The sequence below is a fragment of the Gopherus flavomarginatus genome, chromosome 12 (assembly GCF_025201925.1).
Source record: "Gopherus flavomarginatus isolate rGopFla2 chromosome 12, rGopFla2.mat.asm, whole genome shotgun sequence".
In the NCBI taxonomy this organism is placed as follows: domain Eukaryota; kingdom Metazoa; phylum Chordata; order Testudines; family Testudinidae; genus Gopherus; species Gopherus flavomarginatus.
In genome coordinates this window covers 36,300,742-36,444,920 of record NC_066628.1, presented here as the reverse complement: position 1 = coordinate 36,444,920, position 144,179 = coordinate 36,300,742, and the positions used below count along the sequence as shown (strand labels likewise).

The 144,179-nt window shown below is 47.0% G+C and overlaps 2 protein-coding genes across 6 annotated transcripts; one reads left to right on the top strand and one right to left on the bottom strand.

The window, feature by feature from the left end:
* The first annotated feature begins 15,718 nt into the window (after nt 1–15,718).
* SPHK1 (sphingosine kinase 1) lies at nt 15,719–50,347 on the top strand. 3 transcript variants are annotated; one of them, XM_050919273.1, is made up of 5 exons: nt 15,737–16,289; nt 42,164–42,313; nt 43,085–43,179; nt 43,982–44,097; nt 48,502–50,347. In XM_050919273.1, exons 1-5 carry the CDS (start codon nt 15,851–15,853, stop codon nt 49,316–49,318), a joined length of 1,617 nt encoding a protein of 538 aa, XP_050775230.1. In that variant the 5' UTR covers nt 15,737–15,850; the 3' UTR covers nt 49,319–50,347. The 3 variants fall into 3 exon arrangements, 2 of the variants coding, with proteins under 2 accessions (XP_050775230.1, XP_050775231.1); XM_050919274.1 differs by lacking the exon at nt 15,737–16,289 and adding an exon at nt 31,870–32,575; XR_007768725.1 differs by lacking the exons at nt 42,164–42,313; nt 43,085–43,179; nt 43,982–44,097; nt 48,502–50,347 and adding exons at nt 29,517–32,575; nt 40,773–40,862 and having other exon boundaries at nt 15,719–16,289.
* Nucleotides 50,348–54,721: 4,374 nt separating this feature from the next.
* Nucleotides 54,722–143,724, bottom strand: UBE2O (ubiquitin conjugating enzyme E2 O). Of its 3 annotated transcripts, XM_050919225.1 has the most exons (18): nt 143,602–143,724; nt 93,492–93,551; nt 83,991–84,101; nt 82,742–82,839; nt 81,668–81,731; nt 79,505–79,648; nt 79,075–79,184; nt 77,948–78,098; nt 76,354–76,859; nt 72,596–72,750; nt 70,140–70,252; nt 68,065–68,193; nt 66,459–66,548; nt 62,316–62,976; nt 61,180–61,316; nt 60,371–60,574; nt 59,407–59,464; nt 54,722–57,793 (listed from the first exon to the last, which is right to left on the bottom strand). In XM_050919225.1, exons 2-18 carry the CDS (start codon nt 93,501–93,503, stop codon nt 57,018–57,020), a joined length of 3,519 nt encoding a protein of 1,172 aa, XP_050775182.1. In that variant the 5' UTR covers nt 93,504–93,551; nt 143,602–143,724; the 3' UTR covers nt 54,722–57,017. The 3 variants fall into 3 exon arrangements, with proteins under 3 accessions (XP_050775182.1, XP_050775179.1, XP_050775181.1); XM_050919222.1 differs by lacking the exon at nt 66,459–66,548 and having other exon boundaries at nt 143,602–143,692; XM_050919224.1 differs by lacking the exons at nt 93,492–93,551; nt 143,602–143,724 and adding an exon at nt 83,653–83,755 and having other exon boundaries at nt 83,991–84,081.
* Nucleotides 143,725–144,179: the final 455 nt, after the last annotated feature.

The following is a 144,179-nucleotide window of genomic DNA, read 5'->3' as shown; positions in this document are numbered from 1 at the left end:
GTGAAATTAATTGGTGGTTTCAATCCCCAAGGGATGAGCATCCACATCACACCAAGGAGCCTATTATGGTAACTAGCAGTAATTGGCACCACTGTGACAACAGACTCAGTACAGGGAGGAGGCTCCACTGGGCCACTAATGGGGTCAGAGAGGCTGCACTACCTTCAGCTGTGTCTACACTGGGATTTCTTTGCTAAGATTTCCCCACCTTTGCTATTGCTGCTTCACTGCCACTGCTGATCTGGTGGGAAAGCCAGCATGAGCATTTCATAGAGTCAGTCACTTTTGTGCTGCCCACTGGAAAAGATGTGAGGACATCAGCTTCATTCCTTTCTTTTTGGAAATTGGGACAATCATGTTTTACCTTTGTGGCCAACTCAAGAAGTGATTCTGTTTCCTTGCGGGCTATTTACTCACCAAGCTCCCTGCCTTGTACAATGCAGAGACCTCCACATCAGCACCATCAGCATGGAAACCAATGCTGAGATTCACAAGAGTTTCTTATTTCGTTATCAGACAGGCAAGATTAGGAGGGGGAGGTCAGGTAGCAGCACTGGATTTAAGCAGGTTTAGCTCCTTTGAACAAAGCTTATCTGGGATCTCTTTCACTGACTGGTTGGCGGTTGAATTATTTACTGAACAGACATATGCTGGCTGGGGGAGTTTGGGGATTTTAGGAATATTAAGGAGTTCACGGAGGGGGGAAAAAGCCTTATTAATTGAATTTCACATGTGAACAAATCTTGCAGAGTAGTTTCCTGTAACCCCACACCTCTTAATACTATTCAATGGCCAAATTTTGCCCTGCTAGCCCAAGTTAAACTGTCAGTGAAGTCAGAAGGCCTTTGGCTGTAGGGTTTACTTTTTTTATTCTGTGTATAGAGATGGTTTTGTACCTAGGTGCCTAGATCCCACTGGTCCTTTAGAGGTAGGGAGGGCAGACACCTTATCCAGATCCCTGGGTCTGGAATCAGTCATGAAATGCAGGCCAGGTTCCCTGTGAGCAGCTGCTCACCCCTTTCAGCAGATCCAGGTCATGCTTTGAACAAGCTTCGCCTGAGTGATAGGTCACACTGCAAACAGCCCAGACTGTGGCTGAGTGTCACACAGAATTGATCATTTGATCCTGAAATGCAAAACCGAGTGCAAAGGACCCATGTGAAACAAACAAGCAAAAGGCATCACTTACACCTGGCAGCCGGCCCCCCCTGCCCGCCCCCATTCCCCTCACACTAACCCACCCACACAGCACCTAGACCGGTAGCAGCTGAGTCTCTTTCTTCCTCTGGGTTACAAGTGCTGTAGTGGGGCATTGCTATTATGTTTCCACTAGAAACACGGCCAGCAGTATTCAGGTTTGCAAGAACCAAGCTGCACAAAACATATGATTAGAACCAACAACCCCTAGGAAAGCCAGGTGGTTCGTGTTGCTGGAGATCTCTGCTCTCTGATTCAGCCCTGAACCATACGTACAGTTCAATTCTTGATTTGTACCATAAAAGGAAACAGTTACAGGGAAATCACATGCAACGGCTCTACTGAAAGTTTCTATTTTTCATAAGAAAAATGTCTCTAGGGATCATGTGGGCTCAGCAGCTCTGGCCTCTGACTACAAGGTTTATTAATTCATTTGACGTGTGGGGTGAGCCACAGTGGCTAACAAGCAGGGTTCTGTGAGTGGATGGGAGTGTGTGAGGTCACCACAGGCCAGTTACCAAAGACAAAACAGACGTGCCTGGGCTTTGGAACGCTGAGTCGTAGTATTTTCATGGGTTGGGACTGACCACACAAAGATTCCTGAGTAACTCATTAACCAGGAAGAACCAGCCAGGCTTTCTATAGCTACTGGCACTTCTGGTGCCCTGTTCTGGGCTTCATGCTCTGGAGAATGTCAAAGCCACAATGAATTAATCTGCTAGGCGGGGTGTGTCCGGGACATGACTTCAATCAGGGTGGGATTTACAATTGCAACTGCAGAACTTGGCTTTATTGTAGGGAGCCAGAGAAGTGTTCCCACTCGTCTCTGCCTCCAAGGACTGTCTTTGATCGGGACACGCACACTCCAACCCTGGGACTTGTCCCTCATCCGCTGCCCGTCCCTGTGCACATTCAAAATAATGGACTAGTTATTTTATATATTGTCTACGGGTAGCACAATGGCACTTTTCACCATAGTGACCTCACACTGCTCCAGGGAGCTATCATCCCTTCTTGGACAGACAGAGGAACCAAAGACTGAGTAGTGAAGTGATTTGACCAAGGTCACACAGCAGATCAGTGGCAGAGTCAGCAATAGAGCCTAAGTATCCTGATTCCAGGCCTTGTGTCTTAAGTCTCATGACTATTCTTCTGATAGGCCCCAAGTTTCTAATATGCCAGAGGATGCTCCCCCGGCTCCACCCAGGCCCTGCCCCACTCCACCCCTTCCCCCATGACCCCACCCTGCCCTGCTTTTTCCCCACCCCCATTCCACTCCTGCCTCACCTCTCCCATTCCCTGTCTCCTACCCCAAGCATGCTGCACCCTCGCTTCTCCCCTCTCCCCGCTGCTCCTCCTAACACCACAAAACAGCTGATCTGTGACAGGTGATAGGCACTGAGAAGGAGGGAGAGGCGCTGATTGGTGGAGCCTGCCGGTTGGCAGGAGGCGCTGCGGGGAGGGAGAAGTTCTGGTAGGGGGGCTGCTGGTGGGTGTTGAGCACCGACCATTTTTTTCCTCTGGGTGTTTGAGCCCTGGCGCACCCACGGAGTCAGCGCCTATGATTCTTCTCTGTTACATCACCATAAATGATCTGGAGAAAGGGGGAAACAGTGAGGTGGCAAAGTTTGCAGATGATACTAAACTGCTCAAGATAGTTAAGACCAAAGCAGATTTGTGAAGAACTTCACAAAACTAAGTGATTGGGCAACAAAGTGGCAAATGAAATTTAATGTAGATAAATGTAAAGTAATGCACATTGGAAAAAATAACCCCGACTATACATACAATATGATGGGGGCTAATTTAGCTACAACTAATCAGAAAAGAGATCTTGGAGTCATCATGGATAGTTCTCTGAAGATGTGCACGCAGTGTGCAGCGGCAGTCAAAAAAGCAAACAGGATGTTAGGAATCATTAAAAAAGTGATAGCGAATAAGATGAAGAATATGTTATTGCCCTTATATAACTCCATGGTACGCCCACATCTTGAATACTGCATACAGATGTGGTCTCCTCATCTCAAAAAAGGCACTAGAAAAGGTTCAGAGAAGGGCAGCTAAAATGATTAGGGGTTTGGAACGGATCCCATATGAGGAAAGATTAAAGAGGCTAGGACTTTTCAGCTTGGAAAAGAGGAGAGTAAGGGGGGATATGATAGAGCAGGGGTAAGCAACCTATGGCACGTGTGCCGAAGGAGGCACGCGAGCTGCTTTTCAGTGGCACTCACACTGCTCCAGTCCTGGCCACCGGTCCAGGGGGCTCTGCATTTTAATTTAATTTAAAAAATGAAGCTTCTTAAACATTTTAAAAACCTTATTTACTTTACATACAACAATAGTTTAGTTATATATTCTAGACTTATAGAAAGAGACCTTCTAAAAATGTTAAAAGGTATGGCTGGAACGTGAAACCTTAAATTAGAGTGAATAAATGAAGACTCAGCACAGCACTTCTGAAAGGTTGCCAGCCCCTGTGATAGAGGTATATAAAATCATGAGTGGTGCAGAGAAAATGAATAAGGAAAATGTATTTACTTGTTCCCATAATATAAGAACTAGGGGCCACCAAATGAAATTAATGGGCAGCAGGTTTAAAACAAATAAAAGGAAGTTCTTGTACACACAGCGCACAGTCAACCTGTGGAACTCCTTGCCTGAGGCGGTTGTGAAGGCTAGGACTATAACAGGGTTTAAAAGAGAACTGGATAAATTCATGGAAACATAGACTATTAGGGTTGGAAGGGACCTCAGGAGGTCATCTAGTCCAACCCCCTGCTCCAAGCAGGACCAATCCCCAGATTTTTACCCCCGTTCCCTTAATGGCCCCCTCAGGGATTGAACTCACAACCCTGGGTTTAGTAGGCCAATGCTCAAACCCCTGAGCTATCCCTCCCCCCAGGTTAAGTCCATTAATGGCTATTAGCCAGGATGGGTAAGGAATGGTGTCCCTAGCTTCTGTTTTGTCAGAGGGTGGGGATGGATGGCAGGAGAGAGATCACTTGATCATTACCTGTTAGGTTCACTCCCTCTGGGCACCTGGGATTGGCCACTGTCAGTAGACAGGATACTGGGCTGAATGGACCTTTGGTCTGACCCAGTATGTTCTTAAAGAGTAGACGTATGGGACTCAAAGACTGAGGGGGGAGGGGTAGGTAAAAGATCCGGGGGGGGCCATCAACAGCAGGGAATGGAATCACCTGTTCATGGGTGTGTGCCAACAGACAATACAAATCCCAAGCTGCAGGCCCTCTGGAAGGGCAGTCAGTCCTGTTGAGCTTACCTAGGTCCTGCCCAGCCATGGGAATGGTTCCAATCAGTATTGCCTGCTCCAGCAGAATCTTTGCTGGAAAGTTTCCACTACTGCAGCTGGCTTCTGCTTCCAGCTCAGCCCTGCAAGCCCTCTCCAGCCACCAAATCATGAAGGCAACGTTCAAATTGTTTAGGCTCTACTTTGAGAGACCTACAGAGCATGAAAAAAATGACTGCCTTCCTTGCGGACCCAGTTCCCTGCTTAAAGCAGAAGCAACAGAAACGTTCCATATTAAGCTGAAGCAGGCTGCATGAGGGACCCTGTCCCTGTGCACACCTCTTCCCCTAGGGCAACCCTGCCCCCGACTCCGGCGTGCAATTGCACAATCAGCTGTCTCCGGCACCCAGCTGGACAATGAGAGACACAAGTCACAAGAGGAGCCAAGATGCATCAGTGGATGGATTTTGTCAGAGCAGGCTGAACTCTCTGGAACGCTAAAGGGTTAAGAGCAAAGGCAGCGGCAAAGGGAATCCGTACAAACCCTCTCAGCCAGAGATGCACCTCTGAATTCTCCTGTAGAGAACTGTGAATTCAGTACCCGCACCTAGGAATACTTCCACATGGTGGGCTCGATTTGTCACTAGCAGGCACTGTGGTCAGTGTCCTGTCCACTGGATTTGGGGGTTAGGAGACACGGGGGAAGAAGGAGATGTCAAATTCCACCTCTAACACTGGCCTTTTCCATGACTTTGGGCAAGTCATTTCACCCCCTATGCCTCCATTTTCCCATCTGCAAAATGGAAATGACACTTCACCTCCTCTGGAAAGCACTTTGAGAGCTACCACTGAAAGAATCTAGACAGAGTTTATCATGGAAATAATTTCAGGACTTTGCAAACTCCCTCCCCTATACAATATCTTACATTTACATATAGCACACACAGCAGATAAGACACAATGGCTGTATAAACCTACACTGTTGGAGGAACTGGGTCCTGCAGTTCCCAAACCACCTGCCTGTCACTTGAGTTAGAAGAGAGATCTATCTCCCCCATCCTCTAGACGGCTCACCCACGAGAGGGCAACCACACACACCACATTAGAGCACCGTTCCTTCCTATGGGGCTTTACAGATGATACACAATGAAACTACAGAGAAATTTCACCGGTAGTGATAGCAGTGAAAACCCCAGCGTGATTCAGTGCACTTCAATGGACATTTGGTCTTCTAAGATGGGGTCTACAACAGAAAATCCTGCCCCATGTGACCATGGCCAGCACCAGGGCTTTCCCTCAGCTGCCTACCTTAAACTGCATTTAAAAGGGTTATCTCACTGGTGTTTACAGGATCCACTTAGTTCAACATCTGCTGCTGCACAGCGTGGGAAAGCCCCCAGTAGAGGAGCCAGGGGTTGACCACTCACTGCTACTTGCAGTCTGCTCCTCTGACCCACATCGGTACCAGCAGGACAACCACCATTGTGCCATGGGTTAAGGGGCAGCCCTAGTGGGTATAATGTCATCAAAGGTCGCTAATCTTCCCAGCCTAAAGTGGAACCTAGCTGGGCTCTGTCAGGAATGCAGCAATGATCCCAGCGGGAGGTGCTGCATTCCAGAAGGGATTAGCTAATTGTTTCTCTCCTTCCTCAGCTGGTAGGGAAGAGAAGACCATGGGCCAGGTTCTGTACTGCCTTGCACTGTGCATTGCTATTTACCCCTGAGCAAAGAGAGCGTGACGCACAAGCAGGTCGGAATTTTCCGCTCACTCCCACCAGCAGAAGCATTTTACGCCCACTTTGCACAGGGCTGCAAACAGGTGCAAGGCAGCAGAGAGTTGTGCACCCAAGGCTGCAGGGCGCTAAGTCCCTACAGCAAAGCTCTGAGCAGCTCTCCGGAGGGCACTCAGCCCCTGGCAGGCCTGGGCCCAGAGAGAGCTGATGTTTCTCAGCCCGGACGGCATGCCATGGGGGTGGCCTGGTGCGCTCTCACAGTCTACGGCACTGAGGAAGAGGTGCCCTATGTGGTTTGCCTTGGCATTGGGAACATCTGCTATTGCTGTCTTGCTAGGGGACTAAGGGCCTGGGAGGAGTTGCATGCTGGGAGAACCAAAGAGTAACTGATGGAGGCTGGTTGGGCTTTTCATGCTGACTGGCTAATACCCACCTGGCTCCTCAGCCCAGGCTACGTAGTGAAAGAAACATGTTTTATTAAAGCTATTAAACAAAAATAAACTCGAGAACTTTTCACCCAAGCTAAGATTTAAAAGTTTATTAGAGAATGTTTAAATAAAAATGATACAAAGAGTTCAAAGCGTCAGTTGTTGGTCATTGGGGGACTAAGACTAAAACAACGGAGCCAATGAGTCAAGGTCAGTTCCACAAGTTAGCAGCATACTAGGCTGGAATTAAATCAATACAAACAACCATCAATTCAGAACAACAAACTTGTGACAGACGTTAGTCTCATTGCTTAATGCACTCCTGGCAGGTGCTCAGACACCTTGGTGATGGGAGCAGTGTAAGAACCTATACAGTATAGAATGGCTCCTAAGAAGCAATTTAAGGAGGTGGCCGCCCTCTTGTTAATAACCCCTAATTAAATATGTTTACTCAAGTCAGTCAGATCTGCCATTTGGAGCTCGTAAAGTATTTTGATACCAAAATCAAATGATTGTTCACTCTCTGTACCACAACCTCCCAGCCAATTACAAAACTGCCTCCATCGATTTCAGTTCCTCTGTGGTGATTAACCCTTCTCCCCCGCCCAGGAATGGAGATGTCACAATACAGGCCCTAAAGAACTCGGAGAAGCAGCATGTGGCCAGCTCTCCCAGACCAAAATGTGCATGAAACAGTCTGAGTTTTTTAGGATTGTTAGGACATGGAACACACTTTCCTGAGTAGCTTTGTCAGACGGTTCAGGGCTGTTTAAACCGGGGGCACCTTCTTTCTGACACTCTCCCCTCAGAGACTCTATGGGAGCTCGCACACAGCCACACTTTCACACAATTAGGGAGTAAAAAGGCTGGGACATCTCCCAGCTAATAAAAACAAAAGATCCAAATTTAAAAAGAAAAAATGGGGGAGGGATAGCTCAATGGTTTGAGCATTGGCCTGCTAAACCCAGGGTTGTGAGCTCAATCCTTGAGGGGGCCATTTGGGGACTGGTCCTGCTTTGAGAAGGGGGTTGGACTAGATGATCTCCTGAGGTCCCTTCCAACCTTAATAATCTATGACTGATTCTATGAAAAAAAGAGGAAAAATAAGATACTTAAGCTGAGGGGAGAGAGGGTTTGCAAATGCTTCAGCTCTTGCAATTTTCTGCACTTGTGCACATTAGGACCAAGGCTGCAATCAAAGAGCCAGATGGTGATGTTGCTGGCACAGCCCTTCTCAGTAGCTGGCTATCTTGGGGGCAGGGAGACTGGTCAAAGGCTGGCGTGGCCCATTCATGGATGTCATGACTTCCTGCCCCAGAGCGCCCCACAGGGGGCTTGTTGACCCCAAAGGCTTCTCGGCCTCACCCTCAGCTCTTCAGGTTTGCAAGCTTTGGTCACTCTGCCTTGCAGCACCTCCCTTCGCCTTCAGACAAGTCCAGTGTGAGGTCGACCTTGGAACCAGGCAACTTGGCCCAGTCAGGGTCCAATTAAATCATCACTAGCTCGTATCACCTTGGAAAAGTCCTGCTTAAGCCAGCAATTACTAAACACAGTATTGGATGTTTGCACTCTGAGACTGTGTGTTTGCAAACTCTCCCACAAAATATCAAAAATGCAGAACAGAGATCACTTTTAAGGAAGCTGGCATGAGCTTGCCTACATGTAAAGGACTCGGGATGACATTATATCACCAGCTTACCCCAAATGTAGCACAAATCCTAGAAAAATACTCTAGCACAGACTCTAGCAATAGCCCTCTGCTGATATTCACCCCTTCTTGTCAACTGTTGGGAATAGGCCACATCCACTCTGATTGAATTGGCCTCTTTAGCACTGACCCCCCACTTGGTAAAGAAACTCCCATCTTTTCATGTACTGTATATTTATACCTGCTACCGTACTTTTCACTCCATGCATCTGATGAAGTGGGTTCTAGCCCATGAAAGCTTATACCCAAATAAATTTGTTAGTCTCTAAGGTGCCACAAGGACTCCTCATTGTTTTAGCAACCAGCAGCCACTCAACATTAATTCACCTATAAAATTAAAAATAAGTTGCACAGTTTATAACCAAATGTCATTGTTGTCTCACAAATGAGACAATTTAGTAATCCATCTCAGAAACAAGACAGTTTAATTATCTTTATATTTAGGAACTAGGCAGACATAAGTCAGACAGCTTCTCTTTGAGAGTTTTCATCTGGATAGGAAAACAAACTTACCTTAAAAGCTTATCAGGATGGAACTCACTTAAGGAATAAAAATAATGAACTTTTGAATAAGGTCTATATGCCCATATAGACTGTTTCCCTCGCATTGCTGAGCCTTCTTCACTGCCTGGGACACCTGGCTGCAGCGAACTGGCTACTGACTCCTGTCTTTTCTTGCCTCTGCGTAGCCATTTTCTCCTCCAGTGGCTCACTGATTTGCTGCATCCTACTTCCTTTTCCTCCTTGCCTGTCCCTTTCCGAATCCCCTCCCATGCCTGCCTGACCTCCAGCTTCTTTCCTATAAAGCAGAAAAAAAAGGATACAAGCTCCGTGTTTTAAAAACCCTTTGTAGGTCACTTTAAAGCCGCATATTAATACTTAGAGGAAGCTATTAAACCCATTTTACAGGTGGGAAATGTAAGGCACAGAGCAGCCCATGGTCACATGGCAGAATCCAGTCAATGGCAGAATCCAAATCCCCAGTCCTGTGTTTTAGCCATAAGACCGTCCCCTCCCCCTTTCCTAAAGCAATTCCAGGTCGGAGCAGAGCAGTGTGAATGACTGATTTTCAGTTTGCTGCCCAAACAAACCAACCCCATTTCGAGTCAACCAGAAACAAGGTTTGTTTCCTGGATTTTTCAGGAAACTGAAGATGGAGGAAAGAATTGTTTCGGTTCCAACAGAACATTTTGCTTGACCTGAAACAAAATGTTTGGTTTCATTTTTGAGTTTAACTAAAAAAAATGGAAGTAAATTTCAAAACAAAAAGTCATTTCAGGTCGAAATATCAAAACAGCTTGTTCAGAAAATGTCAGAACAAAACATTTTGATTTTTTCCAGTTTTTTTTTTTTAACTGAAACAATTTGGTGAATTTCACATGAATTTACAAAATGTTTCAGGTGACCAGAATCTGACTTTTTAAGCCAAAGAATTTCACCTTGTTCTAGGTAGCAACAACCCAGACTAGAGGATGGATTTTGAACCCTGGTTCAACCTCAATGACAGTATTTGGTTAAATCACATCAGGCTGCTAACTGATCACTAGGAAGTTTGTACTGCACCTAATCATCTTTAGGCTTAGTTGTTTAGACAGGGTATGTGGTGAAGTCACTAATGACATTTTCTCTTTCCCCACACAGGGAGCTGGTGCCAGAACACAACAAACAGGCGAATCAATAGAGACTTAACTGTCAGCTGGCTACATTTAGGGACAACACTGGCACAGACAGGAAACAGGGAATTCCATAGCTGCAGAAATATGTACGTAAAATGGTAATAAGAGAGAAAACAAAACCAAAGTAAACACCCTCAATCACAGTGCAACACCTGCTGGAATTAGTTATAAAGGTTACATCGTTTCCTCCGGTGAGGCCTGGGGAATTTCCTGAGAGGAAGCAAAAACCTGGTTAGTCGTTTTTAAGGGACCAGGAAAAAATTGTCTCTCTACATTATCAATTCTTAGGATGTTTCCTTTCTCAAGAGCTTATGCTGCTAAGACTTTACAGAGGATCTCAGAGAATTTTACAAACACTTAAGCCTAACAATATTCCTTAGAGATGAACATTATCCCTTATTTACCAGATGGGTAGGTTAAGTGACATGCCCAAAGTCGCACTAAATCGGGGGCAGAATGCAACACAGAAACCATGGTTCTCAGTTTTCTGTGCTTAATCGCTAGCCTAGATTCCCTCATATGAAAGCATCAGACAGAGGAAGATCAATAGGAGAGATTTACTATCTTTATCTTACCTTGGATTGGTTGATTTATGTATTAAGTTTGCTGGTACTTTGCCTCATGGCACCAAACAGGCTATTTTTAAAGTGTAGTCCTCCAAGTGAGAGAGTCTTTCCTATATTTATGTAGCCATCTCCAAGCACGTTTTCTTACCAGAGCAGTGAGACAGCATAACCGGCTCCAATTTTAACATGGGAAAAATTTCCCAAGTGTAACTAGCCAGAGGATCTGTTAACATCAAATAGCGTGCGAAGCCTGGAAAATCTTACTGGTGGGAACTGCAGCCAGAGATTAGGATCAAAATGAAACTGGAGCAATTTCATGTTAAGCACACAGGACTCATTACCTCTAAAGAAGGTCAGAGGCACAGGGCTAGCTAGAATCCATCTCTCATATGGACTCAGGCCCATATCCGCAAAGGTATTTAGAAAGGTAATGCCCTTGGAATCTGGGCCTTGGGGGACAGGGGAGAGAGAGAGCTCACTAACCATGAGACTTGGGTATAGGAGTCTTAGGCTATGTCTACACAGCAACTAGACACCTGCAAACTTGGGGTTGCGGGGCTCAGGCTGTGAGGCTGTTTCATTGCTATGTAGACTTCTGGGCTTGGGCTGCAGCTCGAGCGCTGGGATCCTCCTACCTCGCAGGTTCTAGAGCCTTAGGGTATGTCTAAACTGCAGTGTACGCCCATGCCTCAGCCCAGGCTCAAGCCTAACTTGTGTCTACACTGCAATTGTGCTAACCCAGAGCTCAGGCTCAAGGTCCAAGGCCACTGCAGGACTGGAGGGGCTAAGCTTGAGTTAAGCTGGGACCTTGAGTCCAAGCCCTATTTCTCTGCAGTGTAGATGCAGCTTTGCTTGACTTGGGTCCCAGGAGTCAGTTGGAGATGCCCCATTATGGGATAACTTCCTCAGTCTTCTCTATCCCAACAACCTGCAATCCACTCCTCAATGGAAGCCATGCCCCTTTGCAAGGGCCCCAGCTCAGGTCAGCATTAACCCATTCTCTTCTGATCACCGATCTGCAAGCACACTATCAGCGAGCCTCCTGGGTTTGCAAGGGAGAGCGAACCATCAAACCTTTTGTAAAGCCAGCTGCTTCCAACTTCCTGGAGCATGCAGTGCGGGCAGTGAAGTGTTCCCACAGTGCACTGCTAAAGTGGCCACATTTGGGGTGGAGGTGGGGCACCAGGGCCTCTGGTCTGCGTGCTGCAGTCTGGATGCCAGAGCCCTAGATTCAAGCACAGGTTAGAAAAGTCTTAACATAGGGTTAAAACACAGTGTAGACGCACAAGGGCAGGGTTCCCTAGTACAAGTCAGCTGACTCGAGTCCCACTAACGGCGGGATTACACCGCAGTATAGAATACCCTGTGATCACCAGTCTTACAATACTGTCCATTCTTCCTTTAAAGCCCAAACTGCTTTGATGATACAGGGAGCCCCCTTTAGCGGAGGCAGAGCATCCTACTCTATATCCTCAGTCTAAGCTCAGAAATGCCCTCACACACTTGCCTCAGAGACACCTTGGGGGAGGTTTAGGTTGGATATTAGGAAAAACTTTTCCACTAGGAGAGTGGTGAAGCACTGGAATGGGTTACCTAGGGAGGGGGTGGAATCTCTCCTTCCTTAGAGGTTTTTAAGGTTAGGCTTGACAAAGCCCTGGCTGGGATGAATTAGCTGGGAATTGGCCCTGCGTTGAGCAGGGGGTTGGACAAGATGACCTCCTGAGGTCCCTTCCAACCCTGATATTCTATGATTCTATGAGGCTGGTTCTCCTCTCACATCTGTACGTGCACATCATGGAGCCAGTGGAGTTACAAGTGTAGGCGAGATCAGAATCAGGCCAACCGACAATCTTTCGCCTTCTCCTCCAGGTAATAATTAGAGGGAAGGGTGCCTAGGATGACAATTAACATATCAGCTCAGGGCAGGGTAAACCACCATGGGCTCACATTCCTCAGATGTGTTTCCTCTTTCCCAAAACTAGTCCTGATCATATTTCAGTCACTCCCTCCATCTGGTCTCATTCCGCTTACCCTGGGTTAATTTCTCCTGGTCACCTGCACTTGTGCTCTACCTGTCTGGATTGGGGCATAGCCTCTTGCTGCAGGATCCCAGCCCATTGCGCTGTTCTCTGGACCATGCCCTTACGCCTCCTCTTAGGGAGGTTGGCTTCTTTCCAGCTTTTTTTTTTTAATCTGTCAACCACTAGCGCCCCGCCCCAATTGCCAAGGTCTTCTGTGCCAACTCTCTGTCTCTGCTCTCTCCTAAACGTCTCCTGTATTGTTATTAGCAGCACCAGCCGAGCAGACTCCTTCCCTGGAGTGAGTTTCACTGGGGGGAAATCCACAGCTCTCCAGCCTCCGGGTGGTGACACTACTTCCCCAGGAATGTCCTGGTTTTTCAGAGGTCCTGACAGACTGCATTGAAATCAGAGGCACCAATGCAGCATTTTAAGTGTAGACTTGCCCTGAGACTGTGTGACAATGCGGTTCTGGCGGGACCCAACCGAGACTGCCAATTCAGGACCAATTGCTTAAACAGGGCAGTTACAGCCCAAGGCTGGGGTTTCTCCATCTCTAAGGCAAACCACACCAGCCAGACAAAGAGGACTTTGGTTTCACCCCACTGGCTAACCACAAGTCTCACAAGCAATTCCCTTAGACACGCCAGTCTCCCAGTATCACCACCAGTGCCACTCGTCCTGGGAATGAATGGTTATGAAACCAACACCCCAATAAAAGCAAAAAGGTTCTCTTGATCCCAAAGAATCAAGCCCAAGACCCAGGTCAATATACAAATCAGATCTTACCCACAAATCAGGCTGTTGCCAATCCTTTAGAATCTAAAATCTAAAGGTTTATTCATAAAAGGAAAAAGATATAGATGAGAGCTAGAATTGGTTAAATGGAATCAATTACATACAGCAATGGCAAAGTTCTTAGTTCAGGCTTGTAGCAGTGATGGAGTAAACTGCAGGTTCAAAACAAGTCTCTGGAGTACATCCCCCGCTGGGATGGGTCATCAGTCCTTTGTTCAGAGCTTTGGTTTGTACCAAAGTCCCTCCAGAGGTAAGAAGCAGGACTGAAGACCAGATGGAGATGAGGCATCAGCCTTTTATAGGCTTTTTTGAGGTGTAAGAACACTTCTTTGTTCTTACTGTGGAAAATTACAGCAAAATGGGGTTTGGAGTCACATGGGCAAGTCCCTGCATACTTTGCTGAGTTACAAGGCATATCTGCCTTGTCTCAATGGGTCAATTGTGTAGCTGATGATCCTTAATGGGCCATCAAGCAGGTTAGGCAGAGCTAACACCAACTTGTCTGGGATGTTTCCCAGAAGCACAGCACAACTTTGAAATACAGACAGTATAGAGCCAATACTCATAATTTTAACTACAAAATGATACATACATATAGACAGCATAATCATAACCAGCAACCCATAATCTGGTCTTAGACACCTTATGTGACCCCTTTTACATAAGATTTGGTGCCACTACAGGACCTTGGTTGCAATCATGTTCTATATGGTCCCAGATTATATCAATAATGTCACAGACTGGCAACTGTTTTGTGAGCAGTTCTATGCAGATAGCTGCAAAGGAGACACTCACACTGTGTTCTCTCCTAGAGAGACTTTACTGTTGGTCCCCTTAACATCAAATCAAAGCAATAGACCAGGGCTAGGCAACCTATGGCACGTGTACCAAAGGCGGCACGCGAGCTGATTTTCAGTGGCACTCACACTGCGCGGGTCCTGGCCACCGGTCTAGGGGCCTGTGCATTTTAATTTAAACATTTTAAAAACCTTATTTACTTTACATACAACAATAGTTTAGTTATATATTATAGTCTTATAGAAAGAGACCTTCTAAAAATGTTAAAATGTATGGCTGGAACGTGAAACCTTAAATTAGAGTGAATAAATGAAGACTTGGCACACCACTTCTGAAAGGTTGCCGACCCCTGCAATAGACCATAACGTTTATGGTTGCTCTTTGTCTATAGAAAGGTGAGAATCTCATCTTTTTATAGGGCATCAGGGGTGGCTCTAGGTATTCTGCCGTCCCAAGCACTACAGGCAGGCTTCCCTCTGCGGCTTGCCTGCGGGAGGTCCCTGGTCCTGCTGATTTGGCGGCTTGCCTGTGGGAGGTCCCCGGTCCCGTGGATTTGGCGGCACGCCTGCAGGAGGTCCGCCAATGCCACGGGACCAGCAGACCCTCCATAGGCATGCCCCTGAAGGCAACCTGCCTGCCGCCCTTGCGGCGACCGGCAGAGAGCCCCCCTGTGGCTTGCCGCCCCAGGCACGCGCTTGGAGTGCTGGTGCCTGGAGCCGCCCCTGTACAACATCTCCATTACTGGAGGTTTGCAGCCATGGTAGCCCATTTTGTACGATCCTTTGCTAATCTCTTTGTGGATGAATAGTCCTTTTGATCCACTCAGGATACCACATCCTCCATCCAAGGTCTTTTTTTTCTGCCTTGCATACATCTGCCCTTCCAGTGCCCACAAACATGCACCACATGCTGAACCTCTTAAAATGTGCCCTGCACTTTCTCATAGTACTTGACAAAGGCAGATATTACTGAAAGCTTTTGGGAGGCAGGGATTTTTGTCTTTTTGTACAGCCCCTAGCACAATGGGGGTCCCTGATGGGGGCACCTAGTAGGTGCTGCTGCAACACTAATAAATTAATAAACTATATTCTACCCAATTTTATGTTTAGGGAAACTGAGGCACAGAGCAGTGAAGTCACTTGAACAGGGTATCACAGCAAATCTGAAGCAGGAAGGCAGCCCAGCTCTCCTGAAACCTGGCCCTGCACTTTAACCCCCTAGATCACACCTGCTCCACTCGTTTTAAGAGGCAGGCTGGTGACCAGACAACAAATGTAAAAAATCAGGATGGGAGTGGGGGGTAATAGGTGCCGATATAAGAAAAAGTCCCAAATATCCGGACTGTTCCTATAAAATCGGGACATCTGGTCACCCTACTAGTGCAACTTGTCCAAGCAGCTGTTCGGACTCGGTTCCTCGCCTAGTAAATGGGTGATAGTCCCTCCGCGGGGGTGTCTAGCTCTTTATGAATGAAACCGGAGAGGCTGCCGTGCCCTAGAGGCGCCGCCGGGTGTCAGCAGAGAGCAGGGCGCGCGGGCTCCAGAGCCATTCAGCCGGTGTCAGAGCCTCGCTGCAGCCGCAGGGCCAGTCCCTGCGAGTGACAGCAGCGGCGGCGGCGGCTCTGCCCCGCTCTCTGCCCCGCCAGGTGCCGCTGGACCAGCCGCTAAATGAGCCCGCGATGGAGGGCGCGCAGCCGGGCCCCGGGGCAAACTCCCCGCAGATCGACTCCGCCGAAGTTTTGCTCCACGGGGTGTTCGCCCTGCTGGACCCCGCTCCCAAGACGAACTACGCGCTGAGTCTCACCCGCGGCCGGGAGCTGCGCATGCAGCGGGTCGGCTCCGCGCCGGCCGGCCGGAGCGCCGCGCTGAAGCTGGCGGACTGCATCGGCTGCTCTGCCTTCGCCGGCCGGGAGCCGGAGCTGGAGCCGGCCGCCTACTTCTCCGTCTTCTGCTACCCCTTCCGCAAGGGCTGGTGGGACACCGCGCCCGCCAGGCAGCGCCTCGCCAGGACTTTCCGCGTGTGCGTAGCCCAGGAGCCGGGGGACAATCTGAAGCTGGCGGAGACGTGGGCTGGGAAGATCAGGGAGCTGGCTGCGCCCAGCATCCCCCGGCAGGAAGGTAAGTGCCTGGGGAAGGCGAGCAAGGGTGTGTGTGTGTGTGTGTGTGTGTGTGTGTCAAAGTCCCCCCCCCTGCTTTCTAGGGACGTGCGGAGTGTGAGTGATCAATGCTCTCTGCGCGGGTTTCTATGGGGGAAAGGCACCTTCCCCCCCCCCACCGCCCCGGGGTTATCGCTTGTGAGCTTGACTCAGAAGTTGAGCAAAAGAAAATTCACTCGCACGCGGGAGCTTCCCCCGTCCCAGCTCCCCGCCCCCTGCAGGCCCCCGGGCTTTGCCGGCTGCTCCAGCGCCCCTTTGGGAAGTTGGCTTCCCCCCAACTCTCCCCCTTTTCTAGCACGTGGCCCGCTGGGCTTTGCCTGCCCTGCTCTGGGGCTGGCGGTGCAGGGCGCCCGAGCAGCTGGGCCTGCCCGGCCAGGGGCCCCGGCCTGATGAGCGAGCAAAGCCCGAAGTGTGTCGCTTGGCAACTCAGCTCCGCGTCTGCCTGGCAGGTGGCGTGTCTGGGGGCTGAGGGAACAGACAGGTGCAAGCCCCGCCCATTTTCCGGGTTCCCCGGGGGGCGGGGAAGGGCTAGAAAGAGGTGTAACACCCAATGGGTGAGCCTCAGCCTTGTCCTCTCCCAGCCCCAAACCTGTCTGACCGGCCCAGCCAGCGTGCCCAGGAGATGAGAGGGCTGGAGGTGTCAATTTGCCTTGTCCTCTTGTTCCTACTTATGAGGCTTCCATCACTAGCTGCTTTGCATCCAGCTGCAGGAGCATGTTTAAAGCAATGCTGGTTTCCTCTGCAGGAAACTAGAGAGGGAGAAACACCCCCCTCTCCCCCCGCTTCTCTTGCCCCTCCTTGATTCAAAGTTGTGTTGCACCTACTTAGGTACACAGGGGCTGGGGTAAGAGGAAGAGTCTTATCTCAGGGATCCAGGTTTCACATTGTATAGCACAGAGACCGCTGTGCATAGCATGGGCCTGAGGGAGTCTGGGCTAGTTGGAATAGTTTGGATCCACATCCAAACTTTGCAGCCCGGGCTGTGTTCAATATACGTGCTTGGACAATCGCCTCATTCAAGTGTGTCAGATGCTTTGGGAACCACTCGGACAACCAGTGTTCTAGAAATGTAGAGCGAGCAGCAGTGAGCTCTGCTGTCCTGGGACCAAGTCCTCATTTCCACATGACTCAGGGGGCTAACGTAACCCTCATGATCTCAGGACAGTTAAAAGCTCTGTGAGAGCCTCTGGGAAAAGGGCTGCTGCCTGATCTTCCAGCCATGTTCCTGCCCCTCTTGGGCCTGGGAAATGTGGCAGCTCCTCATCCTCATATTGAGTCTTATTGGCTACCCACAGCGAGAGCGTCCAAACCAACTGCACCTCAAACACTCTGTAGAAAGTTGTCACACTTGCAATTGCTAATCTACCCAGGGCAGCGCAATGTTTTCCTAGCAGCTGCAGATTACAGCAACATTCCTTGGGCTAGCACCACCTGTGGCTACCTTCCTCTGCCCTGCAAGGCTATTCTCCAAGCACCTTTGCTTTCCCAGTGGGACACAACATATCTTGATGCCATATTGAGAGGCTGGGGCCCACTGGAAGCCTCCATGTGTCTAAGTTGGCTTGTCTGGTGCACTGAACTACACCCTAGTTGTGACATTGAGGAGCATTGCCTTCAGCTAGGTCTTCTGGGCTTTCACCTATCTTTTGTCCCTTAGGGTCTGGTTTTGTGCAACATCCATCATGTGATGAGGCTGGAAAGGGAGAGGCCAGCACTGGGAAATCAGCTGCCTTTCAGCAGTGTCAGCAAATCCTCTTCCCAGAGGGGGTGTCCTACATAGCCATCCATACACCGCACTTCACAGGGCTCATCCCAGGTCTCTCCCTTCTACAACAGTTCCCTAGGCTCTGTCACGGTCTCATTCGCCTGTGAACTGCGTGCTTGCTGGGAGGGGGAAGGGCACGGTGACTAGCTCAGGGCTATTAATAGAAACGAGCCTCTCAGTTCTAGGTCGCTGGCACAAATCCAGCCCAGATTAGCAGTGACCAAGACGTAAGAAGGCTGTTGAGTGGCCCAGGTGAAACCAGATTCGTGGTCTCAGGCCAATTCCTAATGGGCAATTGTCCACCTCCCAACACAATCGCTGCAGCTGGCTGCCTGGCTGGCTTTCTTGGCCGAGGGGCCAAGGAGCATGGCTGAGGGGCAGAGGCAGTGAGGGAAAAGCCAGGCTGTTGCCATTAGTGCTGTAAGGAGAGGGGCCTTGGCTTTCCAGGGCTGCTAATTCAGCACCTTCTATCAGCACTTAAAGAAGTGGGGGCACGAGGTGGCGTTGCAGCTGGTTAACACAGAAACCTTCTCCAGAGAGGGAGTTTGGAAGCCAACACAGAGCAGGTTCCTTCTGCTCTCGGGGCTTTTCCCCCAGGGTCCAGGAATAACCTTTGATTTATATATCAGAGGGGTAGCCCTGTTAGTCTGGATCTGTAAAAGCAGCCAAGAGTCCTGTGGCACTTTATAGACTAACAGACGTTTTGGAGCAGACCTTAAGGTGGCCATCCTGCAGCAAAAAAACTTCAGGACCAGACTTCAAAGAGAAACTGCTGAGCTTCAGTTCATCTGCAAATTTGACACCATCAGCTCAGGATTAAACAAAGACTGTGAATGGCTTGCCAACTACAAAACCAGTTTCTCCTCCCTTGGTTTTCACACCTCAACTGCTGGAACAGGGCCTCATCCTCCCTGATTGAACTAACCTCGTTATCTCTAGCTTGCTTGCATATAGATACCTACCCCTGAAAATTTCCACTACATGCATCCGACGAAGTGGGTATTCACCCACGAAAGCTCATGCTCCAAAACGTCTGTTAGTCTATAAGGTGCCACAGGACTCTTTGCTGCTTTGATGTATATGTTCGTAGTTCAAAGATAAGGGACGAAACCAACCTGAGTTCTTTAACATCTGAGCCTCTAGATGGTTCCAGAAAACTAAATTTAGTGGGAGACTGAGGCTGACATGATGAGTGATTAAAATTAAAGACTTTATTTAAATTAAAATAAAGCAAACAAGCATCACAGTGTCCCCACACACTGGCTTGATACTCCCACTCTGAGATGAACAGTGCACCCAGGGGTGATCAGTCCCTGGTTGGAAAGTGAGTACAGCCCTTTCTCTAAGGGTACTGTGATGGTGGACAGGCCTGCCTACCTCAAATGAGTGTGCTGCCCTTTGCATAATCAATTCTAATCGTGCTCCCCCTGAGTTAACATTAAATCCACCTTTTACCATATCTGTATTTCCGCTGCCATCATTAAATATTGCTACTCCCTCATTGGCTATTTAACACTGAGCACTGTCTTAATTAACATCTGCATAAATGCCAGACCAGTAACTATCAATACAGATAGCGTTTTCCAAAACATGTTTACAACGGGCCCTGGGGTTACGGACGAACTTATCTGTAACTGGCCTCTGAATTGTCTCCTTTCACTCCAATTTTACCAGATTTTTGGGCCTACTTACATTTCAACCCAGTTCTGTAGAACGTAAGTGAGCATTATCTCTACGGGCTACGCTGGCTGAACTTTGTACAACAGAAATCACATAGAAATCAGGCCGTGATCCAGAAAGGTGCCAGGCTGCCTCCCACGCTCCACTTAAAATCGAACGAGTTGGGGGGTGCTCAGCAGCATGCAGGATCGGGCCATTTAACCTATTCCGGGTTAAATGGCCCGCTTGTTGGTGCCAGAGCTGTCCCTGATGAAAGGGCTAGCTTGGTGTCACTGCTCATCGGCGAGCCCACCCATCTAAGGGTGCAACGTGGGACAGAGCCACGCTGAAAGACCCTGCAGAAGCTGACGGAGCAGGAGGAATCCCTGAAATCCATTCCTGCATCTGTTTAAAGACCACGTCCCCGTTCTTCGTTTCATGACTCAGTATTTCTGAGCACTGCCCCTCCCCCGACTCCATGGGGGCCAGAAGGAAAGACTGGCTGGTGTGTATAAGACGTGCCTCTTGCACTCTAGTTAGAAGGCCCTGGCTTTGCCTCCCCTCCTGCGTGGGCGGTGATGCTACCACTGCCTTGGCCTTTGTGACAGACTGCCCGAGGGGAAGCGTGTGCGAGAGGAGACGGTGAAAGGGAGCGACAGACAGAGAGGGATGGCAGCTGACACTGTGCCTAGAACACTTGGCTGTAATTCAGTTCATGAAGTGACAGACTGGGGGATAGAGAAGGTTTCTGGCATTGACCTTTCTGCTGTGAAAGCGAGAGAATCCAAACGTAGTCACTGCTTCGGAGCTGGTGATAGGGATGGGATCCTTTTGTTTCCATCTCTCTGAAGTGTCTCCCAAAGTGGGGATTGAATAGATGAGGCCTGGTTTATTCTGGCTCTGGTTGTCCCCAGAGATGTATGTTGCATCCCTTGTACACGTGTAGGGTTTGTCTTTCCTTGCACACGACCTGTGTTTAATGGATAGAAGTAATGTGGTAGAGTAACTGTTGCTCTGTAAGCTGTAACTTGGCATTTGCTGCCATGAAGGGGCTTTAATTCTTTTTCCCAGCAAATTTCTTTTCACCCCAATGGCCTGGGCCCTCTTGCAGTCAGATGCCAGCGTTAAACACATAAGCACTTGTAGCCAGGGATTCTCAAGGAGGGTCATCTGCTCTGGATCTGTCTGCTCCCAAATGTGGGGATTTTCAGTGCATGTTGAGAGACATGTATTTAATCAAGCATCTCCCTCCTGAGCGGGCATGCTGTTGGGTGGAATCTGTGTGGGAGTGCCCGGAGACGGCTAGCATCATGTTGATTGTTAGGAGCGGCAGGTAACATATTTCTAGGTTTTGTTTTCAGTTTGCTATGATGATCAGATGGCAACGTGATGGGTGCTGGATCCATTTAAATCCAAATCCCAGGAATAGAAAAGGCCACATTGTCTTCAGTGAAGTTACATCAGGGCTGAATTTGGCTAGATCTGTGTAAATCTGACTGTCTGATCAGAGATTCAATTATATGCACCAGTTCATTTGTTTACATATCCAGACACAATGATCAAACTTTGAAATTATCATTAGTGTGTTGAACCACTGGGCCAAATGTGAGTTGACTGTCTCTTTAGATTTGTATTTCCAAAAGCATCTTTTCCAAAACCTAAGGCTAAAAGCAAATATTTTCATAGCTCTGAAAACAGATGCATAAAATTCCAGTGGAAACGTTTGTTAAAGCAGTTCTCCTGCTGTTTATTGTCCAAACATTGCAGCATTAAGAACCAGATTTCATTGGCTTATACAGCCCAAAGTAAACTGAGTAGAAGTTTTAAAAATTCCCCCCTTCTTTATAATAAGAGGTGTGATTAGTAGCCTAAGGGGGAAAGGTGTTTAATGTGTGATTTAAAAAAAACAGTGAATATTTTTGAGGACATTTTAAAATTAGAACACATTTTAAAACAATTCCTTCGGTAACACCTTATTCTTAGAGACAAGGTTTTCAAAAAGGTAATTTACCTCTTGCTATGTGTGCTGTTTATTTACTTTGCATCTTTCACCGACTTGGACAAAGAAACCAGATAGGCCGATTTCACTTACTGTGGATGATTCTGTTCCAGCAACGCCTAGGGAACCCAAACAGGGCTGAAGGCCCCATTGTACTAACAAGTAACATGATCCTGCCCATTTGTGGTTCCTGTGTACCAGTGTGATGCTGTTTGGCTTGCGTGAAGATCATTGCAGGAGCAGGGGCTCAGTGTCAAACGCTGAAGGGAAAGTGTGGAAAAGGGCTAAGAAATCAATGGATTTTTAAATTATTTGACGAGAGCCTCTAGGAGTTGCAAACCTTGCCGCTTTGAGAGCAACCATCTACAAATGACTAATGGAGCCCCATGCGACACCATGTTGTCATTCACAGACGCACACATGTATATCTGGACATTTGCACCTTGGAGAGCTGGGAGAGATAAGGATAGTGGTGCACAACTCCCGAGCAGTGCGCGATTTTTGCACTGATCAGTATTGGGGTATGACTGGACAGACTGTCAGGGGAGCCCATGAGGTTCTCTCAGGAGGAGGTTACCTCCCACACCCATGATGGAAGCCAGCACTTCATTCTCAGCACAGGGTGAACTTCATCCCCACAGAGAAAAACCAGCACTGAGGGCTGCAGAAAGGGCAAGGGTGCACTTTATTGTTAAAGAAAACAGGCCATTAAAAAAACCTCTCTCCAAGTACAAAAGTCCTCTGACAAAACAGCTTTCGATAGTCACACCGAATGTTCCCTGGGAGTGCCATCACCCTGCACTGCCTCGTGGAGCCAACTCCACCCTGCCAACCTGGAGGCGTTCGCATTGAGACCCGCCGGCCCAACGCCAGCGTCTGAAACCACTCGCGAGATGCAGCGATGTTGCATCGAGACATCCTCGCGGTGCAGTGCCTTGGTGCAAGGTGATGGTATTTCACTAGTCCTGCCTTTGACTGGAGGTATTCGTGAACCGCTCACAAGCTCAGCTTTCGGGTCAGGAGCTGGCTTGGTGTTTGTTTATAGTGCCCAGCTGCTCCGCTCCCAGACCAGAGTCGCTTTCTGCACACAAACACGCACAGCCAAACAGGGTCCCTGCCCCAATCCGCTTACTGTAAAAATGCCGGTGAGCTGCAGTGAGTGGCAGCTCTTCAGGAGCTTTCCAGGCCCCCTGCTACTATCGCAGAGTGCCAGGAGGCTGAATGCTCCCAAATTTCCAGTGGGGGTGGGGAGGCGGCGCTCTCTATTCTAGCGCATTCCCACCGTAGCCCTGTCTACATATGCAAGGGAGCTGGGCTCAAAACCGCACCCAAGCTCAGTTCATCAGACACAGCTCCCTCTGAATCCCCTTCCATCAGGATTTGGCCCAGTCTGCCCCCTGCTAGATCAATGCCTGAGCTGCATTTTAACACGTTTCTTAAATACAGGTGCCAAGGTTTTGAAAAGTGGCCAGCGACCTTGGGTGCCCAATTGAACACCTGATTGGGGCCAGATTTTCAGACAATGCCGAGTGCTCACCCACCTGCTCTGAAAGCCAATCCCCCCTTAAAACATCTCTAGTTGGGCACCTAGGAAATGAAGCCCCCCCCAAATCACTAGTCACGCCTGGAAACTCTGGCCAGGATCGACAGCCGACTCAGCGAGGCATTTAAGCATGTGGCTTTGGGGATGACTCACGTGCTCAGCCGTGTGCTGAAATCCCTTGCTCAGTCAGGGCCCCAGAAAGTCTCCGCCTTTGCCCTGGCACTGCTCCAGTTGCCACTGGCAGTAGACTGTAAGGACTTTGGGCATGGCCTGTCTTTTTGTTCTGTGTTCGTACAGCGCCTAGCGTAATGTGGTCCTAGGAGCGCTCATAATACAAAGTTGTATCAGACTCCCTGCCAGCATTATAACCACTGTGCCATGTGACCCTGTTCAGCTGGGGGGGAGCAGCAGTGCAACCCCCAGCTGACTCGTACCTGCCTGCTGCGGAAGGCTACACTCTCTCACTTGGCAGAAAGTTCCAGGGATCAGGAGCACCTGGAAGGAAAGTCCAGCCCAGGGTGCTGGGAGGAACAGTCTGAGCAGGGCTAGAGGAGGGGGTGATGAAAGCACCAGAGGCTGATCTACGTGACTGCTCCCAGGGCAAGAGGATACTTTCAGAGAGTTCAGTGTAGTCACGGCCTCTGGGCACATCTACACTATGGAGACTACAGCAGCGCAGCTCGGTCACTGTGGCTAAGCTGGCACAAGCCCATAGCATAGATGCAGCCTTCAGAGAAGGGAGGTTTTTTTCCCCGTCCCCGTAGGACCCTCTATCTGAGCGATGGTCGCTACGCTGATGGAAGCAGTCTCCTGGAGAAAGCTTCCAAACACCACTCACCTGCCTGCTTGGTTCTTATTGCGCTGGGGGAAGTGGAGTCATGTGAAAGGACCTGCTGGATCCACCCTTTCCCATCTTAAGTACAATGACACCAAAGTCATCTTCTCCCCCACGTCACCCCTTCCTCCCAGTGCCCAGCATTCATTCTTTCCTTCCTCCTCCTCCTCAGCCTGTGGGCTCTCTGCTAGGAGGGAGAAGATGGCCTCCCCCAACAGGCCGGGACAGCTCAGCTGCTGCCTGGGCTCTGCTTCATTGGTGCTTCCAGGCCCACTCTGACTACAAGGCCTGGTCCCTAAAGTTCCTAGCGTCCTGCTTGAATCAGCCACTGCTGTGCCTGGCAGTGTATTCATTCAAGAATCCCAGGAAGTATTATAATTATAATTAGCACTTTGTTTCCCAGCTGTTTAAAACAAACTCCTAGAAATGCCACTGGCCGGCAGGTAGGTGCAGGGACCTGCTTAGCACTCAGCTTCTGGTGGGAGGCTATGGGAAGGAAGAGCATGGCAGCCGGAGCCGCATCTGAGTGATTTGCCTTCTGCCTCTGGAGGATGGTGGGGGCATCAGAAAGTATTTGATCTTATTCTCTAGCACAGGCTCCCCCAGCACGTGGCGCCATCAGATGGCATTTGCTGGCTTGGGGCGTGGGAGCTGCTGGAGGCCAAAAACCCACAAGAGAGAAAACGTTTCACACGCACCCAAGAATCGTTCCGTCGGTTTCAGCGAGCTGCTGGCTGATGACGCTTCCTAAGCATGCTGTTCCTTATGAAAAAGTGTCTGGAGTTTAATTGGGGCTGGGTGGCGCAGGGACTTGGTAACAGGATATGGGGACAGTCACCTCTAGGTTACTGGCTTGGGCCTGATCTACCTGTAAAACTTAGGTTGACATAGTTAGAGCACTCAGGGGATGTGAAAAATCCACACCCAGAGTGCCATAACTATGCGGATCCCATCCCCCATCTGGATGTGGCAAGCTCAATGGAAGAATCCTTCTGTTGATCTAGTGACTGTCGCGTGGGGAGGTGGTGTTCCTACAGCTATGGAAGAATCTTTCCACTGCTGTAGGCTGCAGCTACACAGTGGAGCAATGGTGGCAGAGCGACAGTGCCATACCTATTCCACTACTCCCTGTAGTGTAGACATGGCCTTAACATGTGATCTGAGTCATCCCCAGCAGGGCTGCTCTTTGACCTGTGTGAAATGAGTTGATGAGTCACTATCAGCTCCTCATGGACAAGCATCCACATCACAGAACCAACCCCACAGTCAGTCAGTCTCTGCTGAGGGACTAAAGGACTGAGCCGGCCATGGAGACCGCCTGCTTGGGGGTGCTTACACAGCTGCTTTAACACTAGGTCTCTATTAAACGTTGCCGTGGTGTCTGTTCCCTTCCTTTAAAAATAACATGAACTTTACGCTAATGAAGGAAGCTGGAGTGGAGACCAACACCCTCCCCAGCATAGATACAGCAGAGGCATGAACAGGGCAGGCTTGCCTCCTGCTTAGCCTGGGGAGGCCACCTCAAAGAGTAGACAGCAGCTGTCTCTGGGATCGATTCCGTCCTTGCTCAAACTTGCCAGGTGTGATAGTGATTTCTAATGTGATGCATGCTGGAGATCGGAGCTGAGACCAGCTGCTCTGTTCATACAGGTAGTAACAAGGTTCATTACTCTTTGAGATGGTAACAACATTCAGTGTTGGTTGGGGATGAATTGGAATCAGCAGTGGAGAAGTGAAACAATCTATACTCTGTTCCCAATTCCTGTCTAATCCAGGTGTCTCAGCACGGCCATCGCTGTGATATTGACGTGCCTGATTGTTGCTTTGATTCTCATTCCCCACCCTGCAGAGTTTCAAACTCTGTTGTAGAGCTATTTTTATGGTAGATACTTTAAATGCTAGATCATTGGCACTCTCCTACTGCGGAGATGGGGCCACATGAGGATCTCAATAGGGGCATTGCCCAGCAGTTCATTTATTTCTTACACAGAGAAGCCAGTTTATTTCAGAGAAAGGGAGTCAGACCGAACTTTGCACCCAGCGGTTTCTCAGTGTGATGGTTGTGACTGAAGGGGGTGAAGGAAAATCAGCCAGCTCTCTGAAAGGGCAGACATCCCTCCCCTGACTCAGCCTCTGTCTGCGGATGCACACTCAGCTTGCCGGCTGTTCTTCTAATCTGATCCCCGAAAGAGGAACCGGGCTGCCAGATGTATTAGTCTCTCCTGCTGGGATGTCGGATGTGCCTTTTGCCCCAGAGTTACTCAAGAAAAAGAGAGGTTGTTGAAATCTTGTAGTTTTTGTGGGAGCATCTCTTAGATCTTGGTGTGCCGAAGGGTCCTGTTGGGGTCATATCTTCACATCAAGTCCTGGCATCTTTCACCGCCCCTCCCCCTGTTCTGAGCGATGGAGGGGAGGGAGACGTAGAGGCCTCCACAGTCCGATACACCTGTAATGTCCCTCCGGGGTCTGCTACTGTGGGCTGGCAAGGCCCATCAATAGCCAGATCCCCACGCCAGTGATTCTGGAAGTACCTTCTAGCTGCTTGTCATGGCCACATTCTTCTCTCATGCCCTGGAAGGACTCAGCAGAGGGCTCCTGGCCACCTCCCACCTTGGCCGTTCCTCTGCCAGCATGGGGGCTTTGCTGTTGCAGTTTCCTCCAGGCAGGTGCTAAGAGGCTCAGGATGCTGTGGTCCGTCGGAGTAAAAGCAAGTTCCACAAGTACGACCACAGCAAGGTCAGAACGCAGGCTGCCTAGGACCGTGGCCACCTCCTTTTTACCTCCACTGCCCAGCTTTCCCCTCTGGACTCCTAAGAGCCAATTGTGAACAGGGCCACTTCTTCAAAACCTATGGGGTCTCCTCCTAGCCATGTCCCCATGCCACCCACGAATGCCTGAATCGAAGCAGTAGCATTGGCAAGCCCACACATTCAACGAGCATGAGTCAGGCCTCCCAAAATCATGAGATTGTTTTAAAACAATGATAAGTAAGGTCCGGCTTGACAAAGCCCTGGCTGGGATGATCTAGTTGGGGTTGGTCCTGCTTTGAGCAGGGGGTTGGACTAGATGACCTCCTGAGGTCTCTTCCAACCCTAATCTTCTATGATTCTAAGTATTTGGGCTCTTTTTCTTGGCCTTCTGGTTTCTGAGCCTTTACGGTGTCGTCGCTTCACGTTTCCTCGCATTTCTCCACAGCCAGGGGAGCTAAACTCTCACTCTGTCAATGAAATTTGAGATTCTCAATCACCTGACTCCAGGAGCTGGGGCTTTATGAAGACCCCCCCCAAATATCATGAGCTTTGGCAGCATTGGACCAGTGCTAATGGAACCTCATTTTCAAGAGAGACAATGCAAAACCCCTCTGAGGAAAAAGCAAAATCAAATTCAGGGGAGAACAAGCCAGGGTCATAGATTAGTGTATTCGACTAGCTGCAATAGAGTCCTCTTCCCACTCTGATAGGGTTATATTCTGCTCTGCAGAGGCTGCTTAGGGGCCCCAGATGAGGGGCCCCAGCAAAGGGGAAGGCATGTTGGTGTCTCTTCTGTGCAGGAGGGTGTCTGTTCAGAACTGATAATGAGCACCAGAGGGCGGGGCCAATCATCTGCTTCCCGAAATCCCTTGGCACAAGCCTGTGCGGGGTGGAGGCAGGATGGGGCCGCTGTTTATGAGCCAGCCTTGGAGAGCACTCTCAGTAACAAGGGTCACCAAGTCTCCGGCAGAGGCAGATGATCAAGAGGGAGTCTGTCCCCCTGTCCCCTCCCAGCACGGCACAGCTGAGGACTGGCACATGCACAGTGGCGGGTTCTATCCTCCCCCTCCTAGTTCTGCCTTTGTCTGCACGGGGTATTGGCAGCACCAAGCCCCAGCCCCAGCATGAATAGCCGAACGTGTGCTGTCACACATGGCCCCCAGTCACTGAGGAACGCACTCAGACATTCAGGCTTTGATTGTAGGGGCGAGAGACGCTAACTGAGCTCGATGCCCAGTTGTGCACTGTACAGCCGAAGAAGGGGGCCTGTTGCCTACCCCAGAAAGCTTAGTCTTTGCGTCTAAGCCCATGACAACACTGGGAGTGCTGCACCGGTACAGGAACACAGGCATGTTCTCCCAGCAACGAGCCCCTATGTAGACACAGCTATGGTGACAACGCAGCGTTTTATATCCATCTAGTAAAACCACCACCATGAGCAAAACAAGCTGTATCGGCGGCAGTTCGCCAGTATAACTGCATCTAACCAAGGGGCTTCTGCGAGCCCTACCCTGTGGGTCAAGGATCGCCCCCCACATGCCCCAGACCAGGGGTAGACAACCTATGGCACGGGTGCCAAAGGCGGCACACGAGCTGATTTTCAGTGGCACTCACACTGCCCGGGTCCTGGCCACTGGTCCGAGGGGCTCTGCATTTTAATTTTAAATGAAGCTTCTTAAACATTTAAAAAACCTTATTTACTTCACGTAGTAGTATCATACAGCTGTTTCATATTACCGCTATATGCTGCCTGCTCCGCTTCTGCTGCCAGTTCATCCACATACTCTCTTATCCTTCCTGATATTCCTCTTCACTGCTCTGTGGGCTTCAGCATACTCTTTTTGAGCTTTGGCCTTTGCTGCTCTAGTCCTACTGTTGTTGACTGCTGCCTTCTTCTTCTTTCTGTCTTCTATCTTGATCAGGGTCTCTGCTGTGATCCACTCTTTCTGCTGGTGTTTCTTAATTCCAAGCACTTCCTGGCATACTGACCTAAGTGTGTCTCTCACTTTCTGCCATCTGTTTAGTACACCGTCTTCCTCTTCCTCAAACCGATCCTGTAACACTGAAAACTTATTCTTCAGCCTCAGTCCAAAATCTTCCTTGGTCTTATGGTCCTTCAGAAGGCTGACGTTGTACTACACTCTTCTGTCTGACATGTCTATCCAGTTCTTTTTCAGCTTCAATCTGGCCACCACTAAGTGATGGTCGGACGCCGCGTCTGCTCCTCTTCTAACTCTAACATCCTGCAAGGATCTTCTAAACTTCTTGCTAATGCAGACACGATCGATCTGATTTTCTGTCGTGCCTGCTGGTGATACCCAGGTACTCTTGTGGATCCGCTTGTGAGGAAAGATGCTACCTCCTATGACCAGGTTGTTAAGTGCACACAAATCCACAAATCTCTCTCCATTCTCACTCATCTCTCCCAGAGCGTGGGTCCCCTTGACTTGTTCGTATCCTGTGTTGTCAGGTCCAATTTTGGCATTAAAGTTTCCCATAAGGATGATGATGTCTTTGTGTGGGAGAATCTCTAATATTTTCTGGAGTCTGTTGTAAAAATAATCTTTGTCCTCTTCTTCGCTGTCATTAGTTGGAGCGTAGCACTGAACAACATTCATCTTAATCCTCTTCATTTTAGTTCTGAAGGATGCTGTGATGATCCTGGGACCATGCGTCTCCCAACCAATCAGTGCTCTCTGTGCCTGCTTGGACAACATGAAGCCTACTTCCTGTGTGTGGGGTGTGTTGCTCTCTTCATGTCCTGAATACAGCAACAGCTCTCCTGTCAACAGTCGTCTCTGTCCCGCTTGCGTCCATCTTGTCTCACTAATGCCTAATAGGGTCAGGTTGTTGCTCCTCATCTCTGCTGCAACCTGCGCCGTATTTCCTGACTCGTACATGGTCCTCACGTTCCATGTGCCTATGGTAATCCTCCTGGTTGCAAGAAGGGTAATCGGCTTAGTGGCTTCCTCACGGCTTTTACCACCCAGCACCATGCATCTTCGAATTGAAGACCCTTCTTTTTCCAGGGTAAAAGTCTCTGTTGTCTCTATTGTCGGCGTTTCTGTAGCAGGTTGGTTTTTTATGGGGTGGAGTTGCCAGCCCCACGCCCAACCCTTCTCCTTTATCCTGACTTGGGACAGGCAGATGGCCCCAAAGGACCTCTCTGGTGGACTATCTGGAAAGTTCAGCAAGCCAGAATGTCCCGTTAAAGACAAGCAGGGAAAGTCTATAACAGGAATAGAACAACAGATGAACAGATGGGCGGAGCACTTTGAGGAACTCCTGAACAGACCAGTACCACCAAATCCACCAGATATCAACTCAGCTAACGAGGACCTCCCAATTAATTGCAATAAACCAACCAGAGACGAGATCAAAAAAGCCATCACGATGATGAAGAATAGGATGGCGGCTGGACCTGATGACATCCCAGCAGAGGCCCTGAAAGCAGACCTGGATGCTTCAGTGGAAATGCTGTACCCCCTCTTTGAGAAGATATGGGAAGAAGAAGTGATTCCGGTAGACTGGAAAGAGGGATCTCTCATCAAAATCCCCAAGAAAGGAGACCTTAGCAACTGTGCCAATTATAGAGGAATCACATTCCTGTCGGTGCCAGGGAAGGTCTTCAACCGAGTCCTCTTAGAGAGAATGAAGGATGCCGTCGATCCACAGCTACGAGATGAACAGGCAGGTTTCCGGCAGAACAGATCATGCACGGACCAGAAAGCAATGCTTCGCATCATAGTCGAGCAGTCTATAGAGTGGAACTCCTCGTTGTACATCAATTTTATTGACTATGAGAAAGCGTTCGATAGCGTGGATCGAGAGACCCTTTGGAAGCTCCTTCGGCACTACGGCATCCCAGCAAAGGTGGTCAACCTGATCAAGAACTCATATGACGGTATACACCGTAGAGTGATCCATGGAGGGCAGCTTACTAACAGCTTCCAGGTGCAAACTGGAGTCAGGCAAGGATGCTTGTTGTCACCACTTCTCTTTCTTCTTGTCATCGATTGGATTATGAAGACATCCACCTACGAGCGTAGGAACGGAATCCAGTGGACGTTGTGGACCCAGCTTGATGACCTGGACTTTGCTGACGACCTTGCTCTCCTTTCGCACGGTAAACAGCAGATGCAAGAGAAGATCAACGTAGTGGCAGCCACGTCATCACACGTTGGCCTCAACATTCACAAGGACAAGACCAAGATCCTTAGGATTAACTCCACTAGCAATGACCCAGTCACACTGAATGGAAGCCCCCTGGAAGAAGTGCAGTCCTTCACATACCTAGGTAGCATCATCGACCAGCAGGGTGGCACAGACGCAGGCATCAAAGTAAGGATTGGTAAGGCAAAAGCAGCCTTCTTACAGCTCAAGAACATCTGGAGCTCTAGAGAGCTGTCTTTGGCAATAAAAATTTGACTGTTCAACTCGAATGTGAAATTAGTCCTACTGTATGGAGCTGAAACCTGGAGGACAACCAAAACAACCATCAGGAAGATCCAGACCTTCATAAATAGCTGCCTCAGAAGGATTCTCCAGATCCACTGGCCAGACACCATCAGTAACATCCACCTCTTGGAGAGGACCTGTCAACTCCCAGCAGAGGAAGAAATCAGAAGGAGAAGGTGGGGTTGGATAGGACATACACTATGCAAGCAGCCAACTAACATCACCAGACAGGCACTGCGGTGGAACCCCCAAGGCAAGCGGAAAAGAGGCCGTCCAAGAAACACCTGGCGACGTGACCTTCAGGCTGATAGCAAAAAAATGGGCTATACCTGGAACCAGTTAGAACGAATGGCCCAGGATAGAGGACTCTGGAGATCTGTTGTTAGCGGCCCATACCCCAATTAGGGTGACGGGCATGAGTGAGTGAGTTACTTTTACATACAACAATAGTTTAGTTATATGTTATAGACTTATAGAAAGAGACCTTCTAAAAACGTTAAAATGTATTACTGGCACGCGAAACCTTAAATCAGAGTGAATAAATGAAGACTCGGCACAGCACTTCTGAAAGGCTGCCAACCCCTGCCCCAGACCCACCCAGCTGGGCCAGAAGTCTGTAAATTGCACATTAGTCTCAAACCTGGGCCACACTGAGAAAGCTTTACTGACGGAGCCATGCTGGTAAAAGCCTTGTGAGGATTCAGTTATACCAGTATAACTTATACCAGCAATGCTTCTGCCAGTGCCCTGAGCCAGCACAAGCTGGATTGGTATAAGCACTGTAATACCAACAGAGCCACATCCACCTCAGAGAGTTTTGCTGGTGTAGCTACGCTGGCAAAACTCTCCTGTGTGAACAAGGCCATGCTGTAGAGAAGGCCCCAGAGTCAAATCCTAGCCCCAGTGAGATGCACGACAAAACTCCCTAAGGCTTCAGTGGGTCAGGATTTCACACATGGTGTCTAAACGAAAGGCACCTCGAACACAGCCCGTGTGCCGCTGTTGGGTGGGCAGACCGCCCCAGCTCTGGCTCTGACTGGTGGGCCTGCTGCCACGAATCTGCCACAGGGGCTTTGGTTATCATGCTGCAAGTGTTTTGGACCAGGCCTGTTGTTCCCCTGGATATCACGAGGGTGCGTTGTATGGGAAGCCTATGCCTGGGAGCGTCACCATCTGTCAAGCCACACGTGCAACTCTGTCCCAAACCGGAACGCAGTCATGTCTCGCTAAGGAGACGTGGTAAGAAAGGGGCGCAGGGGTGAGGAGACAAGAGAAATTGTAAATTGGTATTAGACGCCCACCCCATCGATACGGCATCGACTAGTGCCAGTCTCATCTGGGGGGGTGGGTGGGGAAGAGGCCTTCTATCCCTAAAGCTGTGTAGAGAGTAGACTTCTCTTGTGGAAAGCCAGCCAGGGGAGGCTCTAGCATGCAGGCAGCCTTCGGTGGCACGGCTGCAGGCGGTCCGCCAGTCACGTGGATTCAGCGGCGTTTCTGCGGGTGATCTGCTGGTCCTGCTGCCAAAGCCATGGGACCGGCAGAGCTCCCACAGGCATGCCACCAAAGGCTGCCTGACTGCCGCCCTCACAGCGACCGGCAGCCTACCCCGTGGCTTGCCGTCCCAGGCACGCTCTTGTTGCACTTGTGCCTGGTGCTGCCCCTGAAGCCAGCGTGTGTGTTTAAACTCTGCTCCAGTTAGGGTGACGTTTCTAACTCAGACTAAAAGAACAGGAGTACGTGTGGCACCTTAGAGATTAACAAATTTATCTGAGCATAAGCTTTTGTTAGTCTCTAAGGTGCCACACGTACTCCTGTTCTTTTTGTGGATGCAGAGTAACAGGGCAATAACTCAGTCTAGTGTCCCCCTGTGTTCCCCCCACCCCACCCCCCAACCTTGGAATGCCAGGGCTGCCCAGGCCTGCTTTAACCACTCTCTCCTCTGGCTGACACTGAGTCTGGAGCATAGACTGGTCCGTAAGGTTGGCGGATTTGTTTGTACGGACCCATGCCGGAGTTCCCCAGGTGTGCAACGTGGGCTGCTTCCTTGGTGACTAGTTTTCACATAACATGACCAAGCAAATATTTCTGGCAATATCAATCTTCTCTGTCTCTCTCTGGTGGGGTCAGGAAATCTGAGCTTGAGTCAGAGAACTATGAGCCACGTGTCACTATCCTCCAGTGCTTGCTGTGGAGAATGGCTTTCTGGGAGGGGAAAGGAGGGCTGAGTAGTTAAGGCACCGACCTGAGACTCGGCAGATCTGGATTCAGCCCACAGCTCTTCCACAAACTCCTTGTGTGCCCTGGAGCAAGTCAGTTAGCGTGAGACTTTTTCCAAAGCCACTCAAGGGATTTAGACACACGATTCCTATTAACTTCAGAAAGCGGAGTGTCTAAATCTGCAGGAGCTCTGAACACTTCTGTCTCATCTCTCCATCTGTAAAATGGGGATATAATCACCTAGCTATACAGATCCACATAGCCACTTCTACCGTGTTCGAGACGCAGGGCCCATATGGCCGGTTTCCCTACCCCTCACTTGGGACATGTTCGAAGACGGTTCAGGCTTGCAGGGTAGACGGACCCCATCCATACAGTAACCATGTTCAAGGAGAGCAAACTTAATAGGAGAGCCATCGCGGCGCCAGTGAACTCACTCTGAAATGTGACCTGTTGGCATAAACTTCCTTGCTGTCTCTGCCCATCTCCAAGCTCAGCCTGGTTTCATTTGTTTAATTATTCACTGGTATTTACAGCAAGCATCTTGTTCATCTGGGTTAAATGCAAATGTCAGGCGCTTAATGGAAGGTGTTACCTTGTTGCTCTCTTTCCTTTGAATTTCTCCCCTTGGGGTGGAGGAGATTTCGCAGATCCCATCACAGGCTCCTGAGCAGCTTATCAGGAGGGGGAAGGGAGAGAAAGGGGCCAAGGCATGCCCCCAGTTTATGCTGCTTTTCACTTTATCACCCTAAACAGTCTCGAATTTGCTGGCTCCCAAGTTTAGCTGCGCTGCACCATCACCAGCAGCTTCCCTGACCTCCCCCACCCCTGGCTGCCCAGAGATAGACGCATTGTCACAGCTTTGTAAACTAGATCCCAGAGCGGGACCCTCGGGCACCCAATTAGCCCCTCCTGCAGGATTCAGTGGGTCCACGGGAATGATTCCTGTGCTGGAGGGGAGAATGCGGCGCAGAGAGGAGGGTAGTGTCTGCCTGGGGGAGGAAGAGGATAACCTCTGTGTAATGAACAGCTTAGCCCCACAGCCACAGGACTTTCAAACATGCTTACGCAGAGCTTAGTGTGGTGGTGGCGGCACTGGGCTGGAGCATAGCTTGGCTAGCTCACATGGCTAGGTTAAAAACAACGTTCCAGCGTTGTTCACCCTGTTGGCTTAAAGCACACTGTATCCCCAGCTGGCCGATCCATACTGGCCAGCCTCAGCTGTGCTTCAGCCTGGCCGATCAGCACTCACCATTATCATACGTCGAACCACCTTCCCCTCCTCCAGCATGCGCTGCTCTAGGAAGCCGCTCTCTCGACTGCGGCTAGGTCCTCCCAGCACTTGACCTAGTCTGTGGCTTGAATCACTCAAGTCTCCACTGGACTTTATGGCCCTCTACGAAGGCCTGAGCCTGCAGTCAGAGACGGCACAAGGCAGCAGTGAAGGAGTCATGGGGAGGAAGTGAGAGACTGTTGCGTTAGTTAACAATAGATCTGTTCTGCCGGGCTTGATCTGGAGCCTGCAGGCTGCCCATCCAGCCCCCACACCATACAACACTCAGGCCAGACCAACACAGCAACAAGGACTGGTGGGAAGAGCAGGAAATGAAAGGCAGGACACAGTTTGCCACTGACTTACTGTGTGACCTACAGCAAGGTCACCGAGGGCCTGATTTTCAGAGGTACTGAACATGAGAACGGCCATAATGGGTCAGACCAATGGTCCGGCCAGCCCAGTATCTTGTCTTTCAGCATTGACCAGTGCCAGGTGTTTGGAGAGAATGAATAGAACAGAGCAATCAAGTGAACCATCCCCTCTCATCCACTCCCAGCTTCTGGCAATCAGACACCCAGAGCATGGGATTGCGGCCCTGCTCATCCTGGCCAATAGCCATTAATGGACCTATCCTCCATGAACGTATCTTGTTCTTTTTTTGAACCCCCATTCTAGTTTTGGCCTTCACAACATCCTTTGGCAAGGAGTTCCACAGGTTGACTGTGCGTTGTGTGAAGAAATACTTCCTCGTGTTTGTTTTAAACCTGCTGCCTATTAATTTCATTGGGTGACTCCCTAGTACTTGTGTTATTTAACCCTTCACGTAACACTTACTTATTTACTTTCTCCACACCAGTTGTGATTTTATAGACCTCAACCATATCCCACCCCAGTCTTCTCTTTCCCAAGCTGAAAAGTCCCAGTCTTTAATTGCTCCTCATCTGGGAGTGTTCCAAACTCCTAGTCATTTGTGGTGCTTCTCTGTACTGTGTCCAATTCTAAGATATCTTGTTGGAGATGGGGTGACCAGAACTGCACACCAGAGTCAAGTTGTGGGCATATTGAACCTTCTCCATTCCCAGTGAAGACACCTGGAGTTGTTCAGCACTGCGGAACACCAGCCCCTCGCCTTCTTGGCCTGTTTCCCCCTCTACCAAAGTAAGAGCAATACTCCTCCCCCCGCCTTTGGGTACCCAGGTAGGTGCCACGTAAGTGCCAGAGGCCAAGCAGCTGCAGCATTAGCTGGGGAGTCAAAAGACGTGGGTTCTAGTCCCAGCTCTTCCATGGCCTGCTGGGTGACCATCAGTAAGTCACTTGGCCTCCCTGTGCCTCAGTTTCCCACGTGTGCAGTGGGAATGATGATACTTAACTCCTTTGTAAAGCACTTTACGATCTGCAGCTGAACAGTCCCAACAGCTCAGTGTTATGCCTATAATATTGCTCTGCCCTTCTGTACCACCTTGCACCACTGGATCCCAGAGCTGCTCACTAACCTCAGTGAACTCTGCCTCGCCCCTGCCTTGCTAGGTGGCTTTGTTTCCAACAGGCAGCGTGGCTGGCGCTGTGGGAGATACCAAATGACACAGTCCCATCCCCAAAGGGCATTTCTCTTACTATCTGGCCCCATACACGCACAGCATGGTGCTTTTCAGGCAAAGGACGACAGGTCTGGGCCCTGCAGAGCTCACGAGTGAGGCTGCAAGTGCCAGGTCTGCCAATGCCTCGATTGTTCCCATTATACAGATGAAGACTCTGAGGCCTAGAGGGTTTAGTGGCCTGATATTTAAGAAGAAAAGTGGAGCATTTGGAGCTCCCCTTGGCTCCAAGAGCAGCTGTTGCTGCTCAGAACTTCTGCCAGCCAAGCTGGAAGAGACTCACTCGAGATCCCAGAGTTAGAGGGAGAGTGGGACTAGCATCCTGTTCCTAGTGACTTCAGTGGGGTCAGGATTTCACCCCAGTAGTCCTGACCCCTAACTGGGGGCCTAAAGTACAGGACCATCCTTCCTCCTTCCTATCCATCATGTTATTAGTGCAAGTCTCCCAGCTTCCTTGTACCCTTCCTGGAGTTGTGTAATGTCCCCAACACACTCATAGCCTGTCCTCTTCCATTCTCCTTCCCCTCCTGGCCCTGCAGCACCTCTCCCTGGGGACCGACCACGTGAGGGAAGAGTGGCTGCAGGTTAACATGTGAACCTTCTCCAAAGCTGCCATGGGAGAGGAATTCAGGGAGGGGTTTCATTCCTTGCCAGGCTAACTGAATGTTTCCTTTGGAGGCAGATGCATTCAAAGGCAGAAATGACAGCCTGGCTCTTCTTAATCATTAATGTTGCCTGCTATTTCTGAACTGCGTACATGGTCTCGCTCTCTCTAATTCACACACAGAAAGCCTGTCCGAGGTACAGCTCGAACAGGGCTAGCACCCAACGGGTCAGAAACACCGTCGATGGCACACCCATTTAACTGGGCAAGGATTCCTCATTCAAGAGAGGACAGGGGCTTATATTTTGCAAACTGTGCCAGCCAAAGCCTTGTGCCAGATTACCTGGGGGGTGGGTGATGGCTCTACCCTAGGTTGGTTTGTAACACTGTTAGGAGAGACATTGTTCATATCTGCAGCCAGGACAGGCAGTGGAGAGAGATGGTTATCACCCCTAGTATGGATGGGGCCAGGAGGAGCCGGAGGTTGCGGGGGTCAGCAGTGCATCCACTGTTCTTTGACCTGGACAAGCCACAAGCCTGAATTACACCAGTGTCCTTGAGTAAACTCTCACCTGTGATAGCAACAGCAGGAGCGTTGGAGCACAGGGCTTGGGAACTCTTAATCCCACATGGTATTTAGACCTGCTCCCTACAGGGTGAGGACACAAGGTGGCAAAACCACCCCAGCCCTGTTTACACTAGCGCTCCCTTCCATCAGTCACAGAGATGCCCAGGTGTGAAATACCCCAAACAATGCTTGTTTAGAGACAGCCACAGAGGCTGCATTTGGTCTGTTCATTCATCCATCTCTGGCAGCCTACTCAACTACAACCGTTCCCCGTCTCTTGTGAAACACGTCAAGGGCCCATCTGTGTTATAACTGCGCTTAAGCTCTAGTAGATACCTAGATACCACCTAGGGCCAAAATGTGGCTTCTCCACCTGAGTTTCTTTTCCTGTCCACCTCGGCACGACCCTGCCATGTTTTAACATCTTTTTCTTGCCCAGATTTCACAGCCACATTTCAAGCGTCATTTACCTTTAGCGAGGGCTTTACGAGCCCTCCAGACCACAGTGACAAGGTGGCTGGCTCCTGACCTGCTAACAATGCCGTTGCAATCTGTAATGAGGACAGCACCTGAAGTGTTGGCCTTATGAGGCAGTAACGTGCTTAGAGACCCCAGTTAAAGCCACATCAATCCTATTCGCTGAGCTTAGTGGCCACGTGTAAGGTCCGACTCCAGGCTGGAACAGTGTGATGAGCGGGATGGGTGACAATGGCATCTCCTCACTCAGGTGTAAGGACAGCGTAGATGGGGCCTTATCTACCTACAAGGTGAACGGTAAGCACCTGCCATGGGTCCCCCTCTCTTTGGACCTATTCCATTGGGAAGTTGCTGGGGATGAATACAAATGGCAGCTTTCGTCGTCGCTCTCTTCCCTATGGCTAATGAGCTCTGTGTTTTCTGCAATGATTTCAGTCTCACTAGGCCCGGAGCGGCCTCCAGCCCAGCCCCCAGCAAGCTTTGCGCAAACAAAAGCCTTCGTTCTCTCCCACTTTCCTTCCTCTTCTGCTTGCCAAGCGTGCAGCAGGTGGGAGCTGCTCCCGGTCACAGGCTGAGGGGAGGGAAGAAGAACTTGCGTGTCTAGTGCTGGCCCAGCTGCAGCTTTTGATTTGCAACCTGTCCTCTGAGCCAGAGGGAACACTCAGAGTTGTGAACAATGGTGTAGTGTCCAGTCGCGTCTCTTGTGGGATGTGCAGAAAAATGTGCGTGTGAGAGAGAGAGAGCAAGCGAGTGTGCACACAGTGGGAAGGCTGCATTCAGCCGCTCCAGGTTTTAGGAGTGCTTTAGTCTCTGGGCATGGCAACGCATGCTGCTCCCCTGGAAGGGGGAAACTGCAGGGATCAAAGACAACCCTAAAACGCCTGTGCCATTGCGGAGATGGCTCAGCCAGCATAGCACATTACTTCCCCCTGCCTAGCATCGCTGTAGGTTGGGGGAGAGTCTGTGCTGCTCAGTCCTACCACTAATGATAGCTGTGAACACCTTCATGCTATAGCTCCACCCAAAGGAGATGAGCTGTGGTTTTGAAATGGGGCAGGCAGAGTTGCTGGTGCAAGGGGGGGTGGGGGTGGGGTCTTTTCACAGCCAACAGCAGTCACTCAGGGATCTATGTGGGAAGGCTGTTTTCCAGGCCACCCCTTTGCTTCCATATGAAATGACTGTATTTAAAGAAACCAAAAACACAGCAAGGGACCCTATTCTCCCTGGCCCTGGGTGACCATGGAAACTCTGCTGCTGCCCCTCGTCTACACTAGAGCAGGTGCAGTCTGGCCCACTGCTTTGGGCCTCCGCCATACTTGCAAGATGCTCTCACCCACAAGAGCTTTTAATAGTTCACACACACCACCTGCCAGTGCAAACGCACTAGTCCCCAACCACTCTCCTAACCCCGCCAGCCTGCACCCCTAGCTCAGAGGAGCAATGGCGGCATTGTGGCTACACCAGTTCAACCAGTGCTACTAGCACCATCCCACAGCTGGGCTGCCCATCAGTCACTGCCTGCTCAGAGCACCATCCATCAAACCACTTCCTTGCAGGCCCGAGAGCAGCTCCAGTGATACTTACCTGGTCCCTGCCATGCCCTGCACCCCTCCCGCAGCTTAGCAAAGACACAGGAACTCCATCCCAAATCAAGTTTCATTCAGGCTTGTTTTCTTTACACAATAAGAAACTTTTACCAGCAATTTCACAGTGTCTGACGCTTAGCTCCTCCCCTCCAGCAGACCCCAGGCAGCACAGAAAGGTTAGCAAGGGTGCCCATCACATGGCACCTAAACACCCCCCCGCAGCAAGCCATCAATGTTCTGACCATGCCACTGGCTGGGGCTAGTGCTGCAGGGAGGTGGCTACCTTTTTCCCAAGCTCCTGTGAGGTAAGGGACATTCACAGTAACATACACACCTCAATTAGTCCCAGCTCTCCACCCACCTGCCCCACAACCATTACCCTCAATCCAACCCAATGGTGAATCCCCGATCGCTACTCACCTGCCCGTGGCCCAGCGGTTCTTACCCCGGCGGAAGAGCTGTACGTGTTCCATTGCATAAGCCTAGGGATGCGGAGCCAGCTGGGCTCTGAGGAGGGATCCCTTCCCTCCGGGAATGGGCCTAGACAGACTGTATCTGCCTCAGCGTCCTACAAGGGATAAGAGGAGAAGGAAACCAGCCAGCAGAAAACAAATAACCCCCCAAAGCAGAGCCCAGCCAGCAAATTCTCCCAGCAGTAACACAAGCTCTTCCCTCCTCATTTAGTTTGACTAGATTTGAAACACCTGGCCCCACCTGGCACTGACTGGCTGGCTCGGGACTGCATGGTGCATGGGGGCTGACTACCCCCCTACGCTGGCCGATGTGGGACTGGGGCCAGCCGTGCTGTGGAGAAGGACGTCAGTCTCCAGAGCTGCCGACCCAGCCGTGAGGGTCTGTTGAACTGGGTGTCTGGTCTGAGCAGCCTTCAGCTGCCAGTAGTAGTGAGCAGCCTGAGGCGCTAAGGCACGGGGCTCCCCCCAAGCTAGGGACAGCTGTGTCAGGTTCCTGAAAACTTGGGCTGAGAAAGCTTCCTCAGGTCCCATCTGACCCATTCCCAGCCTGGCCAGGGGAGTTGTGCCGGGATCGGCCAATGCGGTAAGCTCAGGAGAGGCACCGCCAACATTGAATCTCTTCTCTCTTGTCTCTGTCCAGGGGTGATGTGGGGACTCTTGTCGCGGCCCTACCATGTCCTGGTGCTGCTGAACCCCCAGAGCGGAACAGGGCAAGCGCTGCAGCTGTTCCGCTCCCTAGTGCAGCCGATGCTGGTCGAGGCCTGTAATAACCTTAGTCCCAGTTTTGGACCTTAGCGTCCAAAATATGGGGGTTAGCATGAAAACCTCCAAGCTTAGCCACCAGCCTGGACCTGGTACCTGCTGCCACCACCCAAAAATTAGAGTGTTTTGGGGCACTCTGGTCCCTCTGAAAAACCTTCCCTGGGGACCCCAAGACCCAAATCCCTTGAGTCTCACAACAAAGGGAAATAATCCTTTTTCCCTTCCCCCCTCCAGGTGCTCCTGGAGAGATACACAGACACAAGCTCTGTGAATCCAAACAGAGTGAATCTCCCTCTCTGTTCCCACTCCTGGAAACAAAAAGTACTTTCCTATTCCCCCAGAGGGAATGCAAAATTAGGCTAGCAATCCAACACACAGATCTCCCCTTGACTTCTTCCTCCCACCAATTCCCTGGTGAGTACAGACTCAATTTCCCTGAAGTAAAGAAAAACTCCAACAGGTCTTAAAAGAAAGCTTTATATAAAAAGAAAGAAAAATACATACAAATGTGCTCTCTGTATTAAGATGATACAACACAGGGTTAATTGCTTAAAAGAATATTGAATAAACAGCCTTATTCAAAAAGAATACAAATCAAAGCACTCCAGCACTTATATTCATGCAAATACCAAAGAAAAGAAACCATAGAACTTACTATCTGATCTCTTTGTCCTTACACTTAGAAACAGAAAATTAGAAAGTAGAACTACTTCTCCAAAGCTCAGAGAAAGCAGGCAGGCAGACAAAGACTCAGATACAAACTCCCTCCACCCAGAGTTGAAAAAATCCGGTTTCCTGATTGGTCCTCTGGTCAGGTGCTTCAGGTGGAAGAGACATTAACCCTTAGCTATCTGAAACACCTGGCCCCACCTGGCACTGACTGGCTGGCTCGGGACTGCATGGTGCATGGGGGCTGACTACTCCCCTAGGCTGGCCGATGTGGGACTGGGGCCAGCCATGCTGTGGAGAAGGACGTCAGTCTCCAGAGCTGCCGACCCAGCCGTGAGGGTCTGTTGAACTGGGTGTCTGGTCTGAGCAGCCTTCAGCTGCCAGTAGTAGTGAGCAGCCTGAGGTGCTAAGGCACGGGGCTCCCCCCAGGCTAGGGACAGCTGTGTCAGGTTCCTGAAAACTTGGGCTGAGAAAGCTTCCTCAGGTCCCATCTGACCCATTCCCAGCCTGGCCAGGGGAGTTGTGCCGGGATCGGCCAATGCGGCAAGCTCAGGAGAGGCACCGCCAACATTGAATCTCTTCTCTCTTGTCTCTGTCCAGGGGTGATGTGGGGACTCTTGTCGCGGCCCTACCATGTCCTGGTGCTGCTGAACCCCCAGAGCGGAACAGGGCAAGCGCTGCAGCTGTTCCGCTCCCTAGTGCAGCCGATGCTGGTCGAGGCCGACGTAGCCTTCACCCTCTTTGTGACCGGTAAGTCTGCTCCCGCTACAGCCACCCGGCGGGTTCTGCCTTGCCCAGGCTATCTCCTAGGGGCCCCTCACTGCCAGGCAGAGGGAAGGGCATTTCGCAGGGTAGGGGACTTCTGTCTGGCTGAGCTCTCCCTGCACGGCTGGCTGTGTAGCCTGGGATAGCAGCTGATGGCCCTTCTCTGCCCACCACCCTGCCAGGTAACGTCAGGAATTCTCCAGCTGGGGAGTGTCTCAACTAGTACTGCCTTGTAATATGCAAATACAGTGCAACTTATTTAAATGTGACCAATGGATGCACAGTATTCAAATGAACAGAAGGGGTCAAGAAGCAGGAGAAGGGGGAACCCTCCCCTCTTGCGTTGCAATCCCCTCTGGCAGCAAGGAGAACCCAAGGGTGGCAGCAGGGGGAGGAGAGCTAGGCAGGGGGAGATGCTGGAGTGTCATTCTCCCATGCACCCATGAAGCCTTCCTGAGGGCCTACAGGGGTCCACAGCTTAGGAGCAATGGTTTGTGTGCCCTTGGCCATGAGAACTCCCCCTCTTGGCTTGGTGGGTCTCTCCCTGGCTCTTGCCAGCTGGCGCCGATGCTGGGAGCCTGGGTTGGGAAGCCCAAGTGACCTCCTGTGGCTGTTTCCTCTCGTGCTAGGGAGGGCTGGGCCCTCCTTTCTCCAAGGATTGTGCAGGGAGAGGAAACCATGTCGATTCCCGGCAGCCCATGGTTATGTGAGGCCATGCCACCCCCACTGCCAGCAGCTCTGTGTTTCTCTCCCCAGAGAGGCCGAATCACGCTCGTGAGCTGGTGCAGGCTGCAGACTTATCCCAGTGGGATGCCGTGGCCGTCTTGGCCGGGGATGGCCTGCTGTACGAGGTGAGGAGACAGCCAGGAAGCAAGGCAGCTGTTACGCTGGCCACTGGGAGATGAGCCAGTCCCTTGGAGTGTGGCTGTATCCGGCCACTGCTCCCGGGCAGAGGCTGGGGGTGCAGAGCTTGGCCCTGCGCCGCCTCAGAGTTCGACGTGGGAGCGTAGGTGGAGACAGAGCCGGGCGTGGGTGGCGGCTCAGATCCACAGGGGTTGTGGGGGAGCGAGTCTCTGGGCAGCAGCCCCAGTCCCAAACAGCACAGGCAGCTCTGGGAGCCCCAGGCCTGGAATGGGGAGGGGAAGGAGGCCAGGACTGAAGGGCAGGGGCAGAGCTGGGGGGTGGGAGGGAAGGGTAGGCCAGGAAGAAGAGGGAGCTGCAGGCCCGGGGGGTGGGTGGGTGCATGTGGGGCACAGGGCTGGAACCGCAAGTGGTGCTGCAGGGCGAGACGGAGGCGCAGCAGCGGGACATGGGCTGGATGTCACAGTGCCTGGCTGGGGCACGCTCTCACGCTGCCCTCCCAGCACTGTCAAAAGCTAAGAAAGAGAAAAGACACCAGGGACAAATAGCTCCTGGTTCTGCTGCTTGTGCCCTGGAGCCAAGCTGGGCAGCTGCCAGAGGCACCAAAGGAGAGGAGGTGGCACCCAAAACCTCCCCAGGCTTCCCTGGCCTGGGTAGGCTGGAGCAGGGGGCTGTATTGCCGCTCCCAGAGCAGAGACCCCCTGGCTCCCTCTGGTCCATTCCCTTTCTCCCGAGCGGCCAGGCGGCTGCTGTCTCTGGGAAGCTGCTAGCTGTGTGGCTCTGTCCCCACAGGTGGTGAACGGCCTGATGGAGCGTCAGGACTGGCAGGCCGCCATCAAGAAGCCTCTCTGCACGCTGCCCGGGGGCTCTGGGAACGCCCTGGCTGCTTCCATCAACCACTACGCTGGGTAAGGGCTTCTCAGCCGCTGGCCCAGGCCCTACCGCTGGCTGCTGGGGGAAGGGGCGCACAGTGGAAGGACGGAGCAGGCCCCTGGCAGGGAAGCCCGCTGACAGAGGGACACTGACTGGCTTGCCAGAGGCAGTCAGGTTCGCCTGAGACCTTGTAAACCTCTGTATACCACCGAAGCTGATTTCAGCAGCCAGGAAACTAGTTTAAATGACTGCAAAGGGCTTCCCCCCAGGGCAGCCTGTCTAAGCACAGGGACTGTCCAGTGGCAAGAGCTACCCCCAGGCCCCAGCCTCTGGTGCCATCTGCCACCTGACTGGCACCATTCCTAGCAGACTCGGGCTGCTGGAGCCTGACTAAGGCAGCTAGTGAGGGCTGGATTCTGCCCAAGGAGGTTGTGTGGGTGGGCGAGAGGGCAGAGTTTAGCTCTGCCCCTGCAGAAAGCAAAATGCAAAGTTAAGGCCTTACCAGCTTCGCAGGGGGACAGCTGGGCATTCCTGGGGCCTGCATGGACAGAAAAGCCAGGTTAGAGACACGTCCAAGAGCTACGCAGCAGCCGCGGGCTCCCTGACAGGGTGTGATCACTATTTGTCTGCCCCCACATGGAAGGAGAGCACTGACAGGGGTTGCTCCAGACGGAGAGACATTACCATCCAAACTCCCCCCTGCGAAGTCACCCAGCCCTTCCCGCTCTGCTAACAGCATCAAAGAATGACTGCATGCTTCAGTACCACCCCCTCCCACCCTTTCAGTGCTGACCACCTTTTGGAGCAGACCCCAACTTGTGGCTTTGATGTGAGGATTATTTGCATTTCAGTAGCAGCTAGAGGGAGGTCCCCATTCAGAGCAGGGGGCCTTGGAAGCAGTTTGGCCACATGGATGGAGCACAGGATTCAACAGGCCTGGGCCGTATGCCTGGCTCTGCCACTGACCTGCTGGGTGACCTTGGGCAAGTTGCTTCACAGCCCTGTGCCTCGGTTTCCCCATCTGTAAAATGGGGATAATGAAAAGCATTCAGAGAGCTACGGATGAAAAGGGGGGTAAGAGAGCTTGGGGTTATTGTTATTGCTGGGCTCAGTGCTACCCACGCACACAAGGAGAGTCCGACAAGCCCCAGAGAGGCTGCAGTCTACGTAGGCAGCATAGAAAAATGGCATGGGGTGGGAGGGATCAGAGGCCAGAGAGGAAGTGAGTTGCCCAAGGTCACACAACAGGGTGGGGGAAGAGCCCAGCTCTCATGGCTTCCACTCACCCTTTTACTTTTTCCCCCCTCTGTTTTATGATTGTCTTTTCCCTGGCCCTGCCTCTGCTCCCCATGTGAATGGCTCCTTTTGGGAAGCACCAGTGCCCAGACCAAACCCAGCTCCGCCTGAGCCTCCCCTGCCCACACCTGTCCGTGCTGACAGCTCAGGTGCATGGGTGGCTTGCCCTGGCCAGATGGGGTGGAGAAGCTCCGACTCGGCTGAGGCAGAGAGAAGGGCAGGGGCAGGGGCAGTTTAACTGGAAGCCCTTGGCTTATGTTTCTTGTCTCATGAGGAAAGTGCCACTCTCAGCTCTGGCCTTTGCCCCTGCACAGCTGGCTTGGCCCTCCTGCTGCGAGGCTAAGCCCAGCTCCCGCTGCACAGTGCTACGGGGGAGGGCACGAACAGGCGGCTTTGCTTTCACAGCTAAGCTGCTCAGCCACTTGACTGCTCCCCGACAAGGTCCGGCCCCAGCAAGCTGCTCTCTGAAGATAGATGCTCCTGAGAACACATGGGTCCCTTCCCCCACCCCAGCTACTCCCTCCAGGGGCTGAGGAAGACCAGCAATAAGGCCAGATGCTCCTCACGTCCCCTGGGAATGGCTCTCACCCCTGCACAGAGCCATTCCTAGTCTGGCACTGGCTTTAGCTGAGTGCACAGCTGGCTCCCTGAGAGAGAAGACTCACTCTAGTTTGGTGATGGATCCACCCCCATTCCCTGCACCCTCCTTAGGCCTGGCTCTCTCTGTTTCCCCATCTGGACCTTCCTTCCAGCCCCTGCTCAGGGAGGCAGGAGAGTTGTGTTCCCCATGCAGAATCCTGGGCAAGTTACTTTACCACTCCCTGCCTCAGTTTCCCCTAGTAGACTGGAGGTGATACTTGCCTGTGCCATGCAAAGTGCTTTGGCACCACTGAGTGGCACACTCTGGGGAGCTGCTGCCTGGAGCAGGCTGAGCTAGGCTTGCAACAGAGTACATAGTGGTTTGGGCCAAGTTCTGCTCAGTAGCCCGGGGCAAGTTCTGCCTTCCTTCAAGAACAACACTACGCTGTATGTGTGGCGGCAGTAGCTGAGGGGAGCTTGCCACAAACACAGTCTGGTCCAGGGCTGAGATAAGACTGGGCAGAAGTTTTGTAACAAGTTGGGTTGGGCCAATCACTAACCCCTGTTGAACACAAAGCCCAAAGCAAGTGTGGCCATTGCCACTTCCATAGTGGTGGTTTTTAAAATAGTCAAAACCAATTAAAACACATTTTTAAAAATGGAAGAGTGCTCTTCACTCTCACTCCAACATAAACCACTTCCTGGCCAGCTGCTTTCCTTCGGCAACCCCCTCCTCTGGGGCTCCATTCATGGGCAGCCGTTGGCGAGCCCAGCTCCGTGCTAGACACTTGCATAAAGGCCAGATTTGCCAAGGTGCTCAGCACCCACCATTGTAACGCTTAGAACCTGAGCTTCCAAGGAGCCCCCTCTGGAGTTCACCAGTCACACGTACAGCCCCCATCACCCAGAGCCCTGCCTGCCTTCTGCTTCAGCACCAAGAACAGAGCCTCTGCCAGGCTCCCCTCAGCTGCCACCGCTGCTGTGCCTGGAGGCACAACAGCTAGCAGCTGGGTAACAGGAGCCAGGAGCTGATAGGACCAAAAGACCCCACAGGGAGCCACTTCCGTTCCCCAAGTGAGACCCTGCCTCCTCCCCTACCAGCAAGGGAAAGTAGGACACTTCATCTGCCTTTTTTCTGCTGCTGCCCGGGCTGGCTTCCCATGTAAAGCTGCTCTGAGCTCCATGCCCACTGCCCAGCTCTGCCCGGCCTCCCCCAGCTGGTCCCTGGCCTGGCCCGGCCCAGCCTGGCCTCTAGCAAGAGCAGGGACTGCTGAGCAGGAGTTACTGGAAGGGGGTTCCCAGCAGAAGTGAGGGCAGATGTGACTTGCTCCATCTACTGGCTCTTGAGCCGATTCCAGCTCCCAGGAGCTGCAAACCCTCCTTCCAAGCAGCCCCCTCTGCTCCCGGCAGGCAGCTAGCTCGTGGGTGAGCCAGGCTGGGCTATCAGAGAGCAGCCACTGGGCCCTTAACAAGGTGGATTTGGGCCAGGGTGGAGGGGAGCAGAGGATACCTAAAACAAGACCATTGCGTGTGTAAATAGCACAGCCTCCTGAGCCAAGCGCCCTTGTTCTCCAGTGGCCGGGGCACGTCCTGGATGTGGTGTGAGGGCCGCATGAGAGCCGGCAGGCAGAGCTCTGCTGTTCTAGGCAGGGCAGCTGCCACTACAAATCCATCCATGCCGACGATGCGCTCCTAGTCGCTGCATTGTTGGGGGACAGGCCCTTCGGCGCCCCAAGCCAGACTAAAGCAATGCTGTCCAGGGCACTAACGATGGCCAAGGTTACACATGCCGGTGCCCCATGGGGCTTCTTGTCTGCCATGCCTCTGAGCCTGGCTCCCTTACTGGCTCGGGCCACTCTCTCTCATGCTGGCAGATCACTCCTGACAGTCTGACAACAGCGCTGCTGTCCGCTCCTCTTGCATCTGGTTATCTAGGGCCGTGCCTCTGCCAGGCTGGGTCGCAGGGCCTTGTGAACAAAGCCACCAAGCAAACCCTGTGCCTCACCAACTGCCCCCCCCCCCCCGCTGCCGGAGCCTCGAACAAAGTGAGGTGCAGCCTACGGAGAACGGCTTCTCCAAGGGGTGCAAACGGGGGTCAGTGATGCTTCTGTTTGTGGAGCGTTGTGAGCTGGTCAGCCCAAGGGAGGTTCTTCCTGGCTGGCTGGCCAGGAAAAGAACAGGTGGAAGCACTAGCTGAGTCTAAGAAAAGGGGCACAAGCCAGGGGAGTTGGGTTTTAAACCCATCCCTTGGTGTTTCTAGGAGACTTGTCCTCTGCTGGTAGACAGAGGATTGCATTGATTCCAAGCAGGTGGGGATCTTTGAAACCCCCCCGGCTCTAGTCACGTTCCAATAATACTTAGTGACATTTTGCAATTGCAGTGTCTTCCTCAGCCAAAGGGGGTGCCCTGGAGCTGCAGGAATTTGCCTGGAGTCGCACAGAGAGTCAGTGGCAGTCCTCTGGGGGGGTCCCCAAGAGTCCCTCCCCCGCTCCAACCACTGGAGTGTGCCTTGGACAAGGTGAGGGCCCCAGCTCAACAGATCTGCCTGCTTTTGTCTGTTACAGCAACACGCGGGCCTCCAAGGAGGAGCTGCTGACCAATTGCACCTATTTCCTCTGCAAAGGCCTGCATGCCCCCATGGACCTGGTCTCCCTGAGCACGGCCTCTGGCAAGCGCCTCTACTCCTTCCTCAGCTTTGGCTGGGGATTCATCTCTGACGTAGACATCGCCAGCGAGAAGTACCGCCAGCTGGGCAACGCCCGCTTCACCGTGGGCACCATCCAGCAGTTGGCTGGGCTGAAGGTCTACAAGGGACGCCTCTCCTACCTGCCCATGGGGACGTCATCCTCTGTCTCCTCAGCCCCTGGCAGCACTTCAGAGCAGAACAGCCACCACGTGCCATGCAGCAACGGTCACCCCCTCCACATCCTCCCCCAGCCTGTGCCAGGGGCGCCACGGCCCCCTCACGAGGGGTCCTGGCCAGAGGACTCGCTCCTGGTCCCCTTTGACCAGCCAGTCCCGAAGCACTGGACTGTTGTGCCTGAGGAGGAATTTATCTCCATTTTCGCCATCTACCAGTCGCACTTGGGTGCTGATTTCACCATGGCCCCCACGGCCAAGCTTCACGACGGCTCCATGCACCTCTTCTACCTGAAAGCCGGGGTTTCCCGGCTGGGGCTGCTCAAACTCTTCCTAGCCATGGAGAAGGGGACCCACCTAGATCTGAACTGCCCCCACCTTCACTATGTCCCCCTGAGGGCCTTCCGGCTGGAGCCCTTTGCTTCCACCGGGCTCATGACGGTGGACGGTGAGCCGCTGGCGTGTGAGCCAGTGCAGGGCCAGGTGCACGACCAACTCTGCCGGATCATCAGTGGCTCCTGAGCCACCTGCCAGCCTGACAAATAAACTGCTTCGAAAAGGGTTTTGACCATGTGCATCCCTGGGGTGCAATGAGGGAGGACAGGCAAGGACCACTGCAGAGAATGCTTACACCTCCTGCCACTCAGTGTCTTCTCCAGCCCTCTCCTCCTCTGGAATAGTTCACGGGGTCTCTTGTTCCCCTTGCTCTGCCCAGCCTCCTGAGTCCCACCCCCACACAGTCCTTTTGCTGTTTGATTACAGGCACTATGGGCCAAGCACTAAGAGATTTGGTTAATAAATTTGAGGGTGGGGGAGGGACACTCACAGCCTGGCCTGCCCCCATGTCAGGAAGCTCCTGTGGGACACAGGTGACTACTGAGCAGTGGATGGCAGGTGATGGTACCCAAATACAGGTACAGCTCTTTCCAGGTCAGCTTAGCAGCTGCAAGGATATTTCTCCCACCACCCCCAGTCTAAGCGCTAGGCTGCTTCTTTTCTCTGCTTCCAGATCAGCCTCTTTTTGCAAGGGACTCTGCAGATGAAGCCAAGGGACTCGCCGAAGCCAGGCTCCCTGCAGTACAGGCCTCCCTTGCATATCTGCTCCTAGGTTCCCCACAAGGACAAAGTCAGTCTGCTCCCTTCCCACAGCTGAAGAATACACTCATGGCACAAGAGCGCTACCCTTTCTCCCAGGAGCAGAGTACCATGGGGACTGAGCAGTGATAGCGGGCACCAAGCCCTGGGGTCTGTAGGGAAATGAGAACTGGTTGGCTCCACTATAAATGTCGGCCCTAGAAGTTTATAGTTTGTTACAATGAACCAATATTTTTTAAAGAAAATATTTCTACCAAAAGCTCCATGGAGACAGAGTTTATTCTTAAAATGAGACAATAAAGATCTAGCTTTTCCAAAACAGGAGGCCTTGGTTGTTATATGGAGGGCACTCTGCTTTCATTGCAAACCTAAGCACCTGGAACTCCCGGGTTGGACTGTTTCCTCCCTGGGATTGCTGTGATGTAATAAGCAATAAAGTTTCTTGGAGCAGCAGCATCTCAGGGGTTATTGCTTTCCGATTTCGCCAGCAAGGGGCTGTGGGCAAATTGCTCCAAAATGCACTGCCTCTTGGCTTTTGCACAGAATCCCAGTCAGCCTGCTAGAAAATCCCTTTATTCTCCGGCGTATGGATGAGCTGGGATGACTCATGGTGGGCGAAGAGGTGGTGTCATCCTAATCCAAGGTATTAAAAAATTAATTTTGCAGGGTCCATTGAGCTTATATGTTTTAACTGTAGAGGGGAAAACCATCAATCTCTAGTCCAACAGCTGTTTCTTTAGAAACATTTTGGAAAAAAGTAGACTAAAAAAAATCAGAACTGTTACAATAATCTTTATAAAATCACACAGCATAGCACTCCTTGGGGTCAGATACTGCAGTGAGGGGCAGCCTTATGAAAACCTAGACAGCCTTCATGTCCATGGCCCACATTGCATGGGTTGGGTTAGGTAGCAATAGCTGTAAAGAACTCACTCATCACATCCCCAGTCTAGCTGAAGCACGCTGTGACTTACAGCACTGTGCAAGTACGCGCTCTAAACAGATAAAAGCTTGGGGAAAAGGGCTGGCTGTGCAGGCAGACTGAGCAGCCACCAAGTGCTGATTATGGTGACACCATTTTTTTGGTTGCCGCTAATTTTTGATCTAAAGTGACAGTAATGAACCCAGATTTAGAATCTTCCGCCATGACAGAGGAACCTTAGACAGCAGCTGCTGTTCACATTTATTCATCTGCAAATTATGCAATTAGGATCCCAAAGCAGGGAAAGAAAAGTCTAATTGTTTGCCAGCCAGTCATGGTTAAACAGAGCTCAAGAGTTATTTTCACTCCAGCAAGGCAGGCAACAGACAGGACCCATATCCCAAAATAAGCGGTAGGGGGGAAGGTACCTTTCCGTATGGCATTGGGCCAGGTGTACAAATGGATGCAGTGATGCTCAGGTCTAAACACTTTTAACTGTGTCTAATTGCTTCCTCCATTGTTGGGAGATTAGGAACAATCAGGAACAGTCAGGAACAATCAATCAATAGCATGTGCTCTTCAGCAGATGACCAGGTCTGCCTGTAGAAATGTCTCCACTACACCAGTGTTGCAATCTTAGTTCTGGTTCCTAGAATCTGAAAGGTGGAATTTTCCAGAGAGAATCCCATCACCTAGGCACATACTGGCTTTTCCTGCATGTCCAGCTCCAGCAGCTCTGGGATTTTATTTTGTAAATCCACAAGTTTTTCAGGAAGTTCCTGGATGCCTAAACCCTTGATCTTTCTACAGAAGAATTTTCCCTTGCATGGCCTAGAACTCTACAGCTGCAGCTTCTCTGCAGATGGCATTCCAGGTCCTGTGGTTTCCAAAGTTTGCCCCAGGTGCTTTGAGTCTGGTTTTACAGCAGCCATCCTGTCCCCTAGGCCTGCTAATCTAGCACCCTCAGCTTTTAGCCCAGAGTCTATTGTCTGGAATTTGGTAACCAACAAAGTTGGCAATTGAGACTGTGCAAACTCCTCTTAAATGGTAGGTCCCTGCTGAGGAAATGGTAGTGCATGCTGCAGGCAAAGCCATGAGGCTTAAGGCCATCAGCATTGTGCCCCCCATTTGTGTGTGCCCATTAAGAACCAGCTGTTTGCATCCACGCTGAGGTTTCTGCTTCAGGAGCATCAAGCTCCTTACCTGCATACAGCAGCAGCTCCCTGTCTCAGGGCTGAGCTGTCAGACTGTGCAGCACAAAGTGGAGGCTCATGTCCTATTGCATGTCAAAGTTACCCACCCACACCCTGGAGGTTTCCTGGCTTCCCTTGAGTAGCCTTCCCTCCCCTTCCCACCCTGTAATACCCCTAGTGTTACCTTTACAAGAGAGCCGTCTGAGCCTCCTGCTCCCTGCAGCGTGCATGTACACACAACCTGGCCATGGTTCATTCATTAAGGTAGGCCCCTGGGAATAGCTGCCTAGGAACAGACCTCCCTGCTCTCCGAAAATGACTATATAAAACTAAACTAGTCTTGCTACCGCAGTTACAGCCTACAGCCAGTGCCATTAAACTGCAGCACTCCAGCTCTGGCCATAGCTTCCAGCGCATCCTATGCTTAATGTCATCTGAGCAGAGTGCGGAGCTGTTAAATGGTGTTCTGAACTCTCACAGCAAGTCATTAAGGTTCACACGTACTTCACTTCTGCTTTGGTTTCTCCTCACATCCTTGACCCTCGTCCCTGCTGCCTGTCCCTTTAAATCTTTTCTAACCACACCTGTTCAGTCATTGCCCTTTAGAAAACAGTACTTACATAGAACACTTAAGTCCACCGCTGTCCTGGAGCAGAATGCCTTATTCCCACTCTGCAGCATGGGGGAAACTGAAGCCTTGCAAGATTCACTGATTTGCGCCCAAAGTCACAGAATCAACAGAATAGTCAGGATTAGAACCTGGCACTTTCTAAATTCCAGGACTGAGCACCGTCCACGAACCCCTCTCAGCTTCCCTTTTTTGGTGGTGGGAGCCAAGATGTCACCCCATTCCATTAGGTCAGAAGGTTTGAGGTGTTCAGCCTCAGTTCACCGCACAGTGCCTAAGCAGTACCAAGGTCTCTAAACACAGCTCCTATATTGTCCTAGGGACTGAAAAATAAGCTTGGCAAACGCAAGTTGATTGTTGGGGTCATGAAAGGGTTGCAACAGCAGCACTGACGGCTGAAACCTTCTTTCCAAAGAGGTGCAAGTTTCCACTGACTGCTCCCTGATCTCACTGCTCTGACGGGCCTCCTCACGCTCCGTGGACATTCTGTGTTGGCCTCTCTGATAAGGTCGCCAGCTGAGGTCCTATCCACAATGGTAGTTTAGGATGTGGACACGTGTCCACTGGCAGCTGGGCAAACCTACTCATTTCACATCAGTCCGTAAACAGCCGACGTGGTAGCTTTCAGGTTACTGCAAGTTTAAGTTAGATCTGAACAACCCAGCTAGGGGTGACAAGCTGGCATCTCAGACCCCATCACCAGACTAGATGAACTTGCGTGAGGTTGTTGGATCTCGGTGTTACCTTAACTACTGGACTAAAAAGCTGCTCTTCCTGAACCTTGTATAAATGAAGAGCCTTATCCAAAGTCCATTGAAAGACGCCCATTGTCCGCAGAGGGCTTTCCATCGGCCCCCAGGTGCACCAGTCAGCTACCGAGCAATTAACTACGCTTCCTCAGGGCTAGATTCTGCCACCATTCCTCACACTGGCTCCACCAAGCATCGTAAAACCCAGCTCCTACCTAGCACTTTTAATCAGTAGATTTCATAGCACTTCACAGATGGAGACACGGAGAGGTACAAAGAAGGGAAGTGACTTGCCTGAAGTCACCCAAGCAGGCCAGTGAGCAAGCCAGCAGAACTCAGCTCTCCCAAGTCCCAGTCCATGCGCTGCCCACTGGCAGTGGTGGTGATTTCCAGAGCAGAGTAAAAACCTCCTCGTCTGAATAAAGGTGGCAGGATCTTTAGTTCTGTTGCATGTGATATACTCACCACACGGGGGAAAAAAAGTACAACCAGAGCTATTCACAGAGGCAAAATTTAATGGCAAATCACCTTTTTCTCCTTTATTACATCTTAATTAGCCAAACCAAAAAAAAAAAAAATTGCAGGTAAAAAAAAGGAAGTCACACAGCACTTTATACATATATGGTAAGCAACCCAGCATTCACATCTGCACGTGAACAACACACCTCTAAGCACGGCCTCAGTAAGAGCCACTTCCATTGTTTGTTTTTAAATACTGTACAGAATCAAGGCTACAAACTGATTTTGTAATATTTCTTCCCCACCCCTCCCCAGCACTTAAAACAGTTACAGGCTGTTCTTATTTGTACATCGCAGTCTCAAGTAGCCAGTTTTAAGGCTAACAATATGCATCATGCTTTGGCTTTTTGTGTGGTTTTTTTAAATTTTTTAAGGTTTTGCCTTTTTAAATTTTGTTTTTAACCTTTAAATATTACATACGTACACCAAAAAAATTACATAGTTGCAGTGTGCTCAACAGCAATCTCAGACCCGGAGCTTCACATGATCAAAAGCTTAGAAAACTTGTAAACCTCTGTGCGCATCTCAGTTAGGGGCAGACAGCTACGAAGAGCTAGGAAAGCTCCAGCTTTTAAGGGACAGGAGAACCTCCTCGCTACCCCCAACCTCCCCAAGGCCAACAAACAAGAGCTTTCCCAGCTGAAACCTCCAGGATCCTGTGCAAAGCTCTTGGTTATGATTAGAGAGGCAGACTTCTTAGGAGGGGGAAGGAACCATCTGGCATACAGTCAGGCTGGCTCTCACAATGGCATCTCTTCTCCCACCACCTTCCTCCAAACAGATCAATTCCTACAGCTGGCTTTTGCTGTGGCAGCTAGAGACCCCAAGGCACGTGAGCAGATTCTGTTCTCTACTTGTGTCTTTCTAATAAGCAGCTTGTCAATTTCTCCTCCCCTGTCCCTTTGCAGAGAGAGGAATGCAGTGACACACCAAAGGAAATGAGTCTGTAAGTCGCGGTCTGGCCTTCAGTACAATGAGTAAGATGTCTAGCAATGTGTGGAGCAACCCCCTGCACCAGATGCCTCACTCACCCCCAAACGACAACATCAGTTAGCATCCAAGCCCTGCCCTTTTACACTGGAGTCAGTTTTCTTGCTCATGAAATGCTGGCTAGTATGGAGGATAGCCAGGAACCACTGCACCAGACCCAACCCCACAATGCTACTGCCGCTCAAGCCTAACGTGCGGCCACCCCCACAGCTCCCTAATCCAGACCTGCAGCTCTCCTGAGCAATCGTGGCAGCTAGTGCGGAGGATTCTGCAGTGTTGACGTGCAGACCAGAGTCAGTGTGTGAGAGACCCCGTCCCAGTGGCACACTGCTCCAGCGGGGAAGTCCGACCCCAGGCTGGATGTAGCCAATGGGACTCTTATCAAATTTCTTCCAGTGGACAATGGGCAGTCGAGCTCCAAACCCATCCAGGCAGCTGGGAGCACGTTGCAAATGTGGCGAGAGAGCCTGCTGACGCTTCCGCTCTCAGCTTCGAATTCAGAACCCCGACAGTCCCTGGCTTTGGCAGGGGTAACAGTGGTGGGAGAGCTGGCAAGGAGGAATTTGGCTTGGTTTCCTGTGAGGAATTAGCCTCATTTCCCATCTTTACTAGCCACGCTGAAAGACAAGCCTAGCTATTGCTTCCACGTGGAAGCCTGGCATCGCTAGCTAGTTTCATCCGCTGGGGAGGACACAGCTGGCCTGCCTCTGTGGCGGAAAATGGGCTTCTCTCACCTACGTCAGATGGGAGTTTGCTGTCAGGCTCGACTCCTGACAAATCAAGCCGGGCTTGACGAGGGGTCTCCAGCAGCACACAGAAAGCACTAAAAGCAAGCTGCAGACACCCTGAATAGGATACCCGCAGATAGCACTGCTTTCATCATACCCCCTTCAAAGTACTCAGTGTAAACCCCTCTCCGCTAACGCACACGTCCCACTAGCCGTTTCCTATAGCTACCGGGCAGCACCGTAGAGGGCACCACGGATGTACATGCAAGGTCTCCAATGCTGCCGGCTTCCGGCCTGTGCAGGGTTGGGGATGAGCAGTGGCTCACACCGTGAAAGCTGTGTTTGTTAAAGATGCGGTGTCCTACTGCAGCCCGTGCTGCCGCAGCAGGAGTGAAGTCACACCGCACAGGTACAGGTCTATACTTGTGATCTAGCCTCAGGAACAGCTGCAGTCTGAGAAATTTATCAACAGCTGAAGAGGTGCAGAGGGATCAGCGGCACTAGGTTTAACATCCAAACAGAAGCTACATCATCTACCCTAGATCCACCTTTGCTGCTGATCAGTTGGACTCAAGCTGAAGCAGTGCACATGGGGCTCCAAGGCTCCTGCTGGATGGAATAGTGCCAGCAGGAAGCTGACTCATGTACGTTTGCAAAGCGCAAGCAGGTGTGGCAAGGACAGGGAGTGGAAATGTGTTTACTATTTTGGAGAAATTACTTCCAGGCGAGAGATCAGAGGGCCAGGACCACAGGGAAACCCCAGGATATTGCCCAAGGCTAAACAGGAGCCTGTCTAGCACTTCATCTCTGCACCCTAAGTACCAAACAAAGGAGTGGGTGAGCTGAGAATCTGTCAGTGACCAGCTATGTGAAGGCACCTCATAGGGAGCAGGAGACTTTGATGCAACCAAAGTCTAATGTCAAAGTATTCTCAAGCTGGAACAGACTTCATGAAAGCCACAAGACGTGGTAGTGAAGGGAAGTGGAAGGACTGGGAGGACACGGCCTCTCAGCATCGGACACCACAGTAACCATACCTTTAGGGCTGAAACCCAACTGGAACATTGGGGTCAGACATAGCAGCCAGGGGGTGGAGCCCACTGTGCACCGAAAGATGCCCAGGGACCAAAGAGCACTGAGGGTCCCAGCTGCAAGACTGCTTTGGAAGGCTCAACTCCTTACACTTCAGGATCAAACGAGCGTGAGGAATGGGGGAGGGGTTGGGGGAAGTAAACAGCCAGGAATGAGCTATTTGAGCTACGGCCTTCTTTATAAACCCACCAAACTGGGGAAAAGAGCTGGGAATGAGCAACATAAGTTTATTGGGAACAGCGTTGGCTGATTTCCTTGCTGCTTCCCCCTTCTCTTCTGCACCTGTCTGCCCCTAACCCGACGTTTCACTTGTCCTCTCTCCACTCAGGGATATTGGCCTCTACTAAGGCAGCTCGATACTGCTGCAAGACACCACGGATGCTTTTAATGAACCCCTTGGACAGAGGGAAGAGGGGAAAGCCGATGTCAGGGTAACCGCTCTTCTCGGGGAGGAAACTCCTGTAGCTCTTTCTCCTTTTCTTTGGTTTCACACTAGGCTGCGAGGCAGAGTCCTGGGCGGCTTTACACTCGTCCGTTAGGTCTCTCGCCAGGGTGAGCCCTCTGGCGTGGCTCATGGTCTCGGAGTCTGAATACTGATGGCCGTCGCTGGCCGCGAGTGTCGAGGCTCCACATCCAGAGTCTTCCAGCTCCTCCTTCCCTTCTAGTGCCAAGTCGGAAAATTCGGCCGCCGCTGCTGCCCCCAGCTCCTGCTCCAAGGGGCTGCTGTACTCGGCCTGAAATCCCATACTGTCAACCGGGCTCTCGGCCAGGGTGCCACAAACAGAAAGGAGAGAGGAGGAATCAGCCCCATTGGCGTGCTCGTGGCTCCTTTCCACCAGCTCGTTGGTCTCTAGCCAGGACTCTATCCGGTAGACCAGGCGCCAACCGTTGCAGCGGAAATGCTCGCGGATCTCGTGCTCGAAGACTTCCACCGGCTTGCGCAGCATCTGCATCATTGACTGGACCACGCGGATCAAGGCCATCTCGTTGTAGCAGCGGCTGTTCTCGTAGCCCTCCTGAAGGCCCCGGTCACTGTCAAACCCTGCCTCGTTGTAATAGGGCTCATTCACTAGGATCAGTCCTGCCAGGAGAGAGGGAGAGCGAAGAGTTAAACAGAAACCTCACACTGACCTGAGATCTACAGGGGGAGCTGCTGGGCTCTGCCTTTGCTGAATAGTGCTGAGGCCTCAATCTATCACTGCCCTCCCCACCAGGAAGCCCCCTCCAGCTTCGGCTGCTGCCATATTGACCCCTGAAGCACAAAGATGGCAAGCAGGGATGCAGGCAGAGGGAGCAGCAGAGCAAGGTTGCCATGTTGGACTGGTAACGTGTGGCAATCCGGGCAGATGCATGTCTAGCTGCTGCACTAGCATTTCATTCGGCCTCTGACGCTGCTTGGGACACTTGTGAGAACAGGTCTGGTGGCCTCCTAGCAGGGGCCGGTGATCATTTTTCAGACTACAGGAACACTTGCAGTGAACTGCATAGGCTTGGGAGAAGGCCATGACTGGACTAGTAACAGGTACAGATGCTAGCTCAGCATGGGTGAGGGACAAGGTGCACTGCCAGAACAGAGAGGCACCAGAAGAGTCGATGAAGGGGGAAATATTTCACAGGCCTTGCCTGCGCTGGGGTTAGCTCCCCACTTTTCAGGGACAAACGCTTGAAAAAAAATGTGGTAACAGAATCAAACCATTCCCTAAAGTGACACCCAACGCTGCTTTCAGTGCCGACTGGGCCACATTTTGTGCTTTTCCTTTCCAGCCACTGTGTCTGGCACAGCTGTGGGCAAATCACCCACACCGAGCTCTCCAGCTGACATTTTAGACTGGTTGTTCTGCCTGTGTGTGGTGATGACACGGCCAGCGCCACCCTGCTGGCAATGCCCCCGACTGCTTTAGTGCTCCTGACGGTGGGGACATGACATTTCTCCCACGACCAGGCAACAGAAGGCAGAGGTCTGAGGCTGCGCTCGCAGCATTAACAAATCTCTCTGGTAATCCAGAGAAGTTTGCAAGAAGTTGATATTTTATCCTCTAAATGGGGATTATGGGCTCTGTAGACAAGAAACAGCCTTTCTGTTCTGGGAAGACACCCAGAGGGCTGAGAGATCAAATACCATAGACCAAATACTCCCAAGTCAGGCCCTGGCCTTTCTGGACAGCAAACTGCTTGCTAGAGAGTTTCCAAGCAGGGTTTAGCAGTACAGGCTGTCTTGGTCAGGCAAGTCAGTGCTGCAGGGCCTGGGCATACCTGTGCTTCCTTTCAAAAGCCCACAGAGCAGTTTAGGAACCAGTGTGTAAACAACTGATGTGGGCAAAAATAAACCAGATGCTGGCAAGGCTAGTGACTCACTGCCTATAAAGAGAAGGACCCAGGCTCAGCAGCAACCTCAGAACCTTCCTCTTAGGAGCTTTTTTAGGTGTTAGCAGCTGGCTGGAGGCGGCTGTGGTTCACCTTCCCAGGCACAGGGCAACAAGCAAAATGCTAGCGAGGCCTGCTCTTGCAGAGAGGAACAGGCTGAAGGAAAGTTACAGGGATGGAAGGCAGCCAAGTCAGAGGGATGGGTAACAGCTTGCCCTGCTGCTTTGAGATGGGCAAGTGTGTTCCTTCACACAGCTCAGCAAGGCAGCAGGCGGAGGGGGGGTGTCTCAGTGTCCCTCCACTCCCCACCGGCTCTGCAGCTGCATTTACCTTGGATAGAGATGAGCACCTGGAGAAGGCTGGATTTGCTGGTCCACCTTTCTGTGCCCTGGAACACACACACACACACACACCACAAGTTATCACGGACAGCTTCTCATGAGCAACAGCGAATGCAGCATACATTCTGGTCAGCATTTAAAACAGAAAACAGGGGAGAAAACAGTCTTCAGACTGCAGCTTATAGTGACCAAGGTGCACTCAACATTTGCTGCCTGGGCCCAACCCCAGCTGCATTTGTGCACACCTATTTTAAAAGGCCTGTGGGTACAATGATGGGCCGACTGTACTGGCTTCAGGCTGGGCAGATACTGTGGAAGCTTCCCCTGGACAGCTGCTTGTACACCTTATGTGGCACCTGCCCTGCTCCAGAACTGGGGTCTCAGGAGGGGCCTGCACCAGCCCTACTGATTGTGTCATTGGCTGGATATTTGTTGTGGTGCCCAAGCAGGAATGAGACACCCTTCCAGCCCTAAACTCACTGTGCCCCCTATGTCCTTGCTAAGCCTCTTTCCAGCATGCCTTGGCTGCTCACCGCACAGAAGGAAAAAAAAAGGCCAGAAAGACCAAGTCTCAAAGGGTAGGAGAATGACCCGTGTTCACACTATGATCCCTGCGCACACCCTCAGTCCCAACAGGGGCCTGTGGCTAATACTAGCCAGTCCACAGCTCATCTTCCAGGGACAAACATGGGTTTTGAGACACTCTTTCAAAACCTGTCTCAAACACTCCTTTTGGCTCTATCCATCTATCCAGACTATCCGGCCAGGTTCAAGCCCAATGCAGACAGGGCCAGCACACAGCTTGGACCCTCATTCCCCAGTTTGCTCTCTGAACTGGAAAACCATCAGGCCTCTAGGGCCAGCAGGAAGCAGCAAACCCCGCTGCCTAGTGGTGGAAGTCTGGCTCCGTTTAAAAGCCATGTGCCATGCAAAGGGACTAAAAACAGCATTACCTTTCCTATCCAGGTCCCCAGAAGGCTGACGCAAACCTTGCCATTGTCGTACAGGTTGGGGTTCAGTCTCCCGCTGCACTGGGAGAGGTAGCGGAAGAGAGGGGGGACAGCCGGGTAGATGTTGGGTAACTGGATATCGAACAAGAAGAGGCCGTCTTCGTAAGGAGTGCGTGTGGGTCCTTTAATAAGTGCTGAGAAGAGATCCTGTGAAGAGAGGAGATGTGAGCACAAAGAGGCAAAGGCTAGAGTGAATGCCAGGGCTGCCCTCTGTCCAAGGAAAAGAGGCAAGCCCTGGTAACAAGGCAGAGCTGAGTTTGAGGGGTGGGGGAGGAAGAGCTAGGGGCTTTAATTAGCTTAATACTAACTGGGGACTTGGAGACCTAGCTCAAGCCTTGCAGATCTCCTGCGGGTGCTAGCTTTGGGCTGTGGTCTTTCACCTGAGAGACACTGAACTTCACCCATCACACTTCCACTCTGCAGGCCCAGAGGAGTGATCTGAAACAAGCTATGCCCGCTGCCTTGTTGGCTCCCCACCCGCTCACGCTCCCTGCTTGGCCTCATTACACCGCCCAGGTTTATTTGGTGAAGCAATTTTAGTATCAGATTCCCACCTACTCGTTGTTTATTACCAGGGCTCTTGGAAATGCAAAGGGAAGCCAACTTACTGTAATTATAAACTTCTGCCAAGTGTAGATGCCTTGACAGCTCAGAATAGGGATTAAGTCTGAAACTCCCTCCTGAGCCTTAACTATCAGGCTACTCCCAGTCACTCTGCTAACACACAAACAGACTGGAGCACATGGACTTGCCATTCTGTCTTCAAACGTCTTGACCATGATGCCATCAGGCAGAGAAGTTGCCAGCAGTGCCATTTCTTTCCTGACTGTGCTGAAGAACTTCTTGGCTTCTGGTGGTTGGAACTCCATTTTCTTAAACGCGTGGGTATCTAAGGAGCGAGGGAGCATTACAACCCATCAGATTACAGAAAACCCTCCTCCAAAATCAAATGCCTTCAAAGGGAAGTTTTTTCCCTCCCAACAATTGTGCCCAGTGTCATGAGGAAGAGAGAGAGAAGATACTGGTCAGTGAAGCTGGGGAAACATGGCTGTATTATTATTGGAGATCTCAAGCCATGAGTTAGCAGCCAGGCGCTACAGTCACTATGCTGCGACCACTTCTGGGCAAGAATTTACACCTCAGCCGAAGAGCTGTGTTAATAGCCCCTTTTTCGCCACAGCTACAGGCTCAAAGCAGAGGTTGGGTATGTTTTCCCAGCTGACCTGTCCAAGATGATCTGTTTGCCAGATATCTGAAGCTGTGTTGCCACCGATGCACCACAGAACCAGGCAGTCTTGTTTATTTCTGGCAGGTGAAAGTTGGTTTGAGTCAACAAGGACCACTGCACTCAGAGGAGGCACAATCGATACAAGATCAGCAGCTGTCTCCATTCTGCCTCTCACCCTCCAGCCCTCCACCTTCCCGCAGCCAAGAAAAACTCATTTCAAACTTGGTTACAAGGGGGTTTTCATGCTGGTAGGTTGTGGATTGCAGCAGCCAGTAGCAATGCTGGAGTGCCGATCTTTGAGGTAAGGGATTCCTACAGTGCACACTGCTGCAGAGCGTCCAAGTCAGAACAGCCAAAAAGGGAAAGAAAGGGAACCTGTACTACAACCATGTCACATGTGACAAGGCTCTGAGCACGTGCAAAAGACCCAGGGTCACTTCCCAGACCAGACTCCTCTATAGATAGAAAGGGGCAATTAAAGGAGCCTCCTAAGTGACTTACAAATTCCAGGTAGTAATGCCTCTCCCCTTCTCCTAGAAGCAGGGCCACTGAGAGAGAGTGAGTGACTGCAGGGGACTCCTGCTGGGGCACAGGAGTCTCAATGGGGAAGGCAATAGAAGAATCTGAAGACTTAGTCTAGCCCCAAGGTGTCACACTCACCTGGGGCATATTCCAGCACAGAGAAGACCTCCCCCTTGGCACTTGTGAAGGTGACTCCAGGCTTGCCTCCGCTCTGCTGGCAGAGCACTGGGGTCTCACTAGGCCACTCCGACCTCACCGGCGTCTGCGCCTCAGCTTTTTCTTCTTTCTTCTCTGTCTCCACCATAGCTTCCATCTTCTCCTCCTCCACAATGGCCACGTTATCCAAGGTCTTCTTCAGATTCTCCTGCAGTTTTTTGATGTCATCCAAGAACTTCTTCTCCCGGGTGGGCTTTTCGGGCTCTACTGTCGGCGAAGTGGGAGATCCCGTTAGCAGCTGCTCCACAGTCATGTTCTTCAGGCTCTCTAAGATCTTGATGGCCTCCTTCAGCTCTCGGAAACTCTTGGGTGCTCCCTCTTTCCCTGCTTTCTCTGCAGTTAGATCAGCAACCGCCATAGCCACGGCACCCTGCACTTGTTCCTCTACTTTTTTCACCTCTTCTGCTACAGGTTCCTCAGGCTCCGGCTCTTCAGTTTTTGGGTGGTCGTCTTCCATAAGGCCATTGTCCGTCTCCCAGCTATCACTCTCATCCTCCCATTCATCGGAGGATGCCCCGCTGGTGCTGCCATCTACAGAATCATAGTCAGATTCTTCGATCTCCGATTCTATGTTGTACAAGTGCTAAAGGAATCAAAAACAAAGAAGTGAGGTGGCATAGGGCTGAAACGAACATGCTTTATTTACGGTCATCTTGGATGGAGATAAATCAGATATCTGTTAAAAGGAAACGGGCAGTTAGATACAGTGATCCTAGCAATACCAAAATCTCCCCAAAAGGCAATTTCTCCTTTATCTATGTAATGTGGATTCTATTTGAGCTGAGTCCTACATTTATGAAGTTCCTGTGAGTTGGGTTCTGAATCAGCATTTCCCCTCCCCTGCCAGAAAATAGGGTGTTTGGGAATAGCCGGGTCAGTTTTAAAAAGAACACAGCTGTCCCAAAAGCTGGGGCTTCTGTTGCAGACCAGAGACAGCATGCATGCTAGAACTGCAAGACTGAAGTCCCAGCTTTCTGAACCCCACACAAATTTTGCAGATGTTAATGTGTCAAATTTGTATTTCTGTTTTTGCAACTAAGCCAGCTGTTGTGTGAATACAATACCCCAGCTTGGCTATGTCTGCATTCCATGCATCTACAGAAACAATGTCTGAACTAGCTAGAATGCGCATGTTTCACTATCTTCTTGTGTGGCACATTGTAACTGCTATCGGTGCTCAGCTGTGAGTAGTCTCCAACCACTGTACTTCACTGCCACTTTTTAAGGTTTAATTGGGATAAGGAAGCCTTACAGGAATTGCTTACCTGACTGTTTTATAAATGTGCTTTCTCCCTACCCCTCTTCACTATGTACCCTGAGGGTATGTCTACATCTACAATTTTGCAGCGCTGGTTGTTACAGCTGTATTAGTACAGCTGTATAGGGCCAGCGCTGCAGAGTGGCCACACTTACAGCAACCAGCGCTGCAAGTGGTGTTAGATGTGGCCACACTGCAGCGCTGTTGGGCGGCTTCAAGGGGGGTTCGGGGAACGCGAGAGCAAACCGCGGGGAAGCAGGTCTCCTTCCCCGGTTTGCTCCAGTGTTCCCCGAACCCCCCTGCAAGCAGATCTCCTTCCCCGCGGTTTGCTCTCGCGTTCCCCGAACCCCCCTGCAAACCGCGGGGAAGGAGACCTGCTTGCGGGGAGGGGGTTCGGGGAACGCGAGAGCAAACCGCGGGGAAGGAGACCTGCTTGCGGGGAGGGGGTTCGGGGAACGCGAGAGCAAACCGCGGGGAAGGAGACCTGCTTGCGGGGAGGGGGTTCAGGGAACGTGAGAGCAAACCGCGGGGAAGGAGACCTGCTTCCCCGCGGTTTGCTCTCGCGTTCCCCGAGCCCCCCTGCAAACCGCGGGGAAGGAGACCCACTTGGGGGGGGATTCGGAGAACACCGGAGCAAACCGGGGAAGGAGACCAGCTTGATTACCAGAGAGGTATCCTCAGGTATGCTGGGATACCTGCTTATTCCACGGAGGTCAAGAAAAGCGCTGGTAAGTGTCTACACTTGATTACCAGCGCTGGATCACCAGCGCTGGATCCTCTACACCCGAGACAAAACAGGAGTACGGCCAGCGCTGCAAACAGGGAGTTGCAGCGCTGGTGATGCCCTGCAGATGTGTACACCTCCTAAGTTGCAGCGCTGTAACCCCGTCACCAGCGCTGCAACTTTGTGATGTAGACAAGCCCTGAGAGTCTAGCTTCCCCAAACTCCATCACAACCCCTCCCCCTCCACCCCCACTGTTGCAGCTCTAAGTTTCAGGGGACTTGTGTGTGTTACATTTCTCAAAGACAGCCTTGCAAAGCAGACATGAAGATGTATCAACTTGGATACAAATTGGACTCATCTATCCCCCCGTTTGCCATGTGTGGCGTGGGAACAAAACCGAACGGATAGCTCAGGACAAGCAGTAGTTTGTAAGGTGTATTAAAGAGGTTTGTACAATGGTAAGTTTTAATCCCGAACTTCTGAAAGTTAAAGTGATGTTGCATAAAACCTATACAGCTCATAAAAAGACACACTGATCACAGTAGCTAAAAGCCAGGCATGCAGATGTGCTGTACAAGCTCTCCATACACAGAGCTCTGCCAAGGAGCCTCAAAATCCCCACCTGCACCAGCACAGTTATGCCAGTCGCAGGCCACTCAGTAACCGATCGCCAGCTAAGGTTAAATCCCGGGGAGCTAGACCAAGGCCACCAGACTTCCTGCCCTTGTGGCCTACCCCATGTCTGAGTGGAAAGGCTGCTTCGTCAGCCAGTTATGCCATCTTCATGGTTATTTTTAGCTCCACTGAAAGTGCTCAACCAGCTAGTCTCTGGCACACGTGCAGAAACGAAAATTACAGTTCTCAGCAGATAACTTAGGATCTCGACATTCACCCAAGTCCTGTAATTACATGTTCAGACAGAATCCCAGGGAACAGAGTGACATAGCTTGCTGTAGAGGCGCGGCATGAGAGCAGCTCTTTGTGGAGCACACACCAGACCTTTCATTCTGCCTGTGATCCGGTCACATGTGACAACAGGGGGAAGGGAGACAGCAGACTGCTTTGTAACATCCTCTTCCATTTCCATAGTGCAGGCACTGACCATTCTACTGTCATTAATGCAGAGCTGCTTGAGGGGTTTTTTTTGTTTTTTTAAAGTCTTGATCATCAACTGCTTTCTGGACATGAATGAGCTTCTGTAGCAAGAGAAGCGCTGTGTTCTGTGCTGCTCTAATAGGGGATGGGACCCTACAAAGGCAGGTATTCTATTTTCTTTAGAATGTCTGTTGTCACTAAAAAAGACGAGAGGAGAGGAGAGGAGACAGGACTAAAAGGAAGGCAAAGACAGGCATTCGAAGAGAGCTCAAAGAGCCTGGAAACAAAGATGTGGAATACAAAGTAAAGTGGTTCATTAGGCAGTGGATTAATGCGTTGTCTTTCTTGGCTTTTGCACCGTGCTCACCTCTAACTGCTCATCTGGGGAGAGATTTGGGTTTGAGGCCTAGGTTAGGTCACCATTTAGTGGTTCTAGTCCAGATTCCGCAGAACTTTCCGCCCATCAAGTTCTACCATCTAATTTAGTGCAATAGCTCAGCAATGGTGTAGCGCTAGGACAGCAGGGGTTTCAGGCCAGACTGTGATGCGTTAGCAAAACAGAGCAGTGACTGGGCTCGAGTGAGGGTCACGGGCAGATCTCGGTGGATAGAACTTTCTCACGCAATAATTGCATGGAAGCCCCATGATTGGATTACTGAGGTGCTGCAGGTCAGGAAGGAGGGTCATTGACAGTGCTGTGTGCATACATGGGGGAAGGGGAGGGAATCTGTCTCTATAGTAACAATCTAGACAACACCACCATCTTCTCAACACTCAGGAGCCATGAAAAGATGTCATCAAATTCAAAGCTAGTTTTCAAGAAAAGGGAGAGACCAAACAAGACCGAGCACTTGTACGTCCAGGATGACAGGAGTGGGAAATCCCCCATCGCACAGTGGGGAAGGTAAAAGGAGAAGGAAGAAACATAGTAAGATTCATTTACACAGACTCCAGCAGTGTTTTTGCATCCAGATAGGAGCACCTTACCTGAGGCAGAATAATGGTCTTGGAGTTGTCAGCCCAGACTACTTCTACTTTGCTGCTGATATCTACGCGAGCCACCTGTCCTACCGAGGGCTATGGGAACAAGAGCAGCAAACAAAATATCACAATCTCTTTCTTAAGTACAGAGAAGGAAGGCTTTGAGAAATAGCTTTTCTCCAGGTAACTGAGGCAAGTAAACAAGCTTTTGGCATGGGAATCGAGTGAAACCATGGGCTGCACCAGGAGCAACCAGGCTGCTGAGATTCTATTTAGTGGGGAAATGTTTCCATGAAAAACTACCTTGGACACTAGAAAGTCACCACCTAGGGAAACGGTGAATCATATTATATTATAGAGCTCCAATTCGTGAGTATGGAAAGTATTTTTGATTGGCTATAAATGGGATCCTACCACCATTTCTTTGGCTTAGGGGGCCATCTAGTGGTAGTTCTAAGAATTTTGATTTTGAGCCAGCTCAGTAGAAGGAAGACACACAGACTCTGCAGTGTGTTCCCGGAGCCCAGCACTTCTATGAGAGCTAGGGCCTGTCTACACAGCCCATGGCAGCCAGCCACCCAGCCTAGGCTGACAGAATCGGAGTAGAGGGGCTTGCACTCATGCGCTAAAGACAGCTGCGTAGACAGTGCTTTGAAGTTGCAGCTCAGGCTGGCCCTCAAGCTCTGAGGCTTAAACGCCAAACACGCCACATTTGGCTTTTTAAATCTCATGTTTAGTGCATTCAGAATAAATAGCTTCTTAAGCTGGAACAAAGTTTATACAGACCAGGTGAGCACCTTTAGATGTGTATTTCATGCTGCTGGAGCTTAGACATGCTATTGCTACTTGGCCTATCAGAGAGCTGAGAAGTCTTCCTACACTTTTACCCTGCAGATCTGTTAGTGTAAGAGTCACTTCCAGGGTCTGCAAGACCTGCAGCCCTAAGGAGGTCCACTACCAGTGAACAGCTCACGTTCTTTCCAAAAAGGAGGTACCCCTCAGACCTCTCCTGACTCCTTAATCCAATTTAAGGATGTAAATTCAGTTTATAACAGCAGCCTTATTTCTCAAAGCAAAACAAAGGTCACTAGCTAGACACAAACTGAGCTTCAATCTCCCTTTGTTTGGGGCCGCCCTGGACTTTCCATCTTAGAAGTGATACTGAAAACCCAATGTGGGATCCCTGCACAGATACTTGCTGGATTTAAATTAAGTCAAACAAATTTCATTCTCCATTTTTGGTTTCAGTTGCTTCGACTTTCAGGGCAGGTTTAATCCACGTTTCACCGTCGAAAGAGGACTTCAGTGCGACCTCGGTTAAAATCTGAGATTGTGCCTACTTAGGCCTCCAGGTTTATATCTTCATCCCAGTGCCCTTTGACTCCGTCCAGGGTGGACAAGTGCCTTGTACACGTGGGACCTTTCAAGCTAAGCTGGGGGCAGAAAACATAGCAGCATCAGGCAACACGAGAGGCTGGGATTTTCAAAGAAGATTGTGGGCACTGAGTGCCCAAATGGGACTTGAGGACTCCAATTCTTTTAGGTCCTTTAGGAAATCCAGCTAAGATGACTGCAGGCTGCTTCAGGCAACATGAGCATGCCTGAGACTCACCTCATCTTCCTTGGCCAAGGCTCCCTCCTCGGCATTGCCAATGCGAATCACGATGTCGGTGGTTCGGAAGCGGAAGTCGGGGTGATCAGCAATATCGTACACACTCACTTCCTCCTCCTCCCGCATCAGCTGGTATTGGACAGAACACACACGCATTAGCGCCAAACTACTGTACTGATTTCTAGATTCTGCTTTTGACACTTAAAATGCTTCCTGCATCTGCAGTTTGGATCCCAGCTCCCATGGCCACTTGACATCTTGTGACCATGCGCTGCTAACTCTCTGCTTCTACAGCTGGTGCCTGCTGCTGTATTCTGCTATTTGATATTACATGCGTCACCTCAAAAAAGATACTAAGGGGTAAATTAGTGTCTTGTCTTTTCACCGAGTTCATCCTCACCTTCTCTCTTAGGTTTTATGCTGTGTGAATCATGAGCCAATGGGAAACATTGTACAGCCCCTGTGAACATCCAGCCTTCACAAAAAGAGCTAAAGGGTGAGCTGAGCTGAGCCAGAGAAGACAGGACTTCTTTTGGACACAGGTTCCATGATCTCCAAACCATCACAGCTGATAGGGGGGTTGGATAAAAGGCTCATCACTTTAAATAGGAAATAGTATTCTCCCCCCCCACCCCGCCCCAAGGTGTCTCACCTTTGCTTTCGCTCTGAGAAAAGCACCACTATTTACTGGCATGAGGAATTGGTGTCAGAGACAGGAATGTGTCTCTGGGGCAGTCTGAGGTTACGTCTACACTACAAATCACTTTGGTATAACTTCCATCGTTCAGAGGTGTGACTAAACCACATAAAGCTATACCTGAGCAACGTAAGTTATACCGACATAAGTGCAGGTGTGGAGAGTGCTTCTCCCAGCGCTTCTCCCACCAACATAGCTACTGCTACTCACAAAGGCAGGCAACATTAAGCTGACCCGAGAGCTCTCTCCCGTCGGCTTAGAGCACCTTCACCAGACACACTACAGCTGTGCCCCTGCATCAGTGCAGTTGTGCTGCTGTAAGTGATGTTGTGTAGACATAGCCTGAGAGTTTGTTCTAAGCGTTCCCTAGCCCTGGTCACTTGTGCCGCAGTGCACCACCCCGCAGGAGGGACAAAGGGAGAACAAGCCAGGTTTAGAGGAGGCCACGGCAGCACTCCTCCAACTTGCCAACAGCCTAACAGGAGCCGGCAAGATGAAATGCTCCGAGCTCCTGGACTTGGTGGGGGAGGAAGATGTGGTCTGTAAATGGGAGCGAAGGGTCAAAAGTGCTCTCATTGCGTTTTGGACAACCACTGAGCGACGGGCTTCTCTGCCAACTAGCAGAGGCAGAACAAGTCAGAGGCCCAGCACCAGAGCTTTGAGAAATCAACTGTGGTTGCTTGTTTCAGCACCAACCTCTCTCCTGGCCAAAGGCTAGTGATGGCAAGAGTGTACGAGGACAGAAATTCACAGATAACTGAAGGGGAAAAAAACAGCTTTTCCAGGATGATGGGGCGTGCAAGTCTTTGAACATGTCTGCTCTGTGCCAGGTCACCACCTGCAGAAACATAGGCTACGTCTACACTGCATGACTCTTTTGGTGGTGTGTAGAGTATATAATTGGGTAGCCCCCCCCCCACTAGCACAGGTTTAAGTAGCAGTGTGGACAGTGAGGCACAGCTTAGGCAAGTAGAGCACAGACACACCTGAAGGGAGTGGGTGTGTACCGAGTACATACCCTACACAGCTCTCTCCTCACCCAATCCCCACCTTCCCACCTATGCTGCGATTTTCAGCCATGTAGTGTCCCACTGCCTCCCTGCTGCTGAAGCCTTTCTTCTCTGCCACAGCCTTTCACTGACACAAGTAGCTACACCCCCAGTGTGGATGTGGCCTGCTTTTCACAGGTGCGTGTAGCCACACGTACACTTTGCACTGCCTCAAGAGGTGTGCAGAGAAAAACGTCCCCATGACCAGTCTGACACCAGAACAGTACCATGCCCCACTCCCCTAATCCCAGAGGTGACTCATTTCAGGGCGGAAGCGTACAGAGTAAGCGCTGTTGTGTACTTCACTCCTCACAGGCTGCTTCACCTACCTCAACATCGTCTCCGCTGGCTTTCAGCTTGAACCACTTCACCACACAGGTGCGGCCGATGTGGTCGCCTGACTGCACCACTCCGTACACAGCAGGGTCCTGGGAGGTCTGAGCTTTTGGTCAGGGTGGAAAGGAGGAAAATATCCAAGTGAAAAGCTGGACCAACAGCGACTGTTCTCATCCCTTTAGTCTGATCAAGCAGCTTTGTTTGATCTTTCTTGCAGCAGCACCAGGGGAAGTCACCTCTGGCTTTACTGCGAGGCATTACAGCCCAGCAGCTCCACTTGAGACAGGAAAAATCAGGAGGCTGGATCTTGTTACATTGCAGCTAGGGGTTGCCAACTGTCAAATTGTGAACCCATCCTTCACCTGTGTGCAATGCCAGGATGAAAGCAACAACTGAGCTGGGGTATTCTGAGCAAGTAAGAGAAGAGTCGTAACTTTAAAGGGCCATCTAGCTAGAGGGTGGGGAGAGAGAGATTTGGGGTTAGCACACTTGTCTGTGGGGATTTGCAGTGCCTGATCAGTGACCACTTCACCTTGATGCTCTGCTCTCTACACTATTCAAAGAAGAGCCAAAGAGTCCAATTCAAGTTCGAGTACTGATGGGCCAAGAGGGCTGCCTGGGATGGGCCGTAGTGACAAGGTGTGTCTTCCTCCATGATCATGATTTCCCACAACAGCTACGTTCCATTGGAACAACGAAACTAGCAGTCAATAAGGGGAGACCTGTGCGCAGGGAACACCCTTTCACAGAAGCTGGACTTGGACTGCGTCTGCCGTCAATGCCTTCATGTAAAACTGACAATAAAACTCCTCAGTGGGCTTTATGGAGTTTGATTCCTTTCTCTTTCCAGGTTATGAAGAGTTTTGCCTGCAGTAGGTTGTGGGGTTTTCTGGGGGGTGATTGGCAGGGAAGGAGGAGGCAGGAATTCCAAGAAATTTGTCAGACAAAACTAGAACTTGGGCCTGACAATTTACTAGAAATTAATGAGATCTAGATGCTCGTTTCCCCTGTGCAACTTTGGAAGTCTCAGCCTCCATCTCTTGCTTCCACAAGCAATGCCTAACCCACAAGGACATAGCATCTCCAGCCCGAGGAACGAGATACAATGACTAGAGCCTGCAAATCTGCAGATATCAGCTTTTTATCTGTGGACCTTTTTGCAGATCGGCTGCGGATTCAAATTTAGTATCCGCGCAGGGCTCTAACAATGACCATTAGTAAAAGTGAACACAACATTTATCTCTAACTTAGCTTTCCAACTATTTATATTATATACTCAACAATTAGAAACAATCCCTTGCCCCCAGACAAAAGCCCTACAACCAGAACAATTTACTCCTATCTATGGGGGAAGAGGATGAAGGGTGATTAAAGTTTTGTTTTTTTTTAAAACTCTGAGGCTGTGCTCTGCCATACTCTGCTCATCACTGTCTGAAGAATCTAGATTAGATGAGGTCCTGAACTGCTGCTAGGGAAGAGGGAGATGCATGCAGTAGTTTAAAGCTAGGCCAAGTGCCATTTGTCCTTCACATTCATGAGCACTAAACTGCAGAGAGTTGTCTCTCAGAACCGTTACTTAGCTCCTATGCCTTGGGAAAGTCAGAAGTGAGACGCTCACCTACTTCTGGTGTGATTTGTTTCTTGTGAGGAAAGGGTAAGAAAAAGGCCACTTCTAATCACAGAAAACTCTTTAGCTAAATATAGTCGTCTGAGAACCTTGTTGGGAAGGCCATCCAGGTAAAGCTAAATAAACTGTGTGCAATTCATTCTTTCATTGCTCTAGGCAAGTAAAAGATCATGAGAGATCCTTTAGGGTTCCCAGGGAGACGGGAGGCTGGTTGTGTGCTAACCCAAGGCTGGCAAATCCAGCTCATCCCCATCTGTTTCACACAGGTTCAGCCCTATATAATACAACTTCTTGAAGCCTACAAACTATGTATATGTAGAGTTACCCGAGCCATAGTTAAGTGCTTGTTTCTTGCTACACATTTGCTCTTGGGTGCAATGACTGATTTTATACTAGAAAACAAAAAGCAAAAGGATAGCACTGGAGTGCAGAGGATGGTCTCATGGCAAAAGTACTGGCTGGGGAGTCTGGAGATTTGGGTTCTAGTCCCATCTCTATCACTGTCTCAGTGTGTGACCTTGGGCAAGTCATTTCAGCTCTGTGTCTCAGCATCCCTGTCTGTAGAACACAGACACTACTCTGCCCACTTCCCAAAGGGCTTGTGAGACCAGACTCATTAATATCTGAAAAGCACTTTCAGAGTAGACTGAAGTCATTGGATTTTTTTGGTGTGTTATTGATTTTAACTGCTCAGGCACCTGCAACATCATATGCACATTTTAAAAATTCAAACCAAAATAGACACTTGCAAAGCTCTCTTATTCCTTGTAACAAAAAATGATGATTTGCTTTTTCTCCCAGAGCATATCTTTCACCAAGTACCTCTTTTGTCCACCACGAAGTCCCCAGGGCAAAACTCATTGTTGTCCAGATGATGGACCGGGAACAACTCGTTGGAGCGAATATTGGTCTCCACAGTGCCATCCTGCCACATCACATCAGCCGAAGTCATCGTGGTCACCACTTCTACAGCAACTCTGAACATAAAAGAGAGCTTTAATGAAGCTGCCACCTGCAGAGAGCAGAAGAGAATAAGCAGACTCCTCTGCCAACTGACTTTACCCATTTTGTGGGCTTGCCCCAATACAAGAAGCCAAAGCTAAGTGCACAGAGCAACAGTAGGAAAACCTGGGCTGCCAAACACTCAAAGTTCAAATGGGCACCCATGTTTCACACCTGGCACCAGCAAGTCAAGAGATGGGGTTTTAAGGTCAGGAACCAATAGGCTGAATGGGTTCAGATATGTCTGCACGTCCATTTATGGGAGAGATTTTCATTCACCACAGATCTGAAGTGATAACTTTTTCCCTTTGTAAGTCTGTATTTCAGGAACTTTTACGTTTCAGGAAGTAAATGCCACACTCATTTCACTCTCACAGGAGCAAATTTACAAAGATACTAGAGTACACAAAGCTGCACGCCAGCTGGAAGAGGGGTGAGATGGGGAACCTCAGCAGGGAAAAATCTTCGGTTCCAAAGGCTTGAAGTGCCTTCTATCTGGCGCTCTGCTGAAAGTTCTGAGAAAATCTTTGAAGCTGGGGCCATGGGGATGAAAAGGGAAGACTAAAGCTGCATTATATCTCAGCACTTTGGAGACAGATTTGACACTGCCTCTTCCTTTGAAAAGCAGAAGGGCGTTCAGTTTAAAGACAACAAAAAAACTTTACTTCCTGGCCATTCTCACATGCGATCACTTCTACTGCACAAAGACAAACCCAAGCATAGAACAATCCTGTTTTGGACACAAGGGTCTCATCTTCCTGCCCCCTCTCGTTTTTAAACCTAATCACACATACCCTTCCCACCGCCAATTCAGAAGCATTTGCTACAGTGCAGAGTTTTCTTTACTCAAATACACCCATGGGTGCACATACTGCCATACAAAGAACCACATTGAAAAGCATTCCTGATTTGGATCAGGTTAGCAAAATCTATGGCGCAACGGTGACAAGCTACTTTTGCTAGGGGCTATACTCAGACCTTCAATAAAATATTGAATTAGTGACCAAGCTACTGGACACTTACATTTAATATTCCCTAACTGAAACCTTTGTTGAAGAAGAATTAAGAACGAAAGCAAGTTCCAACAGGATCCAATGAACATCTCCAGAAGTTACACTTCACAAAAATTCTACAGGTTAATCCTCTCCTGGCAAATATTAGTGAGAGCCTGAAAATGAACAGGTAAGGGATCCAGCCAAGTCCCCATTGCCCTAGAATCATTCAATCATCCCATCAAGTCTTAACTCTGCCCCCATTTTGTTCGGTAATGGCAATACGCTGCTGGATGCCTACTGTTGAGGAGATTAGCTTTATTCATCCTTAACGTACAAAATCTGTTGCAAGTAGTATATATAGAACGATGGGCAGTTTCCCAGTTCCTCTTTGCTTCTGGACCCTGTGGCTGGGCAAGCACCTCTTCTTCCCCCTCAGAGAAAGCGGTACAGCACCTCCTTATAGCACTATTCCAGCAAACCCTTAGTTAACCCCATCCATGGTTCCCACAGCGCAGAGTACACTCAATCACATGCTATTTTTCAGATACACTCTTTACGGCTTTTGAACATCTCTCCTTATTAAAGTCAATGAAAGCATGGAGATATTAGAAGCTGTAATGGGCAAATAAATAAATACAATAGGATTTCCTTTTTTAGAGAGTCAACAGCAGAACGTCTCAGAAAAATTCTACCATGGGAGGAGATATGTGGCATGTGACATTTCAGGGGGACTTGTTTCTTTATGGGGAAGTTGGAGGGTTAGTGTTGAAAGGAAGGTTTATAATGGGAAGCCAGTTTCAAACTTTTTAAATGAGTTAATCGCTGTTTGAAATGAAAGGAGGTGGCAATGGAATCCCCTAGTGGCACCCACAAAAGCTTCAGATGCTGCCCTGATAAATCTATACCCATTTAACAACCTAAGCTAACATTACAGGCTGTATTGCTTTCATGCAGTTAGAGGCACCCATGTGGCTGACCCACCAGATCTGGTACTCCAGCTGCATCGAGCAACATGTACGTTCCATTCACTTCACGCTTTCCAACAGCATTTCAGATGTTGTGCCTACAAAGTCTCATCAGTTCTCTGTATGGTTATTCAAGCAATAGTGAGACACCCAGGGCATTTTATGGTGGTTAATGACCCAGCTGCCATATAACCCCTTTAAGGGCCACCTAGGGTTTCATGCTCTACATAAAATAACTTTTTACACTCTCCTTGCAGCAATGTCATGACTTCAAAGAGCCCCATGGACTATGTTCTATATGTTTGCCTTGCAATGGAGCCATCTGTCCACAACTTAGACAAAAACAGGTCCCTGTCCACTGCCTTCTTCATGTCAGCCGCAATCAGCTATCAAAGCTGCCCATCTGGGACCCCCTTCAACTGCACTAGAAAGACAGAAGTTGTGTGTGTAAGGGAAATAGAGGCTACATACTTATTGATGCTGTTTCCAGAAAATCCTAGTCCTTTCTGGTACCTTTCATCTTGCTCACTTGAACACTGCTCCCTTGAGCTCCAATGCTTTTGAATGCTTCTCCCAGGCTTTGGGAAAGTATTCCAGAGCAACTTACACTGAAGCAAATGGAGATAATCGAATGAACAGTGACTGAGGTATACTGTTTCCCACATTACTTCTGTGCTACCAGATCTCCCTCATTGTCACAGTTCACTTACTCCTCTCTGAGGAGATTCTCATCCAAGTATCTATATTTATTGCCAAAAAGGGGTGTTTGAAGCATGGATTATGCTAACTCCCTGGATGCCGACAGACTTATTTCTCCAGTGCTCTTGTGCTGCAGTTTTTTAAAACTCTGTACAGACGGTCCCTGACTTACCCAAGGCCATTCCGGAATGCCTTGCGTAAGTCGAATTTTGCATAAAAGTCAGGAACGTATACCCAACAATTACACAAAAAAAAAAAAGCTTACAGAATTTCTGGAACTTTTCCCTAAGTGCAGATATGCATAAGTCAGGTTGGCGTAACCCGGGGAGAGTCTGTATATGAATTTGGTACTAGTGAAAGATGCTAATTCTATAGTCCTGAGACTGCAGCACAGATATAATATGGGCCATGAAAAGGCACTCCTCCACAGCCCCCGACAATGTACCTCAGTGCTATTCTGGAGGGATCATTTACGCGTGACTGGACAGAGTTCAGTCTCCATCTCCATCCCTCCTTGGCCTCTTTGCTGAACTGCCAACAAGGGCATCATTTAATGTTGTATTTAGATGAAGCTCTTTGGAGCAGTATCACCTCTTCCTCTCTGTACGCACAGCAGCAGATACCTCGGGGGACTGCGCTTAGTTGAGGCCTCTAGGCACTACTGGAATACGATAGTATTGATTTTATGTGATGTGGACACCTTTCCATCTCCAGGTAGACTGAAACCAAACACATTTCACAACGGGCACTGGACAGCCATCAGAAGGTAACAACTGTGTGTTATTCCCAAGCCGTGCTCTCACATGACGTGCAAAAGGACACTCAGCTGGAGCTGTATGCGTACCTGAACTTGTGTTTGCATTTCAGAGAACGGAAGCTTTAACAAGGTGATTGACTGGGGATAGAAATCTGAACCTACCTGTCTCCTGGTTTAAACTCCCTGGAGATCTTAGTCTTTTTCTTCTTATGCTTCCGCTTCAAGTTTTTGATAGAGAGGGGAATGCTCTTCTTGCGCCCTATGCCGCTGCCACTCTGGGAAGAGGCAGTGGAGCTCGCCGAAGAGGTCACAGAGCTGGTGTCATCTGTGTCGTCGGCTGCCTCATCATCGGCATCTTGTTCCATTGACTGGAGCCTGTAGTCAGGTGACCCATCCTCTTTCAACAGGAAAGGTGGCTGCTGTTGTCGCTCCGCTGCTGTGCAAGAAGTCTCCTTTCCCATTTCTTCAGGCTGCTCCTCTTTTATCTCCCCCAGGTTTAGTGTGCCATTGGTAGAGTCCCCTCGTTCACATTTGTATCTGGTTTTAAGTTCTTCCGCTTTTTGGTCAGCAGCTGCAGTAGACTCTCCATCGGGCGGTTCACTGATACCCTGAGAATCTGGGGTGCATGACATTATCTTCACAATCTGTTTTTTCAGCAACCTCCTCACCTAGAGAGAGCAATGCTGGCCAGTAAATAAACTGGAGTCTGGGTGCCTGTGCACACAGCAATCATGTTACAGATCCAATAGGAGGGATTATGTACAGACAAGCATGTGACCCTCTTTGGCCCTTCTCACACTCCACCTATCTCAGAGCATTTTACAAAGCAATGAGCTATTGCTAATGGAGTTACCGTACTAGCATAGGCAGCAGCCAGGGAGACTATAAATAGTTCTACGAAGAGCAGGGGATGCTGGCTAGGGCACTGGGTAATTAACTTTTGGCATGACTATGCAAGAGTCCAGGTGGAAAATCCAGGTCCAATGGCTCTGTAATAAAACTATATACAGTTTATACAGGAACTTTCATAATAAAAGGCACTAAGACACTTAACAAAATTAACTAAATGGAATGTACAGAGCTATACAGGCGGCTCATCTCCTTGCCACTGAAATGCAGCTACCCTTGGATGGTACATGGCACTTAGTCGTTTGTCAACGTAAGACAATTCAGCACAGGAAGTGAACGCTTTCCCCAATGTGTTGCTGTACTGGAGATTTAAGTGACCAGAGTAAGATTCTGCTTGGAAACCAAGTTTAACATCTCTAAAGTTATGCCAATAAAAAAAAATGGGTTCTTTAATGGCCCAAGTTGTCCGGACTTCAATATTATGCCAAAAAGATGGCACCTCTAACACCATAGCTGCCTGCTGGCACTTTGCTATGGCACTGGCTTTGTAGTGCTGCAAAGAATGCCACCAACTGTATGTCTAATCCCACTTCCTGCACCATGTAGGTGTTCCCAAAGGGCCTCATCCAAATAACTGATCCAGCCCAAACCTGCTCAGCTCTGTGCGATAGGATCCTTGCACGAGGTGACATGATTGTAAGCACTGCCGAGCCATTACACCTTACTGGGTCACATTTCATATACCATGCAACTTTTATGGGAAGATTTATGTCTTAAAAGGAGCATTTAAAATCCAGGCTACACGAATCCCAACCACTCAAGCGGATGTGTTTGAAATACAAGTTGTCCAAGTGCCTGCCTCTCACACTCCCAGCTAAGCTAGCCCATCACTTTCCTGGGAGCACACCTTCTTAGCGACTGATCCTTCCCCCAGAACACAGTTTCTCTCTGGACATTCACAAGTGATTTTTGCAGGTTCCACTTTGGCAGGAAATACATAGAGGCATCTTTCGCCGAGCTGCCTCTGTGCGTGGTCGAAGCACCCCAGACGCTTTACTCTGTTAAGAGCGAGAAGATGAAAACCGTCACTTCCCCAGTCAGTCTCAGAGCAGGAGATAATGAACACCCTAGCGATGAGTAGTACCTCCACATGGGTAGCGGGTGCATCAGAATATGCATACCAGTCCTATGCATACGCCGATGTATGCGCGGTCCATGTGGGTGGCACTAATTAAAATGGGAACAATTTTGCATTACAACTAACGTTTCCCAGGAGACTAGAGTTCTTTAGTCTCTCTCACACTCCCAGAGATGTAAGGGAAGGGTATTTCCAGGCCACCTGGGAACTGGCAGGAGAAGAGAGTAGCTGCCTCCTCCACATATAAGGGCTAGTTACTCTTGTCAGCCTCTCAGAGAGAATTAAAAATAGGTCTTAATGGTTGGTATTTGCTTTTTCTTTCTGTAGGCTGAAAACTCCGGCTTCTGAAGCTACCTTCAGGTGGGATTGCACTGCTCTGTTCTCCTACAGAGTTACAAAACTCACCTACCCTCTTTTCTCACTTCAGCGGAGTACCTTATGGCCAACACAAATACCCTATGGGCTGTAGGGGGCATCAGATGCTCAACACTGGCACAGCTCCTTGGCTGGCCAAGCAACGTTAGCTGCCTTCCCTTCCCACTTCTGAAATAGAATTTGGAGCTGTAGCATTCAAAGGTTCAGTCCACTGCAGCTAAATGAGGGACAGAAAGGGAAGAGGAATTTGGCTGCTTTCTCCCTGCTGTTCAGCTGGGGAGCACTTCTATTGGAGGAGAGCTTGAGACACCACCCCTTCTGCCATTAAACTAAAAACCTGCACTAGCCAGTCAGATGATGCTCCCCTGCTGCTGAGAGACAGGAATAAAGCTCCCTATGTAGGGTGCTGAAGACAAAGTTGGATTTCTCATGTCTATCTGCTGGGAGAAGGGCACGTTACCCACTGACTGCCCTGGCATCTTAGGATGGTGGGGAACATGGATACTTTAAGCAGATCTCACCTGGACAAGTTCTCCTGCGTGATTACCGAAGGTGGAGGACTAACACTGTCAGTACCTCCAGGACAGAAACTTTTAGTGATCCAAGTAACCTTTAGTTCCACCACTTGTACCTGAAAAATGAAGCAGAGAGGAAGGGGAAGGAGAATGTCTCTTTTTCCAGGAACTTTATTGAATCAGGTTCCAAAGCCTATGGATTTTCAACACAGAAAATGGTTTTCGCTTCTAGATGGCCGGACCTAGCCCCTGGATTTTTAAGAAAAACAGCCGTGGGTGGCTTCTAATTGTGCTTCCGCACTAGGTAAGAGTTAATTGCATTTATCATGCTCCTGTAGTGCTCAAAATACAACAACTAACGTCTCAGGGGGTTCCAGTTCTTCCAGGAAGATTGTCCCTGTTCTCATAGTAAGTAGCCATGTATCTGCTCACTAACCTCTTCCACCACCACTCTGAACTTGCTCTTTGTGCTCAGGACGGGCTTCACACCTGAAAGCCACTGCACACTGGAGAAGACTTTTGAGGGACCAATGAGGACTTGCCCAGGATAAAAGCCATATGAGTCATCAAAGAAAAGGCCCTGAAAGAAAAAGGCAGCATAAGGGAACTGTGTGTCAGAGAGCAGCTGATGCCTCAAAACATTCTGTTGTCATGACATGGGATTTCTGCATTTCTCTTCCCTCGTTCTTGATCACTACAGATATCTGTAAGCAAAGAGACCTGTCTGCAAGTTCCCTTGCTTCTATGCATCATTCCTTTGCTGAAGTCATCACATCAGTTTCTATAGCAACACAGTGAATATCACACATACACAAACAAGGGATTTCAATTTAGTGGGGAAGAGGCAGAGGTACACACAAAAAACAATTATCTTGATTTCATGCAGTGTTCTTAGTAACAAACAGTGTGGTCTAAGCACTGGGGTGGGCAACAGGAACCCCAGATTTCTTACACCTGCTCTCACAGGGACATTAGTGGCTTCTGGCAAATCACTGCTTCCCCTGTTGCAAAATGGGAGTAATATTGCATATGTACCTGAAGGCCCAGTTAGGCGGATTTACTTAATATTCATAGGGTTTTTTTGTAAATAAAGCGCTAGGAACTAGGAACTGTACCTTCTGGGACAACCTTTGTTCATGACAATTGGGGTGACGCCAAGCATGGCTCAGGGGTTTTAGACAGCAATCTGATTCATGTGATCGAATTTTTGTACTGATCATCATATAAAATCTTGTAATTTGTCAAGGGTACGTAAGATTAGTGCTGTAGGATATAAATCATAAGTGCCAAGAATACATATAGGAGTATTGAGCACTAACTTAACAGTAGTGAGAAAGAACAAAAGGAGAGACGTTTTCAAAAGTGACCTGTGATTCTAGGTGCCTCAGCTGGACATACCCTGAACTTCAGAGGCCTATTTCTGAGGAAGTACAAAAAGCCACGCTCCGGAAATCCTGCCCCTTTAAAGGTATCTCACATTGGGCACCCAAAATCACCAGTCACCTCTGAAAAATGTAGGCCATGATATAGTAAAGAGGCTGAACTTATTCTGCATTCAGAAGCAATTTACACTTTGGGACCAGATGTTTGAGATATTGGACAGCAATTAGATTGAGACTCTCCTCAGTCCGTGGAGGATGAAGTCCCTTAGGAAAAGATACCGCATTGAAAACTGACACGCCACTTGGTCTTCAGCAGAGACATCACATTCTTTAAGGAATGTGGCGGCAGGTCACTAGGATTTTGCTTAACTCTAGGATGCCGGCAGAATTTCCATAGGATAAGGCCAACTGTATCAACAAAATAAAGAGCCTTTACATTGTAGACAATTCCGACAGCCATACCCATCAATAAAGAAACTTTAGAACAGTATCCAGTAACGTCTTGCTGACAGGGTCTAAGAGGAAAAGCAAATTACTGCACAGATTCTGAAGGTTTAAATCTATTGCACAGTGGATTTTGTGGTCTCAGCCTGATTATTAGTAGACAACTCTCCAGAGCGCACAGTCTGGGACAATTCAGCAAGAATAGCAGTGTCCACTAAAATAGCAAAAAAGTGATGCAGGTCAGGATTAGAGAGGGATACCAACAATTTCATTTAAAAAAAATTAATTTAGAAACATTCTGGTTTCTGACAGAGCACCCCTAAAATGGCAGGCTTTTTTGTTATTCCATCAAACATTTTTAGAAGGGTTCTTTCATCCTCTGTTGATGTTAATTAGGGTCTTTTCAAGCAGGGTGACTACAATGAGGATCAGTGAAACCAACTGTACTTTGTGTAAGACACTTGAAAAGGTACTTTGTCCACTAGCTTCTTTCAGTTAGTGATCTCATGTGCTACTTGTAACACTAACAAGTACAACTACTACTAGATGGTAATATACTTTTAAATTGGTGCCCTGCTAAAGTGCTCCCTCCATGTGGCGGGGGAGGGGGGAATCTAGCAAAATATTTTCAGCAACTTGGTATTTAAACTGTAGGGCTAATACAAGTTATTGAGGCAAAGCCACATTTTCTTCCTGCAGAAACTTATATTAAAAAAAAAAGACCAGTTCTGGGCTGATTCTAAAAAAAATTCTCCAGAGGATCAGAAACTTACTGAGTCACTGACATGAGGGCAAACATCGTAGAGCTTTGCTCCATCTTCTGTGCTCATAGAACACCTGGAAAAACAAAAGACAAGAGTTGGGAGACAGACCATGCAACGGTGAGGTCAGCCACCTCAACAGCACCACCTGTAGCTATCATCTGGGCATCTCTGCCATTGCAGAGGCCTCAGGCATTGGTGGCATCTTGGTTTTTCCCATCCTCTCCACAGTTTAGAATGTTTAACTCAAGTCCCTGAGTTTAACATAAAAGGTACTGGGTGAAAATTAATGACTTGTGTTATACAGAAGGTCAGACTAGATTATCTAAAGGTCCCTTTCTGGATTTAAACTCTATGAAACACCTGTCTGTGTTTGCAGCACACTGCTGGTGCTTTCCATGGTAAAGTGAGTCCCCCTGGTTTTAGATAAGAGCTGGGTAAACATTACTCCACTTTAAAAAGCATAACTGAGCACATGAAATGTATGAGGGAAGTGGGCTGTTGAGTGGAAGTCTTGCCTACTAGTAACCTGAACACTCATAACTCACAGCTGTTTCAGAGCAGTGCTAGAACCCAAGCTCTGGAAAGCTAATGAACGGTTTGGGCATACCTCTTCTCTGAAATGAGAAAAAGATGGTGCTTTTTACAGATTACATAATTTGTAATATCTCCAGAATGATTCGCTTTTCCTCTGAAAAAGAGGCTCAAAATTGGTGCTGTAGGGTTCCCTATTTATTGTCTCTCAAAGATTCAATGTCAAAATGTGCTCAGTTTAAAAAGAGTTTTTGTCTAACTACAAGCTCCGCAAACCTTTTCTGGACTATGTTCTGGATCATATACCTGTCAGGGATTAGCTTTGCTTCGTCTAAGGGATAATAGAGCTGCCAGCTATCAAATATATACTTTTACACTCCTTCTTGCCCAAAATGTGTTATCACCTGTGGTTAAAATAATGTGAGCACAAGACCTGCTGTCACCAGAATAATGGTGCATGAGTGAGATGCCACGCATGGTTATAGTACTTTTAAAAGAGACTATGGTTACCACGCCCAAAGGTAAAGGGGCTGTTCTGTTTCAGAAAAGTACCTGGCTCCATTGGAGAGCTTCAGGACGACTTGGTTCTTTAAGTCATAGACTTTCCCTAGCCAACAGTCAAAGGCTATGTAGTCGCCGTACATAAATGGCTAAGGAAAAAAAAACAACAACTGTAAAATACAACCTAATTCCTTGAAATATCATGTAAACACACAATGCAAACTGCCCAGCGATCTCTTCTACTCAAAACGGCCCAGGACTGAAACAGCAAGGCTGCTGCAAGTTGGAATGGAGATATACTGTAGAAGTGCATGCTTTGCATGCAAAAAGTGACCCGATCGATACCTGCATTCTCTAGGTAATGGAAACAGCTTGGTCTCTTTCTTGACTTTCTCTTAGATCGTAAAGCAGAGAAAAACGGTCTTACTCTATCTGTAAATTGCTTTGCACATTATTTATAAAGGTGGACTGGCCAGAGCTGTGCAAAGGAAACCTTGTGTAGCACCTGCATACATTGGATAAAGCGGTGCAGAGTATGACCAGTTTCATCTTCGTGGGCACATTATTCCAACCAGAGAAGAGATGCTCATGTCCTTTTGCAGGAAAACCTCCCTGTAGCTGCCACCCACAAATGCGTATTTCTGCAGAATGGTTGCAACATTCCTCATTACTTTAGAAAGGCTTCACACGACAGCCATTTACGTAGGGGTGGGGAAAGGAGGGAAAGATGCTTGTTTCAAGTCTATTTTCTCAACTCAATGAAGGAAATGAACAGGGAAAATTTTCGCCTTCAATTTATTGTCTTGCAATCACCCACCCACTCAAAACCAGGTCTGCAGGGAAAACCAGGTATGACTCAGTCTCCTTCAGCTGGACCAATAAATAATAATAATAATTTGCTCTTTTAAATATTTCTGAAACCTGTTGATATAGTAACTATGTGTTGCAGCTCAGGACTGTACCGTTGTCATGGGACTGCCAGGGTCAGGTGATCACATCAGCTAATCACAACGCAGAAGCGTCTCAGACCATTCAATACTGACAGTCTTCTCAGTCTAACGGGATCTAGCAGTACGATCAGAAACACAAGAGGGAGGGGTTGGATGCTACACCTTCCTCCAGCAGTAAGGACATTTCTGGTAGATTTAGAATAAAGCCAAGTCACAGATAGACAACAAAACACTGAAGTGTCCAACTTGCGAGGGGCACTGCTTGCCTCCAGTACACCACCATCCCTGTGAGGTACCAACCCCCTAGTTCCCCTGGGAGGAGAGGGGAAGGACTGTGGCTGCATTCTCACCCAGATATGCTGTAGGTCTTTGCTGTTGACAGGATAGAGGATACAGTTGGTTCCTACCAGCTTCACAGCACACTCTATGTTTACATCGATTACAGTCCCGCACTGGCTGTCCTGCAAATACAAAGAGAGAGGGGGTGGGGGGAAAGGGTCGGTAACCAGGGAAAATTCTCAAGTTGTATGTCAACTGCATGCAGGTGAAAGGTGCAGAACTGACAACCCTGGAGGGTGAAACGCTCTATTTTTCCTCAGAGCAGACAGCACTGGCAGAAGCAGCGCAAACTTCCCTCAATAACCCTGTTCTGGAGGGATCACCGCACACAAATTTAAAGCAGTCTGAAGTCAAGGATTGGGAAGGTTAAAAAATCCTTCTTCCCAGTTATAATTTTAACTGGCTGTTGCTGCAGCAACCTATGAATTCCTGCCTCTGCTTGCATAAGGAAACAGCTAGTTCAGTTGGTGAAGTAAAACGGTTGCTGCTTGTTCATCAGTTTAGCATTTGGGTCCCCTGTACCTTGGCTCCCAGATACATGGTGTACTGTTATTGTCATGCTCAAGGTAACAATCCACTGCAGCTCAAAAGGGTTCTCCCCCACAGGTAAAGCTCCAAACGGGGCAGAGCGTGAGTGCCAGACACCAAGAGGCTATAAAATAGTTTGTTGCCTTTTTATTCAGTTTCCTATTCAACACATTTTATATATTTATCTTCACCTACCGCTGGCAGCCAGCGCAATAGATAATCTGGCACCGTTCACTGGGCCAAACGTATTAAGTCACAAGATTTCAAGCCAAATAACTTACTTGTTGGTCCAATCAAAAAACATTATCTACCCTCGCTCACTTTTTAGTGGGGACCAATGATCAAATCTTCAGTTAAAAACAAGCTAAGCTCTAGATGTGAACCTTTAGAAAGGGTTCTGCAATAACATGTACACATTTCACAAACACACGCATTTCACATACATATGGTTTAGCCCTCCAAGGAAGAGAAGCGAACCCAAACATTCTGTCAAACTCAGCAGCTACTCTGCCCTCCTGACACAATCAATAGTTTTATATGTTAATGATCACAGTCCATTACAAAACATGACTAAGGGATGGCGTGGAGAATGCATTGCTCTCATTGGCTTCAGTAGCTGTCCTTATCGCACACATCAAGGCCTACTATTAACGGAAACAAGAGAATGCATACTTTGAAGAGCTGACATCGTGTACGTACTGAATGAGCTAACTCATTCCACAAACATTCCGTCCTTTCTCACAGATTTATTTACTCAAGCCCTGCATCTAGAGCCACATGCAGTTTCTAAAAATCCACGGTTTTTGGTGCTCAATTCACTCTGCCAGGTCTCAGGGACAGCCAGTCATAGGAAGGACCTCCTTTACAGATACAAACGGGGACTGTCCAGGATAAATATTTGAATAGATTGCTCAGCAAGCGAACCAGAGCTGTCTGGATTCTCTTCCATCCCTCACTAGGCAGAATACAGGGCTTGAGGCAGTGAGATGCAGGGAGAGAAATCATTTATCTGTTCTCCTCCAGGCAGCCAAGAAGAGGGGGATCAAGGGAGGGAAGCTCATGTGTGTTGGCAACAGCATATCTTTGCTCTTCTCCCTAGCATAACGGTGCCAGTGTTACTCAGTAATGTACGTAGGAGACAGCATAAGAAGTGCTACACAGGCAGAGACCAAGGCAGGAGTGCTGTGCTTTGCACACCTGCTTCACAATCTACAGCTACTCCTTCACGCTAGTGGCTGCGTTGGGAGATCGTCTCACAGACACATCACTGATTATGTATCCTAGTTTCTGCACACTTCACAGGCTCTGTAGTGTGACTGGACTAGCACAGCTCTCCAACAAAAAACCCTGACTACCACAGACAGCGAAACCGTGCTGTCAACAATTGCATTCAAAGACTTAAGCATAGTTTTGCCAGAGCCGTGCTCAACGTTTTTCCAACACAGCTGCTACTAGCTTAGTTCAAGCCACAGGACAAACAAGGCCTGGACAGCAAATCTCATCTTTGGGAACTCAACTGCAGTGGCTCATTATTTTGCATCTGACTACTTGCCTCTGCTCTTCCCCAGAATGATCTTAGATTTGATAACCCCCACGATATTGTTCCTTATCATTTAATACTTTTGTTTCTAGTTTTTACTTAGTAATTCCAGGTAAAAGAACCAGAAAATGTTGGTTTAGGATGAACATTTCAGAATTTCACTCGTCTCAGAAGACATGGTTTTTGTGCACCAGACAGTGAGTACCAGGAAAGTTCTAGGAGCCAACAAAGTATTATGTTCTAGAGGCTGCAATTTCTACCAAATGGTCGCAGGGTCCCTCTCCCCTGTCCTTCATTTCTAATGGAAAAGGCACAATAGTACACTCTATCTTATCAATAGGTGACACAGAAATGCCTTCACTGTACTTGATGAATAACATTTATCCATTAACCACCAAAAAATCATGAAGTCATAAGTAGTTCAGAGAATTCTCTGCTAGTTTAGTCTGTCTCATACCATGCCCATTTCCCACTCACTGACCAAAGCTTTCCAAGGCACATCACATTAAAATACTGAACTGGAAAGGCAGCCTTGTGGTATATAGCAGGGACTCTGCATTACACAGCAAGTCTGCCAGTGTCTGGCTATGTGCCTTGGTCCCCTGACTCCACTCTCTGCCTTTTTCCAGGGGTCTTATGACTAACACTGCTATTGAGAGAACAGAGGATCAGCAGATGAAGCGTGGAGATTGCTTAGCAGCAGCCCTGTGCTGAGCTGAGTGTGTTATAGAGGTAGGCTCAACCTTACCACTGTGCTGAGCTGAGGCAAAAGGCTGCTGCTGCTTTGGATGCAGAGAGATTACAGAAATAAGTGTTTTTAAAACAAGACGTTCAATTTTCTCTTGATATTTTCAATTGAGATTTCTCCATACATAATTCCAGCCAAGGACAAGGCAGGAGGTTCCACCAGATTCCCACTGTATTACATCTACCTGCTCCAGTTTTCCATTCCCCTCTTCCCAAGCACCTCTCTGGCGGAGACTCCTGTCGGAGTCAGTGATGGTTCCTGGGTCAGTGAGCAGGAAGTTCCTGTTAACCCAAAGTGAAGCATTCCCCCATAGCGCTCCCAGTCCACGCTAACCTAGGATATGAGAGACCAAGTCTCCACCCGGGCAAGCTCTCTTGCTTTAGCAGGTAAGAGACTTTAAGGTCACTCACTTTGGAACCTTTGTATTCTGTCATCTACAGATCTTGTTTTAAATCACTATGTGGCTCAGTTCAGCTTGTCCCTCCCCTTGGACAGGTGCTCAGAAGCAGGGCTGTAAGTGGCTGTATTGGAGAGGGAGTGACTTTGGGAGAACACCCAGGGGTTACACCCCAGGAAACCCCATCTGTGGCACCCTTCCTCAATGCCTCCCCTCCATTTATTTGGATGTTCTTAACTTACTTTACCATGAGACTGACATTATCCGATTAAAATATGACCCCACTGTTGCAACCGCTGTTTTATATTTCCAGCAAATATTGTACAAAGGTTGTCAAGTGAGGTGTCGATGATAAGGTTATGATTTGCTGGTGGTGATTATGTTATCTGTACACATATAACTTCAAATACAAAAATGATACAAGTATTGGCTCTATACTTGGATTTCAAATGCTTGCTCCTGGGGTAAAACCCACAAGCTAGCAAGCCAGGACATCTTGGAGGAACTATTCAAATGGAGCGGCCCAGCAAAAGAACATTTAACTGACAATGGATCATGGGAGACGTCCATCTACACTTTATGGAATTTCCTGCTGTGACGAGGCAAAATGCATGGACATGAGACTTGCCCATATGACTCCAAATTCCATCTTGTTGCTGTAATTTTCCACCGTAAGAACAATGAGAAGCCTCCACATGGCAAAAGCTATAAAAAGCCCTGGAAACACCTCAATTTTGTCTTCAATTCTGCTTCTTACCTCTGGAGGAACTTTGCTACAAACTGAAGCTCTGAACAAAGGACTGTATGACCCATCCAAGCTGTGGATGTATTCCAGAAATATGACTTAAGCCGGCAGTTTATTCCATCACTGCTACAAGCCTGAACCAAGAACTTTGCCATTGCTGTATGTAATTGATTCCTTTAACCAATTTCAACTCTCACCTTTTATTATTTTTATGAATAAACCTTTAGATTTTAGATACTAAAGGATTGGCACCAGCATGATTCTTGGGTAAGGGCTAAGTTATTTACTGACCTAGGTGTGTGGCTGGTCCCTTGGGATCAGAAGAGCCTATTATTTGATGAGACTGGTTGTAAAGAACCACTCGTCCCTGAATCAGTGTTTTTGGTGGTGATACAGAACTCAAATGCCTGAGGAAACGGCCTTTATGTTTTCTTGTTAGCCAGTGTGCTGAAACAGGACTTTACTTTTGTGGCTGGTTTGGTATCTCTTATAAAAGAATAACCACCAGTTTTGGGTTGTGTTTGCCCTATTTCTCAGCAGTTCGTCCTGAATTTGGCATCTTCGGTTCTGATCCACTAAGGCACGGTTACAGAGACACTAATCCTTGAGGATCAGAACCTGCTGACTAAGTTTTTCTGCTGATTCATTCCATCAGGTTAGAATGGGGCTGAGTGGTTCATTTTCAAAGTGAGACCAAGCCAGCATGTGTCTCGTGCAATAATACAGGGTTTTAACTATAGATTTCCCCCAAGTCTCCACACGGTCAGCCTCAGTAAGGTGGAACTGTGCCCTGTTCTATTCCATTATATTCCAGATAAACGGGAAGCTCACAGGAAAATGGAGAATCAAGATTTCATAGTTCCTTTCTAAAAATCAATTTCTTATGAGCCAGTGATGAATGGATGGAACTGGAAATCCAGCACTGTGCTCTTTAGCACAAGATCAATCACAGTTTAATTGAGTCCTGAGTGCTAGATGAGTCAAGCACCCTTTGTTGCAATGAACACATTCCTGTGTGCCCATTGTTGTCCCCACAGCACATATCATGCCGGAGAAATGCCCAAGTTTGCGATGGGGAAGTCTCTCCCTCGTCCAATTCACTGTCCCATCCAAAACAAAGCTGTAAGAAAGGCTAGGAAGAGAAGAAAATGGCTTGCGTTGGTTGTATTTTTTGTCTTTTTTAAAGCACACCATGCCATCAATGAAAAATTAAGACCAGCCATATATTGGAAAGGGTCAAGTGACAGCAGGTACTTAAATGCTCAGGATCTACACCAGAAGTGACAGTGTGCAAGATAGCAGTTTTGGCATAGTAAGGCATCACACAATAGCACACACAAGAAGTAAGTGAGACAGCCTATTATCCTCAGCTCATTCAGGAAGGAAAGTGTGACAGGACAGAAAACGCGTGTCTACATTTGCCAAGGGGAGGAAGGGGAGAGAAAATACCAGGAGAGACAAATCACTTCAAGCTTCTAGGAAGATAGTGTTTAAAAAAAAAAAAAAAAGGAAATGGATGGTAAACAAAAGGAAAACTTGTCAGTGAGTGTCTCTCAGACTGAAAATGACATGCAACAGTGCCCATTTACTGCCAGGGGCTGGAATGTGGCCTTAATCACCCCCCTATCACACATACAGGTCTTACCACCTGGGATAAAGTTAGTGGCCAGCTGTCTGTCTCACCACACCACCAGTGGGTCTGACATTGGAGGGAAAATTGAGAGAAAATACACGTCAGAATAAGTAGGGCAGGAGTTAGCAACTGCAAAAGACTGCCAGGCTAGCTAAATTCCTTAAGAGATCATATGGCTCATTTGAGGACGGATATTGAACATCCTTGATAATCTCTCACGCAATCAAATTCACACATCTCCGACTGAGTGCTAATGCTGTAATATTCTACAACATGGCAACTAGGACTTAAAACAACATCGGGTAAGAGAAAAGCTTGTGGTCTGTTGTTTAAGCACCAGCTCCATTCTGCTGAACTGGCTCTGCTGGACACTTTAGCTAGGTCTTGCCTCAATAGTCCAGGGAGGCCTGGGTACAACACTAGGGGGATGGGGCAAGCTAAATCGGTCTAAGTTACGCAATAGCGTAGCTGAAGTTGACATACTCAGAGCTACTTACTGCAGTGTCTTCACTGCGGTAGGTCGGCTGTTGATGCTCTCCCGTTGACTCCGCCTATGCTTCTTGCTCCGGTGGAGTACTGGAGTGGATGGGAGAGCGCTTGGCAGTCAATTTATCGTGTCTTCACTATACACGATAAATAGACCCCCACTGGAACGATCGCTCCAGAGATCAGTGTAGACATGCACGGAGTTTTCATATCTGTTTTCTGGGGTCAGATGGACACAGCGCACTCACTGGGGATCTATTTTGAAATATCTCTCAAGAGACACTTCTTCCCATTGAGGAAGTTATGCTAACTGCACCACAGAACTCTGCGTTTCCATTGCAACTGCTACATCAGACCTTTGGAAATTTTACTTCCAATGGATAATGGTCATGAAAGAGCTTTATGGTAATATGTCTCCAACACTGACCCTGCTAGTCTTGTAAAAAGGTACCAGGCACAGGATGAATTTTAATTTGGCTAGGCTCAGCTGCAGTACCTAGAGAGGTGATTCAGCCAGTATGTAGAACTACTGTACGGGCTTAAACGTCATAATGAAACAAGTCTCCCCTTGCAAAACAGCAAGAGTGTTGCATGTGATGGACAAGACTTGAGCTAAGTCTGGGGGGGGGGCGGGGGGGAGGGGCGAAGGACACTTCTGAGATGGTTTGGGAATTCTGTGCCTAGAATGTGAAAAGGCAGGATATATCTACAGGTTTCAAAGCAAGAAATGCAACAGTGTGTGCAGATGAGACAGCTTCAGGGGAGCTAGAAAAATGGGAGAGCCTATGGTACAAACCCCACACAGTGTGGGATTCCCACTTCACCTTTACTATCCCCCACTCACAAAAACAAACACTCAACTTTTGAAGTGCAGACACCAGAAGCGAGAGTCATAAACCTTACCCTCAACATGGTATCGGAAGCTGATGTTGCTCCAATGCTGTGTCAGCTCCTATGGCACAGTCTCCGATTAATGCTTCGGCACACACCAAGGTGGGTGTAAAGATAAAGTGTTGAGCAAATTGCTGCTTCCAAAGAGTATTCTGCACCACCTCCACCACTGCCCCATGGGCGAGTGTAAAAGAGTCCCACTTAAATATCACACATGAAGGCAAACAAACTGAATATTGACAAAACGTACAAATGCTTATATATAAATGCTAGAAGTCTAAATGCTAAGATGGGTGAACTAGAGTGCCTGGCACTAAATGAGGAAATTGATATAATAGGCATCAGGAAACTTGGTGGAATGAGGATAATCAATGGGATACGGTAATACCAGGGTACAAAATACACAGGAATGACAGACTAGGTCGTACTGGTGGGGGAGTGGCACCGTATGTGAAAGAAAGCCTAAAGTCAAAGAACAAAATCTTAAATGAATCAAACTTTACCACAGAATCTCTATGGATAGAAATTCCATGCTTGAATAATAAGACTTTAGGAGTAGGAACAGACTACTGACCACATGAAGGACAGTGACTGTGAAATGCTCAAGAAGATTAAAGAGCTTACGAAGGCAGAAAATGCAATAATGGAGGATTTCAACTATCCTCATATTGACTGAGTATGTGTTACCTCAGGACGGAATGCAGAGATAAAATTTCTAGACACATTAAATGACTGCTTCTTGGAACGGCTTGCCCTGCAACCCACAATGGGAGAGGTAATTCTTGATTTAATCCTAAATGAAGCACAGGATTGGGTCCAAGATTTGCACAGAACTGAAATGCTTGGTATATAGTGACCATCCTGTAATTAAATTTAACATCCATGTAGGGGGAAAAATGGCAGAGAAACTCACCATGGTTGCATTTAACTTAAAAAAGGGGAACCACATAAAAAAAAGAGGAAGCTAGTTAAATGGAAATTTAAAGAATCACAAGGGTGAAATGCCTGCAAATGGCATGGATACTATTTAAAAATACCATAAACAGAGGCTCAAACTCAATGTACACCCTCAAATTAAAAAAACAAATGGTAAGTGGACCAAATACCACTATGGCTAAACAGCAGAGTAAAAGAGGTGGCTAGAAGTAAAAAGGCATCCATTAAAATTGGAGGCCAAATCCTAGTGATTTGCAAGTCAAGTGTAAAGCTATAATACGGCAGACCAAGAAAGAACCTGAAGAGCAACTAACCAAGCACACAAAAACTGACAGCAACCTTTTTATCAAGTAAAGCAGAAGCAGGATACCTGCCAAACAGTCAGAGGGGCAGCTTGATGATCAAGGTGCTAAGAGAGCACTTGGGGAAGACCAGGCTGTTGTGGAGAAGCTAAATGATTTCTTTGCTTGTGTTGATTGCAGAGGTTATGGGGGAAGATCCCCACACCTGAGCCATTCTTTTTAGGTGACAAATCTGAGGAACTGTCCCAGGCTGAGGCACCAGTAGAGATGGTTTTGGAACAAAGTGATAAAGCAATCAGTAATAAGTCTCCAGGACCAGACGGTCTTCAGCCCAGGGTTCTGAAAGAACTCCAATATAAAATGGCAGAACTATTAACTGTGGTATGTAACCTATTGCTTAAATCAACCTCAGTACAGATGACTAGAGGGTAGCTAATATAACGCTAATATAAGCGCTAAGCAAGCACTAGTAGACCTGGCCTGGAACTGTTCATTTTAGGAAAGACACGACTAAGGAGAGTTTTGATAGAGGTCTATCAAATCACAAATGGTGTGGAGAAAGTGAATAAAGAAGCATTATTTACCCCTTTACATAACACAAGAAGTAAGGCTCACACAATGAGATTAACAGCCAACAGGTTTAAAACAAACAAAAGTAAATATTTCTTCACACAATGCAGTCACCCTGTGGAACTTGTTGCCAGGGGATGTTGTGAAGACCAAGAATATAACTTGATTCAAAAAATAATTAGATAAGTTCATGACGAATAGGTCTGTCATAGACTAGTAGGCAAGATGATACAACCCCATGCCCTAGGTGTCCCTAAATCTCCAACTGCCAGAGGCTGGGACTGGATGACAGAGGATGGATCACTTGATAAATTGCCCTATTCTGTTCATGCCCTTTGAAGCCATTGCCAGAGACAGGATACTGGGCATGCTGGATCTTTGGTCTTATCCAGTATGGCCGTTCTTATGGTCTATGTGGGATGCTTCACCATTATGTGTACAGGGTCACTCATCCTTTACATTTAAAGCTCAGAGGATAGGCAAGCTTTCTGTTTAATCATGTGAGATTATCAGCCTCACCTGCTCAAGAGAACTCCATCTCTTTCAGTTATGCACTACGATCCACACCACATTTCTAACCATAGTTTGCTATCGAAGGATAACAGTATCTGTTAATACCCTAAAAAAATGAAGCTGCTGGATACTTTCTAAGTGTGTTTGACTTCAATGTAGGTGTCTTGGCCCACCTTAGATAGCCATGCAGCAGTATCATGATCTATTAAAAAGCAGCACTTACATTTGAGCTCATGTGTCTGACCACATCCCGAGGGACAACCGAGCGATCCTCAAGCTTCAGCTAGGAGAAGAGGGGAAAAAAAGAGAGACCAGGTTTAGTGACCTCAGACAACATTTGGTGAAAAACTAGGACAAAGTAAGTGAAATAGTCCATTTCACTTCCTCTGTTAATACTTCCTCTGCTGAAATGCCCTATGTTCCAGAAGCATGCTCGCAAAGTGCTTTTATAGACACTGGATTAACCCTCACAGCACCTTTCAAGGAAGGCATTATACCCATTTTGTAGCTCTGAAACACAACAATTACATGACCTGTCCATAGTTTTGATGCAAATCAATTATGCTGCAACACCAGGAATAGGACACAAATCTTGACTCAGTTCCTGGCTCTCGCAACCCACATTTCACTATCCTATGGTGGAGAGTGGGGTGTGGTGATACAGGTGAAAGTAAATCACATAGGGCAGTTCCCCTTTGTCCTGCACTATTCATCTAACCAGTCAAGTATCACACACAATACCCCAAAACTCTGTGGTAATCCCATTTAGCCAAGAGCGTCTTGTGCAGCTCTTGGAAAGCCAAATCTTAACTAGCTAGGGATGTGATTTGTGTTACTGTGCTTCCCCATCGCAGCAAAAGCTCCCCTTAAAACCAGTCAAGTGCAGAGATTATCTATCCCTGCAGCAAAAAAATGTTAAGTCATCTACAATATATGAGACATTGTTTATGCCCTCTGTTTCACTCAGCAGTCCCGTCATCCAGGCCAGATAACATTCTTGTATCAGAACACAGCATTAAAAGCAGAAGCTAAGATTTGTTCATATATCACCTTTCAGATTCCAGGCTTCTCAAAGCACTTTACAGTAATGAGTTAGAAATTAGTTCCAAAGCGACTGTGGCAGCAAATGGAGTAGTCGAAGAACCATTACATGCTCAACAATAGCTCACACACAGCCTTGGGCATCAGAACTCACTGAATTGAGCCAGGGAGGGGATGAGGCAATGTGGTTTGGTGGACTAAATGTAGTAGTGAGGCAGATACTTCTGAATTCTAACTCCAGTTCTGCCAATGGTCTAATGCAGCCTTAGATCGATCACAATCTCAGTTAAACATGGGAATACCAACGTAGTTTCCAGAGGTGTTGTGAAGGCACATTAACTATTGTCCGTACAGCATTTTCATCCCCGAAAATGTGTTAAATACCATTACGTCCATTTTGGACAAGTGTTCTGGGATCTACAAGAATTGAGGATAGAACCACTGATTGGCAGGTTACTCTCAAGACAAACTTAACACTGCATCATCTATCAAACCATTGGAAAAAACTTGCCAAGGGTTCCAAGAATCAGAGGGGTAGCCATCTCAGTCTGTATGCACAAAAACAAAAAGAGGAGTCCGGTGGCACTTTAAAGACTAACAGATGTATTTGGACATAAGCTTTCGTGGAGATGTGGGGTTTTTTACCCACAAAAGCTTATGCCCAAATAAATCAGTTAGTCTTTAATGGTCTGCCAGGGGATCCTCGTTGTTTTTGAAAAGGGTTGTTGTGGATTGTCCTTCACGGATGACTTTAAAATCAAGATTGGATGTTTTTCTAAAATATATGCTCTAGAAATTATTTTGAGATGATCTATGACTTAAATTATACAGGAGGTCAGAGGAACGGTCCCTTTTGACCTTGGAAGCTATGATCCACTTTTCCCCAATCAATCTCTATCTCAAAATTCAATATTGCTTCATCTGCATTTGGTAGAAATCCAAGTTGTAGCCTGTGGCTTGGATTAGCGATTTAGTCAAAAACTTGTAATCTAAGAGTAAGAGCTGGAACCAAACATCCTAGTATGTACTGTCATATTTTACTGAAAACCCATAAAGTAACACACAATTAACCATACTGAGTTGAATGGTTAAAACAGGACTGATAGTCGGAACATTACCACTGTATATCTTTGAACATATTAATTTCTTATGCCTCCATCTCCTCCCTGCAACTCTCAAGAGTATTGAGGGTTAAGTTTTTATAAAGCTGTAGAAATTCTTCAATGAAAAGGTACTGTATGTACATAGTTATTTTAACAATAAACCACGGGTAATTACAGTGTTTACATTCCAATAAATACTCAACCATAAACTGCACTCTGATATTCTAAAGAATTAACTTATTCTGTTTTTCAAAGTGTACCATTTACACTTATATTTTAACATGCATTAGAGTAATTTAATTGCAACGACACTGGTGTTGAAAAACACAACATGAATTAAACATTACTTACTAAATCACACTACTCTGTTATTAAATATAGTGTCTGGTAGATCCCTAATTGTGACCGGATGTTATGTCAAGCAAGAGTGATCGAACTTAAACGTTTAATAAATTTATTACAATAAGTTGCAAACAAATATTGGTCCCAGCCTGCTCCTAACAGTTTACATACACAAATTCAAGAGTGAAGTGGCCTGAATATACATCCTTCCTGGGAGTTTTCTTCACTGTTAAAAACAGCCTCACCTTCAGATCCTTCTTAAAATACAATGCACTAGAGTTGCTCTCTGCAGCTCATCTCTGCCCCTGATTCTAAAACTCTTTGCCCTAAGCAAAGCTCAACTATTTTATAATTTTCTAGTGCAGCCAATAAGATGAACCTGGTTTGGTTGCCAGGATGACTGAGCAAAGCAGTGCTACATCTACATGCAGGATTCCAACACCTGACATCCTATCACAATATTTAGAAAATCTGTCATTACACGGAAAGCTGCCAAATCCCAGATAAGGCGAAAATAAATAATAATAATAATAATAATAAAAGATTAAAAATAGGATGCCTTTTCGTGAATCCCTGATATTCAATTCACTCAAATTCTCTCTCTTTAGGGTGACCAGACAGCAAGTGTGAAAAATTGTGATGGGGGTGGGGGGTAATAGGAGCCTATATAAGAAAAAGACCCCCAAATTGGGTCTGTCCCTATAAAATTGGGACATCTGGCCACCTTCCTCTCCTTCTCCTACTCTATTTGTGCTCAGCAGACCAATACTGTCTTCAACTCAAGTAAAGCCCCTCAGTCAAAAGTTATGTAACTAAATATTTAGAGTACTTTTAAACCTACATCTCATTCGCTATATTTCTCTCTATGAAAATCAATACAGCGATGAGGCTTCTGCATCCAAGTCACATGCCTTGATAATGCCAGTAGGAATCTGAAATAGCAATTCCTTGAATAGGCACCTGCTTTGCTATTCCTGAGTAGCCCTGGCATTCAAGCCATGTCTTTCCACTAGTCAGATGCTTTGTCCCAGATTGACAGCCCTCTCAGCACTGTGTAATATAATTGACTTTGAGCTTCACAGCAAATCCATAGCCAAAAAGACACCATCCTCATTTTAGCAGGGAAATGCTAGTCTGCAACATCGCTTTCCAGGTCTGATAACACTGTGCCCTCCGCTTCCTTTTTTTTTTTTTTTGGGGGGGGGAGGGGGGGGACGATAGAGTGGGAGGAATACAAATCATTTCATCACTTACTTTCCACAGCAAAAAGAACAAGAGTACTTGTGGCACCTTAGAGACGAACAAATTTATAGTTAACAGCTGATATTTATGACAATTTATTCCAGTTTAAAAACTTGAGTTGTTTGTTACCATATGACCAACTTCTCAAAAAGTACCTCCTGGTCTTTGTAGACTACTCCGGATATGCTCAGGTTAAATTCTCATTGTGATGCCTGAGATTTAACTACTTAACTCATTAAAGCTAATGAGATTTCCTCTCAGACAGCCATCCTCTATGTTAACAGATCAAAGTAGAGCAATTTGTTTGGATGATTCAGAAGAGCTACAAGTGCCAAGAACTGTGTCAGGTAAAATAGCGATCTATTTTGAAGCCATAAATGGCAAATATTTTCTTAATAAAAATGCTATCGAGATTGCTTTTTGAACAACTAGCTCTGATGGTACTCAAACAAAATAACCTGTGTGTTTATTTTATACACAAAAGTGATACAAGTCCTCAGAGCGCTCTGAAATAGGACACACTCTCATATGCTTAAAATCAACATTTTGAATATAACTAAATTTTCAAGATAGTACTTTGGTTATGCTTGGAATTTCACTACCACAGTGACACTTTCTCCACTGATATATTTGCATTCGGGGGGGGGGGGGTGCGCGCAGTCTAAGTGGTCACTCATTATCCAGTCAAAATACAGGGGGAAATGTATGCACACATATGTATAATAGGCAGCAGGTTTAAAACAAATAAAAAAATGTTCTTCTTCACACAGCGCAGAGTCAACTTGTGGAACTCCTTACCTGAGCAGGTTGTGAAGGTTAGGACTATAACAGCATTTAAAAGAGAACTGGATAAATTCATGGTGGTTAAGTCCATAAATGGCTATTAGCCAGGATGGGTAAGGAATGGTGTCCCTAGCCTCCGTTTGTCAGAGGATGGAGATGGATGGCAGGAGAGAGATCACTTGATCATTGTCTGTTAGGTTCACTCCCTCTGGGGCATCTGGCATTGGCCACTGTCGGTAGACAGATACTGGGCTAGATGGACCTTTGGTCTGACCCGGTACGGCCATTCTTATATACACAAACACATGACATTTGCCTTTTTGCCTCTTAGGGCAGCGAAGGGATATTTTAACTTGACAGTTTCCACCGGGATAAAATGAAAAGTATTTCTGCATGCAATCCCAACCCCTCCAAAAAAAAAAAAAAAAAGACAACCATGAAGAGTGCCAGCTGCAAAGCAAGTGTTCACGATAAGCAGGCAACACTGTCACACATGATAATACCTAATAGTCTGTTCTCTGTTCAGGATGAAGTGAGATTTTCAAGCTAGAAACAAGATTAACCTGGAGAAACAAGCAACAGTATTAAGAACAAATGCATCCTACAGGAAGTGAATTGTTTCTTTTCATCTACTAATGGATCGGCACTCACATCACAAAAAGGCACCACAACTGCACCTCTCGTAGGCTCAGAGGGGAGAAGTCACTGACCAAATGGATCCTGGAGATTGAACTACTCTTACAGAGATGCTCTCCAGTTTAGGAGTTTGGAAACTAGCAGCGATGACAATAAGAAGGCAACTTGCCCTTGATGCTACCCAAGCTGAGACTTCAACCTCCAAGGCTGTCCACCACCTTTCACCAGCAAAAAAATTCAGGTAACACAAATGTAATATGTAGTTAGCAGGTATGACAAGGAGTGTGCTGCAATAAAAAGGTGGGGAGAAAATAACCAGTCTTGATTATACCTACTAGTTAGTGTCAGAGTATGCATATTTTATTATATGCAAGGAGAATTAACTCCAGAAATATAAATGTTAAAATGGAGGAGCAGCAGTGAGAAGAAAATAAGAAAGATCCTTCTTTGAAATCTAAGGGCAGATGGCAGTCTTTCATAAAAAGAAAATGCAAGGCATTCTCCTCCCACACCTGAAAACCAAGGAGACTGGCTGCTCTTAGCATAAACTCTAGAAAATACACTGTAAAGAACAGTTACATACTGCCTGGGATGGTGATGGGCTAGATGACTGAACCGGTTCTTCCCATCTGACTTTTATCTTACTGTTTTATCTAACTTATTTCTATTAGTTTGGTCTGAAGTGAAATTGAGTAAATGATATCACCAACAAGTATGCTAGAAAGGCAAGTTCTGACCTGCACTGGCCTGATGGCACTCTCTATTTCTCCTTCCTTTCACAATGACCTGGTGCTTTGCTCCACCCCTACTTCTTCATCTTGCGTCATGGTCTTTAAAAAAAAAAAATCAGTTTCAAGCACTCTTGTTAAATACATGTAAATCTTGCTCGGACACCTAAAGAAAGGGTAGACAAGTATGTTTTGTGAGGGTGTGATAAGCTTTCATTGTTAGTGAAATGAAAGAAGAGAAGAGAAAGAACCAGTTACATTTAGAATTTACCATTCTTCCAGAATTTCCATGAAAAGTGTGAGGATACAGTAGCTTTATTGTGTCACCATCCAGATCAGTCCTTATCTTTATTTATCCACCAATGGACAATGCTCCCCTCACCCCAGGAGGCAGCCTGGATCAGTGGTTTGAGCATTGGCCTGCTAAACCCAGGGTTGTGAGTTCAATTCTTGAGGGGGGCCACTTAGGGATCTGGGGCAAAATCAGTACTTGGTCCTGCTAGTGAAGGGAGGGGGCTGGACTCAATGACCTTTCGGGGTCCCTTCCAGCTCTATGAGATAGGTATAGCTCCATATTTTTCTAGTTCTAATTTCCATGGATTTAGTCTCCTCCAAGCAGGTTTTCCTGCATGGAATGCAGATCTTAGCAAATCAACATGCTGTAACCATATCAAAAATTAAAAACTAACGTCCCTCCAGGTCACTGCCCCAGCTGAAAATATCCAGCCATCCCCATGTCGTATTTTTATTTTTAAGGGATATCATATACTCAGTACCTCTGAAGTTGCCATGGAAACCTGTAGTTCCGAGGCAAGGGGTGGGGGAGGGGGAAAGAGAAATCAAGTTAGCAACGAAGATTTGAGAAGAGTCTACCTGCAGCAACAGGTAAGGAAGTATTGCAGTGCTCTCCCTGATAACACCAGGAAATGAGGACCTGAATCTGCCTTGTTCATTCTTTCAGCACCCTTACTCTCATACTCCAACTCTCTCTTGCCCCACTCCATCCCCTAAACACGGTGCCTCTTTCTGCAGTTAAAAATTCATGAAAGCCAAGCTTTTTCCAAAGGGGGTTGTGCTAGAAATAGTGCTTCCTTCCCAAGTAGGCAGCTACTCTGACACCCAGCTCTGAAGCTATTCAATGTAATTAACCCTCTGCTCCCTGCTGGGTAGGTGCTACAGGGATATCAAAGCAACTTTCAGAAATAAATACCCTCCTTCCTCAATCTGCTGCCCTTCCCAAAAAATCCTTACTGGGATTCCAGAACCCACCGAAGCACATGCATTCCACTCCTTTCTTCCAACCTTCCCCCAAAAAAACTATCCCCCCATCTGTCTTAACTCAGACATCACTATTCTAAACTGTGTGGCGGTCACCAAATGCTATAACGAGAGGCCTGGACTTGACATGATCCACAGCCTCCTTATGTATGGATTTAGTATAACCTGCAGCCATCTTTTATGTTTAGCCACCATAACAAAAACTACAGAGTCAGGAGAATTTGGCCTTGACAGACAGAGAAAAATATCATCTGCAGCATTACTAACAGGATAGATATATATTCACAATGTCATGAGAATGGGAGAAAATGGACAAGCTAGCATCAAGTTTCTGCAGCTCCTTCCTGATTATAAAATGTCTAAGGTTTTGCCATTGCAAATGTAATCCACTAATGAAGCATAAAGATAAGCAGACCTTGCAAAGTTTTTGCTAACTTTGAAAACACAAACGTTAATGACTAGGCAGTCTTAGGCATCTGAATTTTTATACAGTGAAAATGACTGGGTATTGTTTTTGCACAGCTATGCTTTGAGTAAAATAATTGGTTATGGCATAGATAAGAGAAATCATCTTGTTAACTATCATACTGAGGGTCAGGAAACGAGCTCGTAGGAACTTAACTCTGGGATACAACTCTGGGATACAGCTGAAGACCAAAGACTGTGTAGAAGCCAAAGCCCCGGACGAGATCAGATCCTGACCAGCCATTGGGAGACATCAGTCTGCTTTATTAGGAGTGATGAACATTAGATGCTTGGCGTGTGTATTCTGCTGATTAATTGTTGATTGTTAATAAATACCTGTATGAGTTTAAGAATGTTTACTGTGTGATCAAGGCTCCTTTATTGGGACAAGGTCCCGTTAACCCATAGAGGGCCACTGCACCCCAAAGGGGAGGAGAGCGAGCCCCAAATTGAGCAAGTAACAAGGCTTAAATGTAAGTGACCTTGGTTTTGTGTTTCTGGGCTAATATGTGAGGAGGGGGTCTCTCTGCAAGTCTTTATGGTGACAGGCTCACTTAGATCCCTAATTTTCCCATCTTTGACACATAAGAAATGGGTGGGAGGTAAGGTCCAAGTTTTCTAAATTTAGCTACTAAAATGAGACTCCTAAATCCAAAGTAAAGATGCTAAATAGAGCAGCAATTGGGACTGAATGTTCAATCTTTGTTATCTAACTTCAGTCACCAAAATCCATACTGATCCTTCAAAACAGCTGTTTTAGGATTTCCAAGTGTTCATTTAAATTCATATCTAGGTGCCTAAATTAGCACTTCAGTGCTTAACACAGCTATTCAGCTGCCCTAAACATAGGTCTGAATGCATAAAGTTAGACAATGAAGGGCTTGTCTACATCACAAAGTTGCAGCGCTGGTGAGGGAGTTACAGCGCTGCAACTTAGGAGGTGTACACATCTGCAGGGCATCACCAGCGCTGCAACTCCCTGTTTACAGCGCTGGCCGTACTCCCGTTTTGTCTCGGGTGTAGAGGATCCAGCGCTGGTGATCCAGCGCTGGTAATCAAGTGTAGACACTTACCAGCACTTTTCTTGACCTCCGTGGAATAAGCAGGTATCCCAGCATACCTGAGGAAGCCTCTGGTAATCAAGCTGGTCTCCTTCCCCGGTTTGCTCTCGCATTCCCCGAACCCCGAGCAAGCAGGTCTCCTTCCCTGCGGTTTGCAGGGGGGTTCGGGGAACGCTAGAGCAAACCGCGGCGAAGCTGGTCTCCTTCCCCGGTTTGCTCTCGCATTCCCCGAACCCTCCGATGCAAGCAGGTCTCCTTCCCTGCGGTTTGCAAGGGTGGTTCGGGGAACGCGAGAGCAAACCGCGGCGAAGCTGGTCTCCTTCCCCGGTTTGCTCTCGCGTTCCCCGAACCTCCGTGCAAGCAGGTCTCCTTCCCTGCGGTTTGCAAGGGGGTTCGGGGAACGCGAGAGCAAACAGCGGCGAAGCTGGTCTCCTTCCCCGGTTTGCTCTCGCAGTTCCCCGAACCCCCGAGCAAGCAGGTCTCCTTCCCTGCGGTTTGCAGGGGGGTTCGGGGAACGCGAGAGCAAACGGCGGCGAAGCTGGTCTCCTTCCCCGGTTTGCTCTCGCGTTCCCCGAACCCCCGAGCAAGCAGGTCTCCTTCCCTGCGGTTTGCAGGGGGGTTCGGGGAACGCGAGAGCAAACCGCGGCGAAGCTGGTCTCCTTCCCTGGTTTGCTCTCGCGTTCCCCGAACCCCCCTTGAAGCCGCCCAACAGCGCTGCAGTGTGGCCACATCTAACACCACTTGCAGCGCTGGTTGTTGTAAGTGTGGCCACTCTGCAGCGCTGGCCCTATACAACTGTACTAATACAGCTGTAACAACCAGCGCTGCAAAATCGTAGATGTAGACATACCCGAAGATTCCAAGTTTGGTCTGAAGCACCAGGAGCTACTGAAACAGAAGTTTCTAATGGGATTTAATAATAACGTGTAGCTAGTAATGTTAAGTCAGAGATACTTATACAGTATGTGTGTTATTTCATGGCATGTGCTCTACTTTCCCCTTTTGTATCTTAAAGTTACTTCCCTTCAGAGGGACACTTGTGTTACACAGACCCTATTGTATCACACAGGAAACATTTGCCAAAAAATTAGGGAAAAAGGAGAAAGGTGAGTTTAGTGCATGGGTATTGGGTGGCTTTGGAGATCGATGATACATAGGAGGTCAGATTAGATGATCTAGAGGTCCCCTTTCTGGCCTTCAACTCTGACTATGTGGAAGAAACTGGCAGAGCTGAAAATTTTGTGGATAATTTTGAACATTAAGAGGATCAACCAGAAATCCTCATGTCACCAACTCCACACAGTTTTTTTCGACCAGCGTTCTATACAATCCTAGAGGGGCTTCAGGTTAGCTTTACGCCTAACAAATTGTGTCCTGAGGGGATGGATGGTTGTGTATATGGGGAAAGGGGCTTATGGAGGGAAGCTAACCAGACCATTGGAAAGAACAAATACTGCCTGAAACTGGAATCTTATAACCCGATGGGTCTGAAGACAGAAGATTATAACAAACTGGGAGCTAATAAGCTACACAAGAGTGTGAATAATGCTCCCCCCATTGACTGGGGGAGGAGTTTAGGCAGTGGCATCTCCAGATTATTCCTGCAGGACACAAGTATCTACTCTGTGGCTCACCTGCAACCTATTCCAGGTGAGAAGCTCAAAGTCTGCTCTAGTACCACAGTCTGTTTATTTGAAATATATTGTATCCTCCTGGAATAAGGCTCCAGATCTCTCCTGGATTAAGGTCTGGTCTACACTAGGAATGTAAGTCGGTATAACTACATCACTCAGGAGTGTGTAAAATCCACAGCCCCGAGCGATGCAGTTAAAACCCTAGTGTAGACAGTGCTAGAAGAATTCTCCCGTCAACCTAGCTACCGCCTCTTGGGGAGGCGAGTTGCCCATGTTGACAGGAGAACCCCCTCCCGTCAGTATAGGTAGTGTTTTCATTAAAGCCCTACAACTGCGCCGCTGCAGCACTTTAAGTGTAGGCAAGCCCTAAGTGTTTGACAAGACACTAGGAGGCAGCTTCCTGTTCTGACCTCACACCTTAGGAATCAGGAGATCTGAGCTGAGTTCCCAGCTCTGACCCTGGGTTAGTGTGATTTTAGGAAACTGAGGCACAATAATTGGTTCAATCTGCAAAGTGGGGACAGAGAACACTTTACATTTTGTAAAAGTGCCCCTCAAAGTACTGTAACTTGTTAAAGATGTAGGAAGGGTTTGTTTGTTTCATTAAACACAAAAATCTTTGTCAGAGATATCCTGCATCAATGATCTCAAATACAAGGTATCCCGGACCTACCAACTGACTATTTCTCAGGGTCCATCATTTGAGAATGCTCTGCTCCCTACTTGAGTTCTAAAGTGGCTTTCACTAGACAGGGCTTACTCCATGTTTAAGTGAAAAGCAGTTCCTAAACGCAAGGGGATTTTAATTTTTTTAAAAATCAATTTGAAGCATACCGGAGCTGGCTAGACAGCCAAGTGATCAATGCAAAACACTGTCTTACAGGATGTGATGTTGAAGTGTAACCTCAGGTGGGCGAGAGCTGAGACAGATCTAAACATGCTCTCTTCTGTGATTGAGCCTGGAGCCACACTAGAGTCTTCAGGTGATGCCCAGGGCCAGCAGACCCATTCCAAAGGAGCTCTGCTAAAATTAAATAGATTTACAAAGTGCCCAAGAATCAGTTGTTTTAAAACCCACCCAACGACAGTGGACATCTACCTCAAAAAGTGTCATTGCTTGAAACGCACTGTAGGAGAGCAGGGTCAGAGAACATAACTCCACTTTCGGCTTCTTTAACAGATGTAAAAAAAGATCCCTGTGGATTATCCAGTCATTATGGTGAGATTTTCAAAATGCATACAGGGGCGTTAGATACCCCAACTGCCTCCCACCTTTTTTGCATTACAAAGTCCCCCCTAAAAATGGATTTTAATACAGTACGGCTCTCCTGGTTATTAGGGAAGCAGAAGCTGAACTTGTTTATAATTTTTGACAGTCAGTTTCACACAAGCAGCATCACGAAGTAGGCATTTTTCAGTATGAAAGCCACAAGACATGCCAATTACAACGAAGTAGTATGAACTGTGTTTTATATTTCAGACATGTAACATTTTCAAACAGTCTGCAAAAGGATTCTCTCAAAGAAACGCTCACAAGTTTTTGTGTTAGATCAAATTATAGGCCCGCCTGGTTTAGTATTCTGTCCCCATAGCCCGGTAACACTTCCTACCTCCCGAGAGTCATTTATGAAATAACATACAGGGGGAGGGAATTGAGACGAGAGAACTGTGACACTCACTGCTGATCAGCAGATATGAAAAAACAGATTTGAATAGTATATATATCTCCAGATCAGTGGCACCGCTACGGGCACCCACATGGCGCCACAATATGCCAATATTTTTATGGCCGACCTGGAACAACGCTTCCTCAGCTCTCGTCCACTCACGCCCCTTCTCTACCTATGCTACATTGATGACATCTTCATCATCTGGACCCATGGGAAGGAGTCTCTGGAAAAATTCCACCACGATTTCAACAGCTTCCACCTCACCATCAACCTCAGCCTGGACCAATCTATACGGGAGGTCCACTTCCTAGACACCACGGTGCAAATAAGTGATGGTCACATTACCACCACCCTATACCGAAAACCTACCGACCGCTATGCCTACCTTCATGCCTCCAGCTTCCATCCCGGGCACATCACACGATCCATTGTCTACAGCCAAGCACTGAGGTACAACCGCATCTGCTCTAACCCCTCAGATAGAGACCAACACCTACAAAATCTCCACCAAGCATTCTCAAAATTATAATACCCACACGAGGAAATAAGGAAACAGATCAACAGAGCCAGACATGTACCCAGAAGCCTCCTACTGCAAGACAAACCCAAGAAAGAAACCAACAGGACTCCACTGGCCATCACATACAGTTCCCAGCTAAAACCTCTCCAAAGCATCATCAGGGATCTACAACCCATCCTGGACAATGATCCCACACTTTCACAGGCCTTGGGTGGCAGGCCAGTCCTTGCCCACAGGCAACCTGCCAACCTGAAACATATTCTCACCAGTAACTGCACACTGCACCATAGTAACTCTAGCTCAGGAACCAATCCATGCAACAAACCTCAATGCCAACTCCGCCCACATATCTACACCAGCGATACCATCACAGGACCTAACCAGATCAGGTCACATCATCACCGGTTCATTCACGTGCACGTCCACCAATGTAATATAAGCTATCATATGCCAGCAATGCCCCTCTGCTATGTACATCGGTCAAACTGGACAGTCACTACGGAAAAGGATAAATGGACACAAATCAGATATTAGGAATGGCAATATACAAAAACCTGTAGGAGAACACTTCAACCTCCCCGGCCACACTATAGCAGACCTTAAGGTGGCCATCCTGCAGCAAAAAAACTTCAGGACCAGACTTCAAAGAGAAACTGCTGAGCTTCAGTTCATCTGCAAATTTGACACCATCAGCTCAAGATTAAACAAAGACTGTGAATGGCTTGCCAATTACAAAACCAGTTTCTCCTCCCTTGGTTTTCACACCTCAACTGCCAGAACAGGGCCTCATCCTCCCTGACTGAACTACCTCATTATCTCTAGCTTGCCTGCATATATATACACACCTGCCCCTGGAAATTTCCACTACAAGCATCTGACGAAGTGGGTATTCACCCACGAAAGCTCATGCTCCAAAACGTCTGTTAGTCTATAAGGTGCCACAGGATTCTTTGCTGCTTTTACAGATTTGAATAACTAACTCTATAATACTGTCTTTAGCTTGCATAACTGCCAGTGTTCTAGGATGGTCACTTATACTGATTTTTTTAAACTCCAGCCACACCACCAGTCTTTATAATCTCCCAAGATGGCATGTTTGACAGGCGACCTCCACTTTTTTTCTATCAGGTGGTCCTATGAGCCAGATTATAAAATTGGTTTGTTGCATGTGGGAGTGGGGAGGAGGAGGAGGCAATTCTGTTACAGGGATCCCCTTCTTTCTGGAGAAGAGGGAGCTCAAAAACTAACTATAAACAGAAAGAGGATGTATGAACATCTGAGACTCAGACACCTGTATGTGGGACTATAGAATAGTAAAGATCTGGTTACAGAAGACTCACTGAAAAGGGCTACTATGAGTCCTACAGGGACACCTTTGAGAATGCTGTCGGTTATATAAAAAGAACGTCAGAGGAAGCTAAGTAGTCAGGCATTGAAGACGATACAAAAGAAGTCTTCCTTAAATTCTCTCCCTTTTCTGTATTTATACTTCCAAGTGTGGCGGGATACACGGTGTATATAAAAAGATACCATATAAAATTAAAGAAGTAGATACAGGATTTTTAAAGTAAGTTATATAACATTTTTCAGGAGAAAAGGGATTTTAAAAACATTCCTTCTTTTCCAGGAAAACATGGATCCTTTGAAGACCTGTTATTTTTTATATATAGTCTTGCCTCCTTGCCCCCAAATATAGGTTTCTATATTTTAAATCATACACACATTCACACACTTGTGTGTGAGAGCGGGGTAGATATAATATAGATTTGGCAGAATTCAATGTATTTTCATTTTATAATGTTGACAGATCAATATTTATTTAAGCATTTTTACCAAATTTAAAATGTCCACAGTTGCAGGAAAATATGGGTGGATCAGACAATTATTCAATGATAGAAGACTGAGATTCAAAAAGTTAAAATTTTAAAATGGGTAAAACAAGCTGTCTACATCACATGTAAAAGTACACAACGTAAATATCCTTAAAACAAACTTTAATAGGTTTTCAAGCAGCATTTTTCTTACTTTGCCTCTCTGTATATTTCAATTATCAATGGAAATGTCTTTTCATGGGTTTGTGTGTATATATAGTGAAAGAGAAGTTTACTGACATTTACCAAAACCAATCCAATCCATCCTTCCGAGCATATACCAAGAGAGAACATGTGAAAGCATGAGAGCATAAAAGCACTATTCTTTAATCGAAAAATAGGAAGGAGAGATCAACTGCCTAGCCATCCAAGCCACATCAAAACAGACCTAACGAATCTCTTCCTATCAAGTGCCCTGCTGGTAGGAGGGGACAGGTTCAAGAAGCAACGGTTCTCCTAAAAGAGTCGGACAACTGAAGCAGTCTCTCTCCTAAATCGGGGTTCTCTGTAATTCTTAAAGACCCACACTCCAGCACTAGGTGGCACTATGTTACTTAACTAGGATAAAAAAAAAATCTACACAAGATTTCCATTTACAAAGATAGACATAGGAGGAAGATGCTTAGTAGAGAGGCAGAAACACCATTTCACCTGTATATGGGTCAGCGCTTTTTTCCATAGTAAGGCTGTCTCAATATTGGCACAACAGCAGCAAAACCTACCAAGAACCTATTCTGAAAAGAAGGCTAGAAATCCCAGCCACTACTGATCGGATGGTACTGTAAGACAAGGAAATGGGACTGCACTCCACCTGCTTAGTCCAGAAACCCAGGCCAATTTAGAACCCAGCTATGGAAGCCTCAAGTCTGTTTGAGATACTTGAGTCAACATCTAGAAGTGATGGTATTATTTACTTGGCAGTGTCGACTGAAACCTGGATGGGGAAGGGCAGGGAGATAATCTGCAAATACTGTATTAGGAAACATTTTTGGAACAACAGAGAAGATTTATTCTAAGAGAGAAAATCTGGCCATGAGCTTTGGGCATGAGTTGGGGAAATTTTTCAGCCTCTGGAGTCTTGACTATTTGCATTCATTGCCTTTGCTACTACTTTATGGTTTAAATATCATTCCGTCTTGGGGTGTGGACAAATCTTTCTTGCAGCACATCTATCTACCCGAAGCAAAAAAGAACTTTGAAGTACACACATTCTGGCTTAAAAGCAGAGAGGGAAGAAGCCAGTTATTCTGCAAGGACCTTCTGCCCTTGTGGTGGATTGTTCTGATATCAGCACTCAGTTTGGTGACTAAATCTAATCATAAAAAGTCATCTAGCACCCGCCCATCTGATAAGTGTGAGACAGCATTGCAAAGCACAGCAAGACAGTGATTTGAACTGCATCTGAAAAGCTGCTAACACAAAAACTGGACCGTCAGATCAACATGGACAGATATTTACATATTTTACCTCATCCTGTGCAGTGAATTAGGTTTACTCACCTTTGAGAGATGGAGGAAAGAGTGTTATATAAATAAATAATATTGCTAAACTGGCCCGCTTCACACATGTTCTACCCAAACCATGTTTGTGATTGTTTCCACCCAAACCCTTTTTCAAACAAACAATAGGGTTTTGTTTAACCAAAATATCACTTTGTTCACGATTAATTCCCCTCCTCCAGTACACACATGCACTGGGAAGCTAAGCTGTTTTGTTGTTTTGAAAGATATGCCCCCAGGAAGGTGAACATTGTTTGGGCAGACTCACTGCTAATTTGCAGCAAGAATCCACCTCACAAACAGTTTTGGAACAGCAAAAGGGAGCTGTGTCAACTGAAGAAATCACCATGTCCATTTTCAAATTAGTTGGCTCGTGTGCTGCTGCTGTGACTACAGAAAAGCCATTTAAATTAGCCTCTAATTGTGAACAATTATTCACAGGCAGCACATTCTGCAAACAGCCTATATGAGAACAAGTCAGGGGAGAGGCAGACTGATCTTGGGATGCCTTAATGAGGTATAAACATTCATGTTTACCAGTCTCATTGCTTGGGAGCACCAGCTACACTGCATTTCTTGCCTCTATTATGCATTCTCATATAATTTTAGATTTATACACTTTATCGAACATATATCACACTTCAGGAGCAAAACTGTAAAACTAGATTGAAAAGAGGCAATGCATGGCTTGGGTTTTGTTGTGTTTAAGTAGCAGATTTACCTGTTCTCCTCCCAAACATATCAGGATCAGAGACTGTGGAAGGCAGAAATGAGACAGTGTGTCAGGTTAGGTTAGGTTCCACCCTGCCCATTTCCTGCAGTATATGTTTGAAGGGTAGGAAAGATAGACATTTATACAGACCTTCTAAACAGCATTTTATTTATGAAACTGTTTAAAATTCTGAACACAGCCAGAGCTCTTTGATGGGATGGCAGCAAGCCACACCTGCCACCAAATGGCTAGCAGCAGTTCTCAAACTGTGGGCTGGGACCGTTAATGTGGTTGCCAGGGCTGGCACTAGACTTAGTAGGGTGTGGGCCGAAGACTGATAGCTTCAGCCCTCAGTGGTGGGGCTCAGGTTACAGGCCCCCTGCCTGGGGCTGCAGCCCTTTGGTTCTGATCCCCTTGCCTGGGGTGGGGGGGTTTGGGCAGGCTCAGGCCCCCCGAGGTCGTGTAGTAATTTCTGTTGTCAGAAGGGGGTCCTGGTGCAATTAAGTTTGCAAGCCCTTGGGCTAGTGTAATAAAGCCTGCTGTTCCTTACCCTTCACATAGGGCCCCATGACCATCTCTGAATCAACCACCCTACAAAACACACACATTCTACATTTCCCGACCTCCTCGGTTCTTATCTCTACAAAGGAAAAAAAGCAACAGCATGTGGTCTAAATAATTTATTCTGGTTTAAGTTCTTCAGAGACAGAACTGAATCAAAACTCCAAAGTGGTTGAGACTCTATTTGCAGCTCAAACCTCAGATAGGTTGAATCCAAACATCCCTAACCTTCAGAAAGAAAGGATATTGCTTGCAAACCTCCACATTCATCAATGTTTGGATCTACGCTTTTGGTGCTATTTAAAAGACCAAATTCTGACCTGGATGCTAGTCTAGTTGCTACGATTACCATTTTCATTTCTTTAGACGTTCTGTTTTGTGACGCCGGTGAGAGAGAGAGAGAGAGAAACACACTGAACGGCAATATATAAATAGCTCTAGCTGAGACCATAACAAAAGCTGTGTCATGCTACAGTCTGCAAAGTCAATACAGGGCAGCAAGTACTTGGGGCTGACAGTTTCCCTTCTAAAGTCCATTTCAGAAATGAGGCCACTCCAGGAAGTGAATATCTAGGGAATTATTCTGGGGTAATATGCTTCAATGGTGTGAGATACTATCATCTCACAAAAATGCATTGTACGATCTTGCTGTTCAATTACAGAGTAGGACAGTGAAGCTGACAAACCCTGAGTTAGGGGAGAACAATCCACTCAATGAAGTGCATATGGGTTAAGGTAGATTCTCTGAGTTAAAAATAGAGATTTCCTTTCATATGATAGCCATTACCTTTTACAACCTAAGAGTTTGGCTTCGGGTCACGGTGAAGTCTAGTTTGCAATGCAGATGTGACACTGCTGCATTGTACACATCAGGCAGCGTAGGGGCCAAAGACAACAGCTACTGAGGGTCTCTAAGATCATCCCTCAGGTCTCTCCTGTTTGCACAATGCCTAGCAAAAATGGACCCCAACGCTAAGAGGTGCCTTAGGATGCTACTGCAATGTCAATTAGCAGCAGCAGCAGCAGCAGCAGCAAGACAGTTTCCTCCATCAGCGATTTCCCAAGAGATGTTCTGTTAGAGGCTTTCTGCAAAGGTAGCACAGCAGGAGCTGAATTCAAAAGGCAGCTTATAGGTTAAAACAAACCTTGGATAAGTTTTAAAAGATAAAAATGTCAAGAAAGCTCTGGAATCCTACAGGCAGCAGCTTCCTGAAGCCCAGGGACAATGTGTATACTCAATGCATGTGTCTAATTCCCAGAAAAACAGAAAGCCACTCCCCTAGCTCACACTGCAGACTCATGCGTGAAAGCTACTGGGACAATGCAGCACAATTGCATCATTGCCTGGAAAAACCTCAGCTGCAATTTCGCATCACTGAGAGAGTTTCAACTCTCCTCTCACACACACAAATGCCGTACTGGCTGTTATGGAAGAAAAGAAAAAAGAAAAGATGTGTAAGAGGACAAAATATTTAAGCCATGGGCAGGACTGCTGGGCTATCAGAGCTCAGTTGCCACATTCAGCACAAATTCTGTGGCCCCTGCACTGCTACATTGCTTTGTATTCAGGAGATGTATTCGCCACCTGAGACCTGGCTAAGGAAAGATGAAAGCGCTATTTGTGAAAAAGGTTTTCATTTGTTGTCTCCATCCCCCAGCAGGTCATTTGTGCTTTTTCTGTTATGTTAAGAAAGAAAACAGCATTAGGTTCCCTGCAACAACTGAGGGTCAAGTAACGCTAGTACTGGTAACATCAAAGATATAATATAGAAATAGCCACACAAGGTTTCTTAATCTTTTAGGCAGTGATTTTTAATATTCATGGAACAGAGATATTGATCGTGATGACTCAAGATAACAACAGTGCAGGTAGGGTCTCAATCTGCACCATTCTGGTTCCGAGACACTCAACCACTGTGCGTATGTACACAGGCAGCTTTACCAATGTACCACAATCCTGACCTGCAGCTCCCCACAGTATTCTATTCTTAAACCATCACAGCTCTGCCAGTGCACCTCCATCCTGACCTATAACATCCCTTACTAATTTTGGAACCTCTCCTGCGTTGTCCCCAATTATGCCACAAATGTTTCACTGCTACAGCAGGACCATGAAACTGAATAGCTTCCGATGGACTCTTCTTTCTGATGGACACAAAAAGTGTAGGAAGATACCATCTCTCCCTTTTAATAATATCAGTAATTTTGACTGTCCCTTCTTCTCACAGCCAAACTCCAAGGCTTCTGCTTTGCATTAGAAAGCTAAAGTGACAGCCTCAACTCACCTTACAGGTGCCTTCTAGACTTACAAGTTTTCTTCCACTTCACCCCTAGCTTTTTAGATTTGCACAAAGGGCCAAATCTCCAATGAGAGAGACACTATTTTCACACAGTGGTGCTTCCAACAAAGAAAGGAAAAGTATCCTCGTTCCCCAGATATTCTAAAAGGTACCCACCCCAAGTCACTCAGCAGAGTGCCTGATGGAACAGTGGTTTTCCAAATTATGGTTCAACGAGCTCTTTCTGATGGTTAACAGAGTTGCCAGAACAAAATACAGAAAGAAAGACAGTCCGCGGTAGTAAAGTGTGGAGACATACACGGCTGTAAATAAGTACCAAGAGATATGGGCACCATAGAAGCAACAATGAATTGAGCCATTGTTGAAACCGTTCGAAGTATGTGCAGTTCCAATTTCAAGGCAATTGAAGCTAAAATATTAAATATCCCCCCACACACTATACCCAGAGTTTAATGACAAACACCTCGCCCAGGCAGACTAACTTCTGCCAACCTTGTTTTTATCTCTGTGCATGGGAAGTAGGGAACTCCAAAACACACATGCATGCAATGCTGCTGGAGACACTAAGGCTCAATCCCCTTTCTGGGAGCTCCAATGGAAATGCAGTCTACCAGCAGAATCGCAGGTAACATTTTCCAAAAGGACTAAATCCGATTTTTAAAAGTGACTTAGGCACTTAGGAGCCAAGGGACATGTCTACGGTACAGTCCCGAGGTGCAACTGCAGCTTGTGTAGACATACCAGAACTAGGTTTCATCTAGTGCGGAGGCTGCTGCAATGTGCACCTCAGCACACTCTAGCCCTGCAAGTAATTATCCAGGGTTCTGGGTGGGCATACACAGCCTGAGCTAAAGCTAGTGCTGCCACAGCTTCACGGCCCTGGCACCCAAGCCAGCTAAGGTAGGTCTAGTCAAGCTACAATCGCACACCATGACTGCAGTATAGCCATGCCTTACGTCTCATGAAAGTCAGTTAATGGGTTACATGAGGGTTAAGGCTGAAGCAGATTTCCATGCCATGAGAGAAAACAGAAATCTTACATTCTTAATGAGACATGTCAAAGTCTTTGCAATAGAGAGGAGTGGGTTTCCTCAGGAAGAGACTCTGAGCTGCCCACTTTACTAGCACCTTCCTAGACTCATCAACAGTAGACTTGATTAGAGTGCAGAATTTTCTGACTGGAGTCGACATTAAGACTGAGGGTGGATGGTGTCACACTTAAAACCTTAAATTCACTCATATGATCTGCCTAATGGGCCAGAAGGGCATCCATAAGAATTTGTTTAAGTACTCAGAACAGGCATTTTTTGTATATAAATCTTGAGTAACAGACACTAGAAGGTTAATCATATTTGCATCTGTTCCCTACAGATAATAATGCTCACTGCATTATAAGATGAAAAGAAAAAGTTAAACGCTACTCCTTATGTTAAAGTACAGTTCTACTCTGCCGACACTAAAAATAGCACCATGAGGTCCCACATTTATTGCCTCTCAATTGCTTCCTATCAAATGTGCTCAGCTTGCAATTTTTTTTCTAACTGCCAGTCCTGTAAACGCAACCTGAGATCTGAGTCAAGCAGGGTTCTTTCCTTTTTATGCAATACCATTTCCTTCATAGATTTGCACAGGTGTAATTGATTGGAATTTAGTAAGACAGACAAGGTGGCTGAGGTAATATCTTTTACTGGACCAATTTGGACAGACAGTATTACCTCACCCAGCTGGTCACTCTTAATATCCTGGGACCAACATAGCTATGACAACGCTGCATGGAACTTAGTAAGCAATTCTGTTGCCGATGCCTTAGAAGTGCACACTGCAGGCAATGAGTAAAAAGCAGCCAAAGCCTGTTTGTTAGTGAAGTCAGCAACTCTGACACCAATTACACACAGGAAGCAGATCTATTCAGTAAAAAGGGGCCATTTTTACACAGTCCCTTTTCAGAACAGAAGTGTACTTGATTCCCAGTACTGCTGCAATACTCAGTCTTGCATTACAACTGTGCTACACCCTCATGGGACCAGGAATATTTTAACCAGAAAAAGCTGCTTCTAAAGACAAATGATGCAACTGATCAGTTACAAAGCCACCTGATCTTATGCCCCTACAGTGGCATGCATTCAACTGCAAGCTTTATGTATCTGAATGTCTTTGCATCCACACTATGAAGAATAAAAGCAGCCTGGAGAACAACTAATCAATAACCATGTTCTGCAAAATGCATTTCACCTTCCTAAGCTGAGAGTCAGCTATCCTTGATGGGGAAGTCCCATATTACCTGGAACAGATAAAACACTTGATATTTATTTCCTGAAGTACCTTATTTTGTGAAGATATGTTACTATGCATGCACAGAGTAAGAGAGAGTACTTTAAGCTCAGTTTCTTTATTATGTCTCATACAGGTGCCATGTAAAGGATTTCTGACCATCACACCCCAGTTGAAGCACCTGAACCATAACAAACAATTTTTGTGAGTCTACCCTAACACTATAAATATTAACCTTACAAGAGAAGATGAAGAAAGTCCTCTCTACCCAACAGCTGAAGTGCTCTGCTACCTCCTCCCTGGACCTTCTGCTCATAGCGCAATGGGGTGGGACTGAATGAGGGGCAGTTTAAAGGCAGCATCTGAATGCTCCAGTGATGAGCATCCTACTAATACCCGAGAGGTTGACAGGCTTTCTGCTGTCACAACATAGGGGGGAAAGCAGTAATATTATTGGATAATGTGTTTCAAGGTCATGTGAAGGGCCACCCAGTATAAACTTTGTTGCATCAGTTAAAAAAAGTGCAGAAAGAGTTAGGTACATCAATATAATCTTGAGCTGTGTTCTAGAAAGGTCTATGCTGGTTAGTAATTCTCAAGCTGTGTTTTACGGGGCGTCACTCCTGAGTGCATCCCTCATTATTAAGGTATATATGAAATACATTTTCACCACTAACTCTACCAGTGTGCATGTCTGCTTTCTCAAGCTCTTAAATATGGCCTGGGTATCATATAGTATGACAACTAAGCAGGCCACGCCAGCCCAATCAACATCATGCTGCATTTATATGCCTTCTTTCATCCAAAAAGATCCCAGAATGCTTTACTAACAACATATGCAAAGGAACCAATTCCACAGCCACTGACATGCAGCCCTCCTAGGGGTGGAGTAGGGGAGCTGTGCGGTGTTGCTGTGCATTGTTAAACAGGACAAGACAGGACATGATGAACACAGTGCCATATTCATCTGAAATAGAAGGTGGAACAGAAGATGGCAGAAAGTAATGGCCTAAGTAGAATTTGACCAGGACACCCAGACTAACCCCTTTCACACTGTGGAGGTCAAGGCTTTTGTTGGTCTCGACTGAAAGAGTGCGCCTCTACAGGCTCTTTGTCCATGGCACCACCGTCAGGAGCATTGGTTCAGTACTGATTGGGCAAGGATCTTACCTATTGAGTTACCTATTCCCGCTCCCTACCATGGACTTCCCTGGAAGATGTTGCACATGGCAATCCCCATATCTCAGATTCCTCATCATTAAAAAAATGTAAATAATACTTTACTCTCTCATGTGGGTTGAGGACAGGTTTAATTTGTACAGCACTTTGAGATACTCACTAGTCTGACAGAAGTAGTAGTATGGCATTGCACGTGAAACTCAGCACTGAGGATTTACAAGTACGCAACAGCATACACACACAAAAAGGTAATGACCAAGAATGCCTTTTTTACTATGAACATAAAGTGATGTGCTTTCACATGCTCTTTGTTCTCGCACTACACACTAAAGGCAAAAGTCTCCCGCTGCAATTCCTGTATTGATAGATTCTTGACTGAGAATACCTGCATAATATAACTATCAGCCTCAGGGCTAGGCTACACTTGCAGGTGTGCAGCGCTGGGAGTTACAGCTGTCTTCGTACAGCTGTGTAGGGAAAGCGCTGCAGTGTGGCCACACTGACAGCTACCAGCGCTGCAGTGTGGCCACATCTGCAGCGCTGTTGGGAGTAGTGCATTGTGGGCAGCTATCCCAGCATTCAAGTGGCTGCAACGTGCTTTTCAAAAGAGGGAGGTGGGGTGGAGTGTGACAGGGAGCGTGGGGGAGACAGAGAGAGTGGATTTTTGGAGGTGACACTGTGTCAGCTCCCTGCCTTGCAAATTCTAAGGACTGGAAGATACACAGCACCAACCTTCAAATCATTTAAAAAGTTTTGACCCCTTCCCCCACCCCTCTCTTATTCACTAAATGCAAATAGCCTTCAGACTAGCAGCTGCTCCAAAACGGACTCCCTCCTCCCCCCTGCCGTGTTGCTTCTCTCCTCAAGCAAACACTATCAAGCTGTGAACATTCCAAAGAAATTCCCCTGCCTCTGCTCGAGCAAATGAGCTGTGTTTGTTTTTTAGATAAGCAGCTCCGGGAGCCCGGAGTTCACAACAAAACAGCAGAGTGGCTGAACAGGCATTCTGGGATACCTCCGAATACCTCGGAGGCCAATTACAGCGCTTTTGGTGGCCACACTTGCGGAGCAGCGCTGCATCACCAGTGCTGCAATCCTTATACCCGAGGCAGAGCAGGAGTACAACCAGTGCTGCAGCCAGGGAGATGCAGCGCTGTATGTGCCTTGCAAGTGTGGACGGTGAGTAAGTTGCAGCGCTGGTGGCGGGTTTACAGCGCTGCAACTCTCCAGTGTAGCCAAGCCCTTAGGCTCACTGCTGCCACAGATCGCAGTCGTCCTGCCAGACATTTTTTTATGCCTCTTATCAGAAAGATCTCACTCGTTATAGATTATACTGCTATGGGCACCATGGATTCATTCTTAGGACACAGAGAGCCATTCCCCTCCCCCTCACGACACCAGCTTTGTTTCCACTTTATTAATCAGCGCATATTCGTTTCTCATTAGCCATGAGCAACACGCCTAGGTTACACAGCCAGCCATACATGCTACATCAGGCTTATCCTGCAAGGTACTTAATGGTGCTTCACACCTCACTGCTTTCCTTCTGAGTCCTGCCATCAGACCTACAGGCTAGGGATACATGTGCAGGGATGCCAGCAAATGAGGGGAATCATTTTTTAGGACACTAACCTCACAGTCTTAAAAAGAACCACATGTGCCATTTTTGGCTTGTTGTAGCCAAGACTGAAGGCCTGACATAGCTGATTGGCCTTCACTGTGTATGTTTGTGATGTATTAAACAACATGTATAAAGCAGTCTCTCCCTTGCAACGAGGCTCTCACGAGGGATTAACAAAATTAAAGGCCACCACACTTTGGACTGTGATCACACTGAAATCTATTCAAAACTCCTTTATTTTATGAACTTCCCTAGAACTATGTACAGCTCCCAAGATCGTTCATCTGCAGCACTGATTTAATCAGTCCTCAGATTTGTCCTGAAGGTTCCAAGGTGAGCAATGATGTTTAGCAACACAATAAGCTACTTAAAGCGCTTCCAAGTCACAGTGTTTAAGCAGCTGGCAAGTCTTCAAAGAAGGCTGTAGGGGAGCAGTAGCCTACTCCCAATCTCTCCTGGTACCTGCTGAGGCTGTTTTGAGCAATTAAACACAAAACTGCCAAGTACCTCTTTGCGCTATGTCTCTGCTTCTTGACTTTTTTGGGGGTGTAAATTCAAACAGGTTTAAATTGGAGGACGACACCAAAACTGGTGTGTGGGGGGAGGGGGAGTGGCAGCAGGAGGGGGAGGTTGCAAATACAGAGGACAATAGAACTGCAGTGTGAAGGGACTGCTAGAAATTTAGAAGAGTGAGGGTTGCCGCAATGTTAATCATTTCTACATCCAGAGAAGAAACAGTCAACACAGACACTGAGGGGAGGGGGGTATATATATTAGCAGCTCCCCTGCACCCCCAATTAAAGTTACTAAGGTGTAAAAAGAGGCACTAACAACAGGGATGAGGAGTTTATGGCTACTGGGACAGAGGGCTAGTTTGGGTTTCCCTGCTGGTAACCTCCATACCAGACCGCACCCTCTAGATGCCTTCTACCTCACAAACCCTCCATCACAATAAGAGTCAGCATAAAGGGAGGCAGAGCAGACTCAAGCTAGAAAGAAATGGCATCAAACTACTTTCAGGGCCTAAAGTGTCTCTGGGCCCAATCAACGATCTAATCCGGAGACCTAACCCAGCATCCTTCCACCTGCACTATCCCCTGAGAAACAGCATTGCCATGATGTGCTAACCTGCAGGGACAGCGGTTCATTCCCAAGTGCTTCAATGTGGCACTAACAAGCTGACAAGATACAGATGACGCAGTTCAGAAATTTCACCCTTCAATCTGTTAGGTCTAGCGCTCAAGGTATACAGGTGGCCCAATGTATTGCTACAATCTCATATCAAGTTTATAGCGTTCACAAAAATCTCTCTCTCAAAAAAAAAGACACCTATATACAGCCAGTTCTACAAGGCAAAACAAACCATTTTTCTGCCTGACGCACCCCCACAAGCAATAAAGATTTTGGATGTGTCAGAACCTTGTTAGCAGTTTTGTTGATGCGTGATGCATAACAGCTCTGCCACAGCTTGGACTCAACAGCACTGACAGCATTAAAAATAGCCCTTGTTTGTGTTAGTAAACTAAGCAGGTAAAACCAGGAGATACACAGAGAGCAGATGATAACGCATGCACACAATGAGACCGCAAAAGAAACTAATATTATGTTGTACAGAAATGAGCGTGTTTTGAGAGATTTAACAGATATGAGATTAGGAAGGGCGGTGGTCCTCAATCTTTGCGTTTGGTTGGTGCCAGACGAAGGACCGTGGTGGCGGTCAAGCATCCACCGAAATACCGCCAAAATTCGGCGGTGACGCCTCTGGATGATGTCGCTTGTCGGTGGCAAGCGGCGTCACCCAGAGGTGTTGCCGCCGAAATGCCACTGAATTTCGGAGTGACTTCAGCGGATGCTCGACCGCCGGCTAGGACGCGGGCACATTTAGATGCCCCCGTGGGCGCCATGGCACCCATGGGCACCGTGTTGGGGATCCTCTGAGCAAGGATGTAGTAAAGAAGTGATCTGCCTCTCCTTTTTATGTTGGCCCAGAATGAGAACAAGCGGTTACCAAGGCCTTGTCTATACTAACACTTTACAGCGCTGCAACTTTCTTGCTCAGGGGTGTGAAAAAACATACCCCTGAGCGCTGCAAGTTTCAGCGCCATAAAGTGGCAATGTAGACAGTGCACCAGCGCTGGGAGCCGCTCTCCCAGCACTGGTAGCTATTCCCCTCATGGGAGTGGTTTTGTTTTTGTTTTTTAATGCTGGGAGAACTCTCCCCTAGTGTTGGTGCCGCGACTACATAGCCATGTTAAAGCACTGCCATGGCAGCGCTTTAACGTTGGTAGTAAAGACAGACCCATTTCTTCCACTTTGTAAGTCATCTTGAAAAAGTATTTCCTTTAATCTCTTATTTATTTATTAATTTAGGGTAGGTATCCCCTTGTTTTTTTATGATGTAAAGTCTTACAGTGAGATAGTCCTAAGGTACAACAATCAAATCAAGTCTCCTCTGGTTTTGCTGGGGGTCCTTGAAGGATTCAGAATTGGATAGGTAGTTTACTCAGGTTTTAACTGAAGGATAGGCTAAGAAAATTCTTAATTTTCTCACCTAGGAGGAGCAGAGGGTATGTTTTTCCTCATGTAAGCTACCTGAGGTTCTGCCTCAGGTATAACTACCATTCAGTGGTGTGGGACACATTACCAAGTAAATCCTTTGTCTCCTTACTGGGACTGCAACCAAAGATATTAATTGATGCCAGCTGTGGGTGATGGTGGCGGCTTTGTGATGGATATCCGTCTGCTAGGAACTGCAGAGACTCATCAATTCATTTCAGGTCAGACACAGAGTGCTAAGCACCATCAGCCTGGACAAGATATGAATGAGGAAAAATGGCCATTTCCCTTACTTCCCACTAAAAACGGGAAATTTTCCTTACTTTTTCACTTTGTCTTTGGATCAATATGGAAGATCTCAAACTAACAGGAGAAGACAGTACACGTGGATCTTAAAATAGGAATCAACCTGTGTACATAAAGTGTTAACGACCTCACAGAGCTTTTAGATTAAAGTTCAAAGCAGCAGAACATGGAAAATAATTAAACTTTATAATTAGAGTTTAGTCTAACTTTTTAGAGAAGACTTCGTGGAATGAAGCATGAATTGGTGCGGAACATATTCAAGGGACACAGATCACACTGTGGTTAAGTTGACAAACACATTTACAAGACACCACCTTCTTAAAGCAAGAGAGGTAAGTTTTTTTAAGCCAAATTTACTCGTCGCTATTTATGCTGGTTTACATTTTGCATTTCCTTCAGCGTGGTCCCACTGAAATGCAAAGTTAGTTTCACTTTCAGGCTCTCAACCTTGCAACATTTGGTTTCCAATCAACTACAGCAGAATGTTAAAGTGTTTTTAATCCATTGTACTATTATATTGGCCATAAGGCTGTAAAATAATCTTTTAAGAATATATAAATTTGGGGGCAAGTTTAAATTGACGTAGTAAGGAAAATTTCTCTGTTTGATTTATGACCTACGCTGTCATAACTTGGGACCTTGGAAAGGTTAAGGAAGATTAGCAGTAGCACCTCTCAGCCACCGTTAGCACCCCTCTTCAAAGCACTGCATCAATTGATGCTTGAATGCCAGCTAGCAAAACTAGGAACTGAACGTGGAGTTGCTGTCTTACAGATTTCTAAAGGAAGAGCTGTACTCTCTACCTACCACAGAGCAAGCTGTCTGGCTGAGCTGTCTTTCAAGAAGTGATGAATTTCGTTGCCACTGTGAAAATAAGCAGCCTCCAAATCTACTCTCATTCTTTTTAGGAACTCCATGCAAAATATGTTTGTTTTGACAGTAAGTTTGTAATTCCTCCTAGAGGTAGTTTCAGTTCAGAGTTAACTTCTACAGTTAGCTTGTTATTAACAGAAACAACTGCACTCCCATTATGATTCAGCTACACATAAAAAGAAACACTGGCCATGCAGAATACGATCATTCGTCAGTGCTTGAATCAAAGTTAAATCGTCTGCCATAGCAATGTTCCAGAATCATATTTAAATTATATGGTCACCACATGCACAGAGGTCAGCGGTAAGTTTTCTTGACAAGTCACAACTAGGACAATATTTTCATAAATGAATTAGCTTAGCCCATTGGAGACTTTGCTAGTATCTTATCAACCTGTTTAATAAGACCACCTGCGATCACTGCAATCGAAGAAAGATGCTCCACGCAGTGAAGTTCTCTTCTAGCTCCCTGAGACACAAAATATATCTAAGGGTACATCTACAGTACGAAACTAATTTGAAATTGTTCTATTTGAATTTTTTGAAGTGATTTTATACATTCGGTGTCGTGTGTCCCCACTAAAGCGAGTGAATTCAGTGGAGTGCATCCACAGTACCGAGGCTAGCACAGTATGTTTGAACAGCGGTACCCTGAAAATCAAAACCAACATTTTGCTTAAAGCTGAAACCTATATCTTAAAAAACACAACTAAGTTACTTTAAGCAGATGAAGCTTTTGATGAGGCAACTTTAAAGGTGACATCAATTTGAAGCCATTATTTTTCCTCTAATATTGTTTATTGTTGTAAATGATAGCACCATTCTCTTCTGTCTCAAAGTATTTTAGTAATTTCAGAAAGCTATAGCAAAAAAAAAAAAAAAAAAAAACAAAAAAACACACACACTCAGTCCCCCTCCTCTTCCACCACACACACTGACCACATGGACATTTTTGCAAAGTCCAACATATGAAGTGTAGAATGAACCAAGGCAAACAACAAGTCTGATTCTGAGAGGGAAATAAATAAATAAAACCAGAAATTGAACATCTGTAGCCCATGCCCACAATGAACACGGTGCGCACACATGGAGGAAAAAATATTTTGGTAGGGAAAAAACAAAACCCTGGCACCCATTTTCAGAGAGCAATTATGAAATGATGAATAATTATGGAAAATAATACTGAATTGAAAAGCATACCATCAGATATTACTGACACTCTGAGCACGAAAAGAGACAACACTTTCATGATTCACAAAAAACCTAGAACTTACCACAAAGTAGTGGAATTGGAGAGGTTTAGCTTTCCCTAAGAATATAAGTCATTCTATTAGAGGAAATCAATCCATATCCATCGGTGTGAAGCACAAAAGCATTTTTTGGGAAAGGAACACAGATGCTTCAACTGCTTGTAGAGTTCTGCAAATCTGCAGATATCCACTTTACATCCGCAGATATCCACGCACCATGTTTCCGGATCACGGATCGGACGCAGATACACATTTTGTATCCGCGCAGGGCTTTAAATGCATGAAGAAAGTATTTACCTTTCAAAACGGAATCCATAAAGGAAGATTGATAAATAGTTGCATAGTTTGAAAGACCTATGATGCAAAGCAAGGTAACACCCTGATCTGACAAAAGATATAGATGGTCTGCTCCTGCCACATTATAGCTTCTTAAATACACCGTATGCTGTTTACACACAATTGATGTTTCAGTGGTGTGTCCTTCACCTCCCCCCACACCCCCTCTTGTTAATATGTACTGATGCCAAGATGAGTTAATGTACTAATGTTTCACCTCTAAAGGCCAGAGATTAAATCATGGCTTTTAGGTCATAAATGAAAATACATGCAACCTGTTTCACCCTAGTCCCTAGCGGACATTTGTTCATATTGCAAAACCACTGCACAACTTAACATGACAGGCAATCTCTTCTCCAGAGAGGCCCAGGATGGGAACGGAAGCAGTGCTGAGAGTCAGGGATGAGTGAGATACAGTAGCAGTGTGGGGGAAGCTTGCCCAGAACAGCATCTGCCCCAACAAGGAAACACATGAAAAATTCCCCACCTTTACCTTGTCCCAGAACAACAAAGTTTACCTGAATTCTACTACACTTGAAAGCAGAGTTCACTCAGACGACTGGAAATACATTAGAAAAATAACCAAAAGGACATTTGTTCATTGAATTGCCAGATTGCACACACCGCCTCCTCCTTGACGGCCAAGTGATCCAAAGCCCTATGTTCACCTTGATGGCATTTGTCCATTTGGATGCAAAGTGGTAACTTTGGAACACTGGATCCGATCAATTCCAACCTTTCAGGGAATGTTCTTGGCATCAATGGACAGAATCCTATAAATGCAGCTCTCCCGCAAAGCTCATAGAAAACCTCCAGCACAAACAGAATGTCTAACAAAGGTCTTGGGACCTTTCATTCCTGTGGCTGTTACATAAACCCATTAAGCCAACACACTGCTTTTGGCATAGAGGAGAGATTGATCTGCAGTGCACAGAAGTGAGGCTGCACAAATAACTGCTTAGAGTTATTACAAAATGCCCTAATTGTGGAGACTCATGTTTGAGAGCTCTCAAGTCTCTAGAGAGAAAGAGCTCTCTCCACTGCTTTTGTGACCTCTCTCTGGTCAACTGAATCCATGAGCCACACTTAGCTGGAAACATAGACCACTCAAAAAGTAAAATAGTGATAGTTTTCAGTGGATTTTCTTGAGATGGCAGCAGGAAGAAAGAGTCAGCCATGTAACCACCACCTCTAGTGGCCAGCCCATTCAGTACTTTTACCAAGAGTTTCTCCAGGTAGCGACTAGCACTACTCATCAATGACAGATTAAGAGGAGATCAAGGCAAACAAATGAGGGAAAAAAAAAAGGTTAAAAAGTCAAAATTTATGCTGATTGCATCTCTTTAAGTGATGATCCATATACACCAACCGTACTCCTCTAGACGCGGTGAGCGATATGTGGCGTATGCCACATTGGCTGTTGCTAGGGATGTCAGATACTTTCCAGATTTAGGCAGGTAGGGCTATCACAACCTTTTTGACTGCATCGGCACTCCTGACAGTCTCTCCCAGGATGTAAACACTGACAAAAAGTCCAGCCTCATTCCAGCTGCTTTGCACTGAATAAGCATGCTATGGGAGTTCAAAGATAAGAGTATTTTTTCTGTAAAACCGCCTTGCTTTCATGGCCATGCATGCCTTAATCACAAAGACTGCAATAATCTGAAGAGAAAGCAGCTGCGTGGGGCAAAAACAAAGGAGAAACCAAAGCATCACAGAGGAAGAGATTAAATCAAGTCTAAATGCACATTGCGTTTTTTCCATAGGCATGCCAATTAAATAACAGAATATGTTGAATTAACAGGACATTGAACTAATGCCACGTTCACTATGCTAATGTAAGACATAATTCAACTGTGAAAAATTTCTTTAACTATTGTGAAAGAAAGCCAGTAAATTGAGAATTGAGACTAATATATAGGGCTGACTCTTTGGCTTTAACTTATGCCATGGAGAAGGGAAAACACAGCTACAGCTTGATTATGGAAAGGCCAGAACTTTTCCCAAACCTTAAAGCATCAATGCTGAAAAATTTATTAGAGATGGTTTCTCTCTCACTTACTGCATTTTTTTTCTCCTTTTCTCATCTAATTAAGGATCTTTAGATATACAAACAAGGATCAGAGTTTCTGAAGTGGTAGCACGTTCTTGTTATTTATTCCATATTAGTTATTACAGTCCTCCATTTAGGAGCACAGTCACACAAAATCTATCGAATCAATCCCTCTTGATGATAAAGATACATTACCCTGACAGAAGTGGTGTTGAATACTGAACCGGAAACAACTTGTTCTTAGACAAAAGGAAAAGTGAAGGAAATAGAAGGCTGCACAAGTCCCTGTGGCATCAACTATCTCAATGATTTGAGCTTTATACTTTAAGAGACCAATTCTACTCGGCCTTACAAGTGCAGAGAGGATGTGAAATGCTATCAAATCAGAATTCTCCATTCATTTATATCCACTGTAGCATTTTACGCCAGTTTTCAACTGGTATTCATGTTTATACAAGGTGGAAGGCAGCAGAGAATCAGGAATTAAGACAACCCATTATTCACAAGCCGAAATAAAAATAAAAATAAAATGCAGCCCTTTTTATCATTTTGTTACAGCAGAATAACCTATCCTTAACACTTTACCATGATAGCCATTACAGGGCAGATTTACTTTGTAAACTAAAGGATGTCTTGTGCTGATACAGGACAAATTTCTAACCCCATATAAAACTAAACAGAGGAACTTTCTAGTTTGGGAGACCAAAGGGCAGGTGCTAACTAATTCAGCAACATGTGCCAGAAATGTTCTGGGCGAATAGTTGATTATTGTAAAACTGTACGACCAATGCAATAAGCCACTACAGAAAAAAATCTATGTAGCTTTCATGGAAACGACGATAGATAGCAACAGGTTCACAGCATTGGTGGATATGCAAAGAGACATCAAACATCTTTTAGCTAGGATTAGCAGATTAGTTTGGTATCTTAATGAAACTAATGTATTAAGAAGGTGGTTTAGGACGCAGATGTTTAAGGTCTGGGGTAAATATTTGTGCATTGGGTTTGATTATTCTCTCCCATTCCGATGCTGCACGGTACCTCACCAGTTACCCTGGCATTTGGGTAATTCTTTATGGCTAACTCCCTTTCTTTCATCATCATTTTGCCCTCTCCTTTTTAATTACACCAGAACTAGGAAACAACTAGAGGATAGGGAAGAAGAGTCACACAGACGCATACCTTCTGCGCTCATCATACCCAAAGATGAGCAGACAAATGAAGAGCACATATGCCAACAACTATTATTTTCTCAGAATTCCCACTTCACCTACTACAATCCTCTATCAATATTCCAGCTAATCTGCAGCTCCTCACACCTTCCCAACACTCAGTGGTTATTGTATGAGAGAGAGCAGATTGCTTTTTTAGGTATTATCAAATGTTGGGACTTGAATGTTAGTCAAGTGCTAGTCAAGTAGAGTTCTAATAGTTTTTCTGAGCAGTATGGCCAGGGATTATTTTTTCCCTTTGAAGAATGTTCATCAAACCAGGCTACAAACTACAGTTCGGAATAGGAAAATTTAATCTCTGTTTACCTGAAAATTTCCCCTCTTTGAGCAATAAAGGTCCACAGATTCATTACGATGGGTACTTCAGCCAGCTTGCAGCTCAGGGCCAGAACCAGACCTGTGAGCCACAGGCAGCAGGGGAATGCCCTTTCCTCCAGAGTTTCTCCAAGTTGAGATAATTTCCACAGCCAGGACCATTCAGATCTACTTTCTCTAACTACAGAATGTGTGTTAAATATACACTGGAGAAAAAAAGCATAATGATTTCTCTTATTACAAAGCATGTGAAATCCCCCCAACAAACCAAACCCAACTCTTTGGATGTCAATTTCCCTCTTTATTCTGGATGAACCATTTCTCTCCAGGGTGGGCTGCATCTGTGGACATTGTTACTCAAAGTAAGGACATCTTCTGGTAAGCACACCTCTTTTCCCACTGTAATTCATGCTAAGGTCCACAGATCTGTTACAACAGGATTTTCACAGCATTGCAACTTCAGGGGTGGGAAGCAGAATCATTCCTCATATACTGTATTTGGCAATGTTTACATACAATGTACGTCCTCCATCTTCCCCTGGGCATTAGGATGTGGAGAACACTTCCAACAAAAATGGCACTGGCTAAACACTGGATGACCCAAATTTCAAACCTGGTGAATGTACAGATGATGGCTACATGGCTGACCTCACTAAAGGAGACAAGACTACTGTCCTGAGTACAATACTGGATCTCAGAGAAAGCTCTCAACTTCAAAAACAGAAGGGGAAGAAGAGATGAGAGGACAATCTCCCTAAAAGGCAAACACAGTCTGGGTCACTGCTGGGAATTAGAGAGAAAAATGACGAGGCAAAATGTTAAGCTGGATATTTAAAATAAAATGTTGACTTTTCCTTTAGTAAAGAGCTGGCTGAGCTGCCTGACACTGAGGGTGGAGGTGGAAGGAAGAGACAAGGACATCAAGAGGGTGGGGCATTCCCCTGCTGCCCATGACTGACCAGTTTGATTCTGCCCTCACATGGCAAGCAAGCTGAAGACCCCATTGTAACAAATCTGTGGACCTTAGCAAGGTGAAGAAAAATAACAGCGTCCATTCTGGTCAGAGAACTCATCATAGTTATGTTAGTAATACTTGTGCTTCACCACACTTGCACTCAGGGCTAAGCTCTACAATCAGTTCATTTAACTAGTGACTAAGATAGATTCTTAATACCTCTTGGATTCTATAAAACACCTTAAAGGTATTAAACATCCTTCCAGAAGCTAACAGCTTATTACACATTACTGAATATATTTCTAATACAAAATGTTTGAGACAGCCTTCCAAAATTGTCATAAAAGTTTTCTAGACCACACAAAAGTATCCTTGCCTATTCTTTAGCATTTTTCCCATTAAGAAATCATCATGTGAGTTTACTTGCTAGTCTTAAAAAGTTAATCACAGCAAACAAACAGACCTTTGCAAAGGTGACCTGAGTTCCAGAATCAGTAGGGATAACTCCTAAAACCTGAATGTAGACTGTGATTGTATAGTGGCAACATGCTGCACCTATACAGCACGTGATCCGACGTGCTATGAAAGTCATGAAGGAGGGTGTCATAACCTATTCCCAGATTTGGACCTTAGCGTCCAAAATATGGGGGTTAGCATGAAAACCTCCAAGCTTAGTTACCAGCTTAGACCTGGTAAAGCTACCACCACCCAAAAAATTAGAGTGTTTTGGGGCACTCTGGTCCCCCCAAAAACCTTCCCTGGGGACCCCAAGACCCAAATTCCTTGAGTCTCACAACAAAGGGGAATAAACCATTTCCCTTCCCTTCTCCCTTCCAGGTGTTCCCTCCCTGGGTTCCTGGAGAGATACACAGAAGCAAGCTCTGTGAATCTGAACAGAGGGATTCCACCCTCTCTATTTCCAGTCCTGGAAAACACAAGCACTTCCCTCTTCACCCAGAGGGCATGCAAAATCAGGCTAGTAAATCTAACACACAGAGATTTTCCCCCGACTCCTTCCTCCCACCAATTCCCAGGTGAGCTACAGACTCAATTCCCTGGAGTTCCCCACTAAAGAAAAACTCCAACAGGTCTTAAAAAGAAAGCTTTATGTAAAAAGAAAGAAAAATACATAAAAATGGTCTCTCTGTATTAAGGTGACAAATACAGGGTCAATTGCTTAAAAGAATATTGAATAAACAGCCTTATTCAAAAAGAATACAATTCAAAGCACTCCAGCAACTACACACATGTAAATACAAAAAAAAACAGACCTATCTTTGTACTTACAACTTGGAAACAGAAGATTAGAAAAGCAGGAGGCAGAAATCCTCTCCCAGCTGAAAGAGTACAGGCAGAACACTAGAACAAAGAACTAAGGTCATGGCTACACTTACAGTTCTGCAGCGCTGGTGGTTACAGCTGTGTTCGTACAGCTGTGTAGGGCCAGCACTGCAGTGTGGCCACACTGACAACTACCAGCGCTGCAGTGTGGCCACATTTGCAGCATTTGCAGCGCTGTTGGGAGTGGTGCATTGTGGGCAGCTATCCCAGCATTCAAGTGGCTGCAACGTGCTTTTCAAAAGAGGGGGGTGGGGTGAAATGTGACAGGGAGCGTGGAGGAGACAGACAGAATGGATTTTTGGAGTTGACACTGTTCTCAGCTCCCTGCCTTGCAAGTTCTAAGGACTGGAAGACATACAGTGCCTACCTTCAATCATTTTAAAAGTTCTGACCCCCTTCCCCCACCCCTCTCTCATTCACTAAATGCAAATTATGTTCTCCTAAATAGCCGTCAGACCAGATAAGCATCTGCTTAACATGGACTTCCCTCTCCCCCTCTGCCGTGTGAGCGTGCTGTTTCTCTCTTCAAGCAAACAGCTGTGAACATTGCAAAGTAATTCCCCTGCCTGCCTCTGCTCGCTCAGCAAACAGGAGCTGTGTTTGTTTTTTAAATAAGCAGTTTGGCTGAACTCCGAGCTCTCCCTTTCTTCCCATTTGTTGTGGACAGGAATTCTGGGATACCTCCTTATACCCCGGAAGTCAATAAAAGCGCTGGTGGGGTCCACACTTGCTGACCAGCGCTGGATCACCAGCGCCGGAATTGCTACACCCGAGGCTCGACCGGTTGTACAGCCAGCGCTGTAACCAGGGAGTTGCAGCGCTGGCCGTGTTTTGCAAGTGTGGCCACATCCTAAGTTGCAGCGCTGTAACCCCCTCACCAGCGCTGCAACTCTCTAGTGTAGCCATGGCCTCAGACACAAACTTCCCTCCACCCAGATTTGAAAAGTCTTGTTTCCTGATTGGTCCTCTGGTCAGGTGTTTCAGATTACTCCTTTCCAGGTGTAAGAGACATTAACCCTTATCTATCTGTTTATGACAGAGGGATAATATGTCCAGAACAGAAGTCTCTGGTTGTCTCTGCATTGAGAATTTTCAAAAAGTTTCCTAAAATTAATACAGCTCAGGTGCAGCTTTAGAGGCGTTTTTATTACCATGCTGTCGAACCGAATTAGAGCAGGTCTAATGAACAGAGTACTTAACACAACAGCAGCCCACCTTCGTTAGGGCTCCCAATATCGCTAATACCACCTGACAGTTGTAGTGTGAGCAATACTGGGAAATTTTTGCCAAGTTTCCCAAATGGAGAAATGGTCACAGAGGTCCTGTGATATTAGTGTTTGGAAAATGCTTTGAAGATTAAAAGTGCTAAGTAAGCACTAAGTATCATTATCAGCAGAGAAACAGCACTCTATTTCTTAAAACAAAAATGATTCGTACACATAATCCTCTTTCATTCTCAAGAAAATTGTAATAGTGTCTTTTGAAAAGTAGGTTAAAAAAAAAAGAGTCATGATGGAACTAATTCCAGCCCCTCTAGCACTAATGTATTTTACTCTACATAATAGATTCATCTTCCACTGAGTGCGATGGAAATATCGCCCAGTTATTTTTAATAAAAATGATAAACTAAGCCAGTAGAAAATCCCCTGCTTCAATCTAAAGAACAGAGTTGAGGCCTTCTCTTTTACCTGGCAATTAATTAGCCCTCTTCCCTCCTGGTCTTTGCTTCTCCCTAACTAGCCTCCTTACCAGTCAGAGCCCCATCCTTCATAAAAGGAGCATCAACATCACAAGAAGCGATAAGAATTTATCACCTAAGCAGTGTTCGATGTGTGTTGAATGAGGACCTGCAAGTGGTGCAATTTTTATGCTATAAAATATCTGCTGCTTAATGAAGCAATGCCAGAGCCATTTGGTTTCTGTTCATCTCAGAAGAGAGACATGAATGGAGGCTGTGAAATGATAGCATCACAAATGCAAACTGAAGAGAGTTTTCTGTTTAAAATTTACTACTGGGGGAAAAAGCCACACACTTAACAGAAGGGTTAGTGTGATACTGATGTACTCTCTTCCCCTCTCCAGCTTTCTCACAGTTCCTGATCTTCAAACCCCTGGCTGCCTTCATACTGTGTTTGGCCATTTCATACTGGGCCATGGCACCCACAACCGCAACAAATAAAACAAAGGCCACGATTTTTAGAATCTGGAGGCCTAAAATTGAGACTAAATCCATATTTAGGACCCTAAATAAATGGCACAATTTTCAAAAGGGCTCAGCACCCAGCAGCTCCGTGTGATCCCAAAGAGTGGGTGGCTGCTCAAAACCTTTAAAAACTGGGCCACTTGTTTAGGAGCCTAACCTTAGGCACCCAATTTTGAAAGTCTTGGCCAAATGCTGAAAAATACACAAGACAAATGAGCTTTCCAGCTGTGTGTTTATCTGTCCCCCAATACACCTACACATAATTAATCTGGGATACACAAGTGCTGGAAACAAGACACATAAAGGGCAAAAACCTCACGAAAGTCTGCAGATCCTATAGAGAAAGGTATACAGAGGCCAAAGCAGTATTTGATTTCGTTTCTAATTATTCATTTGTTATTAAATGCCAATGCCTGGCCTTGTATAAGACACAGAAGGAGATGAGGTCACTGCCTCAAGTGGCTTACTAGCCAATAAATGTCCCCATTCCAACAGGTTATTACTTCTTTCGCTAGAGGATGCCAATAATGCTGAACATATAAATGTTCTTAACGTATTTAAAGTTAATATAGTATGTACGTACACTTACCTATGTGCCCTCACAGTGAAAACAAATTAGACATAAAATGGATGATTTCTTTGGAAAAAATACATAGTTTTAACAGATTTTTAAAATCTGACCCTCTCGGCCTTGTGCTCTTAACCTCCCTATTTGTAAGAATGACTATCCTGTGAAAGAGGAAAAAATTCTGAATTCAGTGCTTACCCGGCATATCTCCTTTAGAGTAGCTGAACTGCACATAACAAAAGCCAAATCTCTACATTCTTCCCCACCACAAATTGGTTTGTCGGTGTCCAAAATGGATTTGTAGGAGTTATAGAAGTGTCTATTCCAGTATTTTTACAGAGAAGATTTTCATCCAGTGGTTAAACTTTCAATGAGGGTTTCACTTTGTCAGATTCTTTGTGGAGCCTGAACAATGTCTTAAAGCAATGAGCCCGTAACTCTGCAGTCTGGAGACAAGGCTCAGTGCAGCTTTTATTGCTGTACAGACATAGATAACACACCGTAACTTTGTTATTATTACAGCTTTATGGCCTATTTGTTTCAATACACAGCTAGGTTCTGAAGGAAGATCCGAAACAAGCTAAGATGGAGAAAGCAAACCCAGAAACCAGTTCAGGAATGAAGGTAACCACAGACACAGCAAGGACGATAGATTCCTGTATTACAATACGGAATTGGCACAGTCACATCCTGGTTGTGCCTCACGGCTATCATAGGGACTTTCAGAGTCACCATGTGAAAATGTCAGCACTGCAGTACTTGAACAAATTTTCACTCAGTTCTTGAATTCCAACTGGAACCCTACTTTCTGGCCAAGGTAATTACATGCAGCATAGTAGAAATCTCCCTTCACAGTTTAATGTTAAATCAGGTATTATTTGTCACTTCTTTCCCTGAATTGTTAGAGTATTGCTGTTAAACAACTAACATGCCTTACCCATGAGGTAGCTGCTGTGATCCTTGCACATATAGTTTATAAAGCACTTATGGTTTAAATGCATTAATCCTTTCATGAGAAACCTGCCAATCAGGGTGTGTGTGTGGGGTGTGTGTGTGTGTAGACAATATCACATTTTTCTGAAACTGTTGTATATGCCATCATCATGTGCCAGCAATGCCCCTCTGCTATGTACATGGGCCAAACCGGACAGTCTCTATGCAAAAGAATAAATGGACACAAATCAGACATCAAGAATTGTAACATTCAAAAACCAGTAGGAGAGCACTTCAATCTCCCTGGACACTCAATAACAGACTTAAAAGTGGACCATTCTTCAACAAAAAAAACACTTCAAAAACAAACTTTAATGAGAAACTGAAGAACTGGAATTCATTTGCAAACTGGACACCAACAAATTAGGCCACTAAAAAGTGGCTGGATCACTACAAAAAGTAATTTTCCCTCTGTTGATACTCACCCCTTCTTGTCAACTGTTGGGAATGGAGCACATCCACCTGGATTGAATTGGCCTCGTTAGCACTGGACCCCTCACTTGGTAAGGCAACTCCCATCTTTTCATGTGTTGTATATTTATACCTGCATACTGTATTTTTCACTCTGTGCATCTGATGAAGTGGGTTACAGCCCATGAAAGCTTATGCCCAAATAAATTTGTTGGTCTCTAAGATGCCACAAAGACTCCTCGTTCTTTTTGCTGATACAGACTAACACGGCTATCCATCTGAAACCTGTACCTACTATAGTTATCCGTAACCTCGAAGAACACCATAGCTGAAAGAAGGTAGCAAAAACAAACCTTATTTTTTCAGTTTATTTGGTGCATTTGACAGTACTTCTTTTATAGCCAATTTTGCTGTATCCCCTAAATAGTCAGCTTCTCTCTTTCTGAAAATACCATTATAACTAGGGCCCCACCAAATTCACGGCCGTGAAAAATGCATCACGGACTGAAATCTGGTCTTTTGCGTACTTTTACACTACACTATACAGATTTCACGGGGGGGGGAGGAACCAGCGTTCCTCAAACTTGGGGTCCTAACCCAAAAGAGGGTCATGGGGAAGAAGATTATTGTAGGAGGGTCGTGGTATTGCCACCCTTACTTCTGCGCTGCCTTCAGAGCAGCATCCTGCCAGCAGCAGCAGAGAAGTAAAGGTGGCAATACCATATGATGTCACCCTTACTTCTGCACTCTTGCCTTCAGAGTTGGGTCAGGACCCTTACAGTTACAACACCATGACATTTCTGATTTAAATATCTGAAATCATGAAATTTACGATTTTTAACGTCCTAAGACTGTGACATTGACCAAAATAGACCATGAATTTGGTAGGGCCCTAGTTATAACCAGCAACAGGAGAGAAGAAAAACCCTTATACATCTCAAAAAAGATGGAATTTTAAAAGGACAACAGTATTTAAAGAGAGCGAAATATGGGGAAATGATTTTTTCTGGAGTTAGTCAATTTCACAAAAGTCAAGTTGGTAGAGTCTCTTTTAAACTGTCATAATATCCTGACTTGTCAAAGAATGAAGTCTCTGATAAATATGAACTAACATCCAGGCAATGGCAAGTAGGATTCTTATGTATTTATTTAAATTTACATTTATTTGCTATTTAAACTCTGTCAACTTGAATTTTTTTTTTTAAGGAGCCTCCTAACAATTATTGTGGTTTCAGAATCATAACACTATTTTTAAAAGTATTTTTCTTCCCTCTTTATGACTATGTTAAAGACAGACCTCCACAAATGGGAGAAAAACCGTACTGGGGAAACAGCAAAACTGAATTACACATTCAAATTCTGTCAAATGCATAAAACAAACCTGAAAAAGCTAGTCTCTCTCATCTTCCAGTTCTAGTAACTGTAAGTGTGCCGTGTCATAGTAGGCACAAAGATTTCAGAGAAGAATGTTGTTTTCTAAGATGATGATGTTCCATTTTAAGAAAAAAGCAGCACATAGTGGGGAGGGAACAGGCAGAGTGGAAACAATGAAGCAGATTCTTCCTAGCCAGTATTTAAGGAAGGTATTGTCAACCTTCAGAGCCTTTGAAATCCCTCAAGTAATTAAACAGTCAAGTGGGATGAGGCTTTTAGCTTTGCAAATGTCAGTTATTAACATTGCTCCTAGCGCCAACACAGACACCAAACATTAAAATTATGTGTCTTTTCTTTGACGAGAAGGGGGATCTGAGGGAGGGATATGGAAAGGTGGTGGAAGGGGAGGAAAACAAGTGAAATCTTGTCCTCAAAAGCATCTGTCAGAAAAATTCTGCTGTTTGAACTCAATGCAAATTCTCCAGGAGAGATGACAAATTTAAATTTTCATCACTGCTTTAAACTGCTTGTCTGTGGCTGCCTGCTCTCTGACTTGCATAATGTAAATGAAGGAGGATTTCTTATGAGGGTTGCAGCAAAAGCCTCACTCACACACAAAAGTACTTTAACAGCTGGACTGGATTTTCATTCTTTTGTCTCGGACATTTAACAAACATTGAAGTTTTTTTTATTTTTAGTAGTTATGGGAACTTAACAAATGGATGTTATTTTTCAGTTAACTGATGTCGTGGTGAATGCAGCGCATTTGCTGCAGAATCAACAGTAGAAAAGAGATGCTACATTTCAATGCATTTCCCTGATGAAAGATTTTATAAATATTAAAAATAAAAATGGATGCAGTTTGGCATAATTATGTACGGATTTCTTGGTTTGCTTATAATTCCACCACTTCCATGCACTTCATACTATATTATTTTCCTATCCTTAATGTCTCAAAATAACCTGTCATGGAACAGTGCTAGCTGTTATTTAAGTGGTTTTGATATTGCAGGCTACACAAGGTTTCATTTTTATTATAAAATACTTGTGATTATCCCCGAGGCCTGGTCTACACTGTAAAGTTGTATCAGCATAGCTACATCAGTCAAAAAAAACTACACCCCTGACCACCCAGTCCTGATCACAGCAGCTACTGAAGAGGGCATCTGTCAACATAGCTAACTTCACTTGGGGATGTGATATTCCTACACCACAGAAAAAACCCTTCTGTCAGCAAAATTCCATCTACACAATGGAGTTACGCCCGCCCAGTTATGCGGACATAGCTATGCCGTAGTGTTGACACGGCCATAATCTCCATAGTGTAGACATACCTTTTGTCTATATAGCCAGAGTCAAACGAATCAAAGTCCTCAACCTGCAGAGCAAAATGAATAATCAAGTCAAGTGCAAATAACTTTGTAATAGATATTCAGAAGGTTGGAACAGGTTATCCACTAAAGTGAATCAATTTTTCCCAGAACTGCAAAAATTCCAGTAAGACTTCTCCTCTTCTCTAACCACTGTGAATGGCAGGTGGTTCCTACAAAATCCCCAGAGAGACCAACTGAAATGTCAGAAGCAAGAGAGGGTTAGATACAGCTTCCTCTGCTCAATAAAAACCAGCAATAATGGTTTGGGGGTATTACATTTGCGTACCACATCAAAACTACAATTCTGCACAGCGATCAGCATTTATTCATGGTGCCTGACAAGAAATTATACTTATGTGACCCAGAACCATCCATCTTTACCTGTTAAAAGCTAAAATACTCTACATCTCTGAATTTCTAAACAGAAAAACATGCCGGCTGCCTTTGAAGATGGAAGGTTTCGCAGGCTCTTAATTTTTCATCCATCAGTCATGGTTATGTATCACACACCAACTTTCCAGCTACGATTAACACCTAAATAACCCATACTGCATGATATGAATTAGACTGGAGAGAAAAACTGCAAAGCACAGAGTGCTGGAAGGAACGGGGTTAGGGGGGTGGGAGGGGTAAGAGGGCTGCTGCACGTTTATCCTAAAATAATCGCTGGGCACCTTCTCATCATGTTGCCCCTTGCTAGTGGATGGCAAGTACATTTTCTACAACTAGCCAAATTACTCAGAATTTAGGATGGAGCTCACAAGGGCTGTTCCATACTCTGCAGCCTTAATTCCTACTGAAGCTATGGCACCTCATAACCTCACAGGACCAGACCGTTACCACTGACTCATTTACAGTAAACAGCACAGATTCCAGCCTTCAGGGATGGATCGCTTGATAAGTTGCCCTGTTCTGTTCATTCCCTCTGAAGCATCTAGAAGCACTGATCACTGTCGGAAAACAGGATACTAGGCTAGATGGACAGACTATTAATCTGAACCTGTATGGTCATTCTTATGTATTTGGGTCTCGAAAGATAAGTTTGATATCAACTACAAGAGGGATAAAGAGAAGCAACAGCATAGATCCTCACTAAATAGGAAAGTTTTATTCCTCACAGTGCAAATAAAGAACCATGGTAGTTTAAAAGTTTAAATCAAAACACATAACTAAGGGACAGAATCCAAACAAAAAAAGAGAAGTTTCGAAATAAATCAGACTCATTTCTTTAAAAAAAGGTTTCCTGCCTCCTATTCATGACTCAGCATTTGAGGTCAAGAAATTATAGTAATAAATAGTTGGAGGGGAAAGGAGAACTGTGTCGAATAGAAGCAGAGTTGGATCTGCAATGAGACTTCAGGGGTAACTGAAGAAAACAAGAATTTATCTGACATAACAAGACTGATCAGTCACTGAATTAACACTGAAGAGGCGTGCTGGTTAGAATCTGTTTCCAGTGGTTCTGAATGGAACAGCAGCAACAATAAAAATCTCAGAGCAAACTGTAGTACTAACTCATCAGCTTCACTAGCACCAGAACACAAACTTCCAACACAGCTCTATCACTGTACCTTGACCCTGCCGTTCCAGTCCTGGATCCCCATACATTTTTGCCAAATCAACTTGATCAGCATACTCCCGACCTACACAATAAGGACATGCAGTACCAGTGCCATTACAAGGCAATACTGGAATGGACTTTTTTCCCTGCCAATAACTCATGCTGAGCATGATAATTGAAAAAACAAACTAGCACTATAGTATTTGTCACTTGAGGAAAAACAAAATCTAGAACAGCACTAACCCATCTCCCCTGGCATGAAGGTAATGCAGTAAGATAGTTGATGCCTCTTTTACTACTGTGGAGTAGGCACTGTCTATGATTAGAGCATAGAAATGGAAGTCAGGCGATCTGACTTCCCATGAACTCAACCATTGTGCCTCATTTTCCCCCATCTAGAAAACAGGAATACTAGGCTTTGTGAAGATCAGACAGTGAAAAGAGCTTTGAGATTCTGGGATGAAAGACGATACGAGAAGGGGAAAGTATTTTTTAAAATGGATCGTGAAGAACTTATTAACATTAAATAAACTTATGCATTTTCACTCACTACCTTTCCTAAACGCATATAAAAGGATCTCTCAAAACTGGGTGACTGGGCAACAAAATGGCAGATGAAATTCAATGTTGACAAATGCAAAGTAATGCACATTGGAAAGCATAATCCCAACTATACACATAAAATGATGGGATCTAAATTAGCTGTTACCACTCAAAAAAGATCTTTCAGTCATTGTGGATAGTTCTTTGAAAACATCCACTCAATGTGCAGCGGCAGTCCAAAAAGTGAACAGAATGCTGGGAATAATTAAGAAAGAGATCGATAATAGGACAGAAAATACCAGGTTGCCTCTATATAAATCCATGATAGCCCCACATATTGAATACTTGTAGCACCTTAGAGACTAACAAATTTGTTAGTAAATAAATAACAAGTTTGTTAGTTAATACATTTGTTAGTCTCTGAGGTGCCACAAGTGCTCCTCGTTCTTTTTGCTGATACAGACTAAAATGGCTATCATTCTGAATCTTGAATACTGTGTGCAGATGTGGTCGCCCCATCTCAGAAAAGATATATTGGAACTGGAAAGGGTTCAGAAAAGGGCACAAAAATGATTAGGGTATGGAAGAGCTTCATTATGAGGTGCGATTAAAAAGACAGACTTTTCACCTTTGAAAAGAGACAGCTACAGGGAGATATGATTGAGGTCTATAAAATCATGACAGATACAGAGAAAGTACATAAGGAAGTGTTGTTTGCCACTTCTCATAACACTAGAACTAGGGGTCACCAAATGAAATTAATAGCAGCAAGTTTAAAACAAATAAAAGGAAGTATTTCTTCACACAATGCACAGTCAACCTGTGGAACTCCTTGCCAGAGGATGTTGTGAAGGCCAAGACCATAACAGGGTTCAAAAAAGAACTAGATAAATTCACAGAAGATAGGTCCATCAACAGCTATTAACCAGGATGGGCAGGCATGGTTTCTCTAGCCTCTGTTTGCCAGAAGCTGGGAATGGGCAATAGGGGATGGATCACTTGATCATTACCTGTTCTGTTCACAGAGTATCATAGATTATTAGTGTTGGAAGGGACCTCAGGAGATCATCTAGTCCAACCCCCTGCTCAAAGCAGGGCCAATCCCCAAATGGCCAATCCCCAAATGGATTGAACTGTTCTTTCCCTCTGGGGCACCTGGCGCTGGCCACTGTCAGAAGACAGGATACTGGGCTAGATGGACCCTCGGTCTGACCCAGTAGGGCCATTCTTATGTTCATATTGGGGGAGAAACTCTTGAAATGAAAGTTAGCCTGGGTTCAAAATGTTTGTGATTACTTTGCTAGGAAAATAGCTGCTGCAACTTTCCGAAACTGATGCCAGTCAGCAATGGCTCCATCTCTTTAGGATGGCAAATTAAATATAATGTACACAGAGCAAGAATTACGTTCAATGTGAAGACAGTAAGCATGCAATTTAAATCAGCAAGGAGAGCAATTCAAATTTTGCTACATGATTTTTAAGAACGGGTTGAGGATAAGCCAGGATACGGAGAAGATGCACGCTTCCAAAACAGGAGATTTTTTGACTATTCAGCAACGAAGATTTTTAAATTGTTTCAGTGTCTGAGACTATGTGCAGAGGACAGGAAGGCAGGCTTGAAGGGAGCATGAAGAGGTAAAATATAAAAATTTGGTGTGAATGCCAGAGTCTGTGCCACCAGAGAAGAACCTTGCTACTGATATTACTCACAAAACTGATTTAGGAAAATACTTATTTGATTCCTAAATATGGTTAATAAGCAAGCTTAATGTACTTGTTCCAGTGGTGGGGCCAAAGGGTCTTCATCCATTACCATAGGTCCTAAATTCACATTCTGTTGCAAGAGGATAATTTTACTAAACTTGGTATTAATGCAGGCAATCATTTAAATCCAAGCACACATTGGTCTGCAACATTTACTGCCACAAAATGTAAGCACAGGAAAGCCAAAAAGCTAGCTGGGATCAGGAATGGAAAAGATTAGTTTGTTAACACTGTCTATTCCCTAAGAAGTTAGGAATGGTGGTAGGCTTCTAATTCAGGTTGCCTGGTTATGTAGCTTAGAGAACAGCATTGCCACTTTCCACATTTGCATAAGAAGTTGGTGGATATTTATTTTCTGCTATCCTTATATGTTGCTACAAGAGCCTTTTCTGGATTGCTGCCCTCTCTGGTGCTAAATGTGTGCACTTGCTAGTAATATTATTTCACACTGAAAGAGCTCCTATCTAAAGATCTGAAAGTGCTTAATACACATCAATGAATTAAGCCTCAACACCTGTGTGAGGTGTGTGAGGTAGAGGAGTGTCCACATTTCCACATAAGGACACTGAGGCATAAACCAAAGGCAGTCCTACCTGCTAGGGGAATGCACTAGGGGGGTATGATTTCTCAAGCACATTAACACACTGTGCATTAATACGACCATTCGGACCCTACAATGGCCCATTAAAAATTCTCTAGTGCACTTTTATGTAGTGCTGTTTCAAACAACTCCTTAGTGCTCATGGCTACTCCATGGAGACATGCCCCAAGTGACTTGCTCATGGCTATAAGTGGTCAATGGCAGAGCTGGAATAAAGAATCCAGTCTGCTGACTCTAAGCCTTGAGACTACCTCTAGTCCCTCTCCACTGCAAAACTGACTAACAGTAAGAAAAGTGGGCGTTCAAAAGAACTGGGAGGAGAGCGGAGAAGAATTTTAATCTCAAATCCATGATTTAATGTTATCAGGCTTTAGGTAATCAAGTCAAATACTTTCAAAGAAAGTGAAATTTGAAATCTCACAGCTAGAGGTACCTTTGCAAGAGTCAGACTCAACACTATTAAAAATTAGATACCCCTGCCTACAGTTGGTTACTAACACCATAAACTATTAAAATGGCAATCAATGTTCTCCTCCCAACAACAATTATGTGGTCTTTACATTTTGCATCTCTCTTAGCTTAGACAACAAAAAAAAAAAAAGGGTTGATGTGTTAGTTCAACATTTTTGTTCTCACCTATTAGCAATGCAATGTTTGAGTTAGAAGAAATACTGGGAAGATTATTTAAAAAACGGCTTACAGCAAAAAAAACCCTATTTCATGGCTATACTTCTACTGGTCTCAGGTTTTTGTAAGATACTGTTTTTAACCAAAATTAAATTACAGTCCATCTTGTACCCGACGTTCCCATCAATTCTGTCACTGGGGCAGATTTTCAAATGGAAAGTCAATAGGACAGTTTAGGCATTTCTGCATATTACCTGTACAGCCTTACACCATCACTGAAGCTATATGACTATAAAAGGGAAAGGAAAGGAGCTACTCATTTAAGTGGTCTCCTTTGAATTCTGTTACTTTCAGGACTCCTGTGTTTTCCATATTGCAATGTGATATAAATAGAACAAGGCTAACATTTTGAAATCTGAGAGCTTAATGTTAGATTCCTAAATCCATATTTACACATTCCAAGAGCCCTGTTTTAGGAGCTTTCAAATGAATTTGAAAGGTTAACTTTAGGCACCGAATTTAAAAATTTTTGCCAAAGATTTTATTTGAAAAGCAATCACTCTCACTTAAGGCCCACAAATCCAAAATGAGGATATGGGATTTAAAAAAAAAAAAAAAAAGAAAGATTGTGGGTCTACCTTGTTCATTTTTCATATATTTTAAACAAGATTCAACATGCCTAGTGACAATACAATCTACATTTGGCTCTACTTATTAGTGTTGTGTGATCCTACCAATTTCAACTGGAATTACAAATGTATTGCTTTCTTCAACAGACTTCTGTTGCATGATTTTTGAGGAAGCAGGTAAAAGATTGTGCTAAGAGACTCATGTCTTCACTTACCACCATAAAATAGCATGCAGCCTTTTTCTGTTTCGATGATAGCACAGGCCTTCTGTTCTGTGTGACACCCATTCATCCCAGGCCCCTTTGTATTATGTTAGAGTGCCCTCTCTCTCTTTTGTCTCCCATGTATTGTCAGTCACTGTGCATAAAACCCAGCACTAGACTAACTTTGGGGAGTACTCTAAACCAGACCTCAAACACTCACACCTGGAAGCCTCTGAATGATAATGAAAGGTCACAAATCAACATGTGCAAGACTGATAGGAATAATCATTCAGAAAAAAAGCGTAAGTCCATGAATCCACTTCATGTCTGTACACCACCATGCCACACTGAAATCTTTAACTGTCCAAAGCTGTTGTACCTAGCTCTTACCTCCCCTATGTTGAGGTTTTAAAAAAATACATAGTGCACCCATTTCTCCCCAAAGAAGAGAGAATCTATTACTGGGCACTGTTTAATTCACCTTCACAGGCAATGGCCTTTACTAGTTTTCTGGACTTTTTAGGATTATTTTAAACTTAAACCAAACTCCATGAGAGACAGCTACATTTTGATCTCCTCTATGCAGGAAAGAGCTGTATCCTCTCCAGGTTAGAGAGGCAAGGAGATGTAATTACTGCCTTTAAAGCCTCTTGAAAGAAGGGTAATATATTTCAACCTCAACAAAATTAGCATACACAAGAGGCCAATGAAACATCCCACAAGAGAGAACAGATTATAGTAATAAGGAATAATATCAATCCCATACTAAAGTGCCTCTTGATACTAGGAATAATTGCAAGATATATTCTGCCATTAAGAGACAGCTGTGCCCTTGGTATCTTACTATCTGCATAACCCCACAGGCTGGCATGGCAATTGGTGGATAAGGCCCCTGCCCCTAGGAAGTCACAATCCCTTTGTTGTTACAGCTGGTGTCCCTGAGCAGAGTATGCTATGCAATTATGCCAAATGTCAGGAGCGCATAGGTGCTGGAACTAGGGGTGCTGCTGCACTCTCTGGCCTGCAGTGGTTTCCATCCTATACAGTGTTTGCAGTTTGGCTCAATGGCTCTCAGCACCCTGGTTCCAGCGCCCCTGCATGAGTGGGCGCATGTGGGGCAGGGGGCGCACATGACTGAGGAGCTCCATGGAGCCATCAAGGTTAGGGGCGAAGATCGCGAGGAAATCTCCCTGCCTGCCCCAAGGTCCGGGATTGCGAGGGGGGCTGGCGGATCGCGGCTGCGGGGTGGCAGAGCAGGAAGGCGCGGGGTGCAGCCTGCCGGGCCCTGGGCTGCACCGTCCCCACGCGGGAGGCGAGCCCGGGTGGGCGCGGTGCAGCCTGCCGGGCCCTGGGCTGCACCGTCCCCACGCGGGAGGCGAGCCCGGGTGGGCGCGGTGCAGCCTGCCGGGCCCTGGGCTGCACCGTCCCCACGCGGGAGGCGAGCCCGGGTGGGCGCGGGGTGCAGCCTGCCGGGCCCTGGGCTGCACCGTCCCCACGCGGGAGGCGAGCCCGGGTGGGCGCGGGGTGCAGCCTGCCGGGCCCTGGGCTGCACCGTCCCCACGCGGGAGGCGAGCCCGGGTGGGCGCGGGGTGCAGCCTGCCGGGCCCTGGGCTGCACCGTCCCCACGCGGGAGGCGAGCCCGGGTGGGCGCGGGGTGCAGCCTGCCGGGCCCTGGGCTGCACCGTCCCCACGCGGGAGGCGAGCCCGGGTGGGCGCGGCGGCCCCTGGCGCATGCAGATGAGCCGCTCACCTTGGTCTCCTTGACGTGCTGCTTGATGCCCTCCGGGTACCACTGGACCCGCACGTAGCCGCGACGCAGGGGGCTGGCCCGGCTCTCCTCGGCCCCGCCGGCCCCGGGGCCCCCGCACTCCGAGCCCCCCGAGCTGCCGGCCCCGGCGCCGCGGCCGCCCTCGTCCTCCTCCGAGTCGGAGTCCTCGCCGTGGATGAGGCGCACCAGGCCGAAGCGCACCGAGCCCCGGTAGCGGCCCGACACCAGGTCGTGAGAGAAGAGCAGGCGCTGCGAGCCGCCGGGGGGCGCCGGGGCCGGCTCTGCGGGCTGGTCCGCCATGGCTCGCGGGCAGCGGCGCGGGGAGAGCGAGCGAGCGAGCGGCCGCCGGCAGCGGACAGGCAGGAGGGGAGGAGGCCCGGGCCGAGAACAGTCACTGCCCGGGGGCGGGGTCCGGCAGCTCGGCCCCGCCCGCCGCCGGGGAGCCGGATGCTGCGGGGGCGGGGCGGCGAGAGGCGGGAGATAACCAGGGCGGTGGAGGCTGGAGGGGAAAAGAGAGGAAAGAAGAGATGAGAGGAGGGAAGAGGAGAGGAAAGATGAGA

What these genes read in the sequence shown, in the direction of transcription:
- UBE2O (XM_050919225.1), bottom strand. An exon ending in GCCCTCATGTCAGTGACTCA is followed by an intron (nt 79,649 to 81,667) that starts GTAAGTTTCTGA and finishes TTTTTCTTTCAG; the next exon opens with GGCCTTTTCTTTGATGACTC. An exon ending in AGACCATTATTCTGCCTCAG is followed by an intron (nt 62,977 to 66,458) that starts GTAAGGTGCTCC and finishes TGATTCCTTTAG; the next exon opens with CACTTGTACAACATAGAATC.
- SPHK1 (XM_050919273.1), top strand. Translation starts at nt 15,851, where the DNA reads ATGGAGGGCGCGCAGCCGGGCCCCGGGGCAAACTCCCCGCAGATCGAC. An exon ending in CAGCATCCCCCGGCAGGAAG is followed by an intron (nt 16,290 to 42,163) that starts GTAAGTGCCTGG and finishes GTCTCTGTCCAG; the next exon opens with GGGTGATGTGGGGACTCTTG. An exon ending in TCCATCAACCACTACGCTGG is followed by an intron (nt 44,098 to 48,501) that starts GTAAGGGCTTCT and finishes TGTCTGTTACAG; the next exon opens with CAACACGCGGGCCTCCAAGG.